Below are 121,896 nucleotides of genomic sequence, written 5' to 3'. Positions count from 1 at the left end.
GACGTTAAATTGTCCTTTAGTTTGAATGTGAGTGATAAGTGTTTTTTTTGTTTGTTTTTTTTTGCGTGTGTGCGTGTGTGTGCGTGCTCGGCGATTGACTGGCAACCAATCTAGGATGGGCTTGGAAAATGGCTGGATGCTTGCTATTGTTTTGCTTCCAAGAAGCTATCAAGTGGCAGCTGCTGAACCAAAATTGCGTTTTTGCAGTCGCCCCCAAAACTATTGGAATGCTCAATTCCTTTGTTTGTGTTGTATACTGAAGACATTTGGGTTTCAGATTAAAAGATGAAAATGAGACAAAGGTTCAGAATTCCAGCTCTTATGTGATAGTATTTACATCTAGATGTATAAAACAACTCCGGACAGAGCATCTTTAGTTTGAACCGACCAACTTTTCAAGTGAGCAAAAGTATTGGAACATTTGACTGATGGGTGTTTTTAGTTGCTCAGGTGTTGTCCTTCAGATTGATTGCTTAAACATTAGATTTCACTTATTTTTGCCTGCATTTGCTGTTAGGCAAAACGCTAAGATCAGTAAGCAGTCGATGAGAGAAAAGCAAAGCATTTTGAAGCTGAGAGAAGAGGGAAAATCGATCAGAGCTATTTCCCAAACAACGGGCAGAGCCAATAGAACAGTTTGGAATGTTCTGAAAAAGAAAGTAACGACTGGTGTACTGAGCAATAGACAATCGAACGGCCATGGGTATCAACAGCAGAACTGAAAAAGTACTGAGATGAGACACAAATGTTTTGGAACGTTTTATGGACTGATGAGACCACGATTCACCTCTACCAAAGTGACGTAAAGGCCAAAGTATGGAGAAAGAAAGAATCTGTTTATGGTTCAAACCACACAAGCTTATCTGTGAAACATAGTGAAGGTTATGTCAAGGCTAAGGCTTGCATGATAATGGTAGCAAAATGAATTCTGAAGTCTATAAAAACATTTTGTCCGGCAAATTACAGAATGCATCCAAATTGATCGTGAAAAGCTTCATCATGTAACCAGACGATGACCCAAAACACACTGCCAATAAAACAAATTGCGGTCCGGCGGTCCGGTCGTGGATCGCAGTCCGCCAGTTGAGGAAGAGGGCAATAAAGTATTCATTTCACCTCCTGAAGAGGAGACTGATGGGACAACCCCCCAGAAACAAACAAGAACTGAAAGAGGCTGCAGCAAAGGCCTGCAAAAGCATCACAAATGAAAAATGAAACCGTCTGGTGAAGTCAATGGGACTTAGACATGATGCGCTTCTTGCAAGTAGGGGTTATGTCACCAAATATTAAATGTTATTCACTTTAAGTTAATGTACAGTAATGACCTCTCATCGGACTTTTGCTGACTTGAAATGAGGAGAGCTTCAAACAAAATGTGCTCTGTACTCTGAAATAAAAACTGGAATTCTGTCTCATATTCATCTTTTGATCTGAACCCAAATGTCTTTAGTGTACAAGAAAAACAAAGGAAGTGACCTTGGCATTACAGTACTCTTGGAGGGGACCGTATACCGACATGTAAATTTTGTTATACACAGTTAAAATACATATTCTCCCCTCTTCAAAAAAATATATTGATAGAGATGCCAAACTATAGTTTTCGACGTGCACTCCCAAAGACGCAAATACATTTTAGTGGTTCTACTGGTATACTACTGGTATACTCTAAAATGGTTCAATGATTTTGTTGTTTACGATGATACTAGTGCAGCGTGTTATACCGGAAACAAATTCCTTGTGTGTTCTACATACTTGGCCAATAAAGATGATTCTGATTCTGATTCTGATTTCATGCTCGATGAATTTACAACATGCCAAAGAAGCCCACTGAGCCAGTCCTAACATGGGTACAGACTATAAAGTGAGGATTTCAGTTGGTATAACTTGTCATTCCTGTTCAAAGATGCGAACATAAAAGAGTTCACATCAAAGCACTTTAGGATGCATTTGGCCTCTCTGGCTGTGGTCTTTTTATAACAGGTGGCCTATCCTCCATACTGCAGCCTCCGTGTTTTCACCGTTGTTGTTGTTGTTTTTTTTTTCATTATTACGGATTGACGTGTATGATCAAACTTGACCCATCAGTGAGCTCCTGGCCTATATTTGCTACTCACACATGCAAATCGTGACCTCTCCCACCAGTGGGCGGGTATCTGGCGGTGTCCCACACGGTTGAGGCAGGGGGGAGGGTACGACATGCAAATTCAGTTTTCAAAGGAAAGTGCCGTTTGTTCAACTGGCGAAGTTAGCCGGACTTTTGAATTGAAGAAAAAGATTGATTGTCATATTATTATAATTGTTTTTTTTTATGTTATAGTTTAAGCATTTCGGGGTGGCATAAGAGTCGTCCAAAGTGTGCATTTATATATTCATTGATTAATAAGCTACATTGTGCCACAGCACAAAGCCGTGCCTGCTTCCTCCACAGTGCCCGCCCATTCGGCTTTTACTGGGGCCGATAGTAGGAGATTCATTACATCTCCGGGATTTTCTGCGGAAGGAGCACACAGACTGAGATTTGCTCTCTTATCAACGGAACAAAAAAAAAAAAAAAAAAAAGACGCGAAAAACCTCCCCAACAAGGACTTATGCAGTGTCTTTAAATTTTTTTTTTAATTCTTGGGTTGGTCCACGTCCAGTGTCGTGCGCTGTTCCAAAGAAAGAGTCGTGCAGGACTTGGAAGTGAGTGAGCCGGAGCTCCGCCGCAGTCTTTGGATGTGTGGCGGTCGTACGCCGGGGAGTGGGTTGGGTCGCCCGGGTGCCTGGCGTAGGTCCTCGGCGATAAGGTGAGCGGAAGAAAGGACTCCCAGTTCTTTTTTTTTGTTTGTTTGTGTGCTGGGTTGTGCTGGACGCCGCCGGGGGAGCGTTGGAGCACCTTGCGTGGATTTGTCTCGCCAAAGAGCAGGATTCACCTTACGCTCTTTTTCCTGGTCCGGGAGAGCCGCGACTCGTTTGTTCATCCAAAAGGGCCGACATCGATTGGGTCGCTGGGCCGGCCAAGGCACGATGGCAACCGGTGTGCTCCTCGTCGCCTTCGCGATGCTCGGTAAGTCAATTAAGACACATTTTAAGAAGTCTCCTTGTACTGCTGTTTTTTGCATTTCTTTCTTACATCCACCATGGGTCATTCTTAACCGAATGTAGACGTTTTACTCTATGGAATTGTCCGATTAGAGTCAGGTGGAGACTGTGCATCAAATACAGTTTGTACTACTTAGCCATTAAAGTCAATTTATGTCTGTCAAGGGACATAGTGTATATACTACAAACCATGTCATAAAATACAAAAATAAAAACTAGCCCGCAAATATACTGATTACGATAATACAACTATTAAAAAATTTATATCTGTAAACGAGGGGCTAATTAGTGGTCACCAAGGCAACTGAAACCTTTTCAGGCATTGACACAGCACAGGTTGGTTGGAGATGTTGAAGTGTCAGGGGTACAAAAAAACCTGCGGCTGCATTGACAAGCCACTTTAGAAAGGGGCATTGACTTTTTTTTTTCTTTATGAATTTAATAAGCCTTAGCAGTGTGTCCATTTCTGTCCTTCAAAGTAGACCTGACACAGATTGAGCCTCCATGACTAATTATGCCACTTCCTGGTTACTGTTTGTACCTACAAAGACTTCTTGCTTCTCTCCAAAGTGAAAACATCAATTGTATGAAATCACTATCTTTTGAGGGGGAATCACTTCAATGACAAGCCAAAAGTGCAATGATTCTCCAGTGCTAAACACTTTACTGAAAGTAGAGTCACCGCAACAACATGTGAGCAGCTGTGCATGTGTGCACATTGAACTAGGTTAATGTCATATTTAGACCTTAGTCACAGATTAACCCTATAGATGCTCACAGTCTGGCGTGGATTGGCTACTATTGTTTGGAGTTGCCACACACACACACACACACACACACACACATATATATATATATATACACACACACACACAGTGCCCTGCGATTGGCTGGCAACTGATCCAGGGTGTCCCCCGCCTACTGCCCGAAGACGTCTGGGATAGGCTCCAACACCCCCCGCAACCCTAGTGAGGATTAATCGGTTCAGAAAATGGATGGATGGATGGATATACACACACAGCACTGACGCACACCTGGATGATAAATCGCGTCAGGATGTGACATCACTAAGCTTCGTCATACACTCAGACACCCTTTTGCAAGTTTGTGGTTAACATCCATTTGTCACCCAAGTTCCACTTTATTGGGTGTCTCACACAAGCTATGACACAGTGTGACTGATGGAAGCAAACATTCGTAGACACAAGCTTGCTGGCACCAACGCACGCCCCCAAACAAACACCAGATGGCTTTTGCGCCTTCTTGAATATGGGAGGCCTGTCATCAACCAAGGGGGTTGAATGCTGGCGGGAGGAGAAGGAGGAGGGTGGCAACGGGCCCCAACTCGGCCAAGAGGATTACCGTTTGCGCCTGGCTGCGTCTTGCCGTCCCATTTCAGGCACTTTCACTAGGGCACGAGTGGTTTTCCAATTGATAAACGCCTCAGATTTTATCTACAGTGAAGGCCGGGGGAACGGCTGGTTCTGCTATTACATAATAAAATGAATCACGCGGTGAAATTGGAAGCGGTTTGTGCGGGTGGTAAGTGTAGGTGTGTGTCGGTGTGTGTATGCATCATTGTTCAAGGGGCTTCATGATCTTCTCACAAGGTGACATGTTGCTTGCATTGTGGCGGATATCAATTGGGCAATAAGCGACATGTTGCTGAAGTTATTGGCTTGTTTACTTGTCAGTAGCGGGAAACAAGGTACTGGCTAATGCATCGCTTTAGTGTTGTAGTAATTACAATAAAGTACGGCACCTCCTGTAAAAGTCAAATGGCCCGTTTTGTGTACAGTTCAGGATCCTGCATTTTTGGAAGAAGAGAAATTGAACAAAACTTGAGAATTCAAACAAATCTTAAAAAAAAAAACTCACGGTGAGCATGAAATGATTACCCCTATTTTAGCCACGTCTTTGACTTTTTATTTTGGTCACCCATGAAAATCCATGAATTATGGTGCCCACGACCCCCCCCCCCCCCAAAAGTTTATAGTTGCCAATAGGTGCCACGAAATAGTCATTAATACAGGTTGACCCCCCCCCCCCCCCCCCCCGCTTTGCTTAGCCAACATCAAAGGGTCTGGTGCATTTTGCTCCTTTTTTTGTGACATCGGTATAGTTACATGAAGCAAGTGTCATTTAGTATCATAGTTACGGTAGTGTTTCCTTCTTGTGGTTGTAGTGGTTGACTTCTTTTTACACTTTATACCATCATCAGAGTTGTATTTTTTTGTCTTAGTATTAACACGATACGCTAGCATGACAGTTATGAATTTTATAATGTCTGGACAAAGTTAATTTCAGGAAGATGACAGCTTGACCGTGGAAAGCATTGTTGTTGGTTTTTTTTTCTATTATTTCCTGTGGGGGGGAAAAGCTGACTTCAAATTGGAGGTCAACCAACATCCCGACAGAATTGTGTCCGACCTTACTGTAATTTGGAGCTGTCCATCTTCCTTCTCTCCCAGCTGGATGAGCCAAAAAAAAACAAGCTAGTGCCAAGTTGAGATCCCGGCAAAACTCCAACCCGGCAACCGCAATAACCGCAAAACATTTTTCACACAAAAAAAAAAAAAAAAAAAGAGAGAAATTGAAGAAGTTGTTCTTGCCACAAGAGCCATTCAAGGCAGTCCTGTTACTTCACTTTGCATCTTGCATCAGGACCTTTTTTTTTGCTGAGTATGCAACTAGATGTGTGTTTACGTGCGAGATTATTTGTGTGATGTAAACCCGACAAAGAGCAGCGCCCCAAGGCGCACATGCTTATTAGTTTTTCAAACATGGAATTAGAGACTCCTGTGTGTGTTTTTTAATTTGAAAGGTGTGTGTGTCTACCTATGTAAGACTGTTTGGTGGGAGGAGGGGGGGGGGCGGAGGACCCAGCCCCACAACTAGGAATATTAGGTGCAAAGTATGGTATGCAATTGAGAGAGCTGGATTATTAGGTGTTCATAGTCTTGATTTGCACTGCGTGTTTCAAAGAGCCATAAATCTTTTTTTGTTCTTTTTTTTAGCTTGCATATTCGTATATTATTGCTTTTATAATATTACGAAAACCTGATGTGTTTGAGGAAAAGAAGCAAGAGCAGATATGAAAAATGAGGTTACTTGCATCTGGAAAAAAAAAAGATAATTGCTGACGATTCTCAGTGCACTAACCTCGATCCCAGCCAACTAAGGACTTTAGAATGTTAAAATATTTGTATTATATTTACATTTTATTGTTTGGTTCATGTTGTCATTGCCCATAGTTGACCTTTTCTTAATTGCGGTAAATTTGAGAATCCGTGCATGTGGGTTCTTGTGCAACTAGTCAAATGTATCGCTTGAAATCCAATTTTTCTTTTTGAAAAATCAGAATTGTAATTGGGCATTCGGACCTGAAGTGCCTGAAAACACAAATATGGATCAGAGAGTGTCGTCTTGTGGATGTGTTGACTCTTTTGTAATTGGGCATGACTCGCGTGAAATCAAAACTTGGAAAATAGCGAAATAGTTGAATAGAATTAAAAAAACATGTTTAAGGGTTTTAGTTTTCCATTTATTTATTTTTAAGGCCATGGTTGTTTCATCATCTTCTACCCAGGAACCGATGACAAAAAAAAAAAAGTATTTCTCGCGCTGAATAATTTCACTGAGTATAAAGCCATTCTTGACAATTTGGATTCGATTACACAACACGAAAGCACTCGTGTAACCGATATTTTTATATTGTGTTTACAGCCATTACGCGCGTTTCTGTCTGGTACCAAAACTCAATGCTCTATATTCAATAATTCATATGTACATTTGAGTGTTTCAAAGAGCTTTGCGGCACTGTTGGTGTGCAATTTGACACCTCCGGAGAGGAGACTACGTCAAGAATTTCAATAATTTAAACAATGCGTGCCCCCCATTGAGAGTGCGACTCTGTCACATTTCAGAGTGGAGCATTTCAAGTTTGCGCTGCCACTCCCCGATGCCCAACCTTGTTCCTAATGGGACCCAACAGCTGATACCCAGAACGCTCTGGAGTCAGCTGTGCCTGCGCTTGGAATGTCGTCCACGTGTCGGATGACACAAAGGCGGCGCTGTTGGGATTGTAGGAAAAAAATTCCATCACTCGCTGTCTTGTGTAGCTCTCCACAAATGCACAACTTTGGCATCGCTGCCCCCCCTCCCTCCCACCCAACAACCATGAAACCTTCCCCTTCCTGTCTTCATGCAGGGACATGTAGTCATGCGCCAGGCTGCGTCTCTGCTCGCTCCCCCCCCCCACCCTTGTTATTCTTCCATACCTGCTATATTCCATACTCGTGCGTGTCCTCCTTTGCGCCGTAAGATAGTTTTTGTGTGCTCCCATGACAGCATGCCTTTTGTTCCGTCGCTCGCGTCGCATCATAACGTCGACTCAAGTGACATGGGTTTGGGGGGGAGGCGAACAACCTGGAGAGGATGTGGAAGACAATCAGCTTGTCAGTCACCCAGCACCTCTGTGATGGTTTCCTGTAAATAACGATGAAAGCTCAGATGAGTATAGTAAACACGTGTCCGTTGGCTGCGGGCTGAGACGTCTCTTTGTCGACAATCAGTTGTGCTTGCAAAGGAACGGTGTCGTTTGTGTTGACTCTTACATCAAATAAGGGCCCCCGCAAAGAGGTACAGTAAGTCGGTGAATGATGTTTTCCACCTACATGGCAATCGACAAGCCTGTCATACAGATTTCGCAACCACGTATGTAAACTCGCACCAAACGACCACGTTTTACTGCCATTGGCCTCTCAGGCAGAAATGTCTTTGCTCCCCCCATTTGTCGACAAGGCCCTACTCACTATTGACACATTTCTCTTGGCAAAATCGGTGACGACAAGCTCTTGTGCGTAGCACCTCGTCAGCTGCGGATGTAAATGGGCAGATGCCACGTGGGCGGCCGCTCACGTTTATGTCGCTCATTGGAACATTTGAGCTTACACAAGAATAAACATCGCATGCTAACGTTCTGCTCTTGATACTCGACAGACTCCACTGCTTTTTTTAGCGGTCTAATCACTATTGGCGGCGCTGACCTACATTTTACATCCTAAATTCTAATAATGGTTCTAAGATGATGTATTTATCGCCGGCAGTCTATTCTTTTCATGTCCACAAAAGGAATTTGAATTACCGTATTGGCCCGAATATAAAACAGTGTTTTGTGCAAGAAAAAGTGGGGGTCGTCTTATATTCGGGGTCTAGATATTATACCCATTCACGAGATGGCGCCAGATATCATTTAAGCGAAGCCTGAACTTGACTTCCCAGGCCAAAGTGAACCCCTGTCACGAAGAAGAAAAATAAAAAATAGCGGTAAGAAAGAAAAGAGAAGAAAACAATAGAAGAGATAACAGAAAATGGAGAAACGTAGCGACAATCTGGAGAAAAGTGGGTCAAAGATTGGCCAGGTTAACCGGCAGCTGAGGAGAAGTTATGATGCAATTTACATTTCAAAAAGCAGAAGCCATTCATTTACGAATCTGATTGCATTTAGTTGACATATTTAAATGTTCAGACATTTCATTTCTTTGTCAATGTTTTTATCTCTTGTTTTTAAGGCCAAGTGTTGCAGTTTCCCTCCTGTATGTTACGATGCGGGTAAACCGAATGCTACAAACTAAACTGTTAGTTTAGGGCAGGGGTGGGCAATTATTTCTTGCATAGGGCCACATGAGAACCAGAAAATATTATGGAGGGCCGAATCAAAAGGGTGAACTAAATTCGACATAGTAATTGGATTTCTTGATTTAAAAAGCAGTATTTTATTCCGTTGTATCGAACAGGATTTGCTTGACTTGGCGCTACTGCGGGCTTCCGTATCGTCCCCCCCTTCCTCCCTATGCTCTGCAACTTCAAGTAACTGTGCCACCTGGCGTTGAAATGCCTGACATTACAAGTCCAAATGAAATGAATGCAGTCATTGACATCGAACCTTAATTGTGTCCCAACCTTCGGCGGGCCGGATTAAAAAGACCAACGGGTCAGATTTGGCCCGCGTGCCGTAGTTTGCCCACCCTGGTTTAGGGTGACCCTACTGCTGATCATTAGCGACCGGTGTTTTGAAGAGAGACTCTCGCCCAAACCCGAGACTCCGATATGATACATCCCTCCAGTTCATATCCAAAGATATGTGAAAGATGTGAAATGAATCACGTTCTTAAGGGAGGCTTCCTGTCTGCGGCAGTGATTCAGCAGAGAATGGCTGAAACTAAAGCACAAGAGCAAGATAACTGACAGCACTCCTCCACATCCCAACTTCCTGCCAGGTTTTTTTTTTCTTTGACATAGCCTTTTCTCCAAAATCCTATCTCATTAATTTGGCAAAGTGACCTAAAAAAACACCCCCTTGGTGATTCTGTTGGACCACTTCACTGTGTTCTTCTCAGCTGAATGAGTGGCCCTCCAGCTGCCTCGTCAGCCCCCTCCTCCTCCTCATACTCCTCCACTGAGTAGCCCCTGACCTCCTCCCCCACTCCAAGTCCAAACAGTGCGCTGCCTAGCCCGGCTCTTCTTCAAACAAATCCATTTAGAAAATGCCCCCACCTGAAGGGCGATCCAAAAGAGATTTCCAACTCCCTCAAGGCCACACATTTTTATCTCGAAATAATATTTTACAACAAAACATTCTCCTCCCTCGAGGGTTTTTGTTATCACACTTTCAGTGAAAAAAAACCATTTCTATTCCCAATCAGTTTGTTTTCAACCACATGTCACATGACCGATACACAATTTTGACGAGTGCGTTAACGTCGCACGGTGCAGAAAACACCGCCGGACATTTGCTTCTTCCTGCACGTGTAGGTGGGAACAGGGTAATAAAAAGCACAGTGTAACTACACCAAAGCTGTCATCACAACAAGGTTAGCGACGCCGGTAATTCATTATCCCTGTTGGTACATGTCCACGTTGGCTTGTTTACCTCTGGAAATGTGTTGCCGGATAGGAACGTGCTGAATCTGCGAATGTGTGAGCTCGAGTGCTGCTTATAAGAGTGCAGATCTCCAAAATCCAAACAATACTGTATTGGATCTGCTTTAATGTATCCATGCAAAGACCTCTCTTTTTTTATGCACAAGAAAATGTTGAACATTTCTTGGCACGGTGATGTAAATGTAAGATCCTCGGCAAAAGGAGGTGCAAACAAGAAAGAACACGCCAGTTAAGTTGTTATCAAATGATACAGTAATGATGTCCCGACTGGGCAAAAAAAAAAGTTTCTGACCTGTCACTGCTTTGTGTTTATGATGATCCTGCGTTTACTGCCCTGAAGATAAAGACACTTGACTGTATTTTGGAGACCGTTTTGGTTAAAAACAGACTGCGTTGTTTTGGGCAAACTTTTCATGACCTGAATCTGCAAACATTTTAAAACCAGCATCAAGTTGGACATTTTTTTTTGAAGGAAAGATATTTTTCCATGGAAACACTAAAAGCACTCCTCTGAAAATGGAAGTGAGAACATGTTAAGTATTACATAACAACAATGCGCGAGGATGGAGCAACAAAAACCATGGTGGACCACAGGATTGTTTTGACATAATCTCGCAAACCGTGCATTTACGTCGCCACCAACAAATTCCAGGCCCATCTATACACAAATAAAGGCTATTGAAAATGTATACCAGTGTTTTTTTGTGGTATGTGGCCGGGCACGTACTCTGTATAATACAGTTGTGCAGTGATTCTTACAAATTACCTGCGAATGAGAATTGTTTTGATGATATTGTCAAATGGACGCAAACATTTTCAAAAACATTTTGCTCGAACGTCATTTAAGTGCACGCTGAGAGAGGCTAGATTGACACAGAAGATTCTCGGACCCACTTTCAATTTGGTGCTCATTTGTGATATTTTAAATGTATTCTTTTTTGTTTTACTGTCCCATTTCCTCGTTCGCTTCGTTCCGTATCACATAGTTGATATAACTCTGTTTACCCATGAAACAACCCACCTGGGCCAGTGGTTAGCGCGTCGACCTCACAGTGCAGAGGTCGTGGGTTCAATCCGGCCTTCCTGTGTGGAGTTTGCATGTTCTCCCCTTGCCTGACTGGGTTTTCTCCGGCTATTCCAGTTATCTCCCACATTCCAAAAACATGCACGGCAGGTTTGTCAGGATGAAGCGGATCAGGAAATGGATGGATGGATGGACAACCTCCAACCTCCAAATTGCAGGTCAATTTATGACAAGTACTGCACAATGACAATGTGTGTTTTTTTTTTAAATGTGTTGTTTAGGTAGACAAGGGTGTATGTATATCACCAAAAGCTCCCGTTGACGCAGTCAAAATTTACACTGCAGTTTCACTGGCAAACAGCCAAGACTTATTTCCAATCCACATTTCAGAAACTTCATTCCAATAGCAGTTGCGCAATTCCGTGATTTTTTTTACTCTTTTTCCTTGTGCCACCTGAATACAAACAAATGTAATTGTGTCACTTGCAAGCATGCAATATATATCAAGCCTAAGGTTGTTTTTTAAATTTTGTTTGTGGGTTTTTTCCATGTCTCTCTCTGAGCAATTATTGGCATCATGACGGTGATGGGATTGATGAATGGGAAACATTGTCATGTTGGTTTTTCAGAGGGGCGAATCTTAGTGTATTTACCAGCTGAATCCACCTTGGACGGATTTGCCAAGCAGTCCAACTAAGACCCATCCCCCCCTTTGGGATTTTTGTCTGCTCCACCCTTCTTGCCGTCAGGCTTTGAAAGTGATAATGAAGGGCCAAGCCAGAGGCTTCCGCTTTACTTCTTTTCACACACGCGCACGCTCACACATATGCCGGATCCCACATCACACGATGCTGCTGTCATTCATTGTAGCCTTGCTCCGCACCTTCGTGGATGCCACACTGGTGGGATTCAAGCAGGTCTTGTAACTATGGCGACCACTCCCCGCCTGCGACGAGATGATCCATATTCAGTAGCTCACGCACCCGATGTGCGCGACTAATTGTCTGTATGCCTTTTTTTTTGTGTAATTCTAAAATTACTCTTTTGTCCCTGTAAAGAGAATTCCGCTCAGACTGCCGTTATGCTCCGTTGATGTGCTTTCTCCCCACTTTTAAGGGTTGTGTGCGTTTGTGTGTCTAATTGCTTAAGCATACAAATGCAAGAATTCGTGAGCACGTGTCTTTTGCTGCCTGACAATGACTGACAATGGCAGAAAAGTCTTTTTGAAGCGCACTAATTAATAGTTAATTCGCCCCCCCGTCCCCCCGCCCCATCTCCCACCCAATCTGCGGCTTAATCCGCAAACCTGCGAACTGATAGCGAGAGCTGCCAGTCACACAAAATCTCGCCAGCGTACATAAAGTAGACGCAGCTGTCACGTCACAATCGTGCACAAGCACAAGATGGATAATTAGTGACGACAGTGCAGTTTGGGGCGGGGGAGAGCATCCATTTTTACTAATCAACACCAACACTCAAAAAGTGATTGTGCTTGAACATGACAATATTAGCAGGCTTTGTTTTGTGTGTGTGTGTGTGTGTGTGTGTGTTGTATGTTCATGATTTGATATTTGAATTGGATAAGAGAGAAGTCATTGTCTGTTGGATGAATGAGGCATGGTTGGGGGTTGGGATGATGGGACGAGTCGGGGAGCAGGTGTTCATATGGAGTAAATGGTTTTGGCAAGAATGTCTCTTTAATGTAGGAGCGGTGTGTGTGTGTGTGTGTTTGTGTGTGAGCGTTGGGGGCTGGTGCAAACCAGTTTTGCAACTTACCTTGAACATTCGTGAATTCGTGAATGCTTTGCCCCCACAGTTAGAAAACGGCCACATCTGAGCATGACCGCCATGTTTAAACGGCTAACTGATGGCAATGTTATGTGAGCCATTGAAAGCTATGGATGAATAGTTTCCCGCTCTTAGGTTTCCAACTAAGATAATAAATACGTCGGAAGCTCTAGATTCAGTATGTTTTGTGTCATGGTTTGACATCTGATTTGTTTGGGTTTTGGAACAAGTTTTCTCATGGGAAATAATGGAGGAAGAAAGCAGAGTCAAAAAGTCATCACCATAAAACAATTATTACTGGACAACCAAGTTTAAAATGTTCAAAGTGTCATATTAACGGTGTTAGTTTCAAAACAATCATGCACCATCTCATATAGTTTCATTTGTATTCCTATTACAAGTGTAAAAAAAACGGTTAAAAACTGTCAAATGTAAGAACAATAAAACATTAACCAGTAATGCGTACAGGGGGATTCTTTGAATGGGGGTCTGCTTATGTCGATTACCTTCCTGGCAAAAGCGAACAAAAAAACCCTCAAAACAGTCAACATTTTTTTCGTGAATACTTCATCTGATTTTGGAGGCACATATTTCCCTCAAATCATGGTGAAATTCAGAATTCTGCAAACTCGGGGGTGGTTTTCTCTTGAACTTCTCTTTCGATACACCTAACACCAAAGAAAAAGCAAAATACATCTTTTTTTTGTACTTTTCAAAATACAGATTTTTTTTTGTAGATTTTCTTTTTTTTTGGGTAGTGTTTTCATTCTGAATTCTACCTCAGGGCTACACTTTTGTGAAGGTCTTTTCAGTTTGTGCCTGGTTTTCGTTACGATCACCTCTGAGCAGGGGTCACAGCGCTTCAGTGCAAACTTGCCCTTATTTGGAAGCGGTTGCTTAGCGGCCTTCCAGGAAGTCGCACGAATCCTTTTCCCGCTGGCTGGTTTACTGTATTGCTGTTACCCCTTCTTGAAATCAAGCCCCCAGCTCCGCTACTCCCGAGCTTGGAACATTTTTCAAGGCGCTGCGTGATGCCCTCTAACCACATGCCCAATGACTGAATGGGTTTGTCGATGGCGCGCTTCGCTCTACGAAATGCTTTGTGAAAAGGCCTTAAGCATTTCAATCAAAAAGTGAGCATTATTGTCTTTTTAAACGGCGATCCCATTTTTGCAAGTGCACCCAATGTCGTGGTCTATGTGTGTGTGTGTGTGTGTGTGTGTGTGTGTGTGTGTGTGTGTGTGTGTGTGTGTGTCGATCGTTGAGTTGATCACAAGCACAAATTTGTCGTAACTTTGTGATTCGAGACAACAGAAGCGCTCTCGTCACCCAGCTGCAGCTTGAATAATTTATTCCGAATAAGGTTAGGAGAGAACAATCTTCAAACAAACCCCATTTTACTTGCGCGTCGGAATGTTGACACCGCTGTGCCATATGTGACTCTGAATGTTTTTTATCTGTTTTGGCACGGCCCGCGACTGCGGTGTGCAGCTGCATATCTACAGTTTGAAATTAATGTAGCATTTAGAGAGCATTTGTTTCATGATGCGTGACACCGCAATAAAAGGTATACAACGTTTGGCCTCGGGAGGGGTGAATCGATGGCACTTGAGCTCTTGTTTTATGAGCAGAAAAATTGATTAATCGGTCTTTGCAAATTCTGTAGATTGTGGAGAATAACGAGAAATAACATGACACAAGACATGGTAAGTTGTGCTACTTTTATGCTGCGGGCCGTCTGATGGGCTCCATTATTCAGGCATGGAAGCAGGAGTTCACAACCTTCAATTGCTAGAGGTGAAGGACTCAAGTCAGACGTAAAATACTCGAATATGAAAATCTGTAGTTTCAAGATGTTTTTTTTTTTAAAGAAGTTATATTTAGTGTAACATGCCCAAACCTGGCAACCCAACAGTATCCTGTGATGCGGACTACAGAGAGCAGCTTTTGAAGCATGCATCAGAGGAAGCGCTAAAGTTTTGGATTCAAGAATGAGGCTTTTTTTTTTCTCAATATCTGTTTGAAAAAAAAAGAGAATGGCAACATGCAAATGTTGCCACTGAAATATAAAATGCGCAACTATTTCTCCATCGTGAGACAAATAAGGCTTTCTTATCTTATCTCATCTTACTATGACACACAAAAACACAGTTAGCAATATTAGCATGACAGTTTAGCTTCCCCGAGCTGCTCAAACATCAATTAAGCTTCATGTTGGTGATGTGTTTATTGAGAAAACAAAATAAAAGACAATATAAGGCTAGATTTGTCACCATTAAAAAACGGCTTAGGGAAATACAGATCCAAGTATAAAGTATCTAATGTGCAAAATATATGTTGTTACTGAACACGAGTGAACGGCTTAACTTCAAAATTGTTTGAAATTGAGACGGGACTTGAACATCATTTTCTGTGGATAGCAATTTATCAAAGCATCAATCGTTTATATAGTGCATTCAGTCTAATGCCCAGCCCTTGTTTTCAAAAGTCTTAACCCTGACCTTGAAGTCAACCCAGCTAGCATGACTCCAATCTACGCAGGGGAGGATCCAGACAGCAATAATACGATTTGAATCACATTGTGTTTCCTGCGTGAGCAGACACAAAACCAAATTGGGTGCCATTGAAGAGATATTAAAATGGAAATCTTTGAAAATATCTTTTAAAGACTTCCAAAGACTCGCTGAATGCTCATTATCCATTTCAAACAAGGCTTTAAAAAAAGCAAAAAAAAAAGCATCACTTACACATCGCCGTTCAATTGAGAGGCAAATCAGCCGCGGGAGTGGGTGGAAGAAAGCAGAGAGTGCTGGAATTTTCGTCTTTCAGCATTCACTTAAAGTCACTACAATCACTTGCGAAATGTCCAGCTGAAATTTATGTTTTGAAATTAGTTTGCAGTTGAAAACAGAAACGTTGTGACCTGAGTCGGGTTACCTTGTATACATTCGTTGTCCATAGCGCTTGGCTTGTTAATCGTGGATTGGTTGTCAGCCAATCACAGGACGTCGATAGACAAACGATCGATTCACCACTGTGGACACATTACCATCTTCAATGAATCTAATATGCTTGTTTTGGGGGCGTAAGAGGACCTCGAAGGACCCAGAGAGAGCCCACGCAAGCCAAGATGTGCATGATGAATGCGCTTTTATGTAAAATGCAATTACGGTATTCGCGGTATTACTCTGTTCCAACGTGCTGTATTAATTTGAGTAACTTTCCACATGCTGTTTATTCAGGCTGCATTTTCTTCCTGTATGTAAACTCTTGAGTTGAAAAACGTCTTTTCCAAGAGTTCCGCGTAAAACAAGCGGCGGTTCAAAGGGAAGTAAACAAATATTCAACATTGAAGCAACCGAAACGAACAAGAGAATGACGTGGCGTGGCCACATGTGCGCTCAGCTTGTACAACCCCCTCTTGTGTGTTTGGGTGTACACTTTCGCTCAGTGTACGGGAGCACACTTCGAAGTTGGAATCAGGCGTGAAAATCCCCCCCCCCCCCCCCCCCCCCCAGCTCCCGCTGCAACCGTCCTGCACTCACCAGCTGTTATATGCAGCCACACAGGTGGGGTCATGGCGCCCGTAGCCCAGGGGAGCCATGATTTAAGAATAGTTAGCTTAGCGCAGGAGGCCGATGGATGACGTGAAGCGCGTGTAACAAAAAGCAGGGGCACGATTTCAGCTTCATGATCTGGCAGGTCAAAATGCATTTATTGAGGCCCAAACATGGTTTGTTTTTATCGTTGGCATTTTCAAAAGTGATGTATTGTATTTTCGGGACAAGGTAATAGGGCCAATACATGCAGTATATCAGCAAGTAACAACTGGCATTTTACTGCCTCTGCGGAAAGTTCTGCGTATTAATGGAGCATGCTTCGTGAAGTAGCCCGGACAATGATTTTTACATTGCAAAAAGTGTCTTTACATTAACTTTGGCACTCCGAGCTTCGATAATTTAATAGTCAGAGGCGTCTGACTGAGCGGAACCACGTGTTGGGCCATATTATGCCCGCGCGTTCTCGCTGTGCCAATGTCTAATGAGTCTTACGCGTAACTGCGGTGAATAAATGACTCTTAAGCAACCTATCGTGATGGCTGTTACGTTCATTAATGCTGCAAACGAAGTAGCAACCATTCATAAATATTGCTGAAGAAGCTGCAGAAAGGAAACGGTCCGCGCCGCTGTGCATTCACATCATTCCACAGAATAAGTTACTGTCTTGCCACCTGTTTGTTCATTTGGACCCTGAGAAGAAAAAAATTCTGACATTGGATCTTTTTTTTTTCTTCTTCTCTGAAATGGCTGGCAGTCATTCAAGTGATGTTCTCCAAAGATTACACATTCAGATGATCCGTTCATCCGTTCAGGACGCATATAGAACTATTCACGGACAATGTCTAGGTTTAAATTTCGAGCCTCAGAACTGGAAGGCAGATGTTCCTACAATTTATATTCCGTAGCCACTCACAAAATTTCTTTTGATGACATTCTAGAGCCGAGTTCTGCCTCACATTGGGCCGACTGTTCCAGGAAACTGGTCGACCTCAACTTAGTTCATATCTTGCCATGGAATCATCTAAATGATAAAATTTGGTAAAATAAAGAATAGATTTCGCAGGTCACACATGCTTGAAGACAACAGAGCAGGATGTTGATGTCCCAACAATATCGATCCCAAGAAGAAGCCACAAAATGCTGGGAGGAAATGTGAAGGCACTACCGAGCTGAAAGGGCAAAGACAGGATTTCATTCAGGAAGATACTGTACGATAATATTGAGTGCGCTTTCCTTTCAGTTATACTGCGCCGTCAACTCACACGCAATCCCTTTGGTCTTTTCCGACGAGCTTGGATCATACTTGTCAAGCAGGTGCAACATCAATAATATTGAAACCTTCAAATCGCGTTCTCGCTGAAGCGGCCATCGCGTTTGCGCCATTATTTAACACGATTGCTGTGGAAATGAATAATAGATAGCTTCATATTGACCAGGATCTTTTCTGTCGACAGCACGACGTCTCTATACGGATACAAACAAACCCCGCTTCTGTCAATGTTGTTTTGGAAAAGTCGATTTTGCCCGGAGAGGGATTGTTTCATCACACTGCCGCCATATAACCCCCCTCCCTCACATAACTGATTTCCCCCAGAATGTAAATCTTGTAATCCCCCGCACCATGCACGCCACCTGGCTGCCTCTTTTGACTTGAAATTCCACGCACCCAGGAAATGCTGACCCATAATGGAATCCACTTCATCTTCTCATTGTAGCCAATGCCATCCTCTCTGCCCCGGTTGAGGCCGTAATGGCCGCAGTTGCTCTAAGTGTTTGTCAGCTGTTGACTGGCCGTCTAATGGAAGCTGAAGGCTTGGCTTCTCGTTTTCAATTTGTTTCCCCATGTCATGACCACCTGTCTCGCGACTGGCGGGCATCCACAGGCTTCGATATATTCATTTGACGATGGGAACTCCAGCTTGATGCTTTTCCATGGGAAATAAAAAAACCCTAAACATTATCACTCACCTGTCTCCTAAAACCAGTCCGTATAATTAAATAGTCAATAAATATGAGGATTTGTCGAATATGTTACCTCTGGGGAGTTGGTCAGTGGTTGGTAAAGATAGCTCTGCAATGCTGATTTATACATTTATACATCATTATCACCGCAGGAAGGACATACCGTCGTAACTGGGGAGGACACAGCTTGAATTGTAATATGAGATGCTGCAGGGAGCTCATCAATCACAGGTTGAAGAATCTCAGATTGCCGGGAGGAGCAAATGGCGTCTTTTGTCGCTCCTTGACATGCGTTACCTTCTCCTCGTCCGAGCCCCCCCCCTGTTCCTGCGTATCAACCAAATCAAAAATTTCATTCCTAAATGCTTTGTTCCAAATAATTTGATCGGTTTAAAAACTTGGTCCAAAAACCTACTCTGATTTTTTGCAAGAATGAAAACGGGAAGGAGGATTGCTTGATGGATTAATGAGCGAAGAACTATTATGCTGTAAAGTCATCCTTCCTCCGATAACCGATAATCCAGATGCGCTTCAGTGTATTGCGCAAATGATCCTCCTTGACACTGTGAAAAGACATCCTGCAATCAGGGGATATTCTAACCGCACAAATGCTAAGCTGCGGCTGTTTTTCAGGGTAAAGTCACGTTCGTTGATTGACTCATTGTATGAAGGTCACAATCGTCTCTTACCAGATGTCACATGTGTGGCTTTTGTTTGGAGGCTGGCAAACCATTGCTTCTCAGAGGTCTTGACCAGTAAATGTGGTTAATACTTAAGTTGAATATTTTTTTTTTTTTTTTTTTTGCAGTTGACGACTGACAAACCACATCGAAAGAGAAAACAAACACAGGCTTTAGCTAGCACATATCCGCTACTCGATTGACATGGAAAAAAACAGTTTGATGATGAACAACGTCCAGATCATTTAGGAGGATTTCATTGTCACCCAACCATGATTCAAGTACTGTTTGGGGAAATCGAACTCTTAGTTTATAGGTCCTCATTTATAAACGCTCGAAATGGATTTGAGGAAGAAGAGTCACCTTTAAAAAAAACCCTGAACTGCTTTAAAATGTCAAAATATAAAGGTGACTATAGGTAATTTTCCACACTCCACTCTAAAAGAGGCACAGAGAGAGGCGACTGGAGTATCTCGCTGTCGCATTGGGATTGATCCTGCTATATATAGGCACCAGCAGACTAATTTTGTCAGGCCCGGATGGCTTGGCTGTCTTTTATACCTTCATGAGGACATTTTGGATGCTTGCGTTTAACAAACTCTCTTATCTAGGACTTTACAACGATGGCCGTTTTGCCTCGTAAGGTGCACCATTAACAATCTATGAAACCGTTTTCTCTCTCCGCATTGGTCTCGCTCTTTTTTGCGCCGCGGCAATAATGCAAACAGGCCTTAATGCTTTGAGAGCCCTGCAGGGAGAAGAACCACTTCTGAAAAATGCCATGTTCCTGATCTTTCCCTTTGTGTCTCACACATGTAGAGCACATGAGGCAGTTGTACGCTTCAAGATTCTTAGTTCCGTGTATTTCTGTAGTGTTCAGCACCCTGGAGGCGGCTGCCGTTCTCTCGCTGGCTTTCACCCTTTCCTTACTTTCATCTTCTCCCGACACCATAACTTCTTTTCCTCTCGCCATTGCTACCTCGCCGAAGCTTCGCAGGGTTTTAGATCTTGGGGATGAATCAGGACTTCTCTCAGAAGGATGGGACATGGACTGCGTCTACGTTCATCCATCCATCCATCCGTCCATAAATGTCAACTTCCATGATGCTTGCCACAATATGGACCAAAATTTCAAATTCTCATATGTAAATAAGAGAGATATTGTCGGCATTTTTTTTTGGTGCCAAACCTCCCATGACAGCAACTTAAACAATAGTCAAATAATCCGTTATTATTTACTTTTTTTTGAATGGTTTCAGTCATAATGGCCCTTAAAGGGAAATGGTAACTAAAATGTGGCCCGCGATGAAAATGGGTTTGACATCCCTGGTCTACAGTATGTCACTCTTGACGCAGGTGAAGGCGGCACTTCTCGGTCACGTTATAGGTTACTACTAAAATGAAACCCAAGAGCTAGCAAAATGAGTAAAAAGTTCCTTTGGGAAGGCAGAAAAGCGGCCAATGATTTTTCAAGAAAAAGAAGGCGACATTTAATAGACAGTATCAGGAGTCCTACTTAAGTTTCGGATTTATCTCAACGGGAGATGCCCACACAGCAAGCCCACTCTGCATATAATGTGGCGATGGTGAGTCGTATTTTTCATGCACTTTTTTATTTGTGGTGTATCTTATTTTGAAGGCACATTTAAATGTTACCATAGCGACCAGAGAGTGCTGCGGCCAGATCGGACGTTCTTCGTGTCATGATTCGTGTTTGTTGTTATGTTACAAAAATACCTCAGTTTTCATGCAAGTCATAGATTTTTGTTGTTGTATTTATCCGGCCCTAAAGGCCAGTCCTTCAAAATCTTGTCTGACATTAAACCTGTCCGTGGGTCCAAAAAGGTTGGGGACCGCTGATTTACAGTGTTCAATGAGCCTGTTATGCATGTTTTTGGAATGTGGGAGGAAACCGGAGTACCTGGAGAAAACCCACGCAGGCATGGGGAGAACATGCAAACTCCACACAGGGAGGCCGGAGCTGGAACGCGTCCACGTTCAGCATGTTAAAAAAACATCACTGGTCAATATGTATTCTGCTCCATGTCACAGACAATTTGCCCCTAAAAGTGTTTTATTTTAAAAGTTAATGGGGTGGGGTGTGGGGGGGGCATCTGTTCATTCGCACAATAGGAGGCAGGCTCAACTGCCGTTATTCGATTCAGAATCATAATAACAACCCCATCGGCAGTGTTATTTTTGTAACAAAAGCGTTCAGCAAGTCAGAGTTGAGATGACTTTACTTTTTTTAAAATTCATAATTAACGGCTGACAATGTAACAGTTGAAGCTTATTACCGGTAAGTTTAGATCCGAAAGACAATCATCTGGGACCGCAGTATGGCCGACGATTTACAGCATTGCTTCTTCTGAGAATGTCGTCCATATGAAAGGGCCTGCGTGAAATGAAAACCAATTGAAGTGAATCAAGAATCAATTGGGGCCTTGTGAATCCAATCAAATTAATTTTGAAAATCTGGATCAATACTGAGCTCAACAATGAAAGTGATGTATAAAATGTATTCTAATGCAGCTTTTTTTTTTTAAATTCCAACTTTTTTGGGGGAAGGGGTGGGGGCGGCAACACTTCAACTTGCTCTTGGCCTCGTCAACAGGGGCTGCGTGTGCATCGAGTTTGACGCGAATCAGGAGTGTCTTTGCAATTACTCAAACGCACGCACGCATCATCTGCATCACACAGCGCGCGCGTGTCGACTCTGAAATAACGAGGCAGCGGCAGCCGCGTCAGACCATGACGGTGCAGCCTTGTTTAGTGGAGACGGTTCTTCGCCTCTAAAATAAAAGTGACGGGGATGAGAATGTCACTTTCTCTAATCCAAACTTCCAATTTGCTCAAGACGAATTTTTCCTTGTGGTGCCAGTCACCTCGCGGTTGGGCGTGCAAATGCTCGTTTTGCGCAGGTTCACGCCGGAACTCTAAAATTGTGTATTCGTGCATCTGGTCTTGTCCTCTGGGCACATATCACTCCCACCCTGTGGTGCTTTTATTATACACCTGCCTAGGTGTGCAATTATCACATTTCATGGAAGACTGATGTGAGTAGGCTTGACTACTAGTAGCCTTGAAACCCACTGAGAATAAGACAGTGGCCACAAATGATTGGATTAGTGCATCCCCCTCCACCCCTCCACTTAGTATAATCCTCTTTTGTAACATCCTGAGCGTGTGTGTGTGTGTGTTTTAGAGTCATCTGCCTCTCTCTCCCGGCAACCCGTGTACAGTCAGGCCACGTGCGGGGTTGGTCCGCGGAGATGGAGCGGCATCCTGCACGCTTGATGCGCAGTGTGGGATGCCGCTTATGACACACCGGAGGCAGTGAAGGCAGGAGGAGAGCGATGGAGATGTGTGTTAATAATGGACAAATCTGAGGCCTTATCGAGCAAATATGGGTGCTCCGGGATTGACACAGATGTGGGGAAGATCCGCGGGTGTGGGGGGTGGTAGAGTTGGATTATTGCGGTTGGGAGGTAGCGGAATGGTGTGATCGGTTGAAGGTCTGTAGGGTTTGGTATGTCATTGTCAGCCTCTAAACAGCCCACAGAGCGACAGGCACTTTGAAGTCTGGTAGAGCTGTTTAAATCCTGCCTGAAAAGACCTCCAGGCGCAAGGCAAAGAGAGGAGACGTTAAAGGAGGCTTGAAGGGCTGAGATGTAGAAGAAGGGATTGAAGGCGGTTGCAACACGGAGTAAAGGGGGTTCAAATATAATCACGAGTGAGACAGCAAATTTTCCTCAGCAGATGCCGTGCGGCATTTTGGATGCGCGGGTAATGCGATCTGTTATTCGGCATTTTGGAGATGAGTCTCCGCAACATGAGAAGCGGTGATGCAGCTGCGGTGCAACACGGAGTCAAAGTGAGCGATCCCAAAAGAGTGCTCTGACATCACAGCGATATAAAGCGGGAATCGCTGGCGCACTGTGACTTTTTTTTTTTTTTTTTTACCCTTTTTCTCGTATGCTGTTCTGATTGATTTAGGCCGAAATGAACTTGAAAGATCCTAAAGGATTTAAATCCTTGGCTAGCAAAATGCGTTTTTTGCTCGTTCCTGCTGCTGACAAATATGACCACTATGAGCTCGCTCACTCCACGAGCTTTTCTGTTGATCTTGTGCCTCTCGATCGTGAAATCCACTCCGCTCCTCAGTGAACTACTACTACTCAGCGATACCATAAAGGCAAATGGAACATTGCGTTGTTCCAGATAGGCCTTGATTCCAAAAGAAGAATGTTCAGTTGGGGCAATGGTTGACCTCTCCCAACTTGTTTCTCGACCTTATGCCCCATGACACTTTTGGTCTGCTCTGATGATGTCATATTCAATGAATTTGTTCCTTCCGAAAAATTGTCCGGTTTCGTACGAGAGTTGTGTGAGTCGTCCTTAATTGCTTACGCAAGTTGAGTGGCTCGGGTGGTTAAGTTATAAGGTGATATTTGAGTTCCATCTGTGCAGAAATTCTAAAAAAAAATAAGAATACTCGGGGTCTTTTTACCAAATGCATCATACAACCATGCTCTTATTTTTCTGTTCTTTTCTTCTCTGAGCAAGTAGATTCAAATACTACTAATACTTAGATTGGCAGCATGATTGTCAACTGGTTAGCACATCGGGCTCCCAGTGCGGATGTGCAGGGTTCGATTCCTGTGTGGAGTTTGAATGTTCTCCCCGTGCCTGCGTGGGTTTTCTGCGGGTACTCCGGTTTCCTCCCGCATTCCAAAAACATGCATGGCAGGCTAATGAAACACTCGAAATTGTCCCTAGATGTGAGTGCCGATGGTTGTTCGTCTCTGTGCGTCCAGCGATTGGCTCGCGAGCAGTTCAGGGTGTACCCCGTCGACTGCCCGAAGTCATGTGACTCAATTGAGAAGAGATGATTATTTCAGTGTACATACATTACATTTTGTGATGTTTTTTTTGGGGGGGGGCAGTGTGCCGTGAGATTTTTATTTTATGTTTTGGCAGAAATTGGCACAGAGTGTACTTCAGTAAATTTGCGCCAAAAGTTGAACTCTTTTCATAATTGGATTCCGAGAATCCACAGCGTTATGAATTGATGCTCATTACAGTGGAGAGAGAGGTTCATTTTCCAGATGGGCCGCAATGTACAACTGAGCAATGCCAATAATGAGCAGTATATAATTACATAGCATTTAGCTTCTTGTTATCTAAAGCCTGTAATAATATCCCTCTTGCGTTCCCTGGAGTTTTATCTGTAAATGTACCTGGGTGAGTGGGAGTTTGAGCCCCCTTCCATTCTTGGAAGCAATTTCCAGCATTAATGCTTCAATGGAGCTGATGTACAGATGATTGTCTCCTTTGGCCAAATTAAGAATTTTCACTTCTGAGTTTGTAATATTCCGTTTTTAAAGATCATACAAATTGTGAGGACGATCCTGAGCTTCGTAGCCCGACGAAACAAGTGCGGGGGGGGGTCTTTTTGAGGAAAAGTTATGATTACTGTCGCCATTCTTTTTATTTATTTTTGAGTTCCCATGGCAGCTCAATTTAAATCCTATTCAAGGATTCTTAAAGGAAACTTTGAGTTGGTTTAAGCTGCACACGAGTGCAATGGGCCTCAATTGCAGTTGACAGAAGACCTGAAGATCCTTTATGCACAGAAAGGAAATGATGAATGAGGTAGCCCGGCAAATTTGCTTGACACACACACCACACACGTGTATGTAAAAGTACGAGTGCACGCAGAGCAAAAACACTCCCACCCCCTTGAATTGTGCTCACGGAATTGGACACAAGGTGCAAAGGTGTCATCCTTTTTCAGCAAAATATGCCGACACACACACACACACACACACACACACACACACACACACACACACACACGGAATAAAAAGCAGGGCCGTCTAAGTGTAAGGCAAAGTTACTATGAGCTGATGGGAGGGGCTGTAGAAGATAAAAAGCTGTCTGGTGAATTATTAATGTCCAAGTATTGTGTCCACCGTCTCTTTAAAGACACACACACACACACAGCTGCAAATCCCAGTTGTTTGTGCAGACAGGAAACGACATACTTGTCGCTCTGTCTGGATTTTGGGCATGTGTAACTGCTCTGTTTTGTCCGGACCCAAAAGAGGAGGGGGTGTTTGTAGCTCTTGGCTGAATGGAGAATGTTGTGTGTCGGGGTGCAAGTGTCCGCGTGCGGATGAGGCAACATTCACACACCGTCTGCCAGCAAACGGTCCGCCGATGTATCGAAAAGCCCTAAACGAGCTTTCATTTATGCAGCAATCAGCATTCAGTTTGCTGTAATAATTGGTGCGTGTTGTAATCATTCATGATTCAATGAAAACATGATTTATTCATGCTCGAGCATAAATGTGTAAATATGTCTTTAAAAAAAAGAAAAGAAAACGAAAAGGCGTTTACAGCCGAAATGCATATTTATTACGTTCCCCTCACAGTTTGCGCCCGCTCGCTACGACGCATCCGTTTAGCTGCAAACCAAACAGCGGCGAGTAGGATTGCATAGCAGATGCTTAAAAGACCAAGTGAATAATTCAAGCATTGAAAAACAGGGTGTACGTGCACACTTCAAGCTCACTCCCGAGGATGTGTACCTGCAGATGTGTTACCTTTATTTCCTACGAGAGGTGCGCTGCGCAAACACTGCCATTGCTAAATATTTCAAAGCGCCATTTTGTAACCCAGGTTCTTGCTTTTCTCCCGGTCTCTCCCTTTCCTAGCAGGTGCCGCTGTGGCCCAGAGAGTGGTGACGGTGCAAAGCGGGCCCCTGATTCGGACCGAAGGCTCCCACGTGACCATCTGGTGCAACGTGACGGGCTACAAGGAAGGCTTGGAGCAGGACTTCGAGTGGTCCATGTACCTGCCATCCGCACCGGACCGGGAGATCCGCATCGTGAGCACAGCCCAACCCAACTACGCCTACGCCGTCTACGCCCAGAGAGTGAACAGCAAGGACATCTACGTGGAGAGGCTGAGCCGTGACTCGGCCATGCTGCACATCACCAAAGTGCAGGCCAAGGACCAGGGCCTGTTTGAGTGTTACACACCCAACACTGACGGCCGCTACCTTGGTTCCTACAGCGCCCGCACCAACCTCACCGGTGAGTCTTCACCAGCAAGCCATTTAGCATACGCGCTAGCACGTCTCATTTGAAGGGCTGTTGGTTCATGACGGTTCCAACATTTCAAGGTTAGAAACGTTACAGAATGTCACCGCGTCGCGCAATAACGAACGCTTGGTTACCACCGCACTTGGGGCCCGATCGCAAAAAGCTGACTCTTCGCTCTGGCAGTTGGCGGACGTGTGTGGGGGGGCGGGGGTGGGGGGGGGGGTTAGGTGAGCTTCGAATCTTCAGGCGCAACTGGTGATGTGTAAAAGTGGTGGAGCCCAATCAATGATAGTTTTTCACTTTCGGGTAGTTCTGATGGTTTTCAACCATGGAAAATATGACAGACAGCGCAAGGACAAAATGAACTTTAAAGTGATTGAATTGGAAGTCGTACCAGAATAGGTAAACTGACAGTTTACTGACGCCTTGTTGAGGGAGCGGAGGGGTGGGGGGGCTTTGTATATGTGCTGAAATTGTGTCAATTTCAAGTCATACGGCTCGACTCCAAGTCAGCCCTCACATCATTCAGAATTTCTCAAATAGTCTTGCCAAATAGACAATACAGAACGTTTCTGGCATTTCAAAAATGGTTACACCGATGAAAAGGTCCGTTTTTCAGTCGTAGAGACTGCCAACGTTCTGTAATCAGATGCAAAATTAGTCAGACTCACTCCTGAATGTGCCCTGTTAGGAGTTCAACCTTAGTGCTTTAATTATGACTTTAGCGTAAATTGGTGATGGGCTATGCCACCTCAACCAACTGAGGCATCGGTGATTCAATGTAGTTTTGCTGTCTGGAGAACCCACGCGGTCAAATTTGGCCCCTATAAATTCTGCTACTCAAATGCTACCCTTAAATTTTTTTTCCCAAGATGGCGCCCGAGTAGGCAGCCTTCGGCAAGTGCTCTTCAAGAGCCTTGCTTTTTTGTTCTTTTTTGTTCTTTTTTGCTGTTTTTGTCTTTTGTTTTGTCACATGTTGTTTGTTGTTTCATTGTGTGGACCTGATATGGACTGTTTTCAGCGCTTTTTGGCCACGACATTCGTCAAAGGAGCAGTATCTGTGCTTGGTGGTTGCGCCTTCTCGGCAGCACGCCTGTACCAGCACAGATTTTGATTGGGAGGAATGTCGGCGCCATTGACTGTCGGTGCTGGATAGACCTGGGGCGCTTGTGTTTTTTGCGCCAGTAATGGGCAGCATTTTTCACAACCCCGATTTGTTCAGTGGCTATGTCAGCGCTGTTGGACAGTTGGCGTTGGTGCGGCTGGATGGATGGCCGCTGAAGTTGAGGATGAGGAGAGAGGAGCGTTGGCGAAGAGCGCCGATGCGTATTTGGAACCGTGAGTTGCCGCTTGGAATTGAAATGGATTTCCATGGGACAGGAGAAGTGAACCAATCTCTTTTTTCGTCAATGGATGCTACAGCTTCTTGTTGACTTTGAAACTTAGCTTGTAGCCGACGTGTGCACATTTTGAGCATGACGTCTCTGATCCACTGGTTAAAGGACACTTTGATTCTCTCCTCTTTCATCTCAAACCGCTTCAAACAACAAAGCGTGTGACGGAAAAGTGGTTAGGACTGCACGACTGTCCGTGTTTTATGTTATGTGTTGTGTTTATTATTTTACTTTATGTTAACTGTTTTGTAAAGCGCTTTGTTACAGCTGCCGCTGTTGTGAAAGCGCTATATAAATCAGCATGTATTGTATTGTATTGTATTGTATTAAATCCCAAAGGGTCAAATTTGGCCCTCATCCTAAATTAGGATGAAAGCATTGAATATTTAAAAAAAACACTGCTATTTTAGTGTTCAGTGAACATATAACAGTCATTTAATGTATAATTCATCATTTTACAAAGACGAAAAGGGTTCCAGGGTTAAAACCAACAACTCTTCCAGGCAGCATGATTCTAGTGTCGATATACAAGTATAGTCATTCGGAGAATTTGTTTTCCCTCATCCATAATTAAGATATTCTTTATTTGTCCCGCAATGGGAAAATTACAATCAGAATTCAGAAAGGAAAAACGTTGGGTAGGGAGAGGGATAATAGTCATTTATGCAGTTGAGTTTGACTATAGTCGATCAAGTAAAGGGTTTAGCAGTCCAAGCTACACTGCGGTGACCTTAACTACCGTAATGGGAATTTTACATCTAAACCTCAACAATGTCAGCCTCGGAAAATATTGTCACTAGAAAAGAAAGGTGCAATTCCAAAAAACGTCAATTCTGCCTTCATTTGTGTCCCCCTCTGAGCTACTGAGTTGTTTTTGGAACCCTCAAACTCTGAATTAATGTTTTATCTCAGATGAAGCACTCCAATTCACCTCCCTGCAAAATAAAAGCCCTCCAAGCCTTTCGACAAGCACAGATGCTCAAAGGTGCAGGCTGTCCTACAATGGTTCCCACTTTGGGAAACCTTCCATTCCTTGAGGTCTTTTTTCATGGGATCAACAGCAATCGCGCTAGCATTGAGACCCACTTTGATGATTGTGCCCCTTTTGTGGCCTGCTATTGTGCAACCACACGTGTCCAAATCCGGTCAAGCATTTGACTGACGCTCGAAACAAATGTGAGATGCAGAGTGCGTTAGCAGGATTAGAGTCTCATCAACTGGAATCGCATCGTTCGACTTGTTTTAACTGTGGTGACTGGATATGTTGCACTGCACCGTGTCACCTGTTCATCAGTCTTGGCCTACAACACACACGCGCGCGCACACACACACATCCTGCGCGTTTGTCCAACAGGCCCACACAAGTCAGGACAGCTGCCATCGTTTGAAACTCCCTCCCCATTCATGGCGTCATCATGAATGCAGACTTTGGCTGACCCTCGTGTCAGGGGTCAAAGGGCAAAAGAAGCAACCAAAAATTGCCCCAGTCGTCCCAGACAAACTGTGAAAGCCGGGCCGCATTGAACGCATCAGTCAGAATCGGACAACGCGAGCAAGCGTCCAGGGGAGAAGACCAAGGTTCAAATATTAGTTGCTTCTTGACAAATTTCACCCGAGAGGGCCGTAAGGTAAACGGAGCGTTGCAGCAAAGTGGAGTATGGAGCAGCCAACGAGGCGCCCCGAAGGACCAGTGATGGGACATTGTGATTTCCGAGTTAATGTAAACACTTTCCGAGATTTATAGAAACAGTGTTGCCTAGTGATACTCTTTGACATCGTTCGCAAACGATTGTCACTTTGGCCGTTCGCGGTGTGTTTTGTGAATTTGGGCCGACTGTGATCACAGCGCGCAGTATTTTTGCATGCACGTGAGAGAAAACCACAGGAGCCGTTGTGGGACTTTAATCGTCCTTTTTATCCGTTATCCGTAACCTCTTAACCTGCTTTTTGAAGTCGGCTTCCACACGGGTCTCGTGCTTCTTTGTCGCTGGGTATGTGATGTTCATTTGTGCTCCAAGAACAGCTGCACGCCTTCTTCAAGCTTTGTGGGCAAATGAGACCTTGACACCCCCCCTCCTCACACCACCCGTTCTTGCTCTGCTCCCTACTGTTCTGGCCGCCTACATCAGTCCTTGACTCTTCCTCTAATGCGCTTCGGTTCTTTTGATATGGCCGCTCTTTTATGAGGCGAATGTATTCGACAGACCACCGTGCACTGTGAAGCAAGGACAGTGGAACCTCTAAAGCCGTACGTCCTTGAAGTCATAACATTTGAATTTCAACAAATATTATGAGAGGGTGGGAAAAAAAAAGACACGGACGAAGCATCGGCGTTCGAATCAAATGCGCTGCGTGTCAATCACAGCGGCACAACAGCTCGAGCGCGGCATCTTTTTGGGGCTTTTTTTGTGTCACCTTTTCCTTTAAAACTCATTCAGTACCAGCCAAGTCTGAAAAGACGAACGTCTTTGGGTGTGAATGAGTTAAGGAGCAGGCTCAACATGAAGTGCTCAGGAAAGAAGAACACGGGAAGAAGAAGGATGCGTGGCATTAGCGTCACCACGCATGCCTTTGTCACTTATCAAAAGTCCATTTGCCTGCCTCTTCCTGGGTTGTCATTCTGTCTAAACGTTTACAGAATTGGAAGTCAACCCAGCAATTTCCCGGCTTTGGAGATAGTAACAGATGCTGTTATTTTTCATTTATTTATTTATTTATTTCGCGCTCAGCATTAGTTCAATTCTGTTTCTGCTTGTGTGACCATTAAGAAAGTAAGGAAGCGAGAGGTCGATCTGAGACCGTACTTGTTTGACTGTTCACGTTTTTAGACCCGTTTGAACATTCGTCTAAAGAAATGAATGTGACAGTTTAATCCTGTGAAAGATTTTTAATTGTTTTCTATTTGTAGCAGTCCAACCATTCATCTATTTTCTGTCGCACTTGTCCTCATTAAGATGATGGCGGAGCTGCTGCCTGTCCCAGCTGATTTTGGGCGGCAGGGCGAGACTTGCTTGCCGGCCACTCGGTTTCAAAATCAGTGGATAATTTGTAGGGTGACGAAGTCACCCAGAAATCTGGTTATGTCCGACAATATAAAGGTTCCAGTATACTGGGAAGGTGCAGGTAATCTTCAAAATCCAATGTTAAGGGTGTCTCTCGTTTGCATGATTTTGTTTGCAAACCTGCATTGCGTGTTCTAACGCCAGTGCGGTATAGGTAGCTTTCCGTGTGTCTAAACTTAGATCAATCAAATAAAAATGGAACTCCGCTGAGGACTTGTGCAATGCTGCCTTGGGCGGTGCAGTAATAATATGCATGAGAACGTTGTAATTGGCTATCACGGCACAAATGCGCGATTATTTCCACTAACACGGGGAACAGCACCTTTCCGCAATGTCGGAAAAGGTTACGTTTCACTTTTCATTTGTAGTTTTGTCCCTGAAAATGTTGCCTTTATGTTCTTGTTGAATACGTGTATTCACCGGTGACTTTCTAAATGCATCCATCTATTGATTTGCTTTAAACAAGACGGATTGATGAGTTTGAAGGCATGCGCCAGGGTTGTGACTCCCAAGCCACAACATTATGTACACCCCACACCAGGTAATGAGAGCCGATATGATTTTTATTGTGACTGTGTGTAACTCATTACGTGAGGTGGACCAAAATATCACAAACGGCCGTCAGCGTCATGCAACGCTGTTTTAGGTTTGCAGGTAGCGTTATCGCTCCGCGCGTCGTTAGCTTGACACATTTGTTTATGGATCACGCTTTGTGATGATTGGCATTAAAAGTCAAAGCAGCATTATGTTTAGGTTTTATATACTGCAGGTCTGCCGTCATCGATGTCGAATGCTTCGATAACGGCACGCTATCGCTGTAAATTACGCCATGGATTGCAGCCCCATTTGAGTGCTGTACACTTTGTACGACTTGAATACCGTTAGTATAATAGATATAAACATTGGTCTTTTGAACTGAGTAAAAACAATGTCTTGCAATGTGTAATGCGAAGCATCTGGTTCGAAACTGACTTTAGCCTCGTTTTCTTTTTAATGTATTATTTTATATATTTTTATGAGGCCATATTTTAAATATTCCACATCCCATTTTTATGCCCTGTAACCCATCTGCAGTGAAATTGTAGCAAAATGTAATTTGAATAGTGTGTGTTATGGCTCAGTTGGACTCGCATTATGACTAAAATAAAATAAAAATACAAGTTTCACTTTACTCAGTAAAACGGCCATCACTGTTGCCTTGAACAAATTCTTTGGATGCCAAAATCGGACTCCTTTTTATTTTTAAGTTGAACACAATCTGTTCTGGAACACTGGTTGTGTTTCGGTTTGCTTTTGATTTTGAATTCCATTTCATTAGAATTTTGAGTGTCAAAAAGGACTGATTTTCTCATGTTAAAACAACAAAATACGCTACCTTAACTTTGATGACGAGTGTCAACAAATTGTTGTCATCATGAACCCATTACCGCATTAAAACGACAAAATACGCTACCTTTATGCCAATAGACAACAAATGATCAGAGTTTTGTCACCTTGCAGAATAAAAGAAGTTAAAATCTTTTTCAGGGAAAAAGATACTTGAGTCTTTTTTTCCCCTGAAAAAGATTTTTTTTATCATGAATTTTACCAGCTCAGGTGCCTTCAAGATCAGTTCGACTGTATAAAAGCACTTCTCAGTTTGATGTGTTAAAGCTCACACTGCGTGTGTGTGTGTGTGTGTGTGTGTGTGTGTTGCTGATGTGTGTGATGAAATGCGAGTATTCAAAGTGGGTCTGCAAGGTGAGAGGTCACTTGTACTTCTCTGTGCACACCTCCGTCTTTCAGATCTTGTGAGCGTTGGTGCCCCCCCACAAGATTTGAATAAGCGCCATCTGTTCTATTCCGTTTGTGCTTGTCTTGTTGGACTTCCTCCTACACGTCAGATTGGCGGTAAAAAAGGACAACAGGCTGAAGTGGTCGTCATGGCTGTCCTTATCCTACGCACCAGCCTGTCTGTGTGCGAGCAAGTCCAGCGAACAGCGAAACGGACAAGTAGTGCCTTGCTCTTGCTCTAAGAAGCCTAATCTCATCCTCACCGTCGTAAAACGCATCAATGGAGAGTCCCCGACAAAATGAAGCTTCGGCGTTTCAGCAAATAGTCCGTGCATACCAGCGTTGGGGGGGGGGGGATAAGCATTTCCCTTGATCATTATTGGACCGAGAAAGCGTGTCCATCTTCTGAATGTGTGAGTATTTGGAGAAATAAAGAAAGTGACGTATGGAATATTTGCTGAATTGGAGAGAAAGGAAATGGGGAGACAGAAATAGCGCAAGTGGCTAACGGGCCAATAAATGATGCGCACTTCAACTCAAGTGCAGTGTGATTGGTTTACGCTTTCCCCGGGCATTATCCGCCATACGACCAACACCGTATGGGTGCATTTTAAATCGTCTCTGCCTGACGTGATTGCTGATGTTGTAACATCCGACTGACATTAGCACCGCACAAATTGAGAGAAACACTTAAAGTAGATGGGAAGGTTGGGAATTTCAATGGGGGCGCACCAAAGCTGCCAGGCAAACATATATTTTTTTTAAGCCTGGCTGCCAGGCTTCGTGCAAAATGCCACATTTGTCGAGTTGCACAATTGATTTTCTTCCAATTTATGGCCTACGTCCCCAAAACATTCTCACTGTAGCGAATGAATCCATTCACGCGCAGAAATGTGTCCCTGTTACAAGCAAAGCAATGCATTCCCAAGAATTGTGTGCGCTTTTCGCTCCTTCTCCTTAGGATGGTTCTTAGAAATCCTTACAGTACGTGTTTTTGTTTTGTTTTGTTTTGTTTTTTTTCCTCAGGTATTCCATTGTAAATATCTGACCTGTAACATCCAATTTTTCGGTACCAGTTGCAATTGTTCAGTGCAATCTTGCCTATTGATTGTTGTCATTTCATGACGAAAGAAACCCTCCGCCTAAAAGCTCAATTTAAAAACATCGTTGATTACGACAACGAACGGAATTCATGCCGGTAGGTTGGCTTGCTTGACTGCATCGCAGCCCTGCGTCGTGTTTCTTTCTTTTAATCACACGCTGCCTGGCTATGCAAGCTATCGCCGCCCTGCAACGCACCTCGGGGTGCAAACGAGGATGGGTTTAATAATCAAATAATCAATTTGTCAATTAATTGGATGAGAAAGGAGGCTCGATAATAGCATTATGCACTTTACAAAACGGAGCGTGCTGCTTGGATGCAATCAGCGGAGGCACTGTGGATTCAGTCTCAACCAATTTGCTTTTAAAAGCAAAAAAAAAAAAACAGCAACATGACGTCGGGTGAATAGAACCGCTTCATACGAAGGCCTTGGCTATGGCACTTCTCGAGGAAGCAATGTTTTGATCTTTACAGCACTGCCTTTCAAAGAGGGGTTAAGAACTTCCAAAGATTGATCCTCCCATCCCTCGAGACATCATTGCAGCAATTTGTTTAATTGAGCCTTTAAGGGAATGTAGCCAAACGTTAATCCGTAGTTTTAATGCTAACCTGACTCGGATTTACTGATATGAATGAAATCTTTGAAGGTTGTGAGCTGTAACAATAAAATACAATTAGAACACTGAACAGCGCAATTAAGTAAGGAAGTGTCATTTGTAAGAAGTTAACACGATTAACTCACTTAGAAATTCCATTGCATTAGCATTGTTGGGTGCTGCACTTCATCACCAAAACAGAGAGTTCTGCTTTTTAATGAATGCAGTTGTGTGGCTCATGGCATTGCCAAACATATACCCACATCCCTGCGTTGACAACATAGGCAAAATTTGTTATAAACATTATGCGAAGCCACCGGCGGTAACGCTGTTGGCTAATGTTCATCGTTGCTAACATTGCAATCTCTGCTTAGCTTTTTGCTTTGACATAATAGTGCTTTGACCATTGCTTGGTGGCTCTTTTGTTCTGGATCTTCAGACAGCATAATTTATCATTTCATTGGGTCAGACACTTGGTGTGGTCATGTGAATTTGTGTTCTGCAACAAGTGGGGTGTAAGTGCAAGAATGTCTTGCAGACAGACACGTTTTCAGAAATAAAACGGCATAAGATGTACTTGGTTCTTTAAGCTTGTGCTTGATCACTTGGCATACTCTCGAGAGCAGGGGTGTCAAACTCCTTTCACATTGTGGTCCACATATTGACTCAGTAGATGTCAAATGGGCCGAACCATTAACATGACATCATACTGTGCTATGAATCACCAAAATCACATATATTTCCTTTGTTTTGGTCTCAAGAAGCATTGATTGGCATTTGATGCATTTTTTTTCACTTTTAAATTATCCCCCGGGCCGGATCGAACCTCCTTAGTAGCCGGTTCTTGCCCGCGGGCCGTATGTTTGACACCCCTGCTCTAGAGACCCACTGTTTGTATTAAACTGAGAAAAAAAGTCAATTTTCCATAATAGGTCTTCTTTAAGTTTTCCATACCGTACAGTTGCCTACTAATTTCCATGTAAATAAATAAGACCTAACCTAGTCACTGACAATTCAAGCCAATCTCCCAATTTTTCCCACGTGTCCCTTGCATCTGTGCCCTGGTCTCTACAACAATCCAAATCTCCAGATTCAATTTAGCTCGGCCCATGCCTCAGCCTTTAAGCCGGTGCCAGCCAGGTTGAGGTGCGGGTTAGTCAATCCAGCTGATTGAAGCACTTATAGTGCAGGATGATGGTGGCAACCGGTGATTGAATGGGCACCTTGGTGGAAGATGGTTTTGGGGGAGAAAATGCAGAGAAACATCTTTGGAGAGACACTTGGAAAACATTATGTTGAGAAGTGCAGAAATAGTGGAATTGGTGAAGGGTGGATTGAGGATAGAAAGTCGAGATGAACAGACAAGGGAAGTTGTATATCTGAGTCTGTTGCTATTGATTGGGACTCGAGGCCCTTGTGACAGCGGAGCATTTTATCTCTCGTCTCTCCTTGGAGGGACACTGCCAGCTTCCCTCTCTGGCCTCACCCTCACCTCCTCGGTTTCATTTCCCCACACGGCCTCTTGTAGAGACTCTAAGCTGCGCAGCAGGCACGAGTCCAGATGGAAAGAGATTCTTATCGCGGTGCCTGGCTCGACTTTTCCTCGCTCGTCCCGTCTACTTTAGCGGCCAAGGCGCTGCGACATTGCTGTCACTGTGTCCTGTCATACATGGCACGCACGCACGCACGCACGCACAAATACACACATCTCTCATTGTCACACTGTGGCGAGCTGTCACTCAGCGGACAGTTTGAGATCCCGTTGGATCTCTGCTATGCTTTCGACTGAAAACTGCTGTAAGAACCTCGCCAATCTGAGCACGACTGAATATGTTTGGAACAAGGGATGAAAGCAGACATTTTTTAGTCCCAACATGACCAACCGAGATTTTTGAGCTTGTCGTTAAATGGGACATTAGTAAGGAGGTATAAAATAATATGCGAATAGCCGGGTCCCCATGAGTCTTGTTCTGCAGAAAATCACACACTCTATACTGTATGAATGAGTGAATCTCATTAGAAAATGCTAATTCACATCTGGTTCGGGTGATGCTGAGGTAGTTTGCATATATTGCCAAGTTCGTCATCACTTCGCACCTTCATGTTCATATCAGTAAAGAATTTTAAAAAAAAGTTAATTACCTGTACAAATGCTATTTATTGAGGCCAGTCGTGGTAAATCTTACACTGGGGGGTGGCTGTATTCGAGATACTGTATGGGTAGATAGTTAAGGATTAATTGACGGATAATAAGCCATGAGTACCAACCGGCCTAGAAGATGTTCTAAAATGGAGGAATTTCATAGCTGGACTGATTACGTAATGGAATGGAAGCTCTGGTTGCTTTGTGGGTCTAATATATGAGTTCTTAGTAAGGTACATTTGCTGCATTACCTTACATCCTGCTCCCGATGTTGCTGCAGTGAAGCAATCAAAGTGTAATACTAGTGTCAAGCGTATTCCGACTCTCAAATTATTTTTCGATGATGGCCTAATCTTATTTAGGTTTGTCCGACGCCAACCCGACTGAGTAAGGGTTTTGAGAGGATGAGCGAGATTTCATGTTTCTGCATATATTGGTGTGTGTTCTCCATACTCTTGTGTTTATTAATGTTTTTATAATAGGCTAAAGATGCAGCGCTGTTCCTCCAGTTGATTAGATTAGTTAAGCTAAGCGCTAACCCTCCAGGGCCTGCTGCCTCTTCTCTACGAGATTACCAGAGCACAGCTACAGTTTGAATATGAATACAACATGAATATGGATGCGCTAGCGACTATTTGTGTTCGAGCCTTTAAAACGCGCACGGGTAAAGTGCGGAACTTGCTGGATAATTGCCTCCAGGAAACGTACGGTCGGGAGTCTAGTTGGGATGGGCTGCTCGCGTATTCTCTGATGCTTTGAAGCCATATCTGAGCATGGCGGGGTCAGCGAGCATTTTCTCTTGTTTTTGTTCGACAATGTACCTGCATAACGCATGCACGTGAGAGAATACGCTCACAGACGCAACGTCGAGTTATTGACACACATGACACATTGCAAATCCTGCCAAACGAATATCTTTGGGGATGTTCAACCGAGCGTGAGCAGTGAGAGGACTGAATTCGTTCAAGAGTAACCTTTTGTCTGGATAACACTGCAATGTCACCTCGTGGTTAGTCGAGCTCCAAGTGTCATTTAACCCGCGGCATGAAGTCATTAGTATCAACTGGGCAACAAAAATGAAGTGGATTCACTGGCGTGTAAGGTAAAAGCAGCATCATTAAGTCGCTGCTGGAAAGTTGAATATTGCAATATTACAGACGGTTTAGTTTGCCAAAACCGGCACAAAAAAAATAACAATGCCGCAATGTAGAGCAAATAAATAAATAAAAAATATGGTTCATACATCATTTGTTTAGGCACGTGTGCTTATTTGTGTCCTACTTAGAGTCAAATAAGATGAGACCGAAAAAACAATAATAATAAATAGACCCTCGTGAGGAGAAGCGTTTCAGACAATGAAATTACGTTAAATATTATTCCATGGAATCTGAAAATATTGCACATACAAAGTGAAAGGGAACAATGCACTCATGCTCTCACGACTAGTTCTATCTTGTGCGGGTGCGATTGGTGTGTTTTATAAGTGAAGGGTGGAGTGAAGATCTATTTATCCCTCCTAAAACAACTGGCAGCACAGACTGGCAATGGCTCATTTGCCTCACCTGCTGCTTTGCTGGATGTCAGCCGCGTAACTGACTGAGCAGTGAACTTTTCCCTTCAACTGAGTTGTTTTTCTCATCTCTATCAATCCTCTCCCCAGCCCCTGTCCCCCTTCAATCTCAATAAATCTCTTAGGGATGCCTCTCGTCAATACACAGGGGAACTACTTCAACTTATAAATGCCTCTCCTCAAATACACACCTCCCATTCCCATTTTAGGAAGAACAATAATAAGGACTGCCACCATCCATCTCCAGCTCTATCCATCCACTTTCTGTAGTGCTTGTAGTAGGTCAGGATTGCGGGTTGCGGGTCAGCTGGAGCCTTTCCCAGCTAACTAAGTGCAGGAGGTGGGTTAGAGAGAGCCTGGAGGGGTCACCAGCCAATTGCAGGGCACATAAAGACAAACAGACATTCACCCGTGGACAAGTTAAAGCTTAGAAGGAACATACGATGCATGTTTTGGGAGGACAAGCAAGCACTGAATGGAACGGTCCGAGCCGAGATTTGACCTCTTGATCGTGACGCATCTTTAATATTTTGAGCCGACTTTCCACCAAACATTGCAGGTCATTGGGGTTTACGTTTTGGTAGCTGCAGCTCCGATTTCATTTGCATCGTTTCAAGCTATTGACAGATCAGCCTAGCAGATACCCGCACGACAATTTACGGAATCAGCATATTCCGTGTTGGTGGACAGTAGAGGAGGCAGGCATGCCAGTTTAGCTCATATGCGCCCTTTGCCTTTATTTAGAGGGGAGGTTGGCGGACCTGGCAGCATGACAAGGCTCTGTAAACTGATTAAAACACAGCGGTATGATTTATAAGGTTTATTAACTCACACAGATGCGCGCCCGTGCGTTCACACACAAAAACGGTCAGATGGGCATGCCTATAACTGGTTCTGTCCTCCGGGAAGTCTTTAATTGGTCACAGTGCTTTACCATCTGGGGTTGGTGTGACGTACGGAGGGAGGGGAATGTAGAGATGCAGGATCCCGGCAAAAAAAAAAAAAAAATGGAGGGGAGGAAAGGCAGAGCAGCACGGGGACAAAATCTATTAGGGTTTCATTACTGGCACCCTCTCTGCAATGGGAATCACGATAAGCTTGATCAATGCTGTTTATAGTGTCACAGCATACCGCTGCACATGGAGCACCCCTGTGCATCGGAGCAAGCCTTTGGGTAGATTAGGTAATTGCTGTCGTGGGATTTGTCAGGTTTTTTTGTGGTTGTTTGTGTGTGTCTGTGTGCCTGTCGGGGTGAGGTTTTGTGTGGATGCTGGCGGTCTTCGCCAAATCCCACGCGTCCCCGCAACCCCGGGGACTGCAGGGACGCGCAAGACAAACAGTCAGTGCCGGCTGTCGGATGGAGAAAGTTGCAGCTGGTAAAGATGGCAGGGAGGGGAAAAAACCGGGGAGGGAGATGCTGAATGGAGGGGTATTTCGTGCATGTTTTGGGCACGGGAAATAAATCTTTGATGTTATGAAGGATTTTAGTCAACGATAGCTTTGCGCATAGCTCCTCTCAAACGCTCTTAGGAAGATTTGTCTTTCATACTCCCACTTCTCTTCAGACTACCCCTCCTTACGCCTTGCCATTTAATCTCCCACTTACTCTCCATCTTCGCAACACACTCCCTCAGCCTCATTTCCTGGCTGGGCCTTAGTGAAAGGTAATGTCATAATTGTTTATATACCTGTGTGTGTGCGCGTGCCCGCGTGTGCGCGCACATTTGCACACATCTTGTTAAATCCTCCTCTTGTGCCTTTTGTATAAACAGCATCTCATAGTTGAGTCTTCTCCCCGCGAATCCCCGTCTTATCACAGCACTCAGCTTTATAAATCCACGTCACCATTCTACCCTCAACGAGAACAAAAACCGACCGCTTCATTCTTTGCCTGGCGCGCACTTGGCCGCTCTTCCACATTTGCCTTTGTTATACCAGCGGATCGTGCCGGTCAATTAGAAAAGTGGACCTATGCAAGGCTCTAAACATGAAACTGGTGAAAATTTGCGGGTTGAATGAAGAGTGCAGCACTTCAAGCCCGATATTTAATAACATAGTGTATATACAGTGGGCGGCCCGGTAGTCTAGTGGTTAGCACTTCGGCTTTACAGTGCAGAGGTACCGGGTTCGATTCCAGCTCCGGTTTGCATGTTCTCCCCGGGCCTGCGTGGGTTTTCACCGGGTGCTCCGGTTTCCTCCCACATTCCAAAAACATGGATGGCAGGCTGATTGGACGCTCTAAATTGTCCCTAGGTGTGAGTGTGAGTGTGAATGGTTGGTCGTTTCTGTGTGCCCTGCGATTGGCTGGCAACCGATTCAGGGTGTCCCCCGCCTACTGCCCGAAGACAGCTGGGATAGGCTCCAGCACTCCCCGCGACCCTAGTGAGGATCAAGCGGCTCAGAAGATGAATGAATGAATGTATATACAGTGAAACTCCTCTACAACGAAACCTACATGGGCAAAAATACCCCCTAGTGTGAAAAAATCTTCAGACGTGAACACCATTCCAAGTTTCCTGCCCCCGATACAATGAAAAAAATGTTTGCGTAATACGAAATCTCTTTCTGTGCTCTTTCCTCGCGACGAGATTCACTACAACGAAGTCTAATCCAACAGCGACCTCTACTGCTTTGTTCAGAAACGGGAACAGCAACTACCACACTGGTTTACACATGCACAGTAGTCCAGGAAGTATTTGTTGTTGATAGTTTCAGAACGTTGCGTTGCTCAAATTGCTACAAAACGGACCTTTGAATGTCAAGCAGCTAAGACAAGAAAAGCTCTGACGCTGGAAGAGAGGGTCAAAGTGATCAAAATGAAAGACGGAGGAAACAAAATAAGAGACATTATCCAAGAAATGGATGTAAGTGAAAGTGAATGCTGATCGTAAATTTCGCAATGTCTTTCCCTTTTTTTCTTTCTACACTGACTATATGAAGTGTCAAATAAGTGTATGCTCATACGTATGCACTATTGGAATGAAAATATAGAGTACACATACGTTTGTGTGTGTGTGTGTGCGTGTGTGTGTGTGTGTGTGTGTGTGTGTTTGCATCTGAGATCTAATTTGCTCCAGTGTAAAGCCCCCTGTTGTGAAATATTTATTGCGGCAAACATGATTTCGTTGTAGAGGAGTTTCACTTTTTTCTTTGAGCCGACTACTTGACTAACTCACCCATAAACCTTTTGCAGTGTATGAATGAAGAACCAATATTTTTGCACACCCCAACTGGCATCCTCACTGGGCGACAACAGTTAAAACCGCCATCAGGTATTATATCTCGATGGGATTACAGAGGGTACTACAAAGCCAATATGGCAATTGAAGTCTTCATCAAAGCGCTTAGGGGGCTTCCCATCAGGCCACCTTTGGAATCAGTCCGCATTACATTAATGAGGTAAAGCGTAAAACCTTCATATATCCACGCGACTATCATACAGTCTGTTCGAGATACACTGCGTGTATGTAGACTAGTTCTTGAGGGTATTACGCCGGCCTTGTTAAGTACCATGTCAACAAGCCTCGCAACATAATTGTGCAATCCTTTTTTTTTCTTCTTAGTGAAAAAGGCTGCTGATCGACTCCCACTTGATGTTTTTTTTTAAAGCATATAAATGAAGTTAAAAATAGTGAAGGTGAAATGAAGACTGACAGAAACTTCAAACACCACAGCTGTTATCTAGGATCTAACAACAGACATTCCAAAACAGATTTTATGTCACATTTCAGTTCATCTTAACACAATACGAATTAGAGTGGAGAATCCTGATCCCTCTCCTCACACGAGTAGGCGGAATGCTGAAAGCTGCATCAACTAGACAAACCATATGACATCACAGCTCAATGCAAAGTAACCCGCCGATGAATTTGACAAAAAGGGAACGTGACACCGCAAACAATGGATCACGTTGGATGACATCCGGCATTTTGTCTTCTAATTGTTGGCGTGTCACTGTTTATTTGAAGAGGAAGACGAGCCATATTTGAGAAGAGTCGCTTTATGTCAGTTCAAATTAGTCAGATTGTCGCATCGAGGGAAGATTCTGTCAACAAGTCAGAGGGCTGCGGATGATTTGGCTCATTTTAGGTACGGAGCCCTAACGTGGCACTTTTTAGCAACTGCAGTCATATTGTCAGGATGAGTTCTTTTTGCACCCCTTACAACTTTGGAAACTGGATTAAGCTTGAAGAGGTGACCCTGCATTAAGCCAGTCGTTAAAAAAAAAAAGTCTTACTTACAATAACCGGAAGGACAACAGATAAGATATGATCAGAGCAGTCCGATAAAAGGCACTTGATTGCCGGAGGCAGACAAGAGCCAAGATGCAAGCTGTGCCCATAGTCAAGTGCTTTATTACTGGGCGAAAAATGCTCAAAATAAATCAAATACATTTTTCTTTTAAACGAATAATGACTTGTTGGTGAGGTCAGATGGGAGAAGCCATCAGCGCTGGTCCAAAGGTGTAACTAAGAATGTTAATTATGTTAAACTCGACATTGGCCCCTGCTAGGAGGGGACACACCTCCGTCGCTGTATACTTGCAGGTATAATGAGCTGTAATAACCAGAGGAGGTCGAGTTTTATGTATCCTTCTCAGATGCTAGAGGGATTTAAAAAACATTTTTATGACTCTTATGACTGACCCAAAATAAAAAAGAATCAAGGAGCCGTTAAACGATTAGTTAGTGAGTGTCTCGGAATTCAATAAATTGTTCATGCTGTGTTGTAAGAAAGTCTTTTAAGAGTGGCATGCTGATGGAGGAAGTCGACAAAGAAATATGTGATAATTGGGTGCAGACGAGCTAGTGGGTGAGGAAGGGAAAGGGAAGCGGGGATGAGGCGAGGTGGGGAGGGCAGATGAAAAAAGCTCCAGTGAGGAGAAAATGGGACAGAGCCTAAAGAGGGATGACTGTTTGGTGACACCAGAAAGAAAGCTACCGAGACCCCTTTTTATTAAATTGAAAAACCCTCCTCCTTTCCATCATCGACCTCTGAGCTCTAATGTGTGGACACCACAAACCTACCCAACACACACACACACACGCTCTTAGAGAGCGCTGTTCCATTAGCAAAGGACGTCCCACCCCCTAACCGAACATCTCATAAGAGCCTCCGTAAGATTGCTCACATTCGACCACTTGATTTCATCTGGCTTCACGTTTTCCAAATATTGGCTCTGTTCTGAGACCTCATTAATCAGACTCTGTATCATGCATACGAGACTTTTAGCTCATAGCGCCTCATTTGTTTAGCATAGCGGTTGAATCCATTTGTTTTCATTTGGGTCGTTTGCTTCATAAAACTTCCGCATCGGCCAAGTTTGCATTATAGAATTTTTTTTTCTCCGTCTGCTTACAGGCAAACTGTTAATGCATTGTTATTGCAATATTGGAGAAGAGAGAGAATCCTTTAATTTCCATCTACTGAGCTGAGGAGTCACAGCGATTTATAGTGTAGCATATTTCTCACCTGATTTATGAAGCTCACTTATTCAAGTTGAATGGGTTAGGAAATAATGTTTAAATACATATATACTGTATCTTTTCCTCTCTGAATATTGACACCAACAGTTTGGAATTAGTATAAAAAGGGATCTTGATTGACGATGCGGATAACAGGGAGTCCATGGTTTGTTTTTGGACATTTGGCTACATCACCCAAATTTGCACAAAAGTCTGAAACAACGGAGTCACATTGACTCTGTCATGGCATATAACAAGGTGATATCGATATTTTCTTTCCAACCGAATTCACGTCATCTCAAAGAGTAAACTATCGCATTTACTGAAGCACTTGATCGTGACGTGATGAATACCTGATGCAGTTGGATTGATGCCGCACTGTGACACATAACACTGGATCGTAATATTAATACTTTGTCACCCTAATATGAAAAAAATAAATGAAACTCGCCATGTGCTCAGTCTGTCTTCAGATAGTGACTGTGGTAATATCTGATGCAGTTGAAGCGAGTGATAACAAGTTGCAATATTGACATTACCCCCCCACCCCCACCATACTTGATGCTAATGTAACATTTACACTGCTCAAATGATTTCCGCAATGTAGAGCTCTTTACGGCCTCAAAAGAAATTGCCGATGTCACCATTGAATATCTGACACGTGCGGTGTGTTTGTGCACATCCTTGAGCAAACTAATAAATCCCCTGTTATGGTTCTCCAAGAATTCACTGTTGACCTAATTATATACAAGGGTTATTAATGGGGCTCATTACTTTTTTTCTCTCTAGTCTACAGATTTTCTTTTTCACTAAAATCACTGATATGAATTAGGAACATCAGAAAGCAATTAACTTGTTTGTTTGGGAAAGCCCTAAACCACTTCGTTGAAGAACAGCCGGCATGGATTCGCATCCGAGCAGCACGCTAAGTATGCCATTAAAAATAAAATTAGAGTGTGAAAATCTCAACAAATATTAAAAGGTCCGCTGAGTGAAACCAGCGTTGATTTACAGTAGAAGAGTGAAACTTCTTCTTTCCGGGCCAGTAGCTTTGAAGGATGCTGGCATTTTGCCGGAAAGATGTTGGAAAGAGAGCATCATCAATTCACAAAAGAATCTCTCATGCAGCATTTTGGCAGCGGATCCCACCAATCATACGCGCAACATAAAATGGCCGCACTAGGTTGCATTTAAATCATTAGAAGGATCTCATGCTTTTGAGGCCGTGTATGATAATTGTGTGACATAAGACTTGAGAAGAACCCTTAAAAGCAGCGAAAGCGTTGAGGCTATTCGCTTCATCTAGGTTTCCACTCAGTCGCCAGGGCTCCTCTGATCATGCTTCTGTGTTGTATTATGGATGTAACCCCCTGCTGAGGGCCTAGATCGCACACCGCAGCCTTCAACTTTTTGACACCAACCCCCCTGACCCAACCCATTGCCCCCCCCCCCCCCCCTTCCGTGCTGCTGATGTCTCATTTGGCACGGCTTCTTATTAGGTTTACAGCTCTTGAGGATAGTTTGAAATGTCAGAGTTAGTGTTCCAGTGTTGAGTTTGACGACCTGTTTGATTTCCCAACTTGTCTCTGCATAAAGCTACAAAGAGAATGCAGTCACCCCCCCCCCCCAACCCCCAATCTATTGCAGGGGTTGCATTCCCAACTAACCTCATTATCTGTGAAATCTGCCATATAAAACTAGCCAGGCGGCCCGGTTGACGAGTGGTTAGCACGTCGACCTCTCAGCGCAGAGGTCGTGGGCTCGATCCCTGCTCCGGCCTTCCTGTGTGGAGTTTGCATGTTCTCCCCGTGCCTGCGTGGGTTTTCTCTGGGTACTCCGGTTTCCTCCCACATTGTAAAATCATGCATGCAGATCAGATAAAGCAGATCAGAAAATGGATGGATGGATGAAAATATCCTGTTCAAATACTCTATTTGCATGTTTTTACAGCATTTTTAACGTCTTTAAGCCCAGTTTTAAAATCACGCAAACACATCACATATTGTGAACACGCCCCACTATTTGAGAAGGACTGCTGTAGTCCGACATTTATTTTGGAGAAGAATCTGTGTTTGGTGGTTGCATCTTCTCGGCAGGACGCGTGTACCAGCACAGATTTTGATTGGGACGAATGTCGGCGCCATTTGAGTGTCAGTGCTGGACAGCTGCAGGCTTGCGTTTTTTTGCGCCTGTAATGGGCAGCATTTTTCAAAGCCCCGTTTTGTTCGCCGGAAATGGCTGCGCTGTTGGACAGTCTGCATTGGTGCGGCTGGATGGATGGCTTGTGGAGCCGAGGATGAGGAAAGAGGTGCATCGGTGCGGAATGTGGATGCATATTTTGAAGTGATAGTCGCCGCTTGGAATTGAAGCGGATTTACATGGGACTGGAGAGGTGAACCAATCTCTTTTTTTTCGTTAATGGACTGTAGAGTCCAGCTTCTTGTTGACTTTAAAATTTAGCTTGTTGTGTTGGGTCCTGAAACCGGGTACTCCCACTTGAGTTGCGGTCATCCTGCCTCGGCGATGAGGCTTTCGAATCGCAACTGAGGATCACGCCCGTGCTCCATCGTCCTCTCAGCATTTTTATCAGTTTCACCAAGTAATTAACATTAATTGCCCCGCTGGCTCCGCCAAATGCCCATTTGAGTTGCACCAACACGCCGACACTTAACACGCTGCCGCGCTCCGTAAATCGGTACCCACTTCAGCTGTGTCTGAACATCTGCTGCACTCGCCCCCTGTGAATGCTTCTCTTGCCAAAATGTACCCATTTGTCAATTGCATGGATATTTTCGATGAGATAAAAAATTTAAACATCTAAACTTGCTTAACAAACCCTGTTAAAAGCCACATACAGTTGGAATACTATCCGCCTCGGGGTGCTGGTCAACTTTGTGAGCATTTAGCTCCTCCCCAAGAAAAAATTAAATGTAACCATTACAGGATCCAATTATTGCCATCATGATGCCTTTTCTGAACTTTTCAGGCTGTATTCGAAGTAGCATTTGAAGTCCAACCAGCCAGAAATGAATGACGTTATTGCGCTCTCTGAGCTGAAGTCACACAATTTTCTGAAAACTTGTGCAGCATTCAAATTTTGTAATTCCACTGTAAAACCTAACGATGTTTGCTGTTGCTTTATAGAATGTAATGGAGAACAAAACTACAGCTACATAATGGTGGACTGGCACTTGTATGCCACTCATCCTTTTGGCTGTGCATTTGAGCCCATTGGTCATGTGTGGTAGCCTCCACTTCCTAATGAGGCGCCCATTATGCTGCGATGTTATGCAGCATAATGGGCAATCCACCAGTTGAGCAGCAAAGAAATACACTTTTCCATTTCAAACAAAACTATAATACGAGTACATGTGTTGCCTCGCCATCAAGCTTGACATACTACTCACACACGAGCCCACGCGCAAGTCCTTTTTTGTTTGTTTCTACCGTCTGCAACTTTAAAAAATACATTTGAACAAAGTGCAAGAAAAGAAGTTTGATTGTATGCAATATACAGGTCACTGTAGATAAATCATCTATTTTTACCACCTCTCATCTTTCCAAAAGTCCTCTTCTCGGCTGTTTTTGTGTCTTCCTCCCCCCTCTTACTTGCACATCCTCATGTGCAGACTTAAAAGGGCAGCTTGAGCAACGACGAGCGTCGCTCACTTCAGAGGTTTGACGGAAGGAGAAGATCGGCTGGTAGGGAAGATTAAAGCGAGAGAAAAAAATGGAGATGAGGTAGACCAGGAGGGAAGATTAATGGTGGCCTGACAGCCTATGTGCCCGTCAAAAAGACCAAATAATAAACAGAAAGTTTATTTTTTTCTTTTTTTTCCTTCACGCTCAAGCACAACAAACCAAAATGCGAAGGATGAGGAGTCAAATTCAAATTCAATATTAAAAATGGAATCCGAGGAGATAAATATGTGCTGTAAGCGCTTGAACCTGCTAAATGAGGTTTTGTGGTTAGACCCTTCAGGCAGGTATCCACATATGTTTAAAAAAAAATGGACTCCACGAACCTCAGGATAAGGCAGTAGAAGAGCCATGTGATTTCTCCCAGCCAGTCAACAATGGATTTATATTATTATAGCATTTTAATGTTCAAATATTTTAGTGGCCCACACGTATCAGACGTTTGCCTCACGTTTTTGAGGATCAGAGTTCGCATTTCGGTTCCAGCCTTCCGATGTAACGTTTTCCCGTTAGCTTCATGTAAGGCTTTAAATCGTTTACGGGAATGAATACAAAATGTAAATGGGCTGTTTGTCTACAACTGACTGGCAACAATGCCGCCTCTTCCCCAGTCAGCTGGAATAGGCTCCATCAACCGAAGATCACATGGGGGGAAAAAGTGCAGTTTATTACTATGGCAGAACTAAGATAAATTATTTTGGAGTTTTTATGGCATTATCAATGTGTTGATTCAAGCCATTTAATGGATTCATTCTTCCTAGAAAAGAAATAGTAATAATGAATCCAGATTATTGCATAAAATAAGCTATTGTCGGAATAAATGAATGCATAACCCAAACCAATAAAAAAAATAAAGCAAACTTCTTGGAAGAGATATCTCAAGGAGTCATTTATTGGACAAGGAAACCACATTGGCCTTGAATTTAAGTGAAAAGGGTCGTCTTGCAGATCTGAATGCTGTAGAACAATTTCATTGATTTAAGCCGACAGGGAATTATAATGGAAAAGTTTGGAAAGTTTTCCATTCTGGCGAAGAAAAAAAAAAAGTATTTCAGAGGGTGCCCTAAGTGTTATTAGCCTTAATGAGCATTTCATTCAGTGTGGAATGGCCATCTAGAACCACGTTTACCCAAACAATCAGGCTTCAAGGTTGACATTTATGACATATAGCGGCAATAGTTGAGGTAGTTGAAATCACTGCTTTGAGGTCTCAAGTGACAGCAGAAAGTGTGTGTTTGTGCCCACGAATGCCTTCTCATTCTCTTCCTAATCCGCTCCCAGATTGAGGTCAGTGGGGCCATTGCAAGATCGCCACAGCTTCACTCAGAAATACCGAGATTGGCTGACGTCCCCTGATTGGTCTGCTATCTCAGACTGAGCTGTCTTGAGGTCTGATTGGTTTAGGGGGTTCAGGACTCATCCCAATGTTAAATGTCTCCTTAAAGAAGTGAGGCCATGGGCTGTGACGCATCAACTTGCTGAATTCTTTCAGTCCACGGGGACTTAGAGGGCTTCACAATAGATATCGGAGGTATGCAGGGGCACAAGGTTGTCCCAGTGATGCTTTTGCTGTTCTAAGAGGCCCGGAGAATCATGTGGGAGGGTTGCTATGGCGATGGTAGGTTGTAGCGTAGGTGTGTTGTTGTGGTAACAGTCTCGTGCGGCTGCCGCTCAGGCTCTGATTGCTGAGCATTCAGTCTTTTGACGAGTTGAACAGTAATTGACAATTTAAGTGCTATCCCATGTAATGATGCAGTAATAAATGTTTTATTACACCCTAGAAATTACAATGGCCTATGAAATCATTATGATCATCAAATTGTACAAATATAAATTGTATCTCACCTTTTTGTCCTGTTCGTCACCAAGTTTAATGGTTTCCTTTCAGGCTGGACTACATGGACACAATTTCATTTGTCTATTTATGCTACATATGTCTATATTACTACAGGTTCCGTGAAAACTAAGCATTATTTCAAAGAAAAACAAAATATCAGTCCAAAAGCTGTGCAAATTGCAGTTTTATAAATTAGAATTCATTCACAGTTATTAGGTCACCAAAAAGGATTTCAATTCACACGATACTGCACAGGTGCTTTAATCATAAATAGAAATGTTTTTTGTGTTTATTTGCTTGCTTGTGTTAATTGCATCATTTTCATGTTGTTTCATACCAAAGCTCCCATGCATATGTGGCTTGACGCGGCATTACATGGCTTTAGTGCTATGGTCCGCCGCACAGTGTGGTGTGTGTGTGTGTGTGGGGGGGGGGGGTGGGGGGGTGGGGGGGTGTTGGGGCGCTGGCGCTGGCTTTAGGTGTTGATCAACAGCAAACTTGAAATATATTGCCCAGCCCGAGTTTCCTTACTCCAACATCATCATTTTTGTTTTGTGTTTTCAAGTGTAACATTTTTGTAAATTATCCTCATGTTTGAATTAAAAGAAAATATTAACCCACTTATTTCAATAAATAACAGACGAATTGTTCACGTAAATATGTCATTGATTTATTTTATTTATTTTGGCCGAGTGTCTCTTCTTTTGTGTCGATTATAATGTAATGTATTGGTAGTCAAAATTTTTAATCTGGCTAACTAACTCGAAAAAAAAGGAGATTACAAACTTTATCCGATCTCGTTCACTCACGTTTAAAAGTGCGTTACACTTTAACGCTCAGGGTCCTGAATTTGGAAGACACTAATTTGTAGAACAACAACAGGATTATATCATAGCGATATGGTTCCGCTGAAATCCGCCTGCCCAGCGGTAAGACCCATTAAGAGAGTGAGTCTGCCCAGCCAGAAACCATTATAAACAGAGTCTCTCACTATAAACACTGGCACCAGCCTACTTAGAGTCCCATATTAGTAATTTTATCATACAAGCAACAAAGGTGTATATCAGCAGAAAAGGTTTATTGCACCCAGGACTAATATTGCCAGAATAATTCACTTGAGGTGAGCGAGAAGTGGATGCGAAGATAGTATTCAGTCAAAGAAGTGCAGCAAATTGCTCCTTTCTGCGCGGCTGTACAGCCGCAGCAGAAAGTAGCACCTCATTAGAGGGCTGCTGACTTTGACCCTCTCTTATTGGACACTTTGTTTTCCTGCTACGTCTATTTTAACACCGTTTCTCACTTGAGCTGCACTAACCACGGTATTTTCTTCTCCCCGTCCTCTTGTCTATCTTCTTCTCTGTGATCTGTCTGACTTTGGCCCAGTTTGGCTGTGCTGCTCGTTCTGGCTGGCCCCGCTCGCTGTAGCCCCTGTTTTTGCACAACAGAAACACATTCCCAGTGAAATGTATTCATAGCTGCTCTTTTGCGTTTATCCGACTTGAAATATTTTGAAAAATAGTATGGCCCGCTATCATTAAAATTAATGGTATGGAATATAATATCTCCTCATGGTAGCTTCCTCTCAAATAAATACACATATCTATGACCCAATTAATGGTCCAGCACTGCACCACAAATAAATGCCTCTAAAAAAAACAACCAAACAAAAAACAGTTAATGTTAGTGACGGCAGAGGCATTACAGGCTGTTCCGTGTGAGTCATCATCTTGCCGACAAGTTTATGCGGCGGTGAAGTGTGTATGTTCGGGCTGGCATTTGCTTACCTTCACACGTCGCTCGGTGGGCTGGTTCTCGTCCTCCCACTGGTGAGTGTGCGCTTTGGTGTCTGCTTGTGAAAGTAAGACTCAGAGTGTTGGGGTGAGAGGGGAAGGGGCGGGTTGAGTGCCTGAAAACGTTTGGACATCATCTTATCAAGCATACAGATTCAACTATTTGCATACATCCAGAATTTTTTTTACACACAATTTTTAAAAAATGCTGGCCATAATTTCGTACATTCCTGATAATAGTCATTTGGTAGATGTAAAATAAATAACAGATTGTGTCTGATTACGGTATATTTACGTTCGGCCTAATGGTACGATAACTTACCGTTATCACGAAATACTAAACGACTCTTAAGGTTGACAGCCAAGTACAGTAAATTACTGGCCTCTGACTTAAAGTGAATAGAACGCCGCTCACAGTTCTGAGTTGGTTAAAAGTAATTATTTGACGTATACTGATATGCGTACTCTCAGCAGTTGACGAAATAACCAACCTTGACCGCACAACCTGAAGAATTACCGTAGGTTTTTGGCTCCGTTTACGGCTTTCAAAGCGAACCCCTTCGGTTATGATGTATTCGAGTGCCTGGCTGGTCCACTGAAGTTGCTACGCCAATATCAAAAAGCACGTCCTCGGCTTTATTGCAAGCCAATGAACCATGGCGGTGACGTGGAAGCTGTTATTTGAAGCACAAATTACAGCACTCTGTAGCTTTAGGTCGGGTAAGATTCACCGCACACAATTATGCTTTGACTTGCGTCATTTGCTCAATTAACTTGATGTCATGCTGTTTTAACTTCTGTGCATTGAGCACATTCCTAGGCACCGTGCCTGCATCCAATATGCGCATATCACAGTCATACGTTTCACCTTGCCATTGAGGCGAATTTGCTCCATAAATTAAAATTGACAGTCCTTTTCGACATCTTTCAGTTTCGTCTTTTTTTTTCTTATTTTTAATGAACTTCTACTGCATGCTTATTCATACATTCATGAAATTCTCCGGAGCCCTGTGCTGCTGTGAGGTGTCAGCATACTCTAGCATGTTAAAGACGAACATGAAACCGGAAGATATGGGTGTCGCTCATGTCAAAGGGAGAACAATATTTTTCTTCCTCCAAAACAGATCTTGAGGCACTTTTAGTTTCTATTGATACAACTATTTATTCTCACTACGAGCAGACATAAACCCCAAATTGTCTGCTGTAGTCAAGCCAGTCCTGCACATTAAACAGCAACCTGCTGTTTCTTTATGGACTGGGACGCAACACTTAAAATAATGGGTCATTCTAACCTGAAACAACCTCGGCACTCATTCATTTTGATGTTAAGCACTTCCTACCTGTGCATTCCCTGAATAGATTTGCACATTGTATATGCTGTACCCCTTGTTGCGCCAGGAACTGTATTTGGTAGTCAAATTGGAAGCCATGTGCCTCACAATGAAGAAATACAACAATGTGAGTTCCGTCAGTTAAACAAAAGACGGGAACACGGGTTAGAATCATTTTTGGGGAAATTACAATGACACCAAAGTATTTTTCAAAGGGCTGCCGCAATTGAATATTTTTAGAATTGACTAGTTCATCTGTTAATAGAGTAATTGAATGAAAATTTCATTTGTGTGATGAAACCACAATGCCAACACATCATATACTGTATATTACTGTATTGGCTCGAATATAAGACGGTGTTTTTTGCATTGAAATAAGACTGAAAAGTGTAAGTCTTCTTATATTCGGGGTCAAGACATTATACCCATTCAAGACGCTAGATGGTGCCAGATATCATTGAAGCGAATGCTGAACTTGACTCCCCAGGCCAAAATGAAGCCCTGTCACGAAGAATACAAATAAAAATAGCGGTAGCACAAAGAAGAAAAATTAAAAAATTGCGGTAAGAAAGAAAAGAGAGGAAAATAATAGAAGAGATAACAGAAAAGAGAGAAACGTAGTGACAATCTGGAGAAAAGTGGGTCGAAGATCGGCCAGGTTAACCGGCAGCGGAAATTAGGAGAAATTATGAAATTATATTATAATTTACATTTCAAAAACCAGAAGCCATTCATTTATGAATGTGATTGCACTTTAGTTTACATATTTAAATGTTCGGATATTAAGTAAGATTTGAATGAGGCAAATAACCAGATTTTTCTCTCAAATGTATTGTTATAATCATTTGTTTCAGATGTACTGTAATTATTTTCTTTATGAAAATTAATTTGGTGTTCAAAAAGTCCTTTTTTCAAACTTGAGTCTTGAAAAAGGGGGTCGTCTTATAATCAGGGCCGTCTTATATTCGGGCCAATACGGTACATTAATTTATACACCATGCATGTGATGAGCAAGTTTTATTGTAGTGCACTTATGTGACCATCCTCACATTCTATGCTCGATGATCTGTGATTTTTCAGGGCCTGATGTGTGCATCGGCGAGTGAGAGTTAGTTGTTTTTAGCTCAGGTTAGCTCGTGCCCGAGTCCTATGCTGTGTGGACCGGTGACGAGGCAAGAGGTGTGGCCCTTTAGTTCACCTACTATGTATGTGCTGCTTGTTTCTTTTATGAATTTCGTCTGTTCCACACGGCGATTGAAAATTCACTCTGGCTATCCATGACCTTTTGCAGGGGCAGTAAAATACATTTCGAACTAGCAGTGGTAAAGTCTATATCATATAGTCTCTGACTCTCTACTCCATCATCGAGCCAAATTCCAAGTTGTGTCAGCTTACACATGACTTTTGCCCCACCTCTGACTGAGATTCTCATTTTCTCTTTGCAGTTATTGCTGACTCACTGACAGTATCCGCTCCAGCCCAGACCCTGTCCAAAGTGGAAGGCGATACTCTTCAGCTGACCTGTGAAGTTTCCCGGACCACAATGCAACATACGCACTTGTCAGTGGGCTGGTATCTGAAAGCGCCCGATGACGCATCCGCCCCGCCTCAGGAGCTGCTCACCCTATCGAAAGACTTTGTTTTGCGGTCCGGGGGTCCGTACCGCCAGAGGATGGCGGCGGGGGACCTCAGGCTAGACAAAACCAGCGCCACATCCTACCGACTTACCATCCACACGCTGCAGCCGGTGGACCAGGGCCTGCTCTACTGCCAGGCTGCGGAGTGGATCCAGGACGCCGACGGCAGCTGGTTTGCGATGACCCGCAAACAGAGCGACAAGACCCCGCTCCGCATTCAGCCCACCGGTGAGCCAAGTGAGGGATGCAGATTTGATTTCAAAGAGACAAGAAGCAGATGTACATCACACATGTGGGGGCTGGCTTCCTGTGATTGCTGATCAGCCTCTCACACTAGGCTCATTAACTCTCTAAAAAGGGCTTATTCAACCTGCACAGACCTCCCACTGATGCATTTGTGTCGGTTTAGCGAGCAACATTAAAAGTATGGGCAAGGATAGTGTAAATTGCTTTTAACGGTGCACAACAGGTGTCGACAGTGTACAGTGCCCGTTGTTCCATGTAGCAGTACAATAGGAGACCATTCGTGTACCCAAGGGCTAATTAATGTCGGAAAGGTTCCAGGCCTGTTGTTTCAAAAGAAAAGATGAAATCCAAACTGAGTTTTCATCGTCAGTTTGGACCAGACGAGCGATCATCACATCTGTAAAGACATCCTGCAGTATTTGCTTCATTCGCGAATGGAAGAATTTGAAAACATTTTTCGTTTCCTGCTAAAAGAAGAGCGTCTCCTATTTCTTTTTTCTGTAGGGTCACGCAGCACAAGATTTTGTGGGTCTTGAAAGATCATAAAGTGCGTCATTATTTTGTTGGCAATCCTGGGAAAACGGCTGGCAGTGACTGAGTTAGCAACCATTCAGCAGAACAAAACCCATACGCATGCGGCACAGCTAAACTTGGATCAACTTATCGCCTCCTTCACAAATACATATCACTGTAAGCTACTATCTTGTGTCAAAATATGCACTACAAAAAGGTTACAAAAACTGTGAAAAGGTACATCGTCAGTAAATAGCCCAAGGTAGTGTAGGTTCCCCATAAATTTTAACAGGAGCATTTGTAAATAGCGAAAACTGCGACTGGGCCCTGTTTCACTCGATCGCTACTTCCAGTTTGGACAACGATTTGGCGTGGACACCAGTCGTGGTTCTTCTTGAGTGCATTAGCGTGAGGCACGGTGCCGGCCGCCGGCAACTCTGATTGTCCGGTCGGTCGATCGTCTAATGGAGATGACAAAGTGCGGGAGGCGGTGGAGGAGTTAGAGGAAGAAAGAGGAGGTAGGACATCGGGTCAAGTAACATGATGGCGTCGCTGTTGGCTTATTATGCCTCATGATAATTATCTCATAAGTAGTCAACCCCCCCGGCCTTGACGGATCAGACACAAAGACAGCTTTATGGCTCGTCACCGCACCTCCCACCCAACTCGACCTCCTCACCCCGTCACTCGAGCTGTGCTGTCACCCACTCGGAAGAAGTCGTTTGTTCTTTGTGCGCCTAACTGGAAAATGGCCCTTACGTCTGGCTGGTAAACAGCGATGACATTAGCGCCATTATCCAGGCACAACACAGGCTTGGGTGTCTCTACAAGCGAATCCCTTCAAATTAGACTCATTTTTGGCCTTTAAGAATGAAATATCATTTCCGCTCAGGAGCTGTACAAGTTGATGGCGCCCCAGACAGCGTTGGCTGGTGGTGACGGGGGGGAGGGGTGGGGGAGGTAGGTGGTGGGGGGCGCCAACAGAGATGTAAAACAAGCTTGTCAGATGACTCCTTGCTACTTCAGGGAGGCACAAAAGAGTTCCCCTCTCTGAACCCGTTGTCACTCTCCTTCTTCCCTGTAATCCATAATAGATTACTGTGTTGTTGCATGACGGTGAACACAGCAGAGGTTTGCCTATCATAGTGCTCTTGATGTGTGTGATTTTTGGATTGCTTTGTGTTTGCTTACCGCCAGGCGAGAGTGAACCTTGTTTAACTTTTTGGGGGTGAACTCGTCTAGTTGGTACGTTTGCAAATTTGACAACCGCAAAGGGGAGGGAGGATGTTATCGGAGCCGAGCACAGCACCTACATTAAGCTCCCATCATAAAAGATGGAGTGGGAGACGGCCCCATCACTAACGAATCGCCCGCACCCAGCATCAAAGAGGCAAGCCTTGGACGGAATCTTTTTTTTTAACTCTGTTTTTAAGAACTTTTCTTTTTACTTCTCTATTATTTTTTAAATCAACTTCCTCATCTTTTTTGAGGGGTTTCTTTTTTTCTGTTTGTGTCTTGGATTAGTAACCAGCCCATCTGCCTCAGAGTTGAGAGGTTCTCGGTTCAAACAGAAGTCCAGGCACTTCTGGGTAAAGTTTGCGTTTTCTTCCGTGATTCCAGTGTCCTCCCACAATCCAAAACAAGTGTTACAGAAAACAGAGAGAGATGAAGTTGCTTTTAGTGTCTTGGGCTTATCGTGTATACTAATGCTTTTCCATTACAAGTTCTAGAACAGCCTGGCCCCCAGTGTGCCCCTGGCCTTGGTTGTCCTGTCCTTGGTCTCCATTTTTTGTCCATTAAAAAAGGCACCAAATAGTAAGGCTGATTTAAAGTGTGGACTCCCCCTGATGTGAACTGTGCGAGCCAGCATCGAATTCTGAGGCTCCTTATACTGTATAATATACAGTATGTGTATGTGTGTGTGTGTGTGTGTGTGTGTGTGTGTATATATATATTATATATATATATATATATATATATATAATGTATATATAAATTTATAATATTATATTTTTGATATAATATTATTTATTTAAATTAATATATATTATAAAATTTAATATAATAATTTATAATATTATAAATTTATAAAATATATATGTATGTATGTGTATATATATATATATATATATTTTTTTTTTAAGTCATAAAGTCATAAAAAGATGTGGGTTACTCCAAAAAGTTGGATGTGGTGAAAATAAAAACGAAGGTGTCAACATGTTGAAAGACTGAACTCACCTTTCTCCCATACATTTGGACCACAACTTTTGCTATGTCCGTCACAGGTCCATATGAAATTGTATATATGGTTAAGTGTTGCTGTAAAACACATTGCGTTGGAATAGCAGGGCAGAACTAGGCTGGTTCCCAGTAGAACTGGTATGGAAAAGGGGCACATGTCACAGTCAACAGGTTCTGTGTTCGAAACTCCCTTGGGTCCCGGCTTCCTCCCACATTCCTAGAAGGTGCATGTTAAATTATCCACAGGAGTGAAAGGTTGTTTGTCTGGACAGTCTGTGCTATGGGATTGCCTGCAAAAAAATGGCTGCTGTTCATTAGCTCGAGACGCTGCATTTCAGACGCCGCAGTCTCCGATTTGTTGTCGCAGTAAATTAATCCCCTGCTTTGTCACCTCTTGGATAAAATTAAAGTATCTAGATTAATTCTTGTTCGTTGTTAGTCTACTTCCAACTGATGTAATCATGTAGTTTTTACAATGCCGCATAGTTTTTGCACCTTATTCTTTTAAAGGTGGATGAACTAGAGCCGTAACTGTACCGCAAGAAAGCAGTTTAATAGCAGAGCCCTGCCTGAAAGTAGGAATGAGAAGATGATGTTTCACTCCAGTCCAGTAGATGGCAGCCATTTGCTTTACAAAGGGGTTAACAAATGGCAAACAGCTGATGGAAAAAGCTGTCATGTTGGCTTTTGTACATGCTTTTTACTACGGTAGTCATAATGAGGAATTTAAAAAATCTTAAATGTACCACAGTGTGATTTATTACTTTTTTTTCCCGCTTTGTCATTGCCACTCGCCTCCACTTCACAGTGGAGCACAAAAAACTCAAAACAAAACCATCCTTTGCTTGTTTCGCCTGGTTATGAACTTGACTTTTTGCTTCATATTTTTTTAACACAGCATGTTCGAAAGCCTTAAGTACAGAAAAAGAGCAATGAATAATTTTTCACAATTGAAGACTTGGACCAAACAATGTGGGATTTGGAATGTCACTTCTATTCGATATTATTAATGACATGAATCTAGACTTGATTGTCCTCATCAGGAAGGCAGACCACCAAGTGCCAAGATGAATAGTGAGCTGTCATCATTCCTTAGTTGTCGTATCAGTATAAATCAACCCTCTTGAATAGCGTCTACGCAAAAAGATTTGGGCTCTGGCATCGTAATATATGCAGAAGATTACTGTTATTTATTCCCGTTCAACAATCAATCTGCGAGTGACATCGTGGCGGTTAAAGCTGCAGCACATCACGCGTTACATTTGGTACATAACACACTGTGATGCAAGGTGACCACATACAGTGTTGAGAAAGTGTGCGCCTCCGACAATTATTTAAATGGCTTGGAAAGCACTCACAGCACACTCTGAGAACAAATTTCACTCTGTTCTGTGTGTTGCATTGTTATTTTGTGCTGCGATTATGGCTGTCTTCTGCTGCACTGCCTACTCTATTTGTCATAATGTGTTCGGTCTACTTGCTACGACTATTTAATGCGTGCTGATAGATTTATTGATCTTTGAGAATTATGTCACGTGTGCGGAATTGGTTGTGAATTGATTGCATGAGTTTTCTCAACGACAAAAAAAAAAATGATATCAACAATTATATATGACCAATGAGTCAACATCAACTCACCCGCATCTGTAATGAGCTGAGCGCTATAGAAAATGGCCACGCACTGAGCAGCAGTACCCCTGCCTATTTTGTGCCGCAACACACAAAACATTTGTACAAACTACGAAAAACACTTCTAATCCATAATAAACACACAATCAAGTACAAAACAGTAAGTATGAAAATCATTTATGTTGCTGTGTAAACTAGTCGTCATTTACTTGCAACCTCAAATCGTTTATCTGTGCCATCGTAAACCGGGAACTGCAATCAATTATTTGTTCCCCTTCCCAGTCTATCAAGGAAACATAGTCATCCCCCGAGTATGCCCCGCCTCAAAACACATCTGTTTCGACAAGCCTATTCACTCAGACCATAAAGCCATTATTTTATTTATTTATTTTTGTTGTATTTTTTCTTATTTTATTTGATGTAGTTTTTAACATTGTACTCGTGATTTTAACTGCTTGTTGTAAGGTGTCCTTGAGTTTCTAGAAAGGCGCCCACAAATAAAATGTATTATTATTATTATTATTATTATCCCCCGAGTATGCCAACACAGCCAATGCACATTAATCAAGAAAGACTCAAAATTTCACCCATGAGAGCTCTGTCCGTATTCCAAACAATTGTACATAGCCTCTGGCTGGAAAATGGAGACTTAATCTTGGCAAAACAATGCAAGACTGTGCTATCTACAGTTTTAGAGGCTGAATACTAAAGTGAGGAGGATAGAATATTAAGGGGATTCTCGGGGCACAAGATGACACTAAAATTGTGTCAGTTGCAACCACAGAGAAGACGTCAAGGGAATAGAAAAGAGGAAAGGTTGAGGTCAGGCTGTGGGGTGCAGGGATTTAAAAAAAAAATGCTGATTTGTCAGAGTGTGCCGCTCGCACCCCACACCCCCCTTGTCGCTTTCACCTCGGCAATAAAAAATAAACCTAATTAGAATTCTCACTTGCAGTGTGACAGGGAGTCAAGTGCTCTCTTTTTCCTCCTGCAAAGTTGGTGGTGCTCACTCCGCTTCCACTTATCCAAATTACGATCACTTTCTGTGAGTGTGTGTGTTTGTGTGTGTGTGTGTGGGGGGGGGGGTTGTTTGAGTGCATGGGGGTGGGGACGTGCGCTGGGTTTATTTGCTGTATTAATTTGCAGATGATGAGCGCGGTAGGCTACGTGTCGCAAACGGATGCTTTGCCTCTCAGTGTTGGTAGTAGCCTCGAGCTGTAATTACGACGACTTACTCACTTCCTGACAAACACTCTGGTGTGAAAATGTTCGATGCCCCCCCACACACACACCTCGCCTCCCCCCGTCAGTTCTCTGTTGTGATGCAGAGGAGCGCACAGATGAGAGGCGGGCGCGGGGTTTAATAGCGACACGAAGCTAGTCATTATTTAGTGTGCATAATGTACTGTATGGATCAAAGTATTGGGACATGCCTCTTAATCAATGAATCCATCACGAGTAGGACTAATTGCCATAGTTTGCCCTGACAAGACATTTTGAATGAGGAAGAGCACAAAGCAAGGTTCATAAAGAGGTGCTTGGATAAGTTGGGTGTAAAATCATTGAGCTGGAAACACGATGGATAATGTTTTAATGCTTAGTGTTGTTATTGAGTAAAGGCGCCTTGATAAAATGACCAAAACGAATGCACCGTGAATACTGGATAATCAGATAAGATAAAAATGAAATTGAATATGAGGAAGTACGTTTGGGTTGATACCCAAAAGTTGCACGACCAAGTCCCTGTCACTTAACACTTAATTTCCAACTTTTTTATCCAATATTTTCATTTATTTTAAAAATCTTATTTTTGAGGTGGGTGCATATTGGAGTTATCTCAGCATTTTATTATTTATTTTTTTAAGAATTTGGAGTTGGGAAAAAAAAAGTCGTCCAGTTTTCAATGGCCGTCACTGAAACGGAGGTTTTTGTTCGCTGGCCAATTCTTTCTAACATTCACGTTCTGTTTTCTCTTCAGATCGTGACTTCAGCATCCAGGTGAGCACGGAGCGACGGTCCTTCACGGCCGGTGAGCCGCTGGAGCTCCGCTGCACCATTGAGGCGCAGAACGTCCTTGAGCGATTCTTCATGGTGTCGTGGGTCTTCAGCAGCTCACCGGTGGCCGTGGTGGGCCCCAGTGCCGTGCCTGTCCTGGGAACCGACTACGTGGCTCGCGAAGCTGCCGGCCACATGACGGTGCGCAAGGAGAGCCCCAACGTGCACCTCCTCAAGTTGCAGCACCTACGCCCCGACGACGCCGGCAAATACATCTGCCGCGTGACGGAGCGGGAAAAGACACCCACGGGAGACTTCATCGACCGCAGCAAGCGATCCCGCAACGTTCAGATCACAGTGCAGCCGCTCAGTGAGTCATAATCCGGTCACAAGGCCACTGGCTTAGTTGTTCTGTCCTTACTTGTCAATTACACTAAGAATCATGAGCTATTCATAAGAGCAGTTTTAGTGGTATTGAATGTCCCCACCTCTCTCCCTTTGCCATGACAGATAGCCCCTATTGTTAGCTGTGAGTAAGTAGAGATCAGATAATGCTGCTCTTATTCCTAATGTATTTTCCCTTTGAGTGGATTGCTAAGGAATTGTAATGTAGAATTATGGTCCTTCCCATAAAGCGGGTTGGAGGGATGGTATGGGGGTGGGTACACCAGGATAATGGAAAGCTGTAGAGTCTAGACTTACAGAGGTTGAACTAACAGCCATGAAATAAGACGACAAAGAAATAAAAGAGCCAAAGATAGGCGACACAATTCTGTAGCCGCCAAGAGGTTCCCCACGTCGGGTGATGAGGTTCTTTTCGGATGTATGGTCGGGGTCGGTCAGACTTGATCGTTGCAAATTTGACTTCTGAAAGGCAGAAGGTTCATCTGTTTCATCCCCCTCATACATTTTGGCATCATAGTCTCTCTGCGCTGGGACAATCTGTCGTCAGACGCTGCCTTTTCTAAAAACAACAGCAACAAAACACTCCCTATCCACACATTTCCTTTAAAGCAGCTAACACCATGCTAACCTGACCCTGACATGCGCCTCCTGCTAAATCAGCCAACATAAAATGGCCCCAAACCAGCGGAAATCTCCAGGGAAAACCCCTTTTAGGGTTGAATTTGTTTTTCCGACAAAGACCTTTAATACCTTATAAAGGATGTTTATGGACGGTACACAAGTTAAGGAAAACCTGGAACGGCGTAAAGCAAGCAGTTGAGACTGAGGTGGCGCTCTTTTTTTATGCTCGAGCGTTTTTCTCATGTTCACACGCTCATCTAAATTTGTTCGGCGCCACTCTAAAACGGGAAAGTGGGAGAAAGTCACGACCGAGATGTGATATTGTCACAGCAAGTCAACGCTAATGCTGTTCTCCAACAAGGTACCATTTGCCACGGTGTACGTTTTGTATCAGGAATACACTGATTTTTGCATCAGTAATATCGCATTGAATTTGTACTTTAACCTAAAAACATAACTAGGGCGTACTGAAAAGGGGCACTGTTGGGCTCAGATATTTTGGGACCTTTTACAAAGGAAATGCTGTAAAATGCACAACGCACTGAACCAAACTGTACTTGGAAATTAGGCTAAAGACACGTTTCAAGGTCAATTCGACTTTCATAGCAGGGGATTTAACGTATTTTGCCGAATATGAGACGGCCCTGATTATAAGACGACCCCCTCTTTTTCAAGACTCAAGTTTGAAAAAAGGCTTTTTGAAGACCAAATAGATTTTTATACAGAAAATAATTACAGTACTTCTGAAACAAATGATTATAACAATATATTTGAGAGAAAAAGCATGCTATTTTGCCTCATTCCAATCTTAAAATCTGAACATTTAAATATGTAAACTAAAGTGTAAATGACATCATAACTTCTCCTCAGCTGCCGGTTGACCTGGCCGATCTTCGACCCACTTTTCTCCAGATTGTTGCTACGTTTCTTCATTTTTTATCTCTTCTATTTTTTTTCTCTTTCTTACTGCTATTTTTTATTTTTTTTCTTCATGCTACCGCTATTTTTATTCTTCGTGACAGGGGTTCACTTTGGCATGTGGGGAGTCGAGTTCAGTATTCGCTTCAATGATATCTGGCGCCATTAAGTGTCGTGAATGGGTATAATGTCTAGACCCCGAATATAAGACGACACCCCCTTTTTCAGTCTTATTTCAATGCAAAAAACACTCTTATATTCGGGACAATACGGTACTTGTACGGGAAGCAACAAATTTGTACGGTGTATGCAGAGCTCTAGGACATAACTGTTCAACTTGTTCAATGATGTACTGCGCCTCCATAATCCTTGTGTTTTTGTAGAGTTCTCTCACGTATGAAAGATTTGGAATGAATGTGAAACGGGTTGGAAAAAAGGATTTTTAGGTTTCACTGTGATAGAAGCGGAGTGGCTAATGTAATATACATTCATACACGGCTCAAGTCTATTAGGGAGGAAGAACAAAGTTTAGCTGGCTGGTACTTTAGTTTTTGGGTTAACTGCAGCTTTGTGATGTTTTTGAAGTGAAGAGGTTGTCGTAAAGCGGGGAAAGCAAGCAAGAGAGCCTGGAAGGACTTCTTACCCTCCTCTTCATCTGCCTCTTGTGATCCAATCCTTCTTAGCTCAGTGAATAAACTACTGCGAGTTCCCAAAGACTAAAAACCCCATCCCCTACACAAACCCAAACCCGCAAGGCCTGCTCAATATCCGTCACTCTGATGCGCCTCGGGCCAGAAACGTATCCGCAATAGCAACCTCTCACGTACACCGGCAAAGCCTGGTGCGCTACGCATCGCGCAGGTTGGGCTCATACTCCAGGGAACAGGCTTTGTAATTTGTTGCATTGCCACTGGGCTCATGTTCTCTGGGATGTTTTAATACTGAGCGTGTGCTTTGCTGTTGTCTTTTAGATTCAGTGGGGGGACAGGATTTCTAAAAATGAAGGACTTCGATCTCCTCACTTGCTGATTTTGATCGAGTTGTCTGTTTTCCTTACAGAGAGCAACATCACTGTCTTGTTGTCGAGTAACCCCTCTGAGGTACCGGAGGGCAACGTGATGCAGTTGACCTGCTTGGTGCAGTCCACCACAGGTCCGCTGTCTGTTGTCTGGCAGTGGTCGGACAAGCAAGGCAGTGAACCGGCCCAGAGGTTGGCCTCCTTGGACAGAGACGGCACCGTTCGCCACAGCGATGCCTACAGGGAGCGCTCCAGCTATGGCGAGATTCGAGTCGAGAGGTCGGGGCCTGACACCTTCTTACTATCCATCTACAACGTCTTGCCTGGGGATGAAGGGCAGTACAGTTGCACTGCAACCGAGTGGTTTCAAAGCGGCACTGAACCGGAACTCAGCTGGGAGCAGATTGGAGAGAAGTCCGACACGCGGGTGGTCACCGTCAAGACTGTCGGTAGGTTTTTTTTTTTCCAAGTCTGAACTGCTTTCAAGACCATTCACATAAAAAAAAGAAAAAATGTGCTTGTTTTTGCTACCGAATGAATGGTCAAGGCAGGAAAGGCCTCCTACCAAGTAGTTCAGTTTACAATTTGGTTCAAATGCAGTCTTGTTGTAACTCATAAAGCTAACGGCTAGAACTGATCAATGAAACGATATCAACGACACCCTTATTGAGACCCGCTTAAGTCAATTATGTGGTCCACCGAGTATGCTCGTGCAAGGTGGACTTGTTATTTGATCAGTAGCAGTGTGATTGTACATAACAGCTCGAGCTGCGTCCACTACGGCCTGTTAAACGGTCAGCGCTATGTCGTCAACTGTACCCCCTTTTTGCACACTTACTGTCTATTCGGGGATGTCAGCCATCTTGCTTTGGTACCGAAAAGTGGAGAGCGAGACACACTGGCTGACAGACCGCACTCAGCCCATGGAATTGGAGACGGCAAATATGTGCCATCACGACAGACAGAAGAATTAAATAAAGGTCTTGCTCTTTGTTGAAACACTTTAAAAACGTGCGCGGCCTCATGTCTCTTTCGTGTTAATCCATAACTGAAGCTTTTCAGGTTTTGATGCTATGATGTAATTTTATGTTGTAAATGTAACTGTACATAGCAAATATAATCTTTAAACTTTGATTTGACTAAAATCGTGAATGGAATCCAAATCACGATATCTTGTCAAAAAATTTGCTATTCACTCTTTTCCGAAAATCGTTCCGCCCTACCATGTCATGCTATACGCAAATCAGTCCAAATCCTTGTGAACCTCCGACGCATGTTAACTAGTCTAAATTTCTTTATCAGTAACTGAATCGACGGCCGGGCAAAGCTCCTAGCTGTGCAAAGCAAGGTTCATAAAGATATGCTTGCATGAGTTTGGGCCGGTCGAACTTGAAAAACTCAACCTCATCATATGAAGAACACGAAGAGAGCTTGTCAGCCGGAGATTTTCAAGTTTTAAGGACACACGCCAAAAGTCTCGTTCGTAGAGTCTTTCCAGAAGAGTGCAAGCTGTTCCAGCAGCACATTTTCTTCGGTTTTCATTCACTGTAGGTGTAATGGTCGCGTGTCCCATTACTTATGTCTAGAGCGGGTTTTCGAACATGCCATGGTTTATTCATGTTCTGCCTAGGGGCAAAGAACTATTAGGACACATTCTCACACCACCTGCCACACGTCAAGTGTTGCATGCTGCGGTGGCAGTCATTATGCGCATAGAGAGACACGTACACGCACACACACACACACGCACACACACAGATTAGTTGGATTTATCCAAATGGAAATTCAGCACCGATGTGTTTCACAGTGTATGGGTCTGCCCTCCATCAGTGCAGAGTTAAGAAGAACATTCTGAGTACAGGCTGAGAAAACCACTGGAGCGAAGCAGTGTGGAGCTGGCAGGTCAAGAGCAGAGGGGCTCAATACTTGCCGGCACACACGCACACACACACACACACACACACACACACACACGCACACACGCACACGTACAAACTTGCTTCAAAGAGGTCTGATTTTAAGTGGCTATTTGTTGGCTTCAGGCAGACATTCGTTTGAGGAACAAGAAGGCCTGTTATGTCCCATATTTTTACGACCCTTAGAGGTTTGACATTTTCTCCAAAATCGATGGGAGTGGGCTCCTAATAATGCGGGTCGCCTATATGCACCGAGTTCCAAAATATGTGAATGTTGTCGTGTGACTTCAATGCGGGATCCGCTTGACTGACCGATGTTGTGCCGACACGCTGTTTTATATCGAGAAAAGGCGGATGTAACTGAGGACAGCATGCGGATGTTTAAATGCTTCAATAAAGTACACCCAAACTCAGTTTTGCTCCAACTGTCTTTTTCAAAAGATATGCTCGCATGCATGGATGCTAACGTATTTTTTAAGCTAGCATATCATTTACCATAGCAGCGTCCAATAATACAATGTGTTTTTAGTATGTGTTAAATCCAGTAATAGCATCCAAAACTCGGTTTGCACCTTTTTATACAGTGCCCCATATGGTCGTGAAAATACGGTAGTTTGGTGCAAACAAGTCAAGAGGTCCTTGTCTCCGCCCCCTCTTTTTGTCCGTGTTTGTACTGTAGACGATGTTGCGTGCTGTGATGCGACGGACATTTTGTGTTGAACTTCATCTTGTTTTTATTTTGGTTTGTGTTTATCACGTTTCCTCCTTGAAAAAAAGTATTATTGGATCCACATCCCTTTTGTGTAAGCCTGTCGGCTTACACAAAAAAGTACGGCTTGTAAGGCTTGCTGATTTTGTCTACCTAAAAAGAAACAAAAAACATCTTCTGGGCACAGGATGGGTTATACTGTGACCTGCCCCTCCGAATCGATTGACAGCCTAATTCATTCATTCATCTTCCGTACCGCTTGATCCTCACTAGGGTCGCGGGGGGTGCTGGAGCCCATCCCAGCCGTCTCCGGGCAGTAGGCGGGGAATGCTCCGGATATTATATATGGTCATTTTAACATAATTGAATTTATAGACCTCCTAATGGACTACCGCTGCCTACTAACAAAACCCTTGAGGGCATCCTAGGAAAACATCCACTGGGAAACTTCTTCTTTTCATTTGTGTGCCACAGTCAAGACTAGGCAACATGGTGCAGTAGCTTAGCTTGACAGACTAGAGTGGAGTATATTTCAACAAAACGAAACACACAGACGAGCCGCCTTTTATGCTGTGTAGTCTTTCCATTTCAATGAAAATAGCTGCCCAGGTTTTTGTCAGTGAGAAAATGGAAAAACCCCAGGCAGCCTCCGCTGCGGTGGGTTAAGTGGACCGGACTGAAAAAAAAAGCCATTGATTACACCGCCCGAAAGCACAATGGGGAGGATGGCTGTCTGAGAAAAGGGGATGAGGGACAGGACAAAATCAAGACCAGGGAGAAATTTTCACCAAAATAACGAGACATATTTCCTCCAAATTTTTGTTTTATTGTTTGCTTAGTGCTTCTTAATTTAACATACAGTATCACAAACATGGCAGCAGATCCTTTTAGGACCGAGATCCCACGCCGCCCGTAGGTGTATGTTGAACACAGTGTATGATGATGATGGAACATTTTGGCCTAATGAGGACAGTTTCCACTCGGCGGCGAGGTGGGCGGAGATCGAACATCGGTGCTTAAAAGAAGTCTTTCCCTTGTGGTGTCTTTGCATCGCTGTTAATGTTGAGGCAGGCTCTCACTGTGATTGAAGCGCACACACAAATGCTCAACTCAAAACCTCTACTCTTGGTTTCCCCCTGTCTGTGGATTTTCGACTCCACATCACTGCAACTTTTTCCACATTCCAAAAACATAACTATGAATGTCGATATGTGCCCAGTTGTGTTCATTTTACCAGCCATTTCTAAATTTAGTCTTAATGTTCGTTCAATTTCAATCCCGCTTGTTTGATGTCACATTTCGTCAACTTCATTCCCTTTTTCTGAAGTTGTGCATTTTCGTCTTTTCATACATATATGAAATGTTTTATAGTGATATTTAAGTATATTTCTCATTTCCTTGGACCAATGGCTAAAAATTGAAGCGTGGAGAATCTGTTTCATGAATGAATGAGTAGTCAATGAAGCGGGCAATCATCACCAGCAGCCTCTCAAATATCGACACTGCTTTTTTTTTTTCCTCGTCCCTTTCGTCTCTTTTCATATTATAATACGGCTACGACGGCCAGGGCAATCCACTTCTTTGACAAGCACATCATCTTGTTTATGGTTCAATAAATAAAATGTTTCCTTAGAGATCCCGGGGGTTGCAGTTTTTCCCCATTGCATCGAGTGAGTATATGTGTGCCAAGCACCTAATGTCAGATGCGAGTTGCCGCTGGCTGTATTTATGTATTGATTTTGTCCAGTTTGGCTGCGATTTGCGGCAGGGCTTGAGTTGAAACACATTGGGAAACTCTGGCATATATTAATCAGATGCAATATGTACTCTTGGTTACGTTGCCTGTGTTATCATCATCATATCTTCTGTTCTCCCGCCACCAGAGTCCTCCTTCGTGGTCTCCGCCTCATCACGGACCCCATCTGTAACCTACGGAGACTCCTTTGACCTCCTGTGCTTGGTCAAGCCCCGCCACAACCCTCGCGTCCCCACCTCGGTCACTTGGCGCTTCATGCCTGCTGGGACAGAGGCCTCCGGCGACGGCGAGTTCAAGGAGTTGGTGACTTTCACCCGGGAGGGTACTTTGCAGTGGGGGGAGCAGTTGCTCGGTCTGGGCACCCGCACCACTGTGGACCGCTCGCACTCCAACACCAACTTCCGGCTCTCCGTGACGCGGGCGGGGCGTCGCGAGGCGGGCAAGTACCAGTGCACCGCCGTTCTGTGGAGAAAAAACTACGACAACAGCTGGAGCAGAGTGGCCAACCGTACGTCCAACTTGCTGGGAATCGGCGTCTTCCAACCCGGTAAAGCACTGCGTACATTCACGTGGCCCTCACTGGAGAGCACAACACACACACACACACACACACACACACACACACACACACACACACACACACACATACAGAGTGAGCTGCAGAGCTGAGAGGATGTCCACATTCTATAATTGCTCTTGGTCTCTAGTTTAGCAACTAATTGGTGTGTGCGTCAGGGTGGGGTCTCCTGTTGGAGCTTGGTGTATGGATCGCTAAAGATCCCACAGGAAGGAAGAACAAAGTGGGAAAAGAAGGCAGGAAGACGGGGAAGCGAGGAACCGAGACGGTCGGGTCAGAGCGGCAAAGTGTGATAAAGAGAGTGAGCCTTCTCTCCTTGAACTTGTGTTTTTTCGCAGCAGAGGCATTAAACTGTCCACGCTACCTGCACTGGACCTCTGTGCCACACACACATATGCACGCACACACACACAGACACGGACATACGTCCAATTAGTGGCTAAAGTCAAACAACAAATCAGCACACAGATACACACCGGCCCACTTTAGCAGTCTTGTATGGCTCAACAGCATGATGCATAATTCATAATGCAGGTAAGGTAAAGGCCCCGTGGTAGCTACAGAACCAATTTGGAGTGAGAATGAACGAGTCACGTGGGTCAGCGTTATGTATTATGATCAGCAATCATCTGAAAGGCAAATTGATGGCGCGTGATGCAATGTTGTTCTTGCCAAAAATGTCAATGAAATTGCACTAAAAGGCAGGCTTTCTATTTTGTTGATGATTATTCGTCGCGTCCTGTCACAACAAAGGCCACAGACATTTTGCCACAATGTCAAAGCAATTGAGGCAATATTAATTCATCCTTTTTTTAAATTTTATAAAAATGGTCTATAACCATCACCGGGCCAGGTTGGTTCTGGGTCGAACATTTATGTCCCAATTGGGAATGTACATTGTCTCTCGGGTGGGAATATACAGTATGTCAGTACCTCACCAAATGAATAGAAATGCCTTTACTTAGTTGCAGACTCTGGGCGGATCGGTGGTCCAATGGTTAACGCGTCAACCTCACAGTGCAGAGGTACAAGGTTTGAATCCGGCTGCGGCCACCCTGTGTGGAGTCTGTATGTTCTCGCCGGGCCTGCGTGGGTTTTCTCCGGGTACTCCGGATTCCTCCCACATTCCGAAAACATGCATGGCAGGCTGATTGAACACTCTAAATTGTGAGAGTGGATAGTCGTTCGTCTGTGTGTGCCCTGTAAATGGCTGGCAACCGGTTCAGGGTGTCCACCACCTACTGCCTGGTGACGGCTGGGATAGGCCCCAGCACCCCCTGCAACCCTTGTGAGGACAAAGCTGATCAAAAAATGGCTGGATTGGATAGTTCTAGAGTGCCCCCCATGTCCCATCGTAGATTGAGGAGCCCCTATACCGGGGGTCCCCAAACTTTTTCCTGTGAGGGCCAAATAACTTTTCCCTTCCCTGAAAGGGGCTGAGTTTGGTTTGGAACAAAAAGTGTGACGATCGCAGGAGGTGTCGAGACATCAACATTTATTGTTTTCCAAAAAGCCGCACATAACCAGGTATTAACCTTTTTCTGCGCTCTTGACAGGCACAATTTATGAAATCAATAATAACCAATCTTTTTTTTTTTCGTTTACGTAATCTTTTCACCATTAGTCCATTTTATTTTATTTTTTGACAGGAGTGCATCACAGATTTTATTTATTCATTTATTTATTTTTGGGAGAGAGGAGTTCCGAATAGGGCACCGACTGCAGAAGGGTGGAATAGAATGTTATGTCTTATGCATCTACAAGTCTCGATCACCTGGTCAGACCTGGAGGGGGAACCCTCCTCCTCCCCTCCAAAAAAAAACATAAAAAACAAATCTTTGGTATTGTTCAGGGGGCCTAGGAAAATGCAGAGGTGGGCCACACATGGCCCGCGGGCCGTAGTTTGGGGACCAATGCCCTATGCATTCCATCTTGTCAGAAATGTTATAAATTTAATACTGTGAGCATGCATAGATATGTGACGTTTGCTTTGTGTCCTTTAGCGTGCCCGCGGGCAACATTTGTGCTAACAAACACAGACTTGGGTAATCAATAAGTCTTTCACAGCGAGACAGAGGAATGTAGTCACATGAGCAGACTTGACCGTCTCTCATTGCGCAATATCGATCCCCATACACAAACAGGCACACACTTGCCGGAGCGCGACAATGCCAGCTAGTTTCGTGTCTGTGTTGTGACCTTAGCCGCCCACACAGAAGACAGCGCGTCGACCGGCCCTTCGCGAGTTATTTGGAAATCGCCTCATCATCCTGAAAGCTCATTTACTTTCCCCGGTGGGCACTTTGCTTTTGCTTTAACCCCCACTGTCTACAGGGGAATGCATTCAAGGTCCTCCTCTGACTTTTTTTTTTCAACTTTGATCCTTAAAGTGGTCAACCACCCTGATCTTCCATCCGTAAAAACGATCATTCCATATGCTGTCAAACGGAAGTCAGTCAGCAACTGTGACAAAGCAATCATTGTGTATTTGGTCGCGCAAATTCCTTCGTAGTATGAGAAAGGAGGCGCCGCTCAAGTCCTCGCCACGCCGTGTCCTTCACGTCCGGGGACCTTCATTCACACCAATGATTTGTTTCCACTTCCTCTCTATTTTCTTTGAGTGCTAGCCAATCAGGCCCCGGGTCTTCTGACCCTCACAAAGGCTGCGTGTGAAATGAGGTGTGAGCAAACACAGGGACTGTCCAGATACATAATTGAGCGACTGGAATTCGCGCTCCCCCTGGTACCCGCTCAATATGCATGAGCCGCCTGCCTGGTCCGCGTGGTGAGCGCGTCGACGTGCTCATATACATCCGCGCTCTGGCATGAACGGCCCGGCTCACGCGTTTTCCTCGCCTTGTGCCTCTGAGAGCTTTTCCTGTGCTTGCTTTGCATATTCACAGCAACCCGCCTCACCACTGATTCCCAGCGACGTCGGGGTGGAATTCTTTTTGCCAGCTTCCTTATGCTTCATTCTGGCAATCTCTTCACTTTAAAGGGGATGTTTTCCTCGACATTTTTTTAACTTTTTGATGACTTGTATACCAATAGTTCAGCTTGCGTTACCTATCATTACCAAATGTGTGTACAGCATGCATCATACACCACAATGATAACCTTTTCACCAGTCTGGCATCAGACCGCAAATGATCTTGTCCTGTTTCGGCACAGTTTTATGTTATTACTAGTAATATTTTAAAGAAGCAGCCTTGTATTTCTTTTGACTTTTTGTAGTTAGCATACACACATGGCATATATACAAGCCTGACTCGCCATTGGCCCATAAGTATATGGGTTGGTGTGAACGGTCACTCATAAAGATGAGAAAAAGCTGTTCTCGTTTTCATAACGTTTCTTTTTATTACCATATTTTCCGCACGAAAAGGTGCACCTAAAAGCCTTCCATTTTCTTCAAAGCTCACAGTGTGCCTTAAAATCCGATGCGCCTTGTGTGTGGTCATTATGGTAATAGTTCGACCCCAAAATGGCTCCTTGCTCGCGACATGCTGACAACGCAGAGTTCAAACTTAAGGCGATACGCAGTTGGACACGGAAATAGAACAGCGGCAAGAAAGTTCAACGTTAACGAGTCAATGTTATAACTTGCTGTTGGTTAAGTGAACTGTGTCGCTGCTTTATTAAATACGTTTTATTTTATAGATTTAATTTTTTCTGATCGTTCTGTTAGTGTTTCCCTGAGGGTAGCTCCATCTAGTGGATGCATTGTAGATTGCATCTTATGATGGGGTGCGCTTAATGTATGAAAAAAAATTACAAAATTGGCCATTCATTGAAGGTGCGCCTCATAATCCAGTGCGCCTTTTAGTGTGGAATATACAGTACTGACCGCTGTTTTCCGGGGAAAAAAGGAAAAAAGTGAAGTGGCGAAAGTCATCTTAGATAAATAAAGGTTTTTCTTTCTTCTTTCTTAGAAAGCTGCAAAATAGCATTTTCATTTCCTGTCAGTATAAAGGAAGAGTCCCAATACTTTTGTCTTCTTCTACATGTGATTGCTCCAAATAATTATGTGCCAGTAGCCTTGGGTCTACTTCCTGTCCCAAAATTGCAAATCGCATGGGGGTTGGGGGGAGTTCACCATTCAAACAGCATCTTGCACTCGCGTACTTCATTTCTATTTAGCTTGAATTATCCAACACAGGCTGCAAGCAGTGGGTGGTCTATTGCTTAGCGCCATCAATCTAATGTGTGCACGCAACATGCAAACACGGCAGGGAGGGGGCCTGACCTCCCACGGCCCATGTTTAATTTTCTTCGAGGATCTTCCCTAATGTAATCCCCGAAAAAGACATTACACATGTGATCCACTTTCCGCGTACACTGGCTGCATTTATTACTTTTTTACCTGATTGGGTTTTCGCTATTGTGTCTCGCCGCTGCGCAATAACGGCAAACACGTGTTCAGCATGGCAGCTCACCGGGGGAAGCCTTCATATCCACGACACAATCTAATATCGTCAGAACACAAACTACGCACACACGAATCCACGCACATTGGTGCAGCAAACACACACAAATAATTATGCAGAATTTTCCCTAATGGAAGTGGAGTTTAGTTTAATGATGGTTTGGGGAGTTCAATAAATGTTTCTCATCATTTTAGCTAGCCGGCACGTGTCTAGCATGTGGAGTAGGACATTAAGAGGTTATTGGCCGGGCCAGAAGGATGATGGGGATGTCGCCTGGGGGAAGGATAGAGGCGGGGGGGGGCGGGGGGGGCTGTCCCACTTTAGTCTGCACCACGGATGAACTTTTGAGTATCTTTCTTGGTCGACCAAATTAACGATCAGTTAGTTGGTTTATTGTCATTTTCGGGACACTATGGTAGCCGCCATATGCAGTGGATATATGAAGTCTACACACCCCTGCTCAAAAATGCCAGGGTGTTGGAACATACGAAAATATGGCACAGCAATGAGACCTCCCTCATTGTTGCGCCATATTTTCCCCTTTCCTCCTCCATAATGACCGTCCGTCTTCATCCGTCTTCTGTTCCATGATTTATTGAATGCCTTCTTCTGTAGCCTTCTCCCGAATGACAGCTTTGAACGATGCCCCATCCCTTCTAATGCTGCAGAATCTGACTGTCGACCATAGCTTGGGTTGTAAACTGTGACTTCTGAAATGTCAGGAAAAGCCGACCGGAATAGCTGAACTTTATTTGGTGTTAATCGCAGGCACTTTTAATGGTAGTTGTGTGCTGATGAACATGAGTTGTGATGTGATTTGTTATGTCAAAACACAATGCCACATCTGCAGCTAGATATACGACGGAGTGCACACTTGTACATCCACAAGAGTTAATTTTTTTTAACTTCCCCTTCTCTCTTTTGAATTGAGTTGTACAGGTTATAGGTCACATTAATGGTGGATTTTTTTAAATTAATGACATTAGTCTAACCTTTCTATTGACAAAAGCCTGACATTTGAACAGGTTGTGTGTCATACAAGTGGAATGTTTAGTCACGGATAAGCCATGCATGCTTTTTGAACTTGGGAGGAAGGGATTTGAAACCTCTGAGACTGAAAAAAAAACGTTTTCAGTCAAGTGGCGCACACTAAAAATAATAGCCCTCCCAAAAAAAACTAAAAAAACTTTTTGGATGCTGTAACTCCAATATTTGAGTCAAATAAGTAACTCACATGACCCAATATTTTGTGTTATACATTTCAGGCTAAACCTGGGTTAAGTGAATAACCCACACAGCAACCTAAATTTGGGGTCATTTAACCCAACAACCTGGGTCAAATATATAACCTACATAACAAATCACAAGAATTAGGTTGTTTTGTGTGTTAGTAGTGTGACACAACTTTTTGGGTGAAATGAATAACCCGAAGTATTTGACTCAAGTGGGTGAGATTGCTTTTTGGCCTCTGATTGGTCTATTTTGAGAGTCTGTTGACTCAATTTTTTCAGCGAGTCAATTCTTCACACACACGTGTCAAAATTGTCAACACTCAATTACGACATTAGAAATCTGTTAGTAGGCCCATCCCGACTCTTCACATCTTTCCGCTCGATTGGCTACCTTTCATTCTTCTCCTCATTATTTCTTATCTGGCTCCCGTGCTGTTATCTTGTCGCCGCGTGACAAGACTTTTTGAGGATTGATGTCGTCGACTCCACACAACTTTATCACGCCCTGCTCCCGCTCTCTAATAGTTCTCTGGGGTTATCCTCTCTTTTTTTTTTTTTTTTTTAATAATATGGGCTGGCTCTAGCAGATGCCACATGTGCGCAATTCTTTTCATCGCGGTGAAACACTTGCCGCCGAGCTGTTATTGATGGCGACTGCAGCGATCGGAGGTTCTCGCTTATCGGGCCATGAATAGAAGCTGTCCGTCTTCATTACGGCCCGCCCTCTCCTCAGCCGTTCCATCTCTGTCTTCCTGCGTTTTTCTTCTCGCTCCGCTCATAAGTCTCATTTAATGTCTTCCGGGTCCCCTTGCTCTCACTTAGCAGCATGTTTTTCCTCGGTGCGTTTCCCCCCCTCAGCTTCTTTCATACGCTTGTGATTTTTCAATATTTTATAATTCCCCGATTCCCTCCTCCCCCTCGTAATTCTCTCCATTATGTTTACATTTTTCTTCAAGCGGCTTCCTCACCGGTGTTTCATGAATAATAAGGAATACGGTGTTGTGCTTGCCGTTACGGCAGGGTTATTGCCACCGACACGGTGGTAAATCTCGTTCTTTGTTTTTCAGCCGCTATACTGCGCTTTGCCCGCGAGCTCACCTGAGGCGGCACTCTGCGCACAGGCCGCCTTGCATGCCACTCTTTCCGTGTTTTCTCCCGCCTGTTTACGAGCACGCAATCCGCCGACGCGCGGGGTCATAACGGGTGGTGAGCGCCGAGTCTTCCGGACGTGCACTGGAACGGAACATAATTTTATGAGAGCCTTTTAATTCGTCGCACTCATTTCCGGACGCTCTAGGTCAAGCTCCGATGTTGGCGTCGTCACAAAAGCAAAGCTGCGTACTAGCTAAGACACGCGCGCGGCTGCGTTTTTCTGTCAAATCCCATTCGATTGAGGTTTTCTTTTCTGTGTTGTCTTTTCATTTCTCTTCAGTATGTTTTTTTTTTGTGTGCCTTGCTACTGCCGCAGTAATTGTAGGCGTACGTCAGTGCTAGCTACAGTGATGTACAGTAGTAGCTAAGCAGCAGAGCAGGGCGGGTCGAGGCTCGGCCGGCTCGAATAAATAACTCTTAATGAGCGCAGGTTTTATGCTTATCGGAAGAACTCTTTCCGATGCAAAGACGCTCCCGGTTCCGTTTGATGAATCTTTTTGCTCTCTGCATCTCGAGGCCCATTCCTCTCTTGTGCATCGGCTTGCCATCAGGCCAAATCACATTCCAACAGTCGCTCGGGTGTTGGGGAATTTCTGAGCCCATAAACAAAAGTGGACATAGGATGCCTTTGCTACAAACGATTTATTGCAAAAGGGAATTGTAGGTTGTTGTTTTTTTAAACCAACACACGTAGTATTTTTTTCATTCCTAAGCAAAATGATAGATGAGAGGGTCCAACTACATATAGGGGTCCTCATACATGTTTGAAGATAAAAATGACCATGTATTGTGGCGAGAGTGTGAAAACTATTTTTCATTTTAGTTTTCCGGAGGTGTATTGCTATAGATGATGCAGGCGTAGCTATTTTGGAGTGCCTCATTGTTGGCTGTGAGTGCATGCAGGTCATGCAGAGAAAGGAAAAACGCACTGTAGGTGCCGCATGAAAGAGCCCTGCAATGACCCGGTGGGATATATTCAGCTACTGGAAGTTTTAAATTGATATATTTTTAGTCGCATCCATTTTTCCAGGTTGATTGACAGTTGAGTGGGGTGTGGTTTCAGCACATTCAGCAGACATGGCCGAGTCGTTCCAGAGCGGAGAGAAAAGGCTTGATTTTTTTTTTTTAATTATTTTTTTTTAACATTTTGAAGCCTCATTTAATCACTCAAATTTGGCAGCACTTCTGTTCTGTGTCAGTTTTACGAGACACATTTATTGACACAACACAGGAACTTAAATGACAGCCATCTTGCACGATAGAAATAAAGAGTGACTTGAAATAAGCCACTGATGACAGTTAGGAGAAGGTAGGAGCTTTGTTTTGGTGTACATGTGGAGATCCCCATAATTAGCCTGTCTTTGAGATGTTGGGGGCTGAGAAGTTATATCCCTCTGACACAATGGGATCATGGATGTATTGTTGCCATTAGCATAGAAATTAGTCACCTAATTCATCAGGGAGTTTGAGCGAGACTGTTCGACATCCCTCGTGGCCTGGCGTGGCAAGTAGAGTGCATTTTGGGATGACGGGGCTTTGGCGAGGAGGGCAGCCAGCCAAAGTAAGATGTTGCGCAGGGGATCAAGTCATGTCTAAAGGCTTCAGTCCTGATATGCTCAGTGGTGGTCCCGGCCACGGATTAACCCCAGCCCGTGCTGATGCTAAATGGTGAAGGTTGAGCAGGATGCCTTTAAGACTCCGTAAGTCTTCTGGAGTGGAGCTGTAGAGGCCGTCTGCCGCGTTACAAAATCAAATACCCCTTCCCCCCCCCACCCCCACGACGCACCTGCTACCTGCGTTTCAGTTCAAATTCCCTTTTTTTTTTGGCACTGAATTAATGGAGACAGACTTCATCGAAGCATCACACACACACACGCACACACCAGCTACACTTGCGATACGATCAAATCAGCCAGCGGCGGCTTTGCACAAGCACAACGGACGTTAAAAATGTTATCACTGTTTATCGGTAGGCTCTTCCATCCCTTGACACCATCCTATCCCCCCCCCATCCCCCCAAGCATCTCCAGGTACAAGTGCTGCACATTCCTATACACTGAGTGCCATTCGTCTTTGCAAAGGTTCATGTATTCATTTTCTTGAACAGGAGCACAAGCAAAATATGAAAAAGTGACAGAGCAGTCAGTTCCTTCAGCGCATCCCCGACTATAATTACGCTAGAAACTCATAACAGTTGGCCATGAAGTTTTACTTGGACAAGCTGCCATACATTTCATCGGCTGCTGCGGTTTCCAGGGCAACCTGGGTGAACATCACGGCATGGCAAAGATAACTTAAATAGGACCGCGGGGATTGGAACTTGCACTGAGAAAGCACGGCAACGATTAAGCAAAATTTAATTAAAAGTATGATTGTTTCTCTGCGAAGTGCATTAAAATGTGTCATCGGGCCAAAACGGAGATCTAATGATATGGTCCGTATCCCATTTGTGCCTCCTGCGGTACAACAGCTCCACTACCTCAGCGTTTTTACACTGTCGTTACACTGTACACATGCAGGCACACGGAAATCCACACTTTGCAGCGTCTAATTGGCTCATTCAACCTTCATTTCAACCCTGTCCCATGTGTGCCCAATTTGTCTCCTTTAATGGCAGCTAAAATCTTCTTCTTCCCCAGCGCACACCCCACATGTATTTTTTTGTGTTTTGGGCACCAAGTCTTCAGCTCGATTTTGAGAATGAAGGCAGGATAACACATTGAACCCCCAAACGCCAAAAGCATCACAACACTTGTTTTTGAGGCTGCACAACAACAGCAGCAGTAGGTCAGTCAGTGGGGAGTGCATGAGGATAACTATCGCTCATGAAACATTTGCGGCGAACCTCAAAGCAGCGGCAAAACTGCAAGGGCCAAGTGTTCGTTAAGGAGAGGATGCAGCCTGACTCTTCAAAAGAGGACGCACCAGAACTCCTTTCCAATCCCTGTCTCCGCTCCATGTGGAGTCTTTTAAATACGTGATAGGCTTATCTCCTATTTCCCCCCTTCGTCAAAAACACTTTTTGACCAGCCATCACCTTCCCTCTCCCGGCTGTTCCTCTGATTTATGTGTCTCCTGATCAAGTTCTGTCTCATCACCTGACAGCACCGTCATGAATATTCCAGAAGTCTCACCTGTGCTCATGAATATGGATGACACCTAAAGTACTCTTACGGAGGTGCTGCTAGGTCTCCAGTGAACGTTTGAGCCGTTATTTAGATATACTTGCCTAATATGTACTTAATGACCGCTGAGCCGCCCAAAGTTCCAGTGGGCCGCGCGAGCGAAAGAAGAGAAGGCGATGTGGGTGAACGTTTGTTTTTTTGCACCGCGCCGGATGAGAGGAAAACAGTCATTAGCAATCACTTCTGTGACAGACAGATACGTTCCTCAAATAAATCTGACACATAGTAGGGGTGTGAACAACACTAGGAATCACACCAAAAAAAACAAAACGTAAGAGACAGCTAACATTAGCTTGTGTTTATTTTTGTCCTTCGGTCCTCGGCTGTTACAGTGAAACGGGTGTAACAAATGGTAACACGCAGTGGGTTACGTCACCGGTATGTTATCTTCCTGGCACGCTTGGGACCCCAACAGACCACATACCGGAAGTAGTACCTGACTTATCTGGCAATATAGTGGTGGCGTTTACCTACCAGGCAGCAAAAATGGGCTTTTTAATGCCACTCCTTTGCTTAATTCACCTCATGCTTGAGTAGGTTCTGAAGGTGATAGATGTGATTGTGAATGGCAGGCGTCCAGTCCAGGGTGTAGCTTTCCTCTTGCCCATGTTGAGCCAGGATAGGCTCTAACTAACCTGTGACTAGGAATTAATGATTTTGAAAAATTATCTCATTTGTGTGTCACCCCCCTCACCCCATCTCTGAATATTGCGATTAAGATTTATTATGCAACAATTATTTTTCCAAGGTCCTCTTTCCATGTGTGTGTTTTTTTTAGATGGATGGATGAATCAGTTTGTTTTATTTCCCAAATTGTTCGTAAGTGCATTGCCATGTCGATTTGAATTTGACTAATTCAGGCCTACCCAACCCATAATACAAACGAGCCACATACAGTAGAAAATGCTTGGATGTTGCCTCGTACTGTTGCTGTGCCTTAGCTCACACACACACACACACACACATACAGTATCCCTAGTCCAAAATCGCACATCATCATCCTCCTCTGTTGTTGTTGTTTTCATTTCTTATTAAGATGGTGTTTTATTTTGAATTGGAAAAGCCACTCGCCTAAACTGAGGTGAACACAGTGTAGTGCAAAAGTGGCAAACGTTTTGTATAAAAGTGCTTTTTTTGTTGTTGTTTTGGTTTGGGGTTGTTGTTTTTTTGTGCGTGTAATCCCGTTAACCAAACGGCAAACCCACCTCGATGAGAACACAAGGCCCTTGGCATTGGTAATAAAACAGGTGAGCGCAAGAACTGGCGCTTGAAGTGTGAATGCCGGCTTAGAGCAGAACAGAGGAAATGTTGACAATCCCATTTTGATGACATCCCCTGGAGGCTCATTAAGAGAAAGCCGCCGATGCGAACTCCACTCTCTGCTGAGGGAAGAAGGCATGTCGACGTCGAGCCTGCCTTGTTACTTTGTGATTGAACTGGCTCCCTACTCTCTATCCCCGCCCCCCCCCCCTACCCGCTACCTAGCGATCCTAATCGATGGCACATTCACTACTACTTACTGAACTTGGATCATATGGATTGCTTTAGTGTTTTCTCTCGTGTAACGTTTCGAGCGGAGCAAAAGGAAGGCAGAAGCGTGCCGCTCTCTGTGGGAATGGACACGTGTGAGGACGTGACGAGCGGCTGCTCTGTGAAGTCGCTGCTCACTTAACGTCGCATTTCACTGCCAGACTATTCTGGGGGGAGACGTGAAGGTTGTTTTGTAATAGAAGAGAGTCGCATTTTTGCTTCATTGCGCCTCTCGCTCTCCCGGATTGTTTGTGGCTCCTCTGTCCCGCCACCGCCTGAGCGAATGCTTAATTATAACAACTTGTAATCGCCGGCCATGCTTTCTTAATAGGGCTTGAATAATTTGCATAGTTTATCTTTAAAAAGGCGTTTCTGTAAACACTAATGTACAGCTCTCATGTTTTCCCTTTTTCTCCTGGCCACGGCTTCAAACTTGAAATGAGGGGGGGAGGAAAAATCTTCCTCCTTTGCCAACCCAATCTTGCATGGCTCTCCTTCTGAATGTCCGGAGGTAATTCTCTTTGCAAAAGAAATGATTGTCAGGATTCTTCAGCCTTCTTACGGTCATTTCTGTGGAGATGAGGCTTCCTATCTGGGACGCATGTGGATGTCATGGCAATGATGACGAATTCCTTGTCCTTCATTAGGACTTATTGTCATGTGCTCTGTTCATACACTGTCATGGACGGTTGTATTCGTCAAGTGGAAGCCAAATGACAAATATATTTGTCGAGTTTTCAACGACTCGGCATTGTCTGTGAAATTCTAATGATATTAATTTACATCAAATTGCATTTGAGATCAGCACAGCTAGTGATGGGGGTGGGGGGTGGGGGGGGGGGGGGAATGAAGCTTCAAATTTGCTTCATGAACCTTTATTTTTTAATCCTCTAAATCAGGGGTCTCCAACGTGGTGCCCGCGAGCACCAGGTAGCCCGTGAGGACCACACCAGTAGCCCGCCAGTGCTAGGATTGTGATTTGCTCGTAGAAATTATGATTTAAAAATGCAAACATGGGCCGTATTATAGATTCTATAGCTACCTATTTAGCTATCTAACTAGCTAGCTACAGTATATATCTAGCTAGCTAATGTTCTAATATTATTAAATGTAATTTGTACAAATGTTATTTCAGACGCGTATCAATTTGGTAGCCCTTCACACAATCAGGACACATGAAGTAGCTCTCACTCTCAAAAAGTTTGGTGACCCCTGCTCTAAATCATTGGTCCCCAACCTTTTTTTGTGCCATGGACCAGTTTAGACACTGCTGTTTGCAGACGGGGAAGCATTTTTTTCCCCCATTCCTTTTAAATTGCCGTGTTAAAGCACTAGCACTGACAACAAATTATAGTGTAATTAAACCTTTCATTAACAGATTTTCTTTCATTCATTTGGAACAGTGTTGTTGTACTGTATAACAAATGTAGAATAAAATAACAGCATGGACCAATCAGGAATATTAAATCCGCCTTATAATGTAAACATAATAATTTTTAAGTTGTGATCCTACATACGGCTTTAGCATCATTGCTACTTGCTATTGTGACGGATTGCTGCTTTCATCCGATGGCTGCTGCTTGGTTATGAAGGACAAAACTACTAATGTTATATCACATGATCCATCCATTTTCTGATCCGCTTATCCTTATATCATATGAAATGAACCAATGAATCAGAGTGACACAAAGAACACTTCCATATCCGGAAATTCACATAACTTCTGTTTTTTTTTCTTCTCTTCTCCAGTTCTTGTTTGAGCCTCTTGAAATAAGTGTCACAAGCGGCGACATAAAGCAAAAACACACGCAGAATCGATCCTTAAATGCTCGGTCTCGGTCTCATGCAGGTATACAGACGTCTGGCATGCCTTCGTGCACAAAGACCTTTTTTTTTTCTTTTTTTACAGAGTTGGATGATTATTTTTCCCCTCAACCCTAGATCCAATTTCATATGAAATCCAATGATTTAGGTATTTTTTTTGTCCAAAATTCATCCTTTACAAAGATCCATCCAATTTTCGAACCGCTTAATCCTCACCAGGGTTGCGGGGGGGTGCTGGAGCCTATCCTAGCCGTCTTCAGGCATTAGGCGGGGGACACCCTGAACCGGTTGCCAGCCAATCGCAGGGCACACAGAGACGAACAACCATGCGCGTTCACACTCACTGCTAGGGACAATTTAGTGTGTTCAATCAGCCTGCCATGCATGTTTTTGGAACGTGGGAGGAAACCGGAGTACCCGGAGAAAACCCACGCAAGCCCGGGGAGAACATGCGAACTCCACACAGGGAGGCCAGAGCTGGAATTGAACCCGGTACCTCTGCACTGTGAAGTCGACGTGCTAACCACTGGACTACCGGGCCACCCCTTTACAAAGATGCTGATCTTAAATTGGGAGACTGTTAGAGAGATGTTGATTTCACCTTGTTTTCTTATTGTGGTACCACACAGCATCATCCTGATCTGTGCAAAGCAAAAGCAGGTAGCACAATATTAAAGCAGGTCTTCAGCACTGCGATGGTAGGAATTAGACTTGTTCAACTCATTAGTCTCAGCCGTGATGATTGACTCAACGGATCAACGACAACTACACAGACTGCAGAGCGTTATTATCTTTGCATAATAATGCCAGATGGATGTATACATCATTTAAAAAGGGGTTATTTAAACAATACAGGAAGACAGAAGCCTGAAACGGTTTGACCGAAAAGGTCTGAAATGTTTTGTGTAATCTGTAAATTGATAGTGTACTTGATTTTAGTGTTTCCAATTTTTCAGGCCTCTTGTGAGAAACCTTTTAAGCTCTTCTCTGTTTCAAAGTGTGATCTGAGTAGTGATCTCAAATCATCAATTATGAACATCTCAATTCAGGTGCCCTGCGCTCAGTTGTCTGAGGCAGGTTGGTAGCTGTTGCCAGCAGGGGATATTTTCTGCCCCCTAGTGGTAGAAAACTGCAGCAGCAACAGCAGCGAACACACAAACACTCACACTCACCCATTGATCAATAAGTCAACTCAGAGGCTTGATCATATTGGCCAATCATTTTGAGCGTGCTTCAACAAGTATTTAACTTTAATATCCTATTGATGATGTCCACACGTAGCACAATGTTGTTGCTTTGTATTCATTTTATACACGAGGTAGACACAATGTTAAGTACATCCGCACATTCTAATCAGATCCAACGCAGGGAGTCTAAGCTCGCCTTTGATTAAGAGAAACTTCCAGATTTGAACAATATGCATCGTACGGTACCTGCAGCTCATTGTTTCCCCGCTGCTGATGTGACTGACCAGTGATGGTCACAACAGTGACATCGTCTCCCTCCCTCCCTGTGAATGTCTGACATTTTGACAGACAGCCTGGCCTCCCTCCTTGTCTAATTGTGCCCGCTTGCCTTCCTGTTACAAAACCTTTTGTGCCTTTTGTCACACATGTTCTTTCCACCCTTGATTTCAGCAGCCTTGGCCACTTTGAGATGTCTTGCGTGTTCTCTTCCTCGTATTGTCGGCGTGTCATCTGTCCACCAAACAGAAAATCTGGCAATGGCCTGTTATGAAAGTAGAACAACTTGCAGCAAAGGAGGTTAGGCTTTTCGGTGTTGTTTGTTAGTGGCCAAGATAAAAGAATAAAAGGACTTTTCAGACTTTGTTGGTGCTGATCAAGGATTTTTCTTGCAAGATGGGATCATGACATTTCTCAATTGGTCTGTGTACAGTGCAAGAGTCTAAAAGCAGATGAAGTGTGTCAGAAAGGTTCAAGGACCGGTGACACAAAATAAATTTCATCTTTTGTGTTTTTGTTTTTTTTTCCACAGACAGTAAGCTTCAAGTGCTAAAAAAGAACCAGTCTCTGGTCAACCTGGAGGACAGTCGAGTCCGGATCAATTGCTCCATCACCTCGCAGACCAGCCCGGACTCCCAACACGCCGTGCTGTGGTACGTGAGACGCGCCGCCGCGGGCACGGAGGCCGACGAGCTCTTACTCCGGATCGAGAGATCGGGGTCCCTGGAGTACGGCACGTACGCCGACGAGGAGAGGCTGCGGCGGCGCGTGCAGGCCGAGAGGCTCTCCCCGCGCCACTACGCGCTGACGCTGAACAGGGCGGAGAGCGGCGACTCGGGGACGTACTACTGCCTGGTGGAGGAGTGGCTGAGTGATCCAGATGGAGCGTGGTATCGCCTCTCGCGGGACACGTCTGGGTTCACCGAGGTTCTGGTTAGACAGCCAGGTCAGTGTCTTTAACAACTCCCGATGCAAGGAGGAACCAGCTGTCATGTTGACTTCGCATGCCGGTCCTTTTTTTGTCTTATTATTCGATGATTTTTGGGTGTTTTTTTTTTCATTTTATGGGAGATATGTCTCAATTTAAGTCATCGAGCCTCCACGGATATTTTTGTGCACAGAACACAAATTGAATGAATGATACTGATTGAGTGCATTTGTAACAATACTCAAGATGGGCCAAGAGGTCTCTTTTTTTCCATTTTCCATTTCTCCTTTCATGGATTCAATATCATGAAAAAGACGGACGGTTACAGTGAAACTCCTCTACAATGAAATCATGTTTGCAGCAAGAAATTTTTCACAACCGGGTTTTTTTTCACCGTAGCAAATTTGATCTCAGATGTAAACACACACACACGCACACACAAACGTACTCTTTATTTTTATTCCAATCGTGCATAAGTATGAGCATACACTTATTTGACACTTCATATAGTCAGTGTAAAAAGAAAAAAAGGGAAAGAAATTGCATTATTTATGATCAGCATTCACTTTCACTTACATCCATTTCTTGGATAATGTCTTTTATTTTGCTTCCTCCGTCAGTCATTTTGATCACTTTGACCCTCTCTTCTGGCGTCAGACCTCTTGTCCTACCTGCTTGACATCCAAAGGTCCGTTTTATAGCCATTTTAGCAATGCAACGTTCGTGCTGCGTCTGAAACTAACAATAACAAATACTTCCTGGACTACCGCGTATGTGTAAACCAGTGTGGTGGTTGTTGTTACCGTTTCCGAATGAAGCAGTAGAGGTCGCTGTTGGATTAGACTTTGTTGTAGTGAATCTCGTGGCGAAGCAAGAGCAGAGAAAAAGATTTCGTATAACGCAACAGGTTTTTTTTCGTTGTATGGTGGGCAGTGAAGTGGAAATGGTGTTGATGCATGAAGATTTGTTCACACTCAGGGGTATTTTCGACCATGTAGGTTTCGTTGTAGAGGGGTTTCACTGTAACAGGTTCAATTTTTGGGGGAGGGAGGGTAAACAAGTCAAGTCAAGTCAACAGTATTTATAGAGCACTTTCAAACAGCCATCGCTGCATACAAAGTGCTGTACATGGAGCGATTTAACATATACAATAAACAGTAAGACGAATCAGTAATAAGTAATAAGTAATAAGGCGGTAGAAAGCACCAAGCAGTAAAATCAAGAGCAAATCTAAGTCATGCTGAGTCAAACGCCAAAGAATACAAGTGAGTTTTGAACACAAACACACATGTTCAGTATTATAAATTATTTGAGGCTGGCCTAGTGGAGTGTGATTGTCTGTAACCACAAATTTGGAGTTTCCGCATTTTTCGTACCATAAGGGGCACATAAACAGCCAGAGACTGTTACACCCGCGCTGCAAGAAGGAGAGATACCGACGCTCGTTCCTACCGACTGCTGTCAGGCTGATGAATAAAAAATAACAATCATAATGATAATAATAATTAAATGATGTGAAGGTAAATTGTAAATAGTACTGCGATTTATCCATTGTGTTCATATTGTATTTAATTGAAAGATGTTTGTTGTTGTTTTTTTTTCTCTTCTTCTTTCTACATACATTCTTGCTGCTGGAGGCTGTAAATTTCCCCATTGTGGGACAAATAAAGGATATCTTATCTTATAAAATCAGTACATTTCTCAAAAGTGCGCCTTATAACCCGGTGCGCCCTATGTATGGACGTCAACATTTCAGTTCTCCGTCTTTAATTACAATTACTTCGTATTTACTTTCACGTTTGCATTCTCATTCTTATCTGCATCTAATTTCTAGCAAGCAGGCGTACATGTTTTTGTCATACTCGAACTAGAAATATTTCGCGTTTCCCTGTGTCAAAATCATGAGAAATGCAGTCCCATTAGCCTGAACGCTGCAGTTAGAAGAGACAAAGTACTGTCGCGTGCGCTGAAAAAAAAGCACACTGTGACAATAGCGATCATTCCCAACTCTTGCCGGCAACCTGCTTTTCAGTCCAATTTGGACCTACTTGCCATGCACGGTGTAAACACCCTCATTTCATTTCGTACACTTGCCTGAGCGCCAATAGCCGCCAGCCACTAGCACTGATAACTAGCAGCTCAATATCCCGACAGCAGTCAAATCCGCGGAAGAGATCAGCTGGCACCGAATAGTTTTGAAGCCACGACAGCTGTCAAGGCACCACACGGAAGCTTTCTCATCAGGTCACTTCTTCCCAAGAAGCATCCAAAAGCACTCAAAGCCATCATGTATTCATGCGTTGTCAACGCCAATGTAAGATGACGTCCCTCAGGACAATCCACAAGGGTGATGTAGAAAAAACTCTTTTTTTTTTTCTCATTAACAGCAAAAACCTCCAAATAACCCCTGTTGCTTCTAAAAAATAAATACAAACAACCCACTTTCTTGCAGTAATATATTCCAAAGATTTTTATTTGGCCTCGAAGAACTTTTATTTCTAGGTGTCCTGTTTATAACATCATCATCATCAATACAGCATTAGTTCAAAAAAGTATAGACAGCGACGGGCGGGGGGACGGATAACAAAACAACAACAACAAAAAAGAGTGAATTATGTGAAGTCAACACCGCTGCAACTAATTGGGCTCGAGCAGCTACACATATGAAACCAGATGGGAATACGTTACAGTATATGCAACTTTATATTTGCTGAACATATGTTTGCTTTCATTATGGGGATGTAAATTTCTCGGTCAATCAATATCGGGTTCCTGACATTCATTTATAAGTAAACATTGAATCGGAAATGTCGAGCGTGTACGGTCATGTATGCAGAATGCCAAACCATCAATATTTCATGATAAATGATCATCAATACATTAAGTACATATATCATGAACATCAATGCTAACGATGCGTCAAAGCAGCTTTGATCTATTCTCGTTCTTGGTTGGTTTATCACGAACTAATGAGTAGATTTAACATATGCCATATATAAATATATAGCATATACTTTATTCATCATCGGAAGGAGAAATTCAGCATCCCCCCCACGCCCCCCCCTCGCACACCCCCACAGGAAATAATGGACGTGATGAATTTGCACATGCTAAGCTACAGCAACTTTGCAATAACTTCCTTGTTCCTGTTCTACAGTGTTGTCATTACGAACATCCTGGTGTGGTTTTGCGTGATATTTTTGTGACTTCTTCTTTTTTTCTTTTTTTTCCCCCACAAATTGTGCCACTCGACAGCTGTTGGTTGCATTTGCTCTCTTTTTTTGACACGATCCATAAAAATAAGGAAAAATTACAATGTAAGTGCTGCAGTCGTGAATATTGGTAGTCAAGTGTTAAAACTGCTTTCAAACCTTTTAGCTGTGCCGATTCATTTATTTATTCATTTATTTATTTTGGAGTGTGTGTGTGTGTGGGGGGGGGGCTAAAACAAGGCCCATTGCCGCACTTCCAATGTTTCCCAACAAGGGTTACGTGGGCACATTGCTGGAGTAGCGTGGAAACTTTGAGTGATTTATTTCCCAGCACAGCCGTGCAAAAATCACAACAGCTGCGTGTCCACTCGAGTGTCTCATTCATGAAAACTGCTGTAGTGGGCCGAAATATTCTTCTTGTTCAGTGTTTTGTGTCCTGATATTTCAAGTTTAGCCCCAGTGTGTTAGCTTGTGAGTTTCCCGGTGGCTAGCGGCTCTTGTCGCAGCGTTGACAGCACACCTGACAATTTTTAGCAGACGCGTTTTTGCAGTTCAGTCATCTAAGGCGTATCGGCACAATAAAGATGCTCGATGAAGTCGTATCATTTTATGTACTCGTCAATTTGCTTATCATCATTCATATTTGTTAGTTGTTGTGAACACTGTTCTCTTTGGTGCGTCTGATTTAACGAATCTGTTCCAAATGCAGCAAGCGATCAATACTCAAAAAGGCAGAAAGCTGACGACTGATCATGTGTTTCACGACAGAGGCTCGACTACAGGTAGAGGAGACTGAGTCAAACGTGACTGTCCCGGAGTCCGGCCCAATCCGCCTTGGCTGCAGCATTCCCTCGCAGTCGTCCCGAGATTCGCGCTTCTCCGTGTCCTGGTACGTGGAGCGCGCCGAGGAGGAGGACGATGAGCCGCTGCCGACGGAAGAAGAGCGCGAGCGGGAGTGCGTGTTCTCCATCGGGCACGACGCCATCTTCGGGAACGGCAACTGCAGCCCCAGAGAGGAGGCGGGGCCTAACTCCCGCCTGCAGTTCGAAAGGAGCGCCTCGGACCAGTACAGCCTGACTATTCAGGGGGCCCGGCCGACCGATAGGGGGCGCTACTACTGCCATGTGGAGGAGTGGCTGCTCAACCCTCGCAATGCTTGGTACCGCCTGGCCACCAACAACTCCGGCTTCATGACTGTCAATGTACTGCAACAAGGTGAGCTCTTACTGTCTTTGCCTCTGCGTATTTGAGTAGTCGCCTCCCGACTCATAACTTGTGGGTTTGATCCCCGGCTCTTGTGACCCTCGTCCTTGAACGAGGGTACTGGGACTGCAGTTGCTGATGCTTATTCGTGCTCGACATGTATAGCTTGACTTCTGAGTCTGGATGGTTCTTATAATAATAATAATAACGCATTTTATTTAAAAGCGCCTTTCATGCCACCCAAGGACACTGTACGAACAATAAGAAAATACAATGTAAAAATTTGTAAACGAGATGTTATATAAAAACAGGACATAAAATCATAAAAACAGGAAATGGAAGAGCTATGTGTTGTAGGCAATCCTGAACAGGTGTGTTTTTAGTCGGGACTTGAAAGTGGAAAGAGGTCTTGTCAGAGTCATCAACTAGACATTCATAATAAAGACCCAATGAGGAGAGGAGACACTGGATTCTGCTACCAAATCTCTCGAGGGGGGGGGGGGCTACGAGGAGAAGCGTTAGGTTCTAGTTCTCTGCGCGTCACCCAAGGATCTCCCCGCTCACCCTCGGATTTATTTCCCATTGGGAATCTAATACAGCGGTGTGTTCAACCTAAGGAGTGAGGGCTGTTGAAGACACACACTGAACTTGTTTGACTATGTGTGTGTATGTGAGTGAAAATGACGTACATGTGCGCAATCATTACAAAAACAACCAAGTAAGCTGCAGCTGGTGTTGACAGATCCATCCACGTCCGAGCTTGCTCTTATTTTGTCTTTCCAACCACATTCTCAAAAAGGTGGTCGTGTGTCCTGTCACACAGTGCACTCAGCATTCTTTATTGCGAGCATAATCAATCCATCATTATTAAAACGCAAATGTATGAGAACTAAACCTAAAATACAAAATGATTCCTTCAGTTCTCCTGGCAAAATTCGGCTTTTTCCCACAGTGTAAATAGGGAGACATAGAATTGGATATGTTTTTATGTGCTTCTCAGGCCCAAAAGTTGGCCTCATTATTGGAGCAATGATTGTTGAATTAAATATGGTACTTATATGGTGTCTGTAAAGGGCAAAGCATGGCCTGGGAGCGCACATAAAACCTGCTCCGTTCTGTAATCTGGGCCACCAAAAATGATAGTGGATGTAAAATGTCTACTTCAACACCCCTGATCAAATGCCATGTATTTGTGATGTAAAAAAATGAGACCGATATATCTTTACACCATTAATGTGACATCCACAACTCAGTTTTCCGAAAGTAAAATGTCATTTGTTCAACGTGCCCCACCCCTACACCCCGTGTGAAATGACCATGTTTCCCGTGTGGCCGTTCACAGAGTCCACCGTCAAGTCAGTGGTGTGCTCCAACGAGGCGCTCTTCTACTTCGTCTTCTTCTACCCGTTCCCCATCTTTGGCATCCTCCTCATCGCTCTGCTGCTGGTGCGCTTCAAGAATCGCAACAACAACAAGAGCCAGGAGGGCAAGAACGGCGCCCCCCTCCTGTGGATCAAGGAACCGCACCTCAGCTACTCGCCCACCTGTCTGGATCCGCCCGCGCTCAGCCTGCATCCCGGATCCGTGGACTAGAGCTTGACACGCCGCGTCGGCCGTCCCACCAGGGGAGCGGATCAGAATGCCGTTTTTGGGATTTCCCTGTCGTTGACTGCTGTTTTTATCCATCAGTAGATCGGCTGCCTGTTTTTATTTATTTTTTTCCTGTGTGAGTGAGCGGCCTTCTCATTTTTGTGTGTCTCACTGCCGCGTTTGATTCAATTACCCTAAATATTGGTCTGTTTTTTCAAAAAGAAATCAGCACACTTCTGAAAAGAAGGAACTCTCAGCATTAATTGGATGGCCCTGCCCCAAAAATGAAAAAGAAAAGTCTCGACAGTCCTCATCCAAGAGCAACCTGGCCAACACAAGTTGGTTGCCATGGCGATGCTCCGAGCCCACTGACTCCATAGCAGGTGACTTGGCAGCCTCGCGGAGAGACAAAGAAAAGGTCCACCTGGCCCCGCAAAGAATTTGGCCCACAGAATCAAGCCCTGGAGCACCACTTTACACACACACACACACAGACTGCGAGACAATAAACAAGCAAACATCTTCTACTCTACGTCCTGCTGAGGACCTCCTCCATGGTTTGCCAAGAGCTCCTTATTCCCACTCTGTGGTGTAAAAAGCTGATTGGTCCTAAGGCGGCTAGTAAATGCATCCGCTTCCCTCCTGCTGTGGACGTTTTGATTCTCCTTTCAATTGAAAATTACACGGCGGGTTTGGGACGGAAATTCTAGCACATTTCCTTTTAGTTTGTTCTGTACTTTTGTCTTCAAAAGAGACGTGGAAATGATTTTTTACAGGGAGGGGAAAGAAAAGTTCACATCCGTCTGAATGGAAGTGGTGTGTAGATCGTGTCACACACACACACGTGGGTGGTGGAAAATGTTTGTAAAGAGTTTTCTATTTATTGTTTTATACTTGTTTGCATTGCTAATTTTTTTTCTCATTTTTTTGTTTGTTTTTTGCTTTGAATTTCTCTGCTGCTTTCGTTGCCTGGCAACTGCGCCAAGCAGATGATGCCAGTAAGGTTGTTTGATGGCGACCATGTGCTTAATGATGCTCACTTTTGTACCAAATGAATTGTGGGTGAGTCAGTGTTAAAACATAATCCAACGAGGACAGAAATGACATGTGGCTTGACGTGTACAACATGCAGAAAAAAACAGCTTCTTGCTCACTTCCAATTTTATTTTGTGACGCTTTGCCGCAGAAGGATTTTTCTTTTTTGCGTGTATACCCCCCCCCCATCCCCCCGCCCCTCAAAGGTGGCTCAACATGCCTGTTCACTTGAGGCAGAGGGGAAAATTTGCATCTCTCGTCCCTAGAATGCAAGAGACTAGAAAACTGACTTTAACCCTTTCACTGCCAGACTGGACCTAAAATGAAGAGGAGGGGGATAGAAAGAGAAATCCCCCCCCCCCCCCCAACCCCAACTTTGTCGTCTCAGTCGTGTCAACATGTATATTGCATGACAAAACCGCAGGAGACATTTTAGATGTTTTGTAAACTTGGAACTCTCTTGAGCATCGTGTTTGTGTGACAGAGCGCCGCCCCAAACCCCCGGTGGACTTCCTGTGCTAATAAACGCCCCCCCCCTACCCCCTCCCACACACACACATACATACACATATACAAATGTAATGTTTGCTAATACAGAGGGTCCTCAGTATACAAACGGATCATAAACATGTGGTCAATGGTCTCAAAGTGTTTTTAATACTATAATATGAAATTATTGATTGTAATTAAGACTTTACTACTGTGTTATAATACAGTTTGTTTGTTTAGAACTATGTCATTCACTGAGGACCCCCTGTTTTTTTATCTTGTCCGATGCCATTTGGATGAAGAAAGATACCATTTGGAGGTTTGGCTCACTATCCTGTATAAAGTCTCACAAGAATTTAGTAGGAAATGGTGAGAAAAGTTGGCACTGTAGAATTCTATCAATGATACCGTTAGGCTCTCAACAACAAGCAGGGCTTCAACCTTGCAACGCGACTGAACTATTGCAACAAAAGATGGGGATGATGGGTAGTAACGCATTTATGCACCATGATGGGCGCAGGACACTAAAAGAGCCGTTTTTAAAGCAATGATTTGACAAATTGATTTGTGTGAGCAGCGACGGGACAAGCTGAAAGTCAACAACGGTGCTTTATGTTCGTATCAAATCCTACTAAATTGTGACATTTTGTTTCTTTTTTAACAATTGATCATTTTTGCACAGGACCAAAAAGACGAATGTGGCCGAAATGCACACTTGATGGAAAGGTAGCATACACTGTACACAATCATCCAATCAACTTTATGACCTTGATAGCGCGTTTCAAACATCATAACGCAAGCCTCCACAATGGCAGTTTCACATTCAATTAGAAAATTTCAACCGTTTTTTTTTTTCCATTCATGAAACCAAAGCCCTTTTTTTTTCTTTTGACGCACACACATTCATTATGTACAATGTTTATGACCATACAAGACAAGAACACACACCTATTAATGAGTGTTTATCTTCCTTGCTCTTGTGCGTGTAAGCTGCCACGTGGAGTGTTGCTTTAGAACACCGCCTCGTTAAATTTCAATGACATTTTTTTGTGTATTCCTGCTCCCCAGCCACCTACATACATTTCATGCAGATTTGCACCCCCCCCCCCACCCCCCCATGCATTTTCCCCATGGCCAGGAAGCGAAGGACCGCCACCATTGCTGGAACTGTACAGATGTGCGTTCTGACTGGTGTTTTTTCTAGTGATAATAATCCTATTAATAACAAGGATGAGTCCCATCCCTAGCTGCCTCCGAGGGTCCTTTTGAGACGGTGTCGTAGCTGCCTTTGTGAGGGCTGCATGTGTCGACGGTTTGCTGGCTCCACATTTAGCGATCCAAAATAGTTTGTGGTGATGTTTTCAGTTCAGCCAGTGATGCTCGGTGATGTACTTTTATATCACGATCGTTTGTTTTGTTTTCATTTTCTTCTGCTCCTCTGTCCAATAGTTGCCATTGTGACCATGAAAAAGACACTTTGCTATTGTCGGTTTATTGCAATAAAAATACATACAGAGTATTGATCTTTTTTTCCCCCCCGAGTGCAAAACAAACTACTTTTTTCACTTGTGGTAGGTTAAATTATTATACTTAGATATTTATGGGACTTTTCAAACAATATTTGTTTTTATTTTATGATCAAAATATACACCGTAATATATTCAATGCCTCGTTCTATTCATTCATAACTACAAAGTAACAAATCAACATTTTTTAAATCAAGTCTTAAAAAACCTTAAGTAGCATATCAATAATACATTACTTAGGATGGCATTGATATAATTATAGTGAAATTACAAATACAGGTAATAAAAGTATCATTTGGGTTTGAATGTGTGGATGCATTTTATATGAATATCAAGATCATTTGAGTTCAAAGTCAAATACACTAAATTGTATCGAAATGACAAGATTCTCTGTTGGTGAGGAAAAATAGTTCAAAGATTATTGTTTATATTATTTTTACTGCATTTTTACATGCAAAAGATGACTGTAAACAACAATAAATTAACATTTGAAGAAATGGCTTCCTTATATTATTACTCGTAAATGAAAATGAATTATTCTTAAAACGTGGTCAAATTAACAACCAAGAAATTCCTTACTTAATCAGATTCCTGAAGCAGTGTCGTTAAAACGTCCAATATTTACGGTGAAGTATTGAACCGTTGTTCCCTGTTAAGATCAGAGGAATTAAATGCTCTGCAGGCCTTGGTTTATTGCCGCCGCATCTGGGTGTGATGGTAACCTTTGAACCCCAATACAACACCAGAGTTGAGTAAGAGTTGCAACCCAAAACCCAAAATGCCTCTTAAATGTTAAAAAAAATATATATATATATATATATATATATATATATATATATATATGTATACTGTACGTGTGTGTGTGCGTATATATCTTTCTTAATAACTCAGGCTGAAGCACAGCAAACGTGCGCCATCTGCTCATACATCACGGTGGCAGGAAGGGAAAGTAGCACGCCCTGCAACATCAATCATACGTAGATACTTCGATAGTAAGTCATAGCACGGTTGTTCCGGTATATAGTTGAGGCTCTGCTGGATATTTGGAGCAGCTCCTGACAAAAATCTTTCTGGACTGAGAGGAAGCTGCACATTGAGAACTAGCAGGCACATTTAATGCTTGTGTTATTGTGAGCCAACACCAGCTCCCAACTTCTGGATGCAAAAAAAAAAACACCAAAAAAAAGCATTGAAACTGAATTGTCCCTTTGAGCGCTCTTTCTTTGTGTTTTTGTCCCACTTTTCTCCTCTGTTGTCTTAAGTGGACACAAGAGGAGAGCGCTTCACTTTAGTGACCAACGCTCTCTTTTGCTCCACTCTTAAATGCCATGGCTGCTTTCATCGCCTTTTACAAATAAATGGCGTACCTCAAATAATAGTCTCACAGTAACACTTGGCATTTAAGTGAGTAACACCTTCCCCATCTGTGCTCCCGTGACAATTTTGTGCCAATGCTTCACTTCGCAATGAAGATGCAATGAACATGAAGAGCATTACAGAAAGCCCTTACCGATGTGTTCTGCAGGCTTGACGCCCTGTAATGCTTTTTTTGTCAGAAAGCAGAGCACTTTATGAGCTATGAGTCACATCGTGATGCAAGCCCGAGTCAATACGAGGGAGAAATTCTGTTCAATCCCAGTTCAGCCTTCACCAAAGCACTGGAGCTGCGCTTTCCCAACTGAGGCGCTCAAAAGAAGCATCGGGAGAAATGTGCTATTGACGCAACAAATGTTCGCCGCCGCCCGAAGACGATCAATAGAATCACAATGGGAACATCGCTGGGAATAGTTTTACACATGATCACGCTGGAAACAAAACACAGATGTAACGATTTGCGCAAAAGATAAACATGACTCTCACTTGCCTTTCTCTTTTTTTTTTTTTTCCAGAGACAGTTGCTCGCCAGTTGTTCACAAAGCCGTCTGCTTGGAAAATGGAGAGCACTTCAAAACTTCTGTCCATGGATCTTGTGGCTCTTTCAAAAAGAAAAAAAAAATCATCCAAATGTTAAATTCCCAAACAGCTTTGAAATCGGGGAACATTGATTTAGGCACTGCCTCGAAAATGAGTACAAAAATTAACTTATTGACTACACTTATTCTAAAATTCAAATTGTCCCTAGCTGTAAGTGTGAGCGCGAATGGTTGTCTCTGTGTGCACTGCAATTGGCTGGCAACCGGTTCAGGGTGTCCCCCGCCTACTGCCCGAAGACAGCTGGGATAGGCTCCAGCACCCCCTACGACCCTTGTGAGGACAAAGCGGATCAGAAAATTGATGGGTGGATGAGTGACATTTTTGAGTGTGGAAATATGAATGAAAATTCAATTCAATATTTTAAAGTTGGGGTCTAAAGCGCCCCCTACAGGGACCTCTCTCTTGGTACATTTGACCTTGGACTACAAAAATTGGGAGGCACGCACAGCAACCGAGACGGGAAGTGAGCTATGCATATTTGAATGTACAACTTCGGCACCCCTTTCGCACATTTACAAGTACGAGGGTCATACTTTTGCTCTCTTATACTAGTTTTGAACTTGTGTTTTTAGTGTGACCCAATATAATCGCAGCCTTGCTGTTGTAATGCAAAAGCAGTTCCCTATCAGACACCAAAAGTGTCCCTATCGTTTTTCACAATGCTGCACATGAGATCAAGCCACTCCTCTACATCTCCACTTCTTGCATCAACAAAAAAAAATCCGCCCCACGCCCCCCTTGAGCTGCGTTTCACAATCAAACAACAAAAACATCATTGATCCCGTAGCATGTATTATGCATTCACAAATATGCAACACTTACCAACAAACTGAAAGACCCTCTCCCCATTCATAAAAGATGCGACTAAAATATGTGTGTGTGCGTCAGAAAAGGGATTAACCTGCGAAGGTTGTGACATTTACTCCCCCCCCCCCACCCGCTCCCCCTTCGTTCCCCAAAGTCTCACGATTGAGCTGTAGAGCTAATTAACTCCCAGGCTTTCATTGTTCTCTTTGGTTTGAGAACACACACGGGTCCATCCCAGCTAATAGGTGGAATTACTTCGGAGAGAGGTGCGTAATTTATTTAGATGAGGCCTTTTTTTTCTTTCTTTACCCTTGGCGTTGTCGCTTGATAAACGAGGAGAAGAGAGGCTGAAGAAGATTGGGGTATGTGAGCGTTGGGGAATCTGTTTCTCTCCATTCGATTGCCGCTTAAAGGTTTTGTTGTTACAGTCCACATGTGTCAAGGCCACCCAATTCTGCTGCAAGTGTGAGTGATCGGGGAGGGGGGGGGGGGGTGCTGGCTCCAAGTGTTTTTTGTTTTTAAATGTTTCGTAATGCGGCCCGGTAGTCCAGTGGTTAGCACGTCGGCTTCACAGTGCAGAGGTACCGGGTTCGATTCCAGCTCCGGCCTCCCTGTGTGGAGTTTGCATGTTCTCCCCGGGCCTGCGTGGGTTTTCTCCGGGTACTCCGGTTTCCTCCTACATTCCAAAAACATGCTTGGCAGGCTGATTGAACACTCCAAATTGTCCCTAGGTGTGAGTGTGAGTGTGAATGGTTGTTTGTTTCTGTGTGCCCTGCGATTGGCTGGCAACCGATTCAGGGTGTCCCCCGCCTACTGCCCGGAGACGGCTGGGATGGGCTCCAGCACCACCCGCGACCCTAGTGAGGATCAAGCGGTACGGAAGATGAATGAATGAATGAATGTTTCGTAATGTGCCGTGGATGAATTTGTATAATTGTTATTTTGTACCTGTGTTATTTTGAACCACCTTGACAATGAGATGATGCATCACAAGCCACAGAATGTCCCTTAAAGCACTGGTGTCAAACTCAAGACTCGGGGGCCAGATCTGGCCCGCCACATCATTTTATGCGGCCGGCGAAAGTAAATCATGTGTGTCATCTTCCATGATCCTTGCTCAAATCTGGACCGAAATCTCAAATGATCATGTGTAACAACGTTGAGATTTACAATACTTTTATACCCCGTCTACACTCAATTGGACAATAATCGAACAAACAAACAGTTTACTGATTTCAAAACTAGTAATCCATCAATTTGATTTGTTGTGTACAAGTAATAATACAATATGATGTTTAAACATTTATTCGGTTTCACTGCCGTGGTGGCCCTCCGAGGGAAGACGTGACTCCAAAGTGGCCCGTGACAAAAAGAGTTTGACACCCCTGCCCTCAAGTAATAAACAAAAATATTTAAAACATCCTCCAGGAAAAATAAAAATAAAAATTCACCCTCCCCCCAATAAAAAACGTTTTTTTGCAGATTTTTCTGTTATAACGTTAACAAATACTAACGGACAAAAAAAAAAGTTATTGATTAATTATATCTTTTTAATTAATCGGCCGATTAAACAGTTATCAACATTTTCTTCTGTCAAATCAAAACAAAAACATTTGGGTCTGGCCTAGTACCAACAAAAGATGTGAAATTTAGTCCTGCCTCCAAGTGTAACTCAGTCCCAGCTCGAGAAGCTTTATGGCCATTTATGTGTGGTATACATCATCCGTGGCAAGTTTGACAAAGTTGGGATGGCTGTTTGTATTTATCCGGACATAAGACATCAGCGTTTGACATCGTTTACCACAGCACTTGGCCGCCGGGCGAGACGGCCAGTGCTTTGTGATGAATTTTGAGCATGTCGTATTTCGGTGGGTTAATACGCTCGTGCGTGCGCAATCACAAGCGAGGGCGGCGGCAACAAAAGCGGCAGCGAGCTCATCATCTCCCGTGGGGAGGGCCAAGTAATTATGACGGAGAAAGCGAAGGCAAAGACTCGCCTAATGTTCCTTTGAGTGCTGAAGAACAGCGGAGGAGGGCCCGTGGAAAGATATTTCATACAATGCTCGAATAGAAGTAAGAAGGGCGAAAGGGAATGAATGCAAGAGGGAATAGATTCAAAAAGCGACAGAGAGCAAAGAGAGTAAAGAAGAAGCAGTATGTCTTGCCTCCTGGGAAGTCGGCGCTAATTCAAACAGCCTCTTTTCATTAGTTCGCTGCATATTTGACTACTTCTCATACTTGCCACAGCCCTCGTGTGATTACGGGGAAACTCACAGTCTCGTTTAATAGCTCAGGTCAACTTTGCACATGGAGGATCTACAGGATGTTCAAACGAGGGTTTGCTTTTTTGGGGGGGGAATCATACGAGGAGATTTGGGCTGCAAACGATTCATAATTCATGTACTTGATGTAAGAGGCCACAATCCACTGTTATTTCAGGGAACATCGCCATCCTGAGGGACGGAATGAAAGACGAGCCGAGATAACCAAAGCCGATACAACAGCTGCGACGACAGAAAAACTTTTGAAATTGCTGAGCTGAATGTTCACCTTTAATTTCTTTTGAGGTTGTCCCGGTCTTTTAATGATCACTTATGTTCATTTCTACAATTTGTCATCCATTCTTTTTTGGTCACAGGAGAAAACGCTTTCCTTCACTTCCTCTGGTCCGTGTTTAATGTGGTACACACCATGGGACTAAATAGCAGTGTCCATTCCTCACCCTTGAAATAAGCCAACTGATGGATTACAGTTTTGAATACATCTGGTTTAAAGGACACTCTACACACGTCTATTACTTTTCACAAATTCACATGATCTGTGACTACAGCAGCATAGTATATGTATTACAAAAAAAATGTGAATTGTAAAGATTTGAAATGTGTGCTGGAATGACTCGTCAAGAATCAATACTTCCGTCTCTGACTTGAGGCATATTTCTTTCCAGTAAAAGGCACTCTAAGAGTCATTTGACTAATATCATACATAATATAATCGCGCTGCGCAGAGAGCGTCATTAGCAAACTTTTGAGTGCGGCTATCTTGTCAAACTTGGTGTGGCGGCTCTTTGTGTGTGCGGGACTTCAAAAGGGAGACTCTCTGAGGTGAAACTTATCACTCAGGAACTCCATTAAGTGACACGCACCGAGACGTGGCACATCAGCGTGTCCGTCCGTTCGTCCGTCCATCCATCCGGCGACATTAGCAGCGCCGCGTGTGACGGAAGAAGGCACCTACTTAAAAGTGACTTGCTTGTGGCAGAGGAGTACAGGCTTTTTTTAGGAGCTGACCTCCGCCAAGGCCCAAACAAATGTGAAACAAACATTTTTCAGAGTGTCGTACTTGCAGTTGTTGACGATAGCCGCCGATCTCTTGGTTGACATAAAGCAATTAACATAAATGATGTGCCTTTATCCAGATCAATTATTAAGATCCAACAGGTATTTCCAACCGCCCTCTTTGCAATTATTGGCTTTTTTTTTTACCCTGACTACGTGTGTCATGCGGCTTTTTTCTCGTGAAGTTACAACTTTCTTGTAAAATTATGACTGAACGTATTTTCCGCACTTATAAGGCGCACCTAAAAGCATTCCATTTCCTCAAAAGCCGACGGTCGCCTTATAATCCGATGCGCCTTATATTTGGATCAATCTTCTGATTTCTTGGTCGTTGTATTTTAAATGTTCTGTAAATCGCTTAGTTACAGCTGCAGCAGTTGTGAAGGCACGATATGAATAAAGCTGTATTGTATTGTTTTCCCTTTAGCTTAGCTCCATCTAGTGGATGCATAATGCAACCACAGCCACAATTGTAGCTTCTATTCATTGAAAGCGACCTATATACAAAAACAGTTTTAAAATAGGCCATTCATTGAAGGTTCGCCTGATACTCCGAAGCGCGATTTGAATTATTGTAAAAATTCTGACTTTGTTCCCATATTACAGCTCCTTTTTTAAATTTATTTGGGTCATTTAGTTGTGTGAGTATGGTCATAAAGTGACGGCGTTATTCCCGTAAAATTATGATTTTATTCTCACCAAATTTTGACTGTATTCTCGTGAAAGGAGAACTTTCCTCTTCTAAAATGATTTGAATTCTCATAAAATGCACTTATGGCTTCATTCCGGTAAAATTGAGACTTGATTCTATTTACAGATTTATTCTCACAGCATTTAACCTTTTCCACTTATCGCAATGACTTTGCTTATGAAGTTATTTGTCTCATACTACAATTATTTTTCTGCCTCAAAAACACAAATATTTAAATGATGATGATGATTTTGGGACTTTTTTTGTTAAAATTCTCTGGTTATTTTCCACAATACTGCTTGATACTTGTGATTGGTTTTACTCGCGCTGATATAACTTTGCCCATGAAGCAAAACCCCATTCATTCTCTTCAGCCTTTATTTTTGGTGAACTTTTTCCCCTTTAAGTTGCGTCAGTTTTCTTGTAAACTTTCTTCCAGCAAACCGTCAGTGTTCTTGTTGTTCTTCTGACTTTATTCTCATGATACGACTTCTGGTACAATGATGTCTTGATTGCACAATATTGAGCTGTGGGGGAAAATCAGGGTGCTGTTTGTGAGTGCAAATGACTGTGGATGCGGTTGCCATGGCAGCTGTGCAGAAAGTTTCTCTCTCGCTACGTCTCTCTCTCTCTCTCCTGTGACTCCAAGGTACAAGTCAGTTGCATGTACCTGCGACTTGCTCCGGCTGCTGACATTTGCATGCACGTCACCGGCAATCGGCTGCAGAGACGAGGAAATGAAGCGGAAACAGTCGACATACAGTACAGTGTGTATGAATGTAAATGTTGGCGCTGACAAGCCGCTTTCCTGTCCGCCTGTGCTTTCAAAACATGCGTCGCCAGACATTCACCCCGCAACCCTTCGCATGGGGATACCAGTTTAAATATTGACAAATGTAACATACAAATATGTAATGACGGTGCACGCATTTGGCTGATGTCATGTGAAATTCAAAAAAAAAAAATGTCATCAATCATTGAACCGATCTGTGATTTGGCCCTCAGATACATCGCTACTACATTATTGAGCCCCCGTTTGAAGCATGTCGCCAGTAATTCTGATCGACGGCAGGCACCCGTCCTCTGCGCAAGACACGGGGTACTCTTACCGTCGGGTATCTTCGTCCACATTCCGGTCAGGTACGAGATTACAAATCAATCACGGGTGACCTTCAATCAACTTCTGCAAACAAGAAAGATGGTGAGTGATGAGCTCAACGCAGCCATACAGCATGTAGTTGTTTGACCTTCAGCTAATTTGAATTCATGTTCATGCTTAAGTAGAGGAACGGCATCTCTGGGAACTCGGCACTGGGTGCATGTTGTCAGTGGGCCGGCCAGGACCACAGGTTATAGCGGTCTTAATATAAATCTTTTTTTTTTTTAACCAATAACTTTATAAAGTACAATGTGGGGCTATTTTTCTGAGGATTATTTTTTGGGGTCGGGGGTCCAAAGAAGAGCTGAGGTTCTTCTGATATAATTACAAAAAAAATAATTGAGAAAAATTATACTTCCCCCCCAATAATATTAAAACATTATTCCTGTAAAGTTCTCCCAGGGAAAAAAAAAACTAAACAAAAAACATTCAAATATGTAAAATTCTTCATGAAAACGCTGTCAGGTAAATTGACAATTTTCTTCGATGGGAAATTGAGTTATGTTTTGCAATTGAAGTAAAATTATTGATTTTCACTGAATTGCGACATTGTTCTTGTTTTACGCAGTACCGCCAAAAGTGACCAAAATTAGAGTGATGCAGTAGGCCCAAGTGTTCACCAAAAATGACGTGTTTCTAAAAAGCTGATTTATGATTGTCATATTATGCAGTTTGAACATTAACAACGCGCTTAAATATATCACAATTAAAAAGAAATAAACAATGGAATTGTAACATTTCTTATCAATTACATGCATATATACAGTTATATATAACTGAATTATACATTGGCTTTTTCCTCTGTCTGGTTATAACGCACTTGCACTTTCTTCGTCCAAAATTTGTATTCTTCCTCATTTTCTTGCCATTATTTATTATGACTTGATCATAAAATTGTGTGTGTCAGGTTTGAAATGTGCTATTTCATGCCAGTCTTGAATACAGTAATCATTTTTTCAGTGTACCGCACTTTGAGAATCACTTCTTTTCAAAATAATCGGCTTTTAGTTTGAATTGATTTTTTCAGCAGAAAAAGAAAAAAATCCACACATGCAAATGACTGAAGGCTTTTTAATAAACAAAATCAACTCCCACAGATGTTTGCCAGAAAGGTGTGTATATACACAGTATATAGAAAAAAGCTTTTTGGATCATTTCCCTTCCAAGTATGAATAAGACTGTTCAGGAATGTTTAACAGTTCGGCTCCTTTCACAAAATTGTGACGGTCCTTCCGGTCCGGGCTCACCTGCCACATCCACCAAAGGTCATCAAAAGGTCATTTCAACGGTCCAGCGAGCGTTTTTGGATAGCCTCTAGCACGACGGTACGTAGGAGGGCGATGACGGAGCGAGGGTCGTCGCTGCCAATCACGGCGCTGCCCGAAACGATCATGTTAGCGCCAGCCTACGCATGACGGGAGAATTTTTAGAGTTGGCCTGCGGTCGGCAGGATTCTCGGGGGCGGGGAGCGTGTATCATTGTTCACCTCAGCACACTTGTAAATGGAGTCGGGGCCCACGCCGCCATCTACCTCAATGTCCAGCGAAGGGAACTGTCGCCTCAGCGAGCTCACCTACACACAATTTTTAAAAAAGCGGATATGTATATTTTTGCGGCTTAACACAACAGTCACCTATAATTAGGTTTTCAGAGGCGTCTTGTGTGGCTGACGGTACCTTTGGCATCATGTCCTCCATGAATTTCTGTCCTCCGAAGCCAGGTTCAACAGTCATGACCAGAGCCATGTCAATGTGGTTGGCCCATGGGGCCAGCATTTCAACTGTAGTAGCGGGCTTTATGGCCACTCCCACCTGCACACAGGCACCGCCACAGACTAGGTTATAGCTGTGATAGGATGCATATGTCGCAAAAGCAGTAATTAAGCTTCATGCTGAAATCGTTTGACCAGGCATATGTGCTTGCACACTGCAAATAGTTTGCTAAAGTCTGACCTGTGACTGTGAGAGAACTTTACTCTTCGACAACAGCCATGCTGTTTAAATTATATTAAACTGTTGAACATGTTAATTGTTCATTTATAGTGTTCCACCACATTTGCAATTCACCTTTTTTGTCCATGTGGAGGGGCTATTCTCATTTATTCTCACTTATCCTCTGGGGCATTAAAATTACAAATAATATATTCGGATCGCCCATCTATTCCATCGTTTTCATCACGTCATGTTTGTCACCTTCATGCCACTCTCACGGATCTCTTTGATGAGGTTCCCAGGGTTGCTGGTGGCCTCCAGGTGGAACGTGTACTGGTTCGCCCCGGCTGCAGCCATGGGCTTCACCCACTGCTCGGGCCTCGACACCATCATGTGCATGTCTGCAACAGCCACATAATTATGATGATACACTTGCGAGTTTTCAATTTGATCGTTAACATAGGTAAAATTCTCACCAAAGAAAGGGCCTTTGCCTACTGACTTTCGCAAGCATTCCACCATGGGGTGACCAAATGTGATATTAGGGACAAAATGGCTACAACGAAAAAAAAGAGAGACATCAATATTGCAGTTTGAGATAGATAGATTGATCGTAAACGATTCAAATTACGTGACAGGCAAACAGAATCAAAACGAAGAGTCGTAAAAACAAAATGATGAAAACCTTTCTTAAAAATCTAAGATTTCCTGAATTTTGTTCGAACGAAGAGGCTAGTTTACTTTTTAGCATCCCCTGTTGCCCTCGTGCACGAGACTTGAGGCTAGCCGTTAGCATGCTAGCTAAACTGGCAAAAAAAGAAGTGGAAAAAGCTGACCCGTCCATAACGTCGAGGTGCAAATAGTCTGCTCCACACTCCATCATCCGCACACACTCGCTGCCCAGACATGACAGGTCGCTGCTCAGGATGGACGGGCCGATTTTAGCACTGTACGACATGATCACACAAAAGTCTTGACGACTACCAGCCGATAAGTTGGCGAGGAGATAATGTTTACAAGCAGTCAGCCAAGAGCAACTTCTGGTGCAGACCGTCAAAACGTATTTTGATTTTATTTTTATTATTTAAAAAATGCCCCGATATATTTCCTTGTCATAGCCTATATTATAAATGTGTTATTTTTGTTCTTTAATTGTGGAAAATGAAAGAAATTTGTAGTGCAACAGATTGAATATGATTTTACTTTAAAGGGATAAGCTCCCGAAACAGGAAATACAGCTTAGTGTTAGCCTGTGACTTGATAAATACCAAAAAAGAAACTGCCAAGCGCTTTTACTTCCGCCTTGAAAATAAGATAATAACAGTTCCTCGACGCTTGATGGCGCATTACTCCGGAGGTAAGAATACAAATACAAGGCATTCATTGACACCGTCACTCAATATAGGATCCCTCTATTCGTCTTGTTTATTTAAGGTCAGCTCAACCGATGATCCTTCTATAATATAGATTTGATGATCAAATAACATGTCTGTGACGTGGTTTGGCCAAAATACCATAAGAATGAAAAAAAATAGAGCATACTTTCCACACCCTATTACTGACTTGCTGGGATTAGCCCGTTTTGTTGTTGTTGTTGTTTTAAGTACTTTATATAGCTACTGCTGGGCTAATGATGACTTTGATTAACTTGATGGTGGCAGAGAAGCCTGAGCTGAGCCAGTGAGGCTTCACTGGCTGCCTCTTGTCATCTCACTGGCAAGCATATGTATAAGAGCGGGCTGGATTTCATCAACAACTGTGTGCTGATGCTGTGCCCAGAGAGTGTCAGAAAAGTTGAGTACTCGTAAAGACAATAAAAGGTTTGCCACTCATGAAGGGAGCAGTTCGCTTGTGGGTGTTTCTGCATGGTAATGCTTGTGCATGATAGCATATTGATTGGACAGTGTAAACGATTGTAACTAAGGCCGTCACTTGAAAGTGGCCCTCTGTTTTTGTCCGGGCTCGCTGATCACTTCATGGGCGCAGAAACTCAGTGTTTATGTCAGTTTGTGCGGGATAGCTTTCTTACACGCACACACATACACACGTACACACACACAATTTTATATATATGAAGCTTCCACTAGCTTTACTCTCACTCCATTTTGAAGCTATTTAAACACATCCACGAAACACGTCTGTTTTGATTCGGCAGAAGGCCGCTGAGCCTTTTTTGTTTCATGTTTGGTTTTGTTTTGTTTTGTTTTTTTAGGAAGTCTTTGTGCGCCTTCTCATGCTCATGGGGATGTACAGTCTGACATTAATGAGTTTGTCCCACCTTTCACATTACCCCAGCAGAGATGGAAACACATGATGGCATGCAAGAGATGATCTTTGAAACTTGGAGAGAGCAGAATTGGAATAGGATGGCGACACATAGAAGAGGCTGCTGGTCATAAATAGCCTGCGTGAGAAACTGTAGAGGGACTCTTCAGCACAGGACAAAGAAAGTGGAAAAAAAACAGCTTACAGGCTTCTACGTAGATTGGATACAATATGTTGTGGCAATCTCCAGTTCAAAGGTCACTGATGTTGGACTTGCCTCACCATCTCTATTACGGTTCATCCTAAACGTCTTCATGCATTCAGTTCCCCCTCGCCAAAGGCATCCAAGCGTGCACTATACACATAATGAATTCTAGTTACGGAAAGCCCATCTCTGCCCATGGCCCAAAACTTTTGTCCATGCATTCATTTTCTACAATGCTTATCCTGTTCACACTGAAAAGAAAATACAATCCACAACAAAAACAAATTTTGTACCTTACGAAAATGACACATTTCGTTGATGAAAAATAGTCTGGACCTTACAAGAATGAAGCTGAGTAGTCCAAAAATGGACTGGATTGCAGGCAACGGTGATGCACTGCAAGCCTTTTAAATTGTCATAACACATTCCTCAAATTTTATAGGAAACATCTACAATCTTATTCACACTCTTTCCAATACCTTTAATCTCCGTACCAGAGCTCTCTATTGTTTTTTTCTCTCCTCCTATTATGATTCTCATTATTATTATTATTATCATCATAAGGAAGGAGGTTAGAGCAGGACACGTAGCGCAGCTTGCAGGATGCCGACAGCCTGTTCTGCTCATTGTTAACTGGTGTTTCCGGAGGAGACTAATATGTGCGCACGCTCAACGTTTCAAAGAAAACACCCACGCGCACATACTGATGTGACTGAAAGTTTAAACACGTGTAATAAAGTTTAAAGTGAACAATATGCACGCACACATAATTCAAGCCGCCAATGGTGTGATTTACGAGGATGGAGTTGTGAAATGAGATGTTCAGTTTGTAATTTAAAAAAAAAATCACAGGAGGCAGTAAGGCAAAATGTACGAGCTGGATTTATATGCTTCATTAAGGAGCATAGGACTTTGAATGTTGGGTGTAAATTCTCCTTTTCACGCTTTGGGAAATATATGTTTGTTCGGAAGGAACCTAATAAGCCGACGGATGAAAGATTTGTAGTTGAACGTGTTCCTGCTCCTCAGTCATCCGTAAAGGTAATTTCTTTTCGTATTTTCAATCAATTGCGGTCAGACACAATGAGTGTTTTTCATTACTCTCTCTCTCTCTCTCTCTCTCTCTCTCTCTCTCTCTCTCTCTCTCTCTACATATATATATATATATATATATATATTGGATGAAGTAATATAAATCTTGGCAGCCGAATGAAATATTATGAAGTTGCACGATTGTTTTTATGTTAGATGTTCTGTGAAGCAATTTGTAGTAGTTGCAGCTGTTGTGAAAGCCGTAGCGCTATATAAATAATAATAATGATGACTTAAACGTTTTTGAGATGGGGCCATAGCTCAAATATTTTATTTTATTTTTTGTCTTTAGGTGCGAGCAAAAATGAAAGTTTCAAGCAATAGTTATTGTGGCAGCAAACTTCACAAGAAGAAGCAACTTGTCACATTATGAACAAGTTTTCAAAAAAGAAACCCATAACACATATTATACTTTATATGGGCAATATATGTATATATTAGAGTGGTATTTTTCTTCTAAAAAAATATATGACGGTGTGTTTTTGGAGATGCTGGAACGGATTAATGGCCTTGCCATTCATTTCAACAGGGAAAGACAATTTGAGATTGGAGTGTTCTGAGGTAAGAGCGTGGTCATGAAAAAATTTGAAGTTGTACATCAAAGCACCACTAGATTAAAAAATATTCGAATTTGATTATATTTTCAAGAGCAAAAAAGACGTGTCAGTATTGCCACTGGTCATGCGCTAATTTTGATATTTACCTTTTTATCCCTGCAATCTGCAATCCTGCAATGGGTTTTAAAACAAACGTGTGGTAAATCGATGGCAAGCTCAGTACCGTCTGCAAAAAGGCAAGCAATCAATTGTGGCTCTGTTGATCCCACAGAGAAAGGAATTCCTTTGTACAGTACGCCTGTGCATGTTTCTCAAGACATGCACTCCGGAATGGTTTATCTGACCCGTCACCTTTGCAGTAGAAGAACAGGAACCGGTACAAGAGACACTGTTGTTTTCTTTTTCCTGCAGCAGCTGATTATTACGAACTTGGTTCAGCTCCAACTTGGGATGCATTATCTTGACTGAGCGCTTCCACCTGCTTCCTGCCAGCAGTTGATTGGAGCCTCCCGAGTGAAAGCTTCAGGCCAAACAGCAGGTTTAGCATGTGATGCTCACAACGAGTCTGTTTTGGAACGTGTGCCCTTGCAGCTTCGCTCTTCCTGGCCCTTAAATGTCATACTCCGAAATGGAAAATATGGGTTTGGTTCAGCCCTGTGTAGTACTCCATTGGGACTTATTTTATCACGGCAAATGTTCAAGACAATTATATTTGATGAAATGACGAATAGACGGGAATACAAAATAAAAGTACTGAATATGGATCGGTGTCCTTCACCCTTGCATGAGCCTTTGACTTGGAGGGAAATATTCTGCATCAAGTAGCCATGGAAACGGAACATCGCATATGAGATGCAAATTCTGCCAAGCAACAAAAATAATGTTTTTTTTCTTCTTCTTGTTTTAACAAATCATGTATGAGAAAGGACATTAAGAACAAGTACAGTGGTGCCTTGAGATCCGTGACCACCATTAACACATTCGACTCTCAAGTCAGCTTTCCCATTTGAAATGAAGGGAAATGCCATTAATCCGTTCCGTTTCCAAAAACAACCCAAAAAATATTAGTAAGATTTACTTCAATGATAGCAAAAATAGCACTCTTATGTTGGCCTTTACTGTACACACAGTAATGACATAAATTATATAGAATGTAAAGAATTCAACAGTTTTTGTCTTAATTTTTGCTTCAATTTGGTGGTCATCATGCTGCTAGTCACATACACAGTCGCATATATGCTTATATCTTATATTTTGTATTTTTATGTTGCATTCTGTACTGTGTAGAGTTAAAAAATGTTGTGTTGTGCATGCAAATACTTGTTTTCTCCTTTTTTTCTACTTCTTGCCTCCAAACTTTGCTGCTGTACATTGCAAATGTCTCATTTGTGAGACAATAAAGGTTTTTCTTATCTTATCTTCTTATCTTATCTTAGTCTGCTCGTCCGAGCTATTTCCCAAAGACTTCGGACTGAAGATACAGCCGGAAATCTCTATTGAAGGAGCATATTAGTTGCAGACAAATATGAGCTGTTACATCATACTTGGCCTAATTTTAATAATATTGCCCGAACACCAAATTTCTCCACCCATGACTAGGCAGCTACGCAGGTGAAGATCCATCATTGTCACACTGTGGCCGCACTCCATGTAACCACTATTATGTCAAAGTTTTAAAGAAAGAAAAAGTTGCAGTGTTGTTGAGGATCTGAGTCAAGATTCCAACTCAGGACCTCTTGACTCTTGAGGCAGATCCATGGTTTCACTTACTTGAAAAAATGGCATATGGCGTCCGTATGCACAAAGAATTTATTGAAAAAAAAAACAAAAACAAGTGGATGAATCACCACAATGCACCACAAATATGGAAACTGGGACACATAGCCCTTGAGCAAGGCTCTGAATCAACACATGCTTGTCATGCGACACAGTAACAATATTATGACTTGCGCAATTTTAATCACCTGAACTACATGAAATAGGCAGAATATTAGAAACAGCTCAGAGTACAACACAGTGCAGGTCTTTGATGGCATAAACTAACCATCACTCACCACAATCATGAATGCCATGAAATCCATTCCTCTTTGATTGACCGTGTCCATCAAAACTGTAGATGATTTACTTCAGTATTCTTGATGCTTCCCTTAATTGTACCGGATCTCGTTAGATTGTGCAAGCGGACCTCATTTTGTTGCCGCTTGCTGTGTTTTATATGCCAGCAAATTCTTTTGTCTAACATCCATTGGTAGATATCAATATTGTATTTTTTCTTCTCTGCTTTTGCTCGCTCCTTACACTTGTACTTTTCCTCTTTCCAATGGCCAGAGCTCACATCAGAGGCCACCACACAAAAACCATTTCCGGCGAAAGCCCTCGAGGGGGACCATCGCAGCCTTTCACGGCCATAATTTAGCAGGAAGAGGACACTTCACTTCACTTTTGAGGGCCGAGCCATGAGAGTTGGTTTTGGTCTCGAGCGGCGCCCAGCATTTCAGGTGATTTCAGGTCATTCCAGAACAAAGCTTCTTTTCTTGACTTCATCAAAATTTAAATCCACCAGATTAGACTTTTAATATTTTGTTGATGCAAAGGGGATTGCTGGATGAAAAGAAAAACCGAGCCGGATTTAATATTTTCTCACAACATGCGCATTCTCATAGACTGCAGGGGCTTGGCTTATGAAAACAGCAAGCTCAGCTCTATGAAATTATTATTACAGGTCAGACGGAGACATGTTTTCATCGGCTTTATTGATATTGTCCCTTTATATTTATGTATTTAAACTCATGTGCCCTCGACCTCTGCTTGTTTTCGTATATTTTATACCCTACGAAACTATTGCACATCCTATAAATAAATAACCGGTAGATAAAGTTAAAAAAAAAAATCTTTGTGTATTTTTATCTGTTGAGTGGATATCTTTGAGCTGGAAATAAATCAAGAAAGTGGCAAAGGATTGCGAGATGTTGTTAAAAGAGATATTTGTTGAAAGAAAATCATTGCTTCATGCAGAGGTTGTTGGTTCGAATCCGGGCTCTGGGCTTTCTGGGTGGAGTTTGCTTGTCCACGCCGTGAGCGTGTACCCCGTGATTCTCGGGAGGAAAGACCTTGAGAGGATGAATGACTGAAAATCACTGTTTATATTATATTTTATATTCAGACATGAATTTTGGTGTCACTAACCTTTTTTTTCCCGGCAGGAATTGGTTCATGGTAGTAATTGTGAAGATTTTGTTTCCTCAAAATTGATCAGATTAGAGACAGGAATATCTTTTATAATACTACTACTAATAATAATAGTAATATCAATTACAATTCGAAAAACCTTTTAAAAAGTTGAAAGGAACATTGAAAAACTCTTTTCAATACCGGTAATATTCTATGCGCCAACAGATTCAACAAATTAGTCAAATGGAAGAAGAAAAAAAAAGAGTTTTCTGGTATAATCGTTTCATAAATCAACACATATTGAAAAATACAAAAAGACAAGCCAAGTAAAAAGAAAAGCAAAATGCATCCATGAATTGCAATACCATCTGGCTGATATTTATCATATGACTTCAGACGCCATCAAGCCACTGATGTCACACCGGAATTCCTCTTCCCTAGAATTCAAAATTATGACCATCTTTATGCATGTTTTCTATGAAAATACTTCAGTGAAACTTGACATATCCTCTGCATTGTTTATCCTTAAAAAGCCAACAAACGGCTCCTCTGATAGCATTCCTTCACCTCCCCTTGTAAAAATCCAACGTTCTCATAATATTACGACTCCAGTCGGGAAACATTTTTAACTAGGAAGTTATCAAAAAAAGTTCCTCAATATATGGAGCCTTAATCTAAAAAATATATTTAGCTTTTTATCTGGAAAATAAACACATTTGTCCACCCCAATTTTTCCTTTTTTTATCGCAAAAATCTTTAATCCATGACAGCGTAAAACTTCATTTTAACACTATTACAACTTAAATGTCGAACATGTGCCGTCGTGCAATTTGTTTTCTGAAAAATGTATCACTTTATCACTTTTTCTAAAATACACAGTTTTTGTTTTAAAAAATCTGACTTCATTAAAAAATGTATAGTTTCATATACAATTGATACAACTTTAATCACATTTTTTTCTTGAAAAGATATGACTTTATTCTTTTAAAATTATGACTTAATTTAAATATATATAACTCTAGATAAAAACAGATCACACTTTTTAATCGAGAGAATATACAACTTCAACTTTATTCTCGCAATTTTAAAGAAAAGAAATCTCAAAACTATAAAACCAGATTTTTCTCAAAAATAAAATCTAAACAATACGACTTTTTCCTCAAAATTATACAACTCTTCTCTGTAATATATGCAACTTTATCCTCGTGACGTTAAACTTTTAAGGTTAACAAAGATTTTCCTTTCAAAGTTCGAAATTTTCAAATAGATGACCTTAATCTCAAATAAACACATGACTTTTTCAAACAAGTATATTTAAATACTCTTCTAAAAAACACGAAAGCCTAAACTCATCAGGTGTGTGTGACTGTGTGTGTGTGTGTGTGTGTGTGTGTACTAAAGCATTTATTTATTTATTTATTTAATTTAAATTGTGACCGTCCCATAACCTCAATAATGACCGCATTTAACCTAAGTGGGCCCAAAAGTATTTATTAAGCATAATTATCACATCCTTTGTCAATTATCTATACGAGCGGCATGTAGCGAGAGGCACAACAACAACAAAATGCTCTTTCACTAGACATTTTTGTTTGGTTGCGTGCCATGAGGTTTTCTCAAAATGTAAACGATGTGACCTGCCGGAATAAAGGTTGGAAACCCCGGTTTCAAACAACAGCGAAGAAAGCATACGTTTATTTTTTTTCATTGGAAATCGTATTATGGTGAATAGTTTAAGCAAGTGAGCCGGAGAAAAAATTATTCAAACTCTGAATGGTGAGGTTTTGGGAGTCATTCATCATGCGCGCTAAGGCGTTTTTCATGTAAAATCTATTAGGCACTAAAAGAAATAAAGAGGGAATCATATAATTCATCGGAACATGTGGTCCAAGTTTGCCTCTTGACCTTGTCTGCTGTTTCCAACAGCTGTCGGACCCACTGTGGAGCCTGTTCAAGTGCAGGGGAGGATCAACAAATTCCCTCAACTCCTCGTCCGGAGTGAAGAGCAGTTCGGGGTTTTGCGTGCTGCGTAAGTGCACATCCCAAAATATGAATTAGACTCTTATGCAGCAAACCATTAATGTCATCTCCAAGCTGGGGAAAAAAAAACTGACGCGGTAACTCTTATTGACATTTTGTCTTTACATCCGTGGGGTTAAACGCCCTCCTGATGAGAGTCGACAAAAGTGCTTCTCCAGGAAGGAAAGGGAGTATGCTAACCCGTACTGCCGTGCGGTGAATGATGCAAAGGGTGATTTTATCTGGCAACAGAGAAGCTTGTCAGAGCACCGATGAACAGCAATGAACATTATTTATGCTCTTAAGTGTACCATTCAGTTGGAAAAATCTAAATCAATCTTGTCTTCCACTTGGTGTTCCGAGTCATTAGAAAAACGGCATGTCCGACAAAGGCTCGGCAGGATAGTCAAACGTTTTACGGTTAGCAACGGCGTAAGAAGAAAGTGGTTATTAGCCGGAACCTACGCTAGAATTCTCGGACTTGGTAGCACTCATCCACTTTTTTTATTATTATTTTTTTTTTTAACAAAAGGCATAAACTATTGTCCTCTCCGTGAGCCGTCACCTTACCGTGGTGGAGGGGTTTGTGTGTCCCAATGATCCTAGGAGCTAAGTTGTCTGGGGCTTTATGCCCCTGGCAGGGTCACCCATGGCAAACAGGTCCTAAGTGAGGGACCAGACAAAGCACGGCTCACAAAGCCCCTTAATGACAAATAAAATCGATGGTATCCAGTTTCCCTTGCCCGGACGCGGGTCACCGGGGCCCCCATCTGGAGCCAGGCCTGGAGGTGGGGCTCGTTGGCGAGCGCCTGGTGGCCGGGCCTACACCCATGGGGCCCGGCCGGGCTCAGCCCGAAGAGGCAACGTGGGTCCCCCTTCTCATGGTCTCACCACCCGTGGGAGGGGTCAAAGGGGTCGGTTGCAATGCGAGCTGGGCGGCAGCCAAAGTCGGGGACCCTGGCGGTCCGATCCTCGGCTGCAGAAGCTAGCTCTTGGGACATGGAATGTCACCTCTCTGGCAGGGAAGGAGCCCGAACTGGTGTGTGAGGCAGAGAAGTTCCGACTGGATATAGTCGGACTTGCCTCCACACACAGCCTAGGTTCTGGTACCAGTCCTCTCGAGAGGGGTTGGACTCTCTTTCACTCTGGAGTTGCTCACGGTGAGAGGTGCAGAGCAGGTGTGGGCATACTTATTGCCCCCCGGCTCAGTGCCTGTACATTGGGGTTCACACCGGTGGACGAGAGGGTTGCATCCCTCCGCCTGCGGGTGGGGGGACGGGTCCTGACTGTTGTTTGTGCATATGCACCAAACAGCAGCTCAGCATACCCACCCTTTTTGGAGTCCTTGGAGGGTGTGCTGGAAAGTACTCCTGCTGGGGACTCCCTTGTTCTACTGGGGGACTTCAATGCTCACGTGGGCAATGACAGTGAGACCTGGAGGGGCGTGATTGGGAGGAACGGCCCCCCCGATCAGAACTCCAGTGGTGTTTTGTTATTGGACTTCCGTGCTCGTCACGGACTGTCCATAACGAACACCTTGTTCAAACATAAGGGTGTCCACGTGTGCACTTGGCACCAGGACACCCTAGGCCGTAGTTCGATGATCGACCTTGTGGTCGTGTCATCGGATTTGCGGCCGCATGTTCTGGACACTCGGGTGAAGAGAGGGGCGGAGCTGTCAACTGATCACCACCTGGTGGTGAGTAGGCTCCGATGGTGGGGGAAGACCCAAACGTATTGTGAGGGTTTGTTGGGAGCGTCTGGCGGAATCCCCTGTCAGAAGGAGTTTCAACTCCCACCTCCGACAGAGCTTTTCCCATGTTCCGGGGGAGACGGGGGACATTGAGTCCGAGTGGACCATGTTCCGTGCCTCTATTGTTGAGGCGGCCAATCTGAGTTGTGGCCGTAAGGTGGTTGGTGCCTGTCGTGGCGGCAACCCTCGTACTCGCTGGTGGACACCAGCAGTAAGGGATGCCGTCAAGCTGAAGAAGGAGTCCTATCGAGCCTTTATGGCCTGTGGGACCCCAGAGGCAGCTGACGGGTACCGACTGGCCAAGCGGAACGCAGCTTCGGTGGTCGCCGAGGCAAAAACCCGAGCATGGGAAGAGTTCGGTGAGGCCATGGAAGCCGACTTCCGGACGGCTTCGAGGAAATTCTGGTCCACCATCCGACGTCTCAGGAGGGGGAAGCAATGCACCACGAACACTGTGTACAGTGGGGATGGGGCGCTGCTGACTTCGACTCGGGACGTTGTGAACCGGTGGGCAGAGTACTTCGAAGACCTCCTCAACTCCACCAACATGCCTTCCTTGGAGGAAGCAGAGCCTGGGGACTCTGAGGTGGGCTCTCCTATCTCTGTGGTTGAAGTCACCGATGTGGTTAAAAAGCTCCTCGGTGGCAAGGCCCCAGGGGTGGATGAGATCCGCCCAGAGTTCCTCAAGGTTCTGGATGTTGTGGGGCTGTCCTGGTTGACACGCCTCTGCAACATCGCGTGGTCAACGGGGAGAGTGCCTCTGGATTGGCAGACCGGGGTGGTAGTCCCTCTTTTTAAAAAGGGGGACCGGAGGGTGTGTTCCAACTACAGAGGGATCACACTCCTCAGCCTCCCTGGTAAGGTCTATTCAGGGGTGCTGGAGAGGAGGGTCCGTCAGGAAGTCGAGCCTCAGATTGAGGAGGAGCAGCGTGGTTTTCGTCCCGGCCGTGGAACAGTGGACCAGTTCTACACCCTTAGCAGGGTCCTTGAGGGTATGTGGGAATTCGCCCAACCAGTCTACATGTGTTTTGTGGACTTGGAGAAGGCGTTTGACCATGTCCCTCGGGGAGTTCTATGGGGGGTGCTTCGTGGGTATGGAGTACCGAACCCCCTGATACGGGCTGTTCGGTCACTATACCACCGATGTCAGAGTTTGGTCCGCATTGCCGGCAGTAAGTCGGAATCGTTTCCAGTGAGGGTAGGACTGCGCCAAGGCTGCCCTTTGTCACCGATTCTGTTCATAACCTTCATGGACAGAATCTCTAGGCGCAGCCGAAGCGTTGAGGGGGTCCGTTTTGGTGGCCTCAGTATTGCATCCCTGCTTTTTGCAGATGATGTGGTGCTGTTGGCTCCTTCAAACAGGGCTCTCCAACTCTCACTGGAGCGTTTCGCAGCCGAGTGTGAAGCGGTTGGGATGAAAATCAGCACCTCCAAATCTGAAACCATGGTCCTCAGTCGGAAAAGGGTGGAGTGCCCCCTCCAGGTCGGGGGGGAGATCTTGCCCCAAGTGGAGGAGTTTAAGTATCTTGGGGTCTTGTTCACGAGTGAGGGCAGGAGGGAGCGAGAGATCGACAGGCGGATCGGTGCAGCGTCTGCTGTGATGCGGACGTTGTATCGGTCTGTCGTGGTGAAGAAGGAGCTGAGCCAAAGGGCGAAGCTCTCAATTTACCGGTCGATCTACGTTCCAACCCTCATCTATGGTCACGAGCTATGGGTCGTGACCGAAAGAACGAGATCCCGGATACAAGCGGCCGAAATGAGTTTTCTCCGCAGGGTGTCCGGGCTCTCCCTTAGAGATAAGGTGAGAAGCTCGGTCATCCGGGAGGGGCTCCGAGTCGAGCCGCTTCTCCTCCACATCGAGAGGAGCCAGATGAGGTGGCTTGGGCATCTGATTCGGATGCCTCCTGAACGCCTCCCTGGTGAGGTGTTCCGGGCATGTCCCACCGGGAGGAGACCCCGAGGAAGACCCAGGACACGCTGGAGAGACTATGTCACCCAGCTGGCCTGGGAACGCCTCGGGATCCCCCGGGGAGAGCTGGAAGAAGTAGCTAGGGAGAGGGAAGTCTGGGCTTCCCTGCTAAAGCTGTTGCCCCCGCGACCCGGCCCCGGATCAGCGGTAGAAGATGGATGGATGGATGGATAAACTATTGTGCAATTTTAAGAAACTTTAATTTACATTTCTTTTCTGATTGATATAAAAATGATTTAGTAGATATAAACACTGTCACGATTCGGTTTAGGGACCAACAGGTGGCACTGTAGAGCTCCCCTGGCAGCTGCACACCTGTTGGTCATAGGTAATCAGGCCTATAAAAGGACTCCTGCCCACACACTCGGTGTCGGGTCATTGTTGCTTTTGCTACTGTCATGTTTGTTTGAGTCATGCTTTGGCTGCTGTTTTTGTTTTATCTTCAGTCATGATTTTTGTTTGCTACTTTGGACTTTGTTTAGGATTTAGTTTTCTGTGTTTTATCAATACACATCTTCAAATACACCCTGCTCCTCTCTCCTGCCTGCTTTTTGGGGTCCACCACCACCATGCAACGTGACAAACACATAACGGGGTAGGACTAGATAAGTTTTTTTACTTCATCCTACTCCCTTGAACATAATAACTGTGTTGAATGAAGACTGATTTCTTTCTTTTTACTTTTTTATCTACCTTATTTTCTGTCAAATTATTACTGTATGTTTTATGTTCAATAAACAAACAAACAAACAAACGTGTTGAATAAATGAGACGAGTGATAATGGCCAGAAGCTGCTAAAATATCTGAAACATAACGGGAAAAAAACGCAACCTAGCTTTCATGACCTCACTCGGCAAGCATTCCTCCACTGCGTTGTGTTTCTCTTTTGGTCTTGCGCTTTTGTGTGGTCTCTGAATCTTGAGACCTCATTAGTCAGTCGACATGTCAGTCAGTAAAAGCAACACAAGCAGCCTACTTGTCAATCATTGCGTGCTCTGACAGTAATTGGTCACTCACTCTTTATCATCCAATCCATTCAATATCCATCCATTTTCTCAACTGCGAGGGTCGCGCACTTTATTGGCCAATGTACATGCTACTGTAAGGATTGCTGTCAGCACAAGTCGACTCCTTTACCGACACAAATGTTGTTTTTTTGGGCTAAATGTTGACTAAACATTATTTGGGAATTTGAGGAAGTAAATTGTGTAAAAAAGTAGGCTTTAACTTTAACAGAACAAATGAGCATGGTATGATTCTTTTAGTGTACGGCACACAATTCTGTAATGCGACATCCGCACATGCTAGCGCTAACAAACCAGCCTGGTCCGCTATTATTACGAATCACAAAATGAGGAGATTTGGGATGGCAACACTAGGCTTTTCACTATCAGGATTTTGGACCACATTGCCGAACAGTGTATTAAAAAAAAAAAAAAGATAAACAGATGGGGTCCAATCCATCCAAACTATTTGAACACGTTGATTTACAGTACTGTATAGTTGACCCTGAATTAAACTTTAAACATCGCCCCCACCAAACGCTGATAAACATGCCCCTTGCTGTTATCAGTGAAAAATGTCCAGCACATCCACTGCTTAAGCGACATTTTTGAATAACGCATGCCCTGACCTTGGGTCGCCCTCGGAGCAATTAACCTCCCACAGAGAATGGGCGGAAGTCAGAGCAGTGGAGTGATGGGTTACAGTCCTCTTGAGACGAGTGGACCTTGCAGACACCACTCCCAGGTTTTATTGCAGGGCACAGGGCTTTAAGTGTTTTCGTTTAGCCTTTAGTAGCCCTTTGAGGCATTTTCCAACGCTTTTATTCCTTCTTTTCTGTCAGCTGGCAGCGTAAAAGGCAAATATTGACGTTACAGATGCTTTTTTTTGTTTGTTTTGTTAGTTCAACACTTGAGGCTTTTGTGGACGTTGCCATTATTTGAGAGGGCCGGCAGTGGAGCCTGGCAGAGAACTTAGTGTGCGTCAATGGAGATAGAGCTCATCGCATGGACATGGTGGGGAGCGGGAAAAGGGTATCCCACAGAGCTAATTGGAGCAAGGGAGATGCTGCATATTTTTGGGTCAAAGTGCATGCATAACCCAATCCTGTGAAGTTATGATATCATCCATCATGCTATCTGCGAAAGGCAAATAAAGGAGATCTCAGGGATTAATTCGGCTTCTAACTTGGCCTCATTCTGCAGCCTGAGGAAAGTACGCGAGGAAAATATAGGGTGATGGTCACGGGAGGGGAAAAATATGGATCTCAATCGTAAATCCTCACCAACACCCAACTAATCTCTTTTCAAGCAATTCGCATGCATTGATTCCCAAGATGGGTGTTCCCTCATTGGTTTACGTAAGGTCACCACTCGTAGTTGGAGGTGGTTCATCAGGGTGTCGTTTTTCTCAGTTCGGTCATTCATTACTCAAAAGAGATACAATGGACATACCATGCCAAAAAAAAAAACTTGATTTATAGCTCTCATTTGTCTGCCAAGTTTTAAATAGATGGACCGACGACATATAAAATTCTCATCCGTCTGCTCGGCGCGAGCTGAGCTTGGCCACAAATGCTGCAATGGAGGGTGGGCGGGGTGGGCGGATGAATGACCCCGCAGCGTCAAAAGGTGAAACCATTTGCCAACTGGAACAAGGAAAGCTCATTAATTAGCAGATTATAGCTGGCCTGCTTAATCTGTACAAAAACACCACAATTCACATACCAGATCATTTCTTGGACAGGAACAATGATTTCACTGTCGTCAATGCCGGTTGCCCAGCAATGGGTCCCCGTAGGTCAACAAAAGAATGAATAAACAAAAATTATTATTAATTTTAATAAGTGAACTGAACTTTTTTTCTCATAAAAATCAATAATACAGTATGTGTGATGACAACTCTCCACAGTGTGTGAGATAATTATTTTGCAGAATAAGTACCGGTATGTGGAATTTCTCAAATTTGTGGCTTCTTGCATCATTTGGTCCTAAAATTTAACCTAATATTAATTCAAAGCATAACAATAGACAATTATAGTTTTATTACATATAAGACCACACAAACAATTACCAGTATATGCTGTCATGATTTTACCAAACACAACATGTAAACGTCACAATTCAGAGTGGCATACGTGTGCGAAACTTTGCATTTAACAATTTGTTTAGCCACCTCTGCTGCAATAAGTTGCGGTCAGGACTAATTTTGCACCATTCCTCTTGCCCAAAACTGTTTGAGTTCAGCGATATTCTTGGGCTGCCTGGTGTGAATCGCTCTCTTGAGGTCATGTCACAGCATGGCTGAGGTTTAGGGTTTGTCGTGCTGCATTCCCCATCTTCTGTTCTTTTTGATTCAATTACCACACAGATGGGCTTAAATTCGCCTGCAAAATGTCCCCATAAAGATTTTTACCTCAATGATAGCGAGGCACCCAGGCCAGGAGGTGGCCAAGTAGTCGAAAACCACGAGCCCCCCCTCCACTATACTTTGCAGTTGAGATGAGATTTTGATTGTGCTCTGGATGTGCCTTTTCCTTTTCACCACACGTACATTGCGACGTGTTCATTGCAAGCAACTCAACTTTGGCTTCCTCTGTCCACACAATAGTTTGCCGTAACACTCTGTCACTGTTTTAATACGGAGCAGTTTTAAATTAAAGTAAGTAAGACACAAAGTGTGTTCCTGCGGGCTTGAAATAAAGTTTTACTTTAAGCTAATGCACGGTAGCTAGCTAGTGGGTTACAATATTAATCAAGCACATCTATCTAAAAACTGTTAAAAGAAGACAGGCTAGCTATGGGATGAGGAAGATATGAGAGTTCACGAGCAAGCAACGCTGTCAATCAATAAATCCAACATATTCATGAAACATTTTCAAAGCGATAGCTGCGGGACAAAATGTTGTACACTGCTGAATGAATTGTGATTACGTAAAACATTAGTAATAAAATAAAAGCCAAAGAATAATAACGTTAAATATTATCGAGGGAGCCTGGTATTAATAAAGAACATCTATATATATGTATGTACCGATCAATCATGTAAATAAAGATGTGTTAGCCAAAATGTGGCTAAACTCAGACTGCTTTTCAAGTCGAATATTTCCAAAGGCATCCGCTCCTGGCCTGTTCAGTGACACGTGTCATGCAGCATTGGCAGAACATGGCTATCCTCTGTCTCTGCTGTGCCTGCACCTCACCCATAATAAAGAGCACAACACGATCTGACATGACACGTGCGTATTTGTTTTGTTAAAGTCTTCTGACAGTCACTAAATTGTACTTGCGCATTCCAGTACAGCTGACACACTCATGGATCCCTGGCAGGAATTCCCCTTCACTCACTGTCTGTTATCGATGGGGGAGGTGAGGATGAGTTCAACAACACCATTGAGAATTGTCTTCACTATTTCATTGGGGTAATTATTTAATAATAAAGGATGAACAATTTCATATTATGTAATGTGTAAAAACTGATTACAGACATGTAATTGGAATTTTATGTTTTTTTTCGGCCACCTTTGCATGCTTTGTTAATGAACGGCAGATGGAAAATGGAATTTAGTTGCCGTTCAAGCCAAGTTATCGGGTTTTTTTCTATGTTTCCTGGTGAATTTACGAATGCCAAAAATACTTATACAATTGTTATTTCGATGAACTGGAAACATTGCATATTATTTTCTGGTTTTTTTTATTTTTTTCATTTTTCATTGAAAAATGAAACATTTTTAAAATTACTTTACAGATCATGATTGTGAAAAGACTACTTTACACAATCATTTTAAAAATTACTCTACAGAAAACCAAAAAAACAAACAAACAAACATGTTTTTATATTTACTGAAAAATTTTCCGGAATTGCTGTTGCTGTTAATCTCTGTACTAATATTCGGTGACGTCAGTAAGGTTGGACTGGTATTATTTTTAACTTTGGCGTTTCACCTTTAAAAGTAGAAAATAAAATAAATTTACAACAAACGTAGCTTTTCTCACCGCAGCTTCATCTGTTGGATCAGTTGAGGCACTATCACTAATTCAAATATGGATTTGGTTGGAATCCAAAAAGTTATTGATGTTAGGGGAGTGCAGGTGTGGGGGTTACATGGGTGTCCCTCCTAGTTTTTCTCATCAGTTATTCCTGAGGTGCACATCATGTCCAGATGTTGCTGCACGAAAGGGTGCATTACCATGATATCTACCTTTCTTCTACCGCACCGCGAATGTGACTCCTCGAGTACGTCGAGTATAGAATTCACCGTCAGTGAGTTGGAAGTCAACACACATTCAGATTTATAAATACACATTCCTCATATGAAGTCCCCTGCGAACCTGTCATCTCAGGCAGCAATGTTAAGACTCTCTGTCTGATAACTCAGCCTTGACCTCCACGCCGGAGCCATCTAGAGTTATTCGATCGCTTCAAACTTTTATTTTACAAGCCGACCCAGCGGTCTACGATGTAAACTTTCAGCATGACAATAACATCAAGTTGTGTGGCTCTGATGGCGGAAGGAGTAAAGGACAAAGTTTGCACAGATCAAGTTGTGTGACCCTGTTGGCGGAAGGAGTAAAGGACAAAGTTTGCACAGAAATGCCGAGCCACTATTTTACTTAGCAAGTCCCAAGTGTCAAATCTGAGTTAGCAGTTATGACAACAACTAAATCGTGAAACCCAAACTGCCGTCCTCCTTATCTTAATGAACCATTTATCCGTTCATCTGTTTTCTGTAGCGCTTGTCCTCTTTAGGGCTATGGGTAAGCTGGAGGCAAGAAACAGTCTCCACTCTGTGCTGGTCATCAGCCAATCGCAGGTCTTATCTCAATTTTTTTTGACAAAAATAAAATACAGATGCTGCCTGAAGACCACCAAAACGTTTTATAGTAAAGTTAAAAAAAAAAAAAAAAAAACACCCCAAAACATGATTTCTAACATTGTTTAGCAGCTCATAATAGTACACAGTATTTTCAGACAAAAAAAAGCTCAAATTTGTTTGAACTTAGACAATAGCTCAGTCACATGCAAAATATGCAGCAAATCTATCCTCCAATACAATTCAAGTTCAAGTGAAATT

General features: G+C 43.4%; 2 protein-coding genes across 4 annotated transcripts; one reads left to right on the top strand and one right to left on the bottom strand.

The window, feature by feature from the left end:
* The first annotated feature begins 2,437 nt into the window (after positions 1–2,437).
* igsf3 (immunoglobulin superfamily, member 3) lies at positions 2,438–92,879 on the top strand. Of its 2 annotated transcripts, none has more exons than XM_052082743.1 (9): positions 2,438–3,046; positions 25,763–26,140; positions 53,357–53,776; positions 60,156–60,542; positions 63,176–63,583; positions 67,643–68,062; positions 83,438–83,851; positions 87,814–88,260; positions 89,591–92,879. In XM_052082743.1, exons 1-9 carry the CDS (start codon positions 3,007–3,009, stop codon positions 89,839–89,841), a joined length of 3,165 nt encoding a protein of 1,054 aa, XP_051938703.1. In that variant the 5' UTR covers positions 2,438–3,006; the 3' UTR covers positions 89,842–92,879. The 2 variants fall into 2 exon arrangements, with proteins under 2 accessions (XP_051938703.1, XP_051938702.1); XM_052082742.1 differs by having other exon boundaries at positions 2,439–3,046; positions 25,760–26,140.
* A 9,035-nt stretch (positions 92,880–101,914) lies between these two features.
* On the bottom strand, positions 101,915–103,882 carry rpe (ribulose-5-phosphate-3-epimerase). 2 transcript variants are annotated; one of them, XM_052082774.1, is made up of 6 exons: positions 103,625–103,882; positions 103,265–103,344; positions 103,050–103,189; positions 102,534–102,668; positions 102,344–102,430; positions 101,915–102,262 (listed from the first exon to the last, which is right to left on the bottom strand). In XM_052082774.1, the coding sequence occupies exons 1-6, from the start codon at positions 103,744–103,746 to the stop codon at positions 102,140–102,142; spliced, it is 687 nt and encodes a 228-aa protein (XP_051938734.1). In that variant the 5' UTR covers positions 103,747–103,882; the 3' UTR covers positions 101,915–102,139. The 2 variants fall into 2 exon arrangements, with proteins under 2 accessions (XP_051938734.1, XP_051938735.1); XM_052082775.1 differs by lacking the exon at positions 103,625–103,882 and adding an exon at positions 103,530–103,554.
* Positions 103,883–121,896: the final 18,014 nt, after the last annotated feature.

The sequence above is a fragment of the Hippocampus zosterae genome, chromosome 12 (genome assembly GCF_025434085.1).
Source record: "Hippocampus zosterae strain Florida chromosome 12, ASM2543408v3, whole genome shotgun sequence".
In the NCBI taxonomy this organism is placed as follows: Eukaryota; Metazoa; Chordata; class Actinopteri; order Syngnathiformes; family Syngnathidae; genus Hippocampus; species Hippocampus zosterae.
The sequence above is the reverse complement of the archived record's forward strand: the minus strand, read 5'-3'. Positions and strand labels throughout refer to the sequence as shown.

Bases quoted from the DNA above. Each gene is read 5' to 3' on its own strand.
- rpe (XM_052082774.1), bottom strand. From the start codon at position 103,746: ATGTCGTACAGTGCTAAAATCGGCCCGTCCATCCTGAGCAGCGACCTG. The intron at 102,431-102,533 runs GTACCGTCAGCC...AATTGTGTGTAG, and splicing joins TGGAGGACATGATGCCAAAG to GTGAGCTCGCTGAGGCGACA. The intron at 102,263-102,343 runs GTGAACAATGAT...CGTCATGCGTAG, and splicing joins CCATTTACAAGTGTGCTGAG to GCTGGCGCTAACATGATCGT.
- igsf3 (XM_052082742.1), top strand. From the start codon at position 3,007: ATGGCAACCGGTGTGCTCCTCGTCGCCTTCGCGATGCTCG. The intron at 3,047-25,759 runs GTAAGTCAATTA...TCCCTTTCCTAG, and splicing joins CGTCGCCTTCGCGATGCTCG to CAGGTGCCGCTGTGGCCCAG. The intron at 63,584-67,642 runs GTAGGTTTTTTT...TCCCGCCACCAG, and splicing joins GGTCACCGTCAAGACTGTCG to AGTCCTCCTTCGTGGTCTCC.